The sequence below is a fragment of the Malus sylvestris genome, chromosome 2, assembly GCF_916048215.2.
Source record: "Malus sylvestris chromosome 2, drMalSylv7.2, whole genome shotgun sequence".
NCBI lineage: Eukaryota > Viridiplantae > Streptophyta > Magnoliopsida > Rosales > Rosaceae > Malus > Malus sylvestris.
Window position 1 is genome coordinate 2,563,922 of NC_062261.1, and position 133,677 is coordinate 2,697,598.

A 133,677-nucleotide genomic window follows, 5' to 3' on the forward strand; every position below is an offset into this window, starting at 1 on the left:
TTCCTTCATTCAGTTCGATTAAATCGTTTTAAAACCGCGGAACCAAACCGTCAGGTGCGGTTTGATTTGGTTCGTGTTTGAGTTTCGATTTTCGGGTTCCATGGCGACATTATACATTCTTCTAAAGCGTCGTTGTATGCTTTGAGTTGTCGACAGTTCATTAAAGGAGTAAATTTTGTGCAATGGCTAGAAAAGGCTACCATTGAGGAAGAGTGAGAAAGAGATTTGAAAGAAATAGGAGGTGGAAATAGAGAGGTTTGAGAGGGAGGGGGCTCTGGAATGTGAGCTGTTTAGAGAGAGAAGTGGTGGAGGTTTCCACTTTAAATTCGTGTGATATCACACGTGTGTGCTCTGTGATTCTCGTGTGGAGGTGGTGAATGAAGCTACTGCCAACATTCCTAATTGGGATACACAATAGATGAGATGCATTCAAGAATCTTGGTGCTTATGATGCAACTGATATTTATGGGCAATTGAGGGATGAGGTTGAAGATAAAAGTAGCACATGTGGGGCAACGAGATGAATTGAAATCTGCTTGAAAATCTTAACAGGATTTCTGATAAATACGGCTGAAGATAAGATGAGGACACGTGACACAATGATAATAATCGAAATCTACTTGAACATTTGAACAAGATTTTTTATAGACATGGACACGTGACATGATCATAGTCAAATATTCTAAATTAATCTCATAAGTTCAATAATTACTAAAAATAATTGAATTATACATTAAAATTTAATAAATCGTTGTGGATAGTAACATCCATGTCAATTACTATTCACGATGGGTGGAGGGTGAATAGCAACACTAACAACCGTGGGGGTTTACCATTTAAGTGAATAGTAATTGCCATGAGTTTATTCCGAGATTCAAATCCACCCCTTCACTCCCTCATTTCACTTTATTACCCTTTATGTCTCCTTGTTTTGGTCCTCATTTCCGTTTGACTTATTCAATATGTCTGGCTACTAACCCTATCGTCGGTGGTCGACTTTTATCGATGAAAATAAAATGTGGTAAATCGTCCCAAGAACAATTTAGGAATTGAAAATCAACGATAAACGGTTTGTATTGTCCACATCTTATGGGAAGAGAGCCCCACAACTAGTCCCCATTCGACAATGAATAGCATGTTTTGTTTGACCGTAGTTGTTTTCAACGAAAATGGATCCTCTCCGGATCCATTTCCACCTAATCTAGGATCCGGGCCATTCAAATTTGATCTGACGGCTACAAATAGGGACCCCTTTAAAAGTGATAATAACTACAGTCGTTGGATCAAATTTAAACGGCCTAGATCCCATACTTGATGGATTAGGTGGAAATGGATCTTTCCATTTTAAACATTCTTATACCAACCGCCGCAAGAGAAAAAAGAATCAAACTCTGATACATGTACTGCCAAGATGACTTTTCTTAACCAAACTAAGCTAGAAACCCTTTGTATCGGCACAAGCCATAAACGTTTTTTAAGAAGCAAAAATCAATTAAATGTTGGTAAAAAGGTAAGTATTTTAGAGATGTGATTTAATTAGTGATTTTATAGGATTCAATTAAGGTTTTGATATGATTTGATTTGGTCTAGGTTTCCTTGTCTCATGGACAAAGGATTGTATTGATTTATTTTCTAGTATTGCTTCTCTGTGATCTTATATAAATACCTCTTCGTGAAGAATAATAAAGAAATTCTTATATTTGTTTTAAACCCTTTATTTTCAACTTTATACACTAATGTTAAAAAACTAAAGAGAGTTACTCAGTACTACAGTTCTGTTGATATTACTCTTCACTTGGAAGTGAAAAATCTTATATTCGAATCTTGTGGATGGCGAGTTCAATACCAAATTAAGTTGCTCATAATGTGGCTTAGCTGAACTCTCTCTCTTTATAATAAAATTATCGATGTACTAAAAAAAAAAAACTAAAAGGAAAAATAGAGAAGCATCGAAAGACAAAGATAGAAAATCGCTCTCATCAAGCTCGTCTTCGCAAAGGCCCCTTTTATAGGCCTCGAAGAGGTTTTTAGCATCCAACACTCATTTTTCCCTCAGAATTTTATAGCTTACAAACTTAATCATATTATTACGGTGGACATCCAAAACCCATGAATTTACAACACTTTCCGCTTGTATGTACTCCGTGCATGCAGTGCCTCGTTACAACTTCCGGGTAAAATTCGGCGGGACAAAACCTGGAGGAAGGTGTTGGGAAAGTTAATTCCCCTCGTCATGGCAAGCAAATCGACGGAAGAGATAGAATGCAACCGAAATGACAAGAAGTAAAATGCATAAAAAAAAAGAAACACGGTTAAACTTACGTCCCGTGTAAATTCTTGGTGTTCTTTCTTGCGATAATTTTACTTCTTGTCATCTCAGTTGCATTTTATTTTTTTCGATTGGATTTGCTTTCCATGACGAGTGAGATTAATTTTCCAACAAGTGGTATCATAGACGTGGTTCGGTGGCCATCAAGACGGAGTTTTGCAATCAGGGCGAAACTGGCTATTTTGGAGGAAGAGAACAAACGTCTAATCAAGGCCGGAGTATGAGTCTAAGTTCCTCAACAGAGAGTTTCGCAATCAGGACGAACAACTAGGTGAATTTCAAGAGCGATGATCTGCCGCGCCCATGATTTAGCACGTTTTGCTACCAAATTTGTTGGCTTTCATTTCTCCATGGATAGAGGATGAGACATTCTTGATACCACATTGTTTTAGAGCACCATCTTTTATCAAAATATTGGAAATACGGCCTACACGTTATATAAAGCAGCAGTTTTCTACTGGGTTTACATTTAGGAGAGCCCTTTCCGTCTGCTCCTCCTTGAATGCCCTTTCCCTCTGCCTTCGAGTCCCTTCGCATCCCTCTCTCTCTCTCTCTGTCCATCAGTTGGGCGTCTGCAATCGGCGTCCCTCTATGCCAAACCAAAGTTTTGTCATCAGAAACGACAACTCCAACACTAACCAAAGCTATTAAAACATACATCACTTGATGATACTTATTTCGTGTCATTCATTTCATAAAAATTCAATGCAATTCCACGTTTGTTTGAGTCAGACTCTTAAAACAAAAAAAATTCATAACATACAAAACATTTCTTTGACTACTTGATTAGGAGTGAGGATGGTGAATTTACCTTGACCATTGGATCTTTTCCTTCTGATTCGCTACACGGATAATCACTGAGACATCAATATAAATCAAAACCGTTATAAACAAAAGTACTGCCTGGATTCATTGCAAACGAAAAATTGAACACGGACACAAACAAGGGAACTAACTTACGGAGTAAAGGTGAAACTCAAATAGTATATGAAACCTGCGCCCCAGGTATATTCCACATCATAAACATGTACCTTCAAGGTATCGATACTTCTAGATCCTGGTTTACCTGGTTTACCGACAATATTGAACATAGTGATAACCAGAGATTGACAACCACCAGCTAGAGATAGACAATCATCAGCCTTAACGCCACACTGGACAAAGCAGTATATACATTGTTGCCCAGACTAACCAGATTCCCATAAGACGGTGAATCATAGTCTGAAACTTTCAAACCGCGCAACCACACAGGTTTGCTCAGAGTATAGTTAGTGCAGTCAAAATAAAATTCAGAAACCGGACCAGACATCGATTCTACAGCATAGATGTAGTCACCTGCAACTACAGCCCTCCCGTGGAAACCAGGATATCCATCTGGATAACGTACACGATGCCATTTTTTATCACGCACATGATAAGCAAAAAAGGTGTTGCCGAACGAAACCAAAATATGACCACCACAGACTGCATAACCAGTTATGGAGTCAAACAGCCACCGAGTAAGATCGGGGTGAATCCTTGGCAGGTCTTCCCAAGTGTCCGAACCAGGATTGTAACACTGAAAGGGGCTCGGGAACTTATTTAAATGGATTGTCGTGTCTGCGTGATAATAAAGGTTGCCATATGCAGAAATGAGAGCTCCCCATGCTGTAAGCGAATCGGGGGCCTTGAATTTACCCATTAACTTGTGATGCGGGTCAAAAGTACGTCCCTTACACTTGGTGGAAGTGCCCCTACCAAGTTCCCATACAGGCATCAACATATATAACTTCCCCTTGAACCAATGACTTGTCAAGCGGTGCTGCTGGGAGGGGAGAGTCCAACTGTATGCATCACCCTTGCGGTGATTACCAAAAGAACGTACAGGACTAACAGTCAATTCCTTGTTGTTGGCTTGTGATACTTTGATATAACTCAGCTTCTCGACTTTTCCTCTTAAAACATTCCACTAATACAAACACAGATTTGGTATCCATGAACGCGAAGATGGCGGAAAGCACCCTACACCTGCAGAAGATATTGAAGCAAATAACGTCAGGATGTATGTAATTAGTAGTATTGAGATGGCGGAAAGCACCCTACACCTGCAAACCCGTTTTAACTTCACACAGAAGAAATTGAAATTAAAATTCTGCAGATAATTGAATCACCACCGAATATCAGTAGATTAAGAGTTAAAATAATAAAAAGAATTAGGAACATGATAGGTAATAAATACTTGATAGAAAAATCACAAGACAAATTCAACCAAAACCAGAGTTACACCAAACCAGCAAATTCAGTGAACAATCACAAAACAAACAAGCAATTTGTACGCAAAATTTTCAGATTTAGAATATAGGAGCCGTAAAAACTTACCAATGGAAGAATTGGATCCGCAAACGGATTCGATCTGTACCGAAAATCGCCCCGCTCGACGCTTCTCAGGACCCGCACACGGTGTTGCTCGCGATTATCCACCCAGAACGCCGCTTGCGACGAGAGAAAGAGGAGGTCTGGAGAGAGAGGAGATGAAGATTGAACGCGGCTGCTAACCTCGCGTTGCCCCGCAATGGGCTTTGTATCCGTGTGGTACTGAACTCAAACCGTAAGGTAACAAATCTGACCCTTGGATAAACCCAAGGGCAGATGGCAGCTATTTGCAAAGGGTTGTGCTAATCACACAATCCTTCTTTTTTACCTCGTTGTTAGTTTTTTGTCCATTGATTATTTTCAATTTATTTGATCAAAGGACCAAAAATTAACATAGTTGTGAGAGGTAAAAAAAATTAGGTTTGTGGATAGCACCCCATTACTAACTTTGCCCCAAAAGAAACCCTACTGCTGTCCGAACCCCCATTACTAACATTGCCCCAAAACAGTAGAGGAGCTTCATTACCGAATCCGAATAGTCCCAACTCTCTCTCATTCCACTTCATTCAGGACCATCTTGAAGAATCAAAACTTAAATGTAAGAATTTTTTACTTAGGGACTTGAGATATTTTTGTTTTTGGATTGTAAATTTGCAATTTTGAATTTCTCCAACTGATTTATTTATGATTTTGTGTTTTGTTTTGGAACATTCCCAATTGCACTGTTAGAACGTTGATCTTATTTTTATTAGGATGGAATATGATGAAATTAGCTTTGATTTGAACGAAAGTGTAACCGGACAATCGGTGCTGACATGCACCTACACAAATGTGTCTAAAGGTTATGTTTTAAACGGAATGTTGAGGTACAGTGGAGGACCAACTCAACCAGTTAAATTTTTGCGGTACAAAGACGAGGAGATGGCAAAAAAAGTGTTTTCACAAAACATAAGCCTCCGAGGCCAAGAAGAAAGGTTAATGATAGCATATTTTTGGTTAACCTGCCCACGAACTAGTCAGCACCTCGTTTGCTTTGAGCATTTTGAAGACATACCGACTGTCGAGACTGATGCCCAGCACAATATAAATGGCTGGTGGTGCGAAAATGCAAGGACTTGTTTCGTATATGTTATGGTGGGCATCAGTCTCGACAGCCGATGTCTTCAAAATCCTCAAAGCAAACGAGGTGCTGATTGGTTCGTGGGCAGGTTAACCAAAAATATGTTGTCATTAACCTTTCTTCTTGGTCTCAGAGGCTTACGTTTTGTGAAAATACTTTCTTTGCCATCTCCTCGTCTTTGTACCGCAAAAATTTAACTGGTTGAGTTGGTCTACCTCAGCCTTCAGTTTAAAACATACCCTTTCGGCACATTTGTGTAGGTGCATGTCAGCACCGATTGTCCGGTGACACCTTCGTTCAAATCAAAGCTAATTTCATCACATTCCATCCCAATAAAAACAAAAATAGGATCAACGTTCTAACAGTGCAATTGGTAATATTCCAAAACAAACACAAAATCACAAATAAATCAGTTATAGAAATTCAAAATTGCAAATTTACAATACAATTCAAATACAAAACAAAAATATCTCAAGCCCCAAAGTAAAAGTTGAATGTAAAAAAATTATCCAGGGAGAGTCTGTCTTCCACTTGTCAATCTCTTCTATGTTAGAGAGTTTAAAATGGGCATTAGCTTGCCTTGAAGTTTTCCATTAAAGATCGTTTGACAAGCTTGGATGACTCAGTTGCAAAATGGCTTAATGAGTAGAATAGATTATGTTTGACTTAATGAGTAGAATAGATTTGTTATTATGTTTGACTTAATGAGTAGAATAGATTTTGTGATTATGGTATAGATGCTTCGTGTTTTCGTCTTATCATTTATGTCTTCTGTGTTTATGAATTTTAGCTTTACGTTGGCAATGCCATACGTCTCCTTATGTTCCAAGGCGTCGTTATATGCCTTCATTTGTTGACAGTTCCATAATCCCACTGCAAATAAATAATTTTAGAAGTGATGAGTCAATAAGAGAAGTCAACATGACCCACTATTGTAATCGTTACAATGCATATTGTGTTTTCCATGCTATTTTTCTGTTTTCGATGCTATTGTGTGCCTCTAGTAATTGGATTTTTGTGTGTTGATGAAGTTCAACCTGACCCTGACCTGACCCACTATTGTATATCTAATAGTGTCGGCCACGGCGACCTCCAACAACAATGCCCAACCTCTGGCAAAATGTGTTTTTAACATTTAAAATTTGTTTTTTTTTTTCCAGAATTGAGAGTTTTCATCTAGTTTGTCATATTCGTGTGGAGGTGGGTGGTGAATGAAGGTACACTTGTAAATCATTTCAACCGTAAATCATTTCGTGTGGAGGTGGTGAATGAAGCTAAACATTTCTAATCCAACTCCGACCCATAATAGATGAGCAGCATTCAAGATTCCTAGTGCTTATGATGCAACTCTATCTCCATGTTTATACCAGGAAAAGGAAAACTCATGTATCTTCTAGAAATGCTCAAAGCACACTAGGTGCCGATTTATGTGTGGGCATGTAAGCAAACAGTAGCCTGTCATAACTTTGTCTTCCTCGCTTACGAGGCTTATATTCCGGTTAAACACCTTCTCTGTCCTTTCCCTCTTTTTGTACACTATAGAATTCACTTGTTGAGTTGCACCTACATGGTAGGTCAACCTCCCCTATTTTTATCCTTTTATGGACGATGCTTATGAAATAACCGGCTATCTTTGTAACTCAATCATTTAATTCATCTGCATCATTACTTATACTATAATGGCTAATCAAGTTTTATAAACTAAGCAGGTGCCCATATTTCCAAAACAATAGTTCTCAATCTTTTTTTCTCCTCCTCCTACCATGTATCAAACTTGTGATTCTCGCATAAAAAAAAACTAGAATGGAAATTATTTCAACTTTTCAAGCCACTCCCTTGAAATCTTCTGTGTCAACTATGAATGCATCTATCAAATGATTATATATTTTTCTTGAAAAGTTGTGTCTCGTAAGAATTATTCAATTAGAAATGGAGAATTGGAAAGCTTATCAAATCGTATAGACTATCACAAGGTTTGTTTCATTATTTTCAAAAAAATCGTAAACGTAGCACTTCTGAGGATTTTCCTTCTCAACCACATTAGCAAGTAGTTTTTCTCTAAATGTTTACATACCTTTCAATTCAACCCGCAACTGATTTTTCCGTGTTCTTGACTTATCATTCAAATCCCCATTGTTAACGAATTTGAGTTTCCCATGGCGACGCAATACATTCTCCCAAAGCGTCGTTGTATGCTTGAGTTGTCGACAGTTCATTAAAGTGGTTTGAGTAAATTTTGTGCAATGGCTAGAAGAGGCTACCATTGAGGAGGAGTGAGAGAGAGATTTGAACGAAATAGGAGGTGGAGATGGAGAGGCTTAAGAGAGAGGGGGCTCTGGAATGTGAGCTGTTTAGGGAGAGAAGTGGTGGAGCGGCTTTGGCTTTTGGAAATGAAGAAGAAATGCAGTTGAAGGCTAGCATTTATAGCCAGCTACTAGGGTTTCCACTTTCCATACGTGTGAGCTCACACGTGTGTGATCTGTGACCGAGGTGGTGAATGAAGCTACTGCCAAGATTTTTTATAGACATGGACACGTGGCATGATCATAATCACATATTCTAAATTAATCTCATATGTTCAATAATTACTAAAAATAATTGAATTATACATTAAAATTTAATAAATCTTTGTGGATAGTAACATCCAGGTGAGTTACTATTCACGATGGGTGGAGGGTGAATAGCAACACTAACAACCATGGGAGTTTACTACTTAAATGAATAGTGCCATCAGTCTATTCCGATATTCAAATCCACCCCCTTACTCCCTCATTTCACTTTATTACCCTTTATGCATTTCTCTTTGTTCCGGTTCCTCGGTTCTGTTTGACTTATTCAATATGTTTGGCTATTAACCCTATCATACCGTCAGTGGTCGACTTTTATTGATGAAAATCAAATGTGGTAAATCGTCCCAAGAACAATTTAGGAATTGAGAATAAATGATAAACAGTTCGTATTGTCCACATTTTATGGGATGAGAGCCCCACAACTAGTCCCCATTCGATGATGAATAGCATGTTTTGTTTGACCGCAGTTGTTTTAAACATTCTTATGCCAACCGCTGCAAGAGAAAAAGAATCAAACTCTGCTAAGTATTGCCAGTATGACTTTTCTTAACCAAACTAAGCTACAAATCCTTTGTATCGGCACAATCCATAAATGTTTTTTAAGAAGCAAAAATCAATTATATGTTGGTAAAAAGGAAAGTATTTTAGATAGATGATTTAATTAGTGATTTTATAGGATTCAATTAAGGTTTTTATATGATTTGATTTGGTCTAGGTTTCCTTGTCTAATAGACAAATGATTGTATTGATTTATTTCCTAGTATTGCTCCTTTGTGATCTTATAAGTACATCCTTATGAAGAAGAATAAAATTCTTATATTTGTCATAAACCCTTTATTTTCAACTTTATACACTAATGTTAAAAAACTAATGGAGGTCACTCAATACTACGATTTGGTGATATTCCTCTTCATTTGAAAGTGAGAGATCTTAGGTTCGAATATCGTGGATGGCGAGTTCGATACCAAATTAGGCTGCTCATAATGTGACTTAACTAAACTCTCCCTCTTTTTAATGTAAAATCATCGATGTACTCAAAAAAACTAGAAAGGAACAAAGAGAAGCATCGAAAGACAAAAATAGAAAATCGCTCTTATCAAGCTCGTCTTCGCAAAGGCTTCCCTTTTATAGGCCTCGAAGAGGTTTTTAGCACCCAACACTCATTTTTCCCTCAGAAGTTTATAGCTTACAAACTTAATCATGTTATCAAGGTGGACATCCAAAACCCATGAATTTACAACACTTTCCCCTTGTAGGTACTCCATGCATGCAGTGCCTCGTTAAAACCTTCCGAGTAAAGTTCGGTGGGACAAAACCTGGAGGAAGGTGTTGGGAAAGTTAATTCCCCTCGTCATGGCAAGCAAATCGACGGAAGAGATAGAATGCAACCGAAATGACAAAAAGTAAAATGCATAAAAAAAATAATAAAAAAAAACACAGCTAAACTTACATTCCATGTAAATTCTTGATGTTCTTTCTTGCGACAATTTTACGTCTTGTCATCTTAGTTGCATTTTATTTTTTCGATTGGATTTGCTTTCCATGATGAGTGAGATTAATTTTCCAATAAGTGGTATAATAGCCGTGATTCGGTGACCATCAAGACGGAGTTTTGCAATCAGGGCGAAACTGGCTATTTTGGAGGAAGAGAACAAGCATCTAATCGAGGTGGAGTATGAGTCTAAGGTCCTCAACACAGAGTTTTGCAATCAGGACGAACAACTAGGTAAATTCCAAGTGGGATGGTCGCCCCACCCATAATTTAGCACGTTTTGCTAGTGCTTGCATCTAAAATGTGTCATTTGGGTTAAATATGGCAAATATGACATTTGGAGGATGATGAGGCAAAACATTGAAGTTGGAAATATATTTGGCTACAAGTGGAATCGTTTGACATTAAAATAATACTTTTCCTTTTTGTTTGTTTGGGTGGTGGAGGTGTGCCAAGAACTTTGTTTAATCAAAGAAATGCATGTTTTTTCATTGCAAGTGGATGAGAGACACCATGCAGACATTCTGGTAAAGGATAGATGGTGAAATGGGTCAACTTGCTTATTTTAATTATTAGTTTATTGCAAGTGGTGGAGACATATGGTGAAAATATGTGGTGGAAATGCAAGTTCTCTTTTTTAATATTATTTCACATGCAAGCTAGCAGTGAAGTTTATTTCGGGCATGCTTAATGTTCTCAGCAAAGGGCTCTCTCAGATCTCTATATAAAGAAGCAGAAGCAAAAGGATTTTGGACACTCAACCAATCAAACAAACAAACATACAAACTCTGCTCTCAAGCCATATTTGCATTTAAAAACTGTAATCAAATTTGCATCCAGATTTGCATCCCCTATGGTTCCCAAATTGCATGATATGATCAATTTAAATAGTGGATCTGATTTCTCTACACTCAATTTTAAGAAATGAAAAAGATTTGAGTATTAAAAGAAAAATAACACTTGGACAGCCAATGTGCTTCACCCAACTTGCCCGAATGGTTTTCCTTGTGTTTTCCTGCTGAGCAATTTCTCCCAGTTCCTTTCTTTCTCCTTTTTTTCTTTCTGTCCTTTTTGTTTTAAATATCTGTTTCTCTTTTTACCTTGTTGACCGAATCGGCTTTATATATATATATATATATATATATATATGTTATAGTATATGAAAAGCACCAACAAAGAAAAATATAGAAAAAAAGGTCTGGTTTGCTTTTTTGAACGGATTTGGATCCTCTCCTGAGCTAATGGAGAGGATCCTCCTGATCCATGATCATGGACGGTTAGATTGTTATCCAACAATTATAATTATTATAACTTCAAAGAGATCTTCCTATTTGTAGCCGTTAGATTTATCCAACAGTTCAAGATGATGGGTCAGGAGGATGCTCCCTATTAGCTCAGGAGAGGATCCAAATCCTTTTTGGTGCCCGAGTGGGCTTGTTGTTGGTAATTTGCCCGAAAGGGCTCTTTCTCTTTCTCTTTCGTTTTGCTTTTTAGCCCGAATGGGCTTGCTTTTGCTTTCAAAAAGGACAAAACACAAAAAAACAAAAAAAGCAGAAAAGGAAAATATAAAAAAATTGAATGTAGCAGCTTTTATCACTTTGCCCGAATGGGCATTTCTGTTGCCCGACATGGGTTTCTTTTTTTTATATGTTGCCCGACTTGGGCTTTTCTCTCTCTCTTTCCTTATATTGCCCGAATGGGCTTGCTTTGTGTTGTCTTGTTTTCAGTTTGCATGGCATTTTCTTGTGTTGTCCTATATGTATATATTTATAAATAAAAAGACAAAAACAACTATTAAGTAAATAAAATAAGATCTGGGCAGTTAGCCCGAATGGACTGTGTACAAGCTTTGCCCAAAAGGGCTTTGTCCTTTATGTTTTTCTTGATTTGGTTGCCCGACAACTCTTTCCTTTTATTTTTCCTCTTTCCTTTTTCCTTTTTTTCAGCTTGCATGACAAGGGCTTAGTTTCTTTTTTCTGCTTGCCCGAAAGGGCTTTGTTTTATTTGTGTGTTTCTTTTGTTGTTACAAAGAAAAATTAAAAATGTCAAAAACCAAAATTATGTTTATTCCTTTCTTTCTTTATGTATGTTTTGCTTATTTTTCTTGCTTTCAATATTATCCAAAAACCACAACTTTCTTACTTTCTTGTTTGGCTTTCTTACTTTTGTTTTTCTTTCAAAGTCTGTTCAAAAAATCAAGAGGCAAAGTAGCTTTCTTTCTTTTTGTCTTTTTCATTATTCCTCTTTCTTTGTTTATTTTTCTATTTTCTAGTTGTCCGAACTGGGTTATGTGTTGTACAGAAACAACAAAAAATATAAAGATGTGAGCACTTTATGAGTAGCCATTTTTACCCTCCTTTCCACTTTTCTCTTGTCCAACTGCTATATCTTCCACAAGTTTCACCCAAATTCATGGAATGAGGAGCTTTATAAAAGCCAAAATCATGGCTTTCCTGTGCAAAATTCCATCAGAGAGCTTCTCAATGACTATTGCGAGAAGATCATAGGGTTATCTTGCCCGACTGGTGGTGCCCGATTGAGCCATAATCATGCCTGACGGGAATGGCGTCTTCTCTGCTGATTTTCACATGGTCGCCAACAGATCTCACACGTCTCCCCAACTTTCGCCAGCACCTACGACCAAAGATCGGGCTACTTCAGCAACTACCAGTGACGGCTACATCAAAAGCTTCTGATTTGGCTACTATTAATTATTGGTGACCAGCTTTCATGGGTAAGAAAATAGAAGAATGGAGCTTCAGAAAGCCGGAGGAAGATTGCAGAAAATTGACGTTGCAGTTAGCCTGACTGGGTTTCCTTTGCATTTGCCCGACAATCTTTCACTCAAATGTAGCTGGGAAGTCGTCAAGGATGTCTTGTGCGTTTGTACGAAGGAGCTCCAAAGGGTCCACAGTTGAGAGATACTGATCGAGGAGCAGATGTTGTGGTTGCCACTGCTGGTCACTTGGAATAATACCACTGGCTGTGAAGGATGGTTTTAGCATCATCCAAGAGACTCCAAATCGAGATTATCTTCTTCGTGTGCCATGCTTGGAAATCTATAATGAGGTTGTTAATGACTTGTTTAATCCAACATGACAGAATTTACGAATTAGAGAAGATGCCCAGGCCACTGTTGTTGAAGGAGTAATGGAAGAAGTTGTACCATCCCCAGCTCACGCCCTATCACTTATAGCGGCTGGAGAAGAGCACGGGCATGTTGGTTCGACAAATTTCAATCTACTCAGTAGCAGGAGCCACACGATATTTTTTCACTGTTACTCCTTCATCAAGCAGTTCCGAAGAGACACCTAATACATTGAAATTTGAACATCGGGCAAAACACATTGAAATTCAAGCAGCAGAAAACAAGATTATTGATGAGAAGTGATAGAGCTATTACCCTGACCGATGGAGCTTGTGCCCAATTTCAGGACTCAGTTTCTCTTCGAGTGATGCGTCTGCTACAAACTCTTGTTTGGTCATGCACAAGTGGAAGCCCCAGCAAATCCATCCCTAACTGAAACATCCCCTGAAAGGCAGAGGACCGTTAATACAGCACCAGCAGCAACAACAACTTTAGCAGCAACCGCAACAAGAGCTCCTGATTTTGCTTCCATTGATTAGCAAAGACATGTTAGCCACCAGCTTTGACGGATGAGAAGTAGTAAATGGAAGCTTTGTTCGGATTTGGGTTCTCTCTCTCCCTTCCTTTTCCTTTTCTTTCTCCCTTATCTCTTCTGTTACCTTTTTGGCCGAAAGATACTTTTCTTTCTTTCTTTCTTATTTCTTGTTTATTATTTCTTTCTCTTTCTCCATCTTTTGCTTTTCTTTATCTCTTCTGTTCCCTTCTTTCCTTTTTGGCCGAAAGGTACTTCTCTTTCTTTCTTGTTTCTAGTTTATTATTTCTTTCTGTCTCTCTCTCTTCTTACTCTTCTGTTCACTTTTGCCCGAAAGTGGGTCTCTCCCTCTTTCCTTTTCTTTTTTATTATTTCTTTTCCTTTTCTTTTCCTTTTCTTTTCCCTCCTTTCTCTTTCTGCCCGTTTTGTCTTTCACTTAGCCCGAAAGGGCTATATACTCACACACACTATATTATATTGCATAAAAGTTACAAAGAGAAGGCACTTTGCCCGAATGGGCTTTATATGTGGGACTTGGATTATCTGCCCTTTTATTTCGATGTCATTTCTGTGTCCTTTTGTTTTGTGTGTTCACTGTTAATCCACGTCAATATTTTATATTATTTTTTTTATAAAAATAATAAAACAAAAAGAAATAGTAATATAAAATGTTGACGTGACTTAACCGTAATCACACAAACAGGAGGACACGAGAAGGGCACCGAAATGAGAGGGAAGACAATCCAAGTCTCTATATATATTACACACACTATATTATATTGCATAAAAGTTACAAAGAGAAGGCACTTTGCCCGAATGGGCTTTATATGTGTGTGTATATATTACACACACTATATTATATTGCATAAAAGTTACAAAGAGCAGGCACTTTGCCCGAATGGGCTTTATATGTGTGTATATATTACACACACACACTATATATTATATTGCATAAAAGTTACAAAGAGAAGGCACTTTACCCGAATGGGCTTTATATGTGTATATATATTACACACACTATATTATATTGCATAAAAGTTACAAAGAGAAGGCACTTTGCCCGAATGGGCCTTTATATATGTATATTATATTATATGAAAAGAGGTAAAAAGAAAAAGATAAAAAAAGAATAGTTGTCCAAAATTTGTTTCTCTTATTCCTTTATTCTAGTTTGCTCGACTTTTCGGGCATTTTTTTCAGTTTATTATCTTTGCAACCAACATGTATGCTCCTATGTTTTTTGATATGGACGAGAAGGAATACAAACTAGACAACAACATCCTTTCCAATACTAGTTGCTCTACCAACTGCCTTGCCAAGGTTATCAACAACATAATGACTGAAGACGTAGATGTGCCTCTTCCTTCAACATCTTTCCTAGCAGCACTTGAGCCACTAAGGCTTTTAGAAAGTCATAGAAAACAAAGTTGCCCTTTGTGATCAGTGTTCCTCATACTCAATGTCTCTTATGTCTGCTATATCATCAATCTTCTGAAAGAGCTTATTGGAGTCGTAAGTTTCACAAACTTTGCTCAAATTTGTAATACTTGGGGGCTTCTGTTTGCACTTAAAATGTGTCATTCCGGCTAAATATGGCAAATATGGCATTTGGAGGATGATAGGGCAAAACATTGAACTTGAAAAGATATTTGGCTACAAGTGGAATAATTTGATATTAAAATAATACTTTTCCCTTTTGTTTGGGTGGTGGAGGTGTGCCAAGGGCTTTGTTTAATCAAAGAAATGCATGCTTTTTCATTGCAAGTGGATGAGAGACACCATGTAGACATTTTGGCAAAGAATACTTGATGAAACGGGCCAACTTGCTAAAAGATGAATACAAACATAGAAATTTGAATAATGTAGCAAAAGCAAGATTAAATTATTATCGATGTCGTCAAAATCACTAAAACAATAAAAAATATGAAGTCTTACCTCATTTGAAGCTTCCAAAAAATCGATTTCGTGTTTCATTCGTTAAAAATAATTTCTCAATCAACATGTTTGTAGTTTCATTGGTTAGGGTTTTGTTCAACAATGAAGGGTCCGAGAGATTTTTATAGTTGAAGAAGATACATAATATGTTAAAAATGATTTGAGGTGTATTTAGAATTTTTTTATTTTTTTTTAAATCTAATAAGGTCAAAATTGTTATTGCATAGTAAGATAAATAAATCATTTAATATTAAATTTTAATATGATGTGCATTCAACATTTTATGAAGTACTAATATAAAAATTCTACAATCATGAATTTCAAACCAAAGAAAGTGCAACAACATGAATTTTTGGGAGAGAATGAAGGGCAGCGTAGAAATTTAGAAAACATAGTTGAAACTTGAAACAAAACCCCTAAAGATTCAGAATTTTTTTTTCCAAGAAGTTGAAGTATAATATTTTCACACTGATGTAGCCAACTAATTTAAAGGTACAAGGCAATGTTATTTGTACACATTAAATTCAAACACGTATTAACATAATCTCTGATATATGCGAGTTTTAATATAATGATACAGCTTAATCTATTAGAGACCAAAATATATCAGTTTTATACGTACAAATGGCATTATTTTGGGGCACCAAACATGAAACTAAGGTCTCTCATTAATTGGATTGGAACGGGCAACCAACTAATTTAAAGGTATGTTAAAGTGAATGAAAAATTTATGGCCAATTTAAAGGTAAAAAATGAATTACTTGTTAAGGAGGATATCTCAGATTGATTAATTTGATATGTAGTTATTCATTTGCTTTTTTAGTCTTTGATTTCCCTTGTTTATCGGCATCATCAGTATAGGATAATGATTGTATAGCCTCCTAATATATTTGTAACCCTAGTTCTATTGTAATACAATAAAGTATTCAACAACTCTATCTTTTCTACGATTAGCACTTAAATTTATGGGTAATGCTAGAGTGATTAAATTTTGAAAACTAAATTATATGAAAGTTTATCTCAATCCCTTCCACTATTGGAAGTTTATTCGCTTGTTTGGTGGACTAGACAGAATTGGGCATTAGGATAAATATTGGATTTGCAGGGATTGGTTAGAATTTGCAAGACAAGACTTGTAACTCATGCATAAAGATGAGTTAGATAATTCACTCTATTGTAGATTCATAACTCATTATGTCTGGTTCTGTCAATCTCACATTTTAACATCAAAAAACAATGGACTGGATTCAAATCTATTTTAATTAGTCACAACTTATCCCAACTGACCCACCACTTCATCCTTCATATTGTTACTTAATTTTTGGTTGAATGTTCATATTTTATAAATTTAATATGATTCGAATTCAAAAATGATTTACTCACCGGTAAAGATGAACACCAAGCGACACGTTTATCAACTTTATTAGAAAAGTGAATGTATTGGATAAGATACTTTCGTCCTCTTATTCAAAGTTACAAACAAACATTTCAATTACCTCAATGCCCTCGGTGTAATGTCACTGTTATGGAACAAATGAGGTCCTTACTGTAATTTCGGTCCCAGCAGACAGAGGCTCCAGCTCCAAACATTTCCTCAGGTTAGCAGCAACTGTTTCTGGACAGAAAACAAAAATATCAAACTGCAAAAAAAAAAAAAAAAAAATGGGCAGCACTCTCTTGTCAGCTCCCACCTTCCTGCCTCTGCATAGTAAGTTTGCTTCCTTAAATTTCTTTATTCCAGTATTGTTTTCTAGGAGTGAGCACGGTTCGATTCGGTCCAGTTTATGCATGCTAATTTAAATGGCAAAAATATAACTGTCTATATTAATTTGACAAGTGAGAGATTGCATATATTGAACAGATAGAGAAGTGGGTGGATTTGTGAGGAGCTTCAGGAGCCCAAATTATGACAAACTCAAGTTTAATCAAAGATTAATCACAAAAACTAGTGGTGGCTCCCTTCTTGTTGCCTCAGTGGTTAATTACTTAACCCCTTGTTACTAATTATTCCATTAACCTCAATTGTTGTTGCCTGAATTAGATTTTGCATATTTGACAGTTTGAAAGGAAGGTGAAGAGCAGACAGACTGTGATTCCGGAGCCGGATTATCGAATTCCGATTGTTCTACTAGGTATATGCTCAAGTTTTTAGCAGCATTATTTCAAGTTTGAGCAACTTTGGGTCATTTTTTAAGGGTCGTTTAATAACCATTGTGTTTTTAGTTTTTTATTTTCGTTCTTTTGTTACCGTGACTATTTGAAAACGTTTGCATTTATTTGATAGAAGTAGAAACATTGTGTATATGATGTCAAAAAATGTTGATTGAAACAGGTCTATCTGGTGGGTTAGCTTACACGAATAATCTCCTACCAGCTGCGCCCGTCGGTCTCCTTGGATTACTGTTATTGTTTCAGGTAAGGATACTTGAAACTAATGCAGTACAAGCTCGATACCAGAAATTAGTAGACATTATATTCTCGTGTACTATATAAATTCGAAGAAGTAGCTTGAACCTTTTTCTTTTTGTGTTCTTCTTGCAGACTACAAGAGTTAGATTTGTTTTTGACGATGAGGCTCTGGTTTGTTTACTCAACATTCTTACGAAGAGTGGTTTGTTTACTCGGTTTGTAGGCTTCATGTAATGTGTTGTCTCTGAAATTTGTGTATTTAGGAAGTAAAAGTAGGAGAAGAGCTTGAGAGTTCAGGTGAAAATGTCTTTGTGGGCGGAAAAAATCGTTGGAAGTAAGTAGCTACATGAATCAGTGAGCGTTGGATTTCATTGTAAAACAGTTCACTTATTTATTGAATGGTCGTAGGTACTCATCGTTCGTGAACTGGGAGCTCTGGTGGCCAAATTTCCCTATTCTGGTGTACTTTAAAGAGAAGCAAACAAAGCCTGAAGGACAAGTGCACTTCTTTCCGGTGATATTTGTAAGTGTCCGAAAAATCAAAGCTTGTATCTCTTTGTGGAGTTCAATTCTTTCTAGAAACCGATGAAGGTTTAGTCGAGAACACAATGCAGCACACACAAACACAAGCACACACATGCACAGATCGGAGAATACAACAATTATTTGATATCTGCTGTCATGTGGCGATCGAGCAGAATGGGAAGCAACTTTACGATGTCATGTTGGAGAGAGCCGGCCCTTCCCAAACTAGTGGACCGAAAGATTCTTGAAGGCAGGAGCATATTGTGGTTACAAATACTGAATTGTGCTATCTGCAGATAGTAAATATATTTCTGTTCTGAGGTACGAAAGTAGAAAATTGGAATTTTCGTATCATATCGATAAAAATACACATGTATGATGTTAGTTTCATCTCTTTTCGTCGTTCAAGATTTTGATTCATAAGGCAAAGACGAAAACAAATAGCACTGGAAGCCCAACAAGGACAGTTGCAACCATACCTAGGAAGTCCTTTTGGTACCCGAATTAAGAACCTCATAAATTTATCCACTGTTTCACCGGAATCAAGTTTGTCCATAATTCCCCCAAACCATGAAGAAGCCAAGCCGTACAAGCTCCACGAGGTCGGGCTGATCCAGTAGAACCATCTCCACCATATTGGAATTCCCTGTCACCAACAAACACAAAGTACACGACCAAAATGAATCTCTAACACACCACAGCGGCCTTAATCAGTGCACGAACCCGCTCCTTGCTACCGGAGCAAAAAACCAATCTCGATCTGTAAGGGAGTTCAGACCGTTGGCCAAGTGTTGCCTACATGGGAGAAATGTTACATGAGAAACAAATTTTCAAGCATCGTTGCTCAAAACAGATTTGATTGACAACCACACACATCAAAATTTTCAAGTATCGTTACTCACCGTTCATTCCCATAGCAACTCTACGGATGACGGAATTAGTGTTATGTTAGATGCGGGAAAGTTAAAAGAAGAAAGCGTCATTTATGAAGAAAAGTGATTGGAGTATTGATAATATATCCACAAGTTAAAAGATTATTTGATGCTGTCATTTCCGAAAGTGAATGTTTAAGACTTTCCATGCTGTTTGGATTAATGTCATTTTCGTGTGGCGTGTCAATTTTGGACCCTTAATATATGTATTCGAGTAAAACGACGAGATTTAAAAAACTTCTTGTTTGCAACAAGCATAGTCGTAATTTGAGTGAACTATGTTGTTTAATGTGTTTAATTCGGGGTTTTCATATTGTAAGATCTTTTTATATTTTGTTATTTGTTTAATTCCTTTCGTATTTGGATTCCTACTGCTCCAAGAATTAAATTACATTATAAAAAGGTCATCTTGCCTTAGGTTGGTAATCTTATCATATTATTAGTCAAATTTTGAGAACTTTTCTCAATTCATTCCAGAAATTTATTCAACAATAACCGTTTGTGATCCATTTTATCCTATAACTTCCGTTGTGTCACAACCTAATAAAAACAGATATCAAATAAGAGAGATGCAGCACCTAGCCAACATTCAACCATTTCCGCCACAGACAAATAAACTACACATAAGAGGCTCCATTTAAATTTTGGTTTTGGTTAATATCTTTGTCCTCTTTTAATATGCATAGGCATGCGAAAAGATTGATGCATGTTGCCTCTGTTTCTTCTGTTGTAAGATACAAAAGTATTATTGACAAGTCTTATAATTAATTACAAATTTTAAAAAACGACTCTAAGTCAATAAAGCTCCCCGCTTTGTGAGGGTCGAAATAACTATAGATTTTAACATAATTTATTTAAAACATATATAATTAAATAACATGATAATACTTATATGTTCTTCTCCTCCTCCTCATCACCACGCGGCACGTAGTAGGTGCCAAATATCCTATCCCAGAACACGAAGAATGGCTGGGAGTAGTTGTGTTTGGTCCCGTGCAGGGAATGGTGGATGGTGTGGTAGTGGCTGTTGTTTCTGAACACCAAGTGGAAAGGATGCCACGGAATCCACATTCCACAGTGGTCGTCCACTGCCTTGACGGTGGCCAACGAGAAGAAAAAGATTGACATCCTCGGAGACATGCCGGACGCCAAAAAGCTGACGGCACCACTCATGGTGTCCACTATCAGCCCCTCTATGGGGTGGTTGTACAGTGCTCCATATGCATACGGTGCCACCAGCCTATGGTGGCGGGAGTGTATGTACTTGTAAAGCACCTTGTTTTCGTGCATGCATCGATGCATGAAGTACTGCCACGTGTCCAAGACAAGCATCGCAAAGAAAAATTGGACCCCTGCGCGTAACAGCATCATGAGGGTTGCAGCTGCATGGCCTTGAGTGGTCTGGCCTGTCAACCAGAACATCAGCCCCGCTATCGTAGCCTGCCCAAACTGCTGGAGCAAAACGCCGACGATCACAGTTGGTTGGGAGACGAGGTTTTTGTCTTGCGACTCTTTCACTGCTGGGATTTTGAATTTCGGAAATCTGAATTCCATGAAATGAAGAACTCCAGCGTAAATCCAGTATACGAGTATTGGGACAAATATCGCCAATAACTCATCTGAAACTTCAAATGACATTTGGAAAATGAAATAAAAAAGCTTTTTATTTTATTTTATTATTATTAAAGAGAAGAAGAGTGTTCGAAACTATGATAAGAATTAAGAAGATAAGTACGCATAAATAAAAATGTGAGATAATCATTTCTTCGAACTGAGGGTCTATATTTATACCTAGTGAGGGTTTAGACTACAAATGGTTTCCAAAGCTATCATGTGGTCCCTGTCTCATCCAAAATGTGAGAGGTCTCGGATTCGATACACTGAGCTAATGAGTTTGTTTGATTGTGGCCACAAACAGTATGAAATTCCTCATAGCCTCTAACACAACTTTATTCGAAATGAAGTTTCTTTTGGTCTCCCACCGAAAGTGCCTCCCATAATCTTTTAGATGGTTTCTTTTTCTTCTCCTCCCCCTATTAGAACCTAGTAAGCACGTTGAGAATCTTAACTCTCCCACTTCATCATTAACAATGGCTTGAAACTTGATGGATTTGTGGAAAATAAATCTAGTGGAAAAAATAAAATTCCGAGATGAAAATGATTAGTATAGTCAACAAGAGAACACACTGATAATTTACGTGGTTCGACAAAATCATATATACGTTCATGAAGAGTGTTAATTACCACCTTCATTATAATTCTAATCAGACAATATACACCCATACAAGTAAACCACTCAAGAGTCAACATCAAACCCGACCTTATCAAAATGATACATATGCACCCCTTGTACACCCTCTCAAACCCGTGAAGACATACCCTCTCTTGTTTCCCAAGAGTGAATTCCTTCTTGTAATACTTTCCTAAGAGAAATATCCTGTCTTGTAATTAAGTTGTATCCTTTATATACTTAGTCGAGAAACGAAATTTTCTACACCCATTTTGTGTGTGACCTCTATCATTGATTGACATGTTTTCATAAATTTCTCTCTCTTTAACTCTGTTATCCATAAACTTAACTCTCTTTAACTCTTTTATTCTTAAACTTAACACGCGTCAATCAATGATAGACGACACAGAGATATTTCACACAAAGTAAGTACATATTTGAACCTATAATTGATGCCCAACTAAGCTATACTCAAATAACCATATACATAACAGAATTAATGGTAATTATACCACTCTTTCTTCACCACCATGTACGGTAGAACCATATAAGACGAAATTCCACTAAAAGAAAACGTAAGAAGAATAATATCCGTGATTCATGTTGTGATGAAATGATGAAGTTGATGTTCTATACCCATTACAATCTTGAATTATTGTTGTTACGATATGGAATTTTCTAAGGCGTGATTAATAATAAATTGGTGACTAATTGGCTAAAAAGGCAAACTATAATATATGTATATGCCACGGTGTATGTACATGTTGGACGTCATTCCGTAATTTTGCATCAATAACACAATGTCGTATTTTTAAAGTTCTCACATAATATTATATAGTTGGTTTTGAACTGTCACTTTGACATTTTCGATCCCGGTAAGTCATTCTCAATACGGTGGAGATGTGATGTGAGGCGAATATAATGTCCCACTCTAATACTATTCCATTTCTAGAAGAATGGCATCATCAAGTTGTAGTCCAAGTGGCCAATAAATTTGGTTCGACAAAGACTTGTTTTAATTTGACTAAAATGATACACGTTAAGAGACTCGTTGACTCTTATGTTCTTCTTTCATTAGTCCCCACAAATCGCAATATTCTTGACGTGTGTTCTGAAAAATCCATTCAAAATAAAATATTTTTTTTGATTTAAATATATAATGGTATTGATGGATTGTGATTCTATATTTATGATCTTTGCATTTTTAATATGAAGAGATGCAACTATTACTCTTCGAGAAAAAACACAAGTACTTTTTCAAATGATCACTTCTAAATCTATCTAAAAGGTCTCATCTCATTAATTAGTCAATGTGTCAATTTAAATTTTTTTTTAGAAAAACCTCGACGGTACAAAAATAATTTTATTGAATTAATTTAATCTATTAACATAGCTTCATGCGAGCCCTTTGGTATAGAAATTAAGTGAGTCTTTAAGAGAAGCCGACTCAATCATGATTTGCTTAAGTCTTAGGATTTTAAGTGTTACTATCATAATTGGAGGTAGATTGTCTGCCCTTTTTTTTCTATATCATTCTCATTCCCTCCTATTTGTGACCGTAAAAGATGGAAAAAGTAAGAGAAAGGAAGGGGCAGACAATCTGCCTCCATCATAATTAAAGGCAATCATTGTATCTTGTGTAACGTGATCACACTACAAACTTTCCAACTTCTATTTTAAAGATAAGAGACAAAGACTTCAAGCCCATAAAAGTGTAAGAAAATTCAAAGTCTTCTCACAAAGAACAAAAGTTGTAACAACATTCAAAGTGAAGCTGAATGTGCAGTCAATCGGGAAAGAAACGTGAAGTTGAATGCGTGAACCACTTTTTTTTTTTTTTTTTTTTTTTGGTTGAAGATTAAGCAGGAAGATGAAGATGGGGGAGAAGAGAGAGAGGGGGGGTTGATGGGTTTTCAAATATATATATATATATATATATATTTTTTTTTTTGTTGAAGATTAAGCAGGAAGATGAAGATGGGGGAGAAGAGAGAGAGGGGGGGGTTGATGGGTTTTCAAATATATATATATATATATATATTTTTTTTGTTGAAGATTAAGCAGGTAGATGAAGATGTGGGAGAAGAGAGAGAGGGGAGGGGGAAGGGACTTCGGATGGGTGGGGGGGGGGTTGATGGGTTTGCAAATTATTTTTTTATTTTTTATTTTTGGTTGAAGATTAAGCAGGAAGATGAGGACGGGGGAGGAGAGAGAGAGAGGGGGGGGGGGTTGATGGGTTTTTTTTTTTTTTGGTTGAAGATTAAGCAGGAAGATGAAAATGGGGAGAAGAGAGAGAGAGTTGGGGAAGGGACGAAGTGAGGTTTTTTTATTTTTTATTTATTTATAATTGTTTTTAATATTTAAAAATTATTAAATGATTTTTTTTAGTTTTTAATAATATTTTATTAATTTTTTAATAGAAAATGGTTCTCGGATCAAGCCACGTCAGCATTTAACTGAGAAATTCACGCCAAGTTAACGGAATGTATAACATTGGCACAAATTCCTAAGATGAGATATGACATTGTCAATTTTAAAAGATTGAGTATGAAAGTGTCGTGACATCAATAGTTAAGGTTGTTTTTTTGTATTTTAGCCTATTTTAAAGATAAGAGACAAAGACTTCAAGACCATAAAGGTGTAAGAAAATTCAAAGTCTTCTCACAAAGAACAAAAACTGTAACAACATTCAAAGTGAAGCTGAATGTGCAGTCAATCGGGAAAGAAACGTGAAGTTGAATGCGTGAACCACTTTTTTGTTTTTTTTGTTTTTGGTTGAAGATTATGCAGGAAGATGAAGATGGGGGAGAAGAGAGAGAGAGGGGGGAAGGGACTTCGGGTGGGGGGGGGGGTTGACGGGTTTTCAAATATATATATATATTTTTTTGTTGAAGATTAAGCATGAAGATGAAGATGGGGGAGGAAAGAGGGGGGGGGGGGATATATATATATTTTTTTGTTGAAGATTAAGCAGGAAGATGAAGATGGGGGAGGAAATAGGGGGGGGGGGAAGGGACTTGGGGGGGGGGGGCGTTGATGGGTTTCTTTTTTAATTTTTTTAAGATTAAGCAGGAAGATGAAGATGGGGGAGGAAATAGGGGGGGGGAAGGGACTTGGGGGGGGGGGGCGTTGATGGGTTTCTTTTTTAATTTTTTTTTTGGTTGAAGATTAAGCAGGAAGATGAAGTTGGGGAGAAGAGAGAGAGAGTTGGGGAAGGGACGAAGTGAGGTTTTTTATTTTTTTATTTTTTATTTATAACTTTTTTAATATTTAAAAATTATTAAATGATTTTTTTTAGTTTTGAAGAATTTTTTATTAATTTTTAATAAAAAATAGGTTCCGGATCAAGACACGTTAGCATTTAATTGATAAATTTACGCCAAGTTAACGGAAGGTATAACATTGGTACAATTCGTAAGATGAGGTATGACATTATCAATTTTAAAAGATGAGGTATGAAAATGTCGTAACACAAATAATTGAGGTAATTTTTTTTATTTTACCCTATTTTAAAGATAAGAGACAAAGACTTCAAGACCATAAAAGTGTAAGAAAATTTAAAGTCTTCTCACAAAGAACAAAAACAGTAACAACATTCAAAGTGAAGCTGAATGTGCAGTAAATCGGGAAAGAAACGTGAGGTTGAATGCGTGAACCACTTTTTGTTTGGGATAGACTTCAACACAAACCGTAATAAAATTCAAAGACTTCCCAGACAATCTCAAATATTAATATATTATTTTTAGCTACACCACGTTAGAACTCGATTTCAGTCTTACTTTGCTCTTGTAGCTTAAAAATAGTCACTTTACTCCTTAAAACTCAACGTTAGCTTCAATTTGCCCTATGAGACTTGATTTTGATCTCATTTTGCCCCTGAAACTTGAAAGTCGTCTCTATAAAACTTAAAATTCGCTCCACATTGCCTTAGATATGTTAATTTCTTATGAGTGTTTGATTTGGATTGCCAAGCTAATCAATTTCTATTTTTTTTTCATCTCTTTAACTTCTTTTAACTTAATATTCTCTAATTGTTAAATGTTAACGTATAATAGAGCTTTATAATCAAATTTATTGCACATATGACATAGTCTTGTTGGGTGTTGGGTCCGACATATATTTTAGGAGGGCGACCTATAATTTTCATGTAGAAGAGGGAGTCCACAAGTTAAAGTGGAACAAATTTTAAGTTTTAGGAAGTAAAGTATTGACTTTTGAATTACATGAGCAAGTGAGATCAAAATGAAGATCAAGAACGCATAGCTAAAAATAAGTCTATATTAATCTTTATATATAAAGCCAACAACCATTTTTGGGGTCACAGGCTTCACCAAAAAAATTTGGACAAAAATGCCCCCAAAACAAAAATTTTGAAAAGCAACCCAAAATAATACACTAAATAATGCAGGGGTATTTTAATCTTTTAACAGTGTTTTTAATAATTAATTCTTTTTGTACAATTTTTTTTAATTAGTACCTCACAATAGGTTAGCAATAATGTAATTCAATTAGTTGTTCATTAAATATTATTTTCTTTATTTTTAAACACGTTCAAAATATCTTAAGAGGCGTGTAATGCAGGTTATAAAAATGATTTTTTGCATGAGCATAATAATATGATTAAATTAGTTGTCAAATAATTGTGTTTTTTTGTTTTAAACAAAATATATATTATCTACACTAAGGGGGAGGGGATGGGCTTAATCTCATAATGGGTAAGCAATAATATGATTCAATCAGTTGTTTATTAAATATTATTTTCTCTATTCTTAATGTAAATTCAATAAAATGTAGATGGAAATTGAAAGACCGATTTTATTATGCGAATTCAGTTGCTTTGATTGGTTTATGAGAGGTTTTTTCTAGTATGATCTAAGATTATTCATTTACTTCAAATTTTGACTTTCCTTTTGTCAATTCACGCATAAAAATATATTTAAAATGTGTAAATCACGTGTAACATGCCGTGATTCAAAAAATGTCTTATGCACGCGCTCACACGCGTGTATGAAGGCTAGTTAGAAAAAAAAGGTGAAATGAAACGCGAGTGCATGAAGACTAATTAGAAAAAAACTGTGAAAGGAAACTCGCGTGCATAAGGGCTAGTTAGAAAAGAACTGTGAAAAGAAACGTGAAATGGAAGGGAACAGGGGAATTCGCCCAGCCATGGAGCTCAGGCAAGAAAGGAAAATGACGTCATGGGCTGCTATGGAGCGACTGTCTACGCGCTCGAGAGCAAGGAGATGTATTCTACTCGCGGAAGATCAAGAACACAACAGAGAGTGATTTGAAAAAACATGGATTAGTAGAAAGGAAAAACGTTTTGGAGAGGCTAATCGAGACTAATAATCCAAACCAAGATGAAATATGAATAATCCCACGCTCTTGCTCAAGCTCAGGGACCACATGAACAGGTAATCTCAATATTCTTATGCATTTGAAGAAGAAATTAGAGCAACAGTAATAATAAAAGAAAATTGTAACAATGGTTTCTCAACTATTCAATTGGAGCGTTAGTTTTTAATTAAAAATTCATGACCAATGATCTCTTAACTCATCAAAACGTGCAGTTATAGTCATTTCGTCAACTCTGTCAAAACTTCTATCAAAATGACTAATGGTGGAAGGACTATTGCTACAATTGGGTTACAATAGAGGGACCATTTTTCCAATTGAGTTAAAGTTTTAATGAATCATTTTTCTAATTTTCTCATTTTGTTTCCATATTGTTCCCTTGAATCAACCTCATGTGTGTAGCACGTGGGTCATTTTGACAGAAATTATAATGAAGTTGACGAAAAAGATCATAGATGCACGTTTTGATGAGTTAAGGGACCAATAGTCATGAATTTTTAATTGAGGGACCATTGCTCTAATTCTATTAAAATTTGAGAGACCATTGTTATAATTTTCTCGTCAAAATAATATCACCGTCTTCTTAGCATATCAATAGGGTTTTAAATTTTTATATAATATGTATATTTCGGTTTAGGGCTTAGGTAAAATAGGATATAAAATAATTTATTTCAAATTCTAATGCGGGTTTGATTTACATTATTGTTAACCCATTGTAAGGTTAAACTCACCTCACTCACTTTCTTTTGATAAAGTCGTTTATTAAAAATAAATAAATAAATAACTTAAGGTATTTTAGTAATTATAATAATTTCTATTCCAATTCAAATGAATTAGCAAACAATTTATATAGAAGCTATATCAATTCTACTCTAATTATACAATTTTTTTATAAGCAACTTCATTAGAAATCAAATTCTAACTCTTCTTCGTTCCAACTCTTTATCAATTCAAATTCTCCCACTTTAATTATAAATGGATAAACGAGACATTAATGTTCGATTCGTCCATATTTTGGAGTTGGAATCCAAAGTGGCATGAATCCCACCAACTTTATAATTCTCCAGTATTTGTGTTCTCCTAATTAGGATTTAATTCCGTATTTTAATCCCCGCAAATCGCAATATTCTTGACCTGTGTTCGAAAATCCATTAACATGGCTTCCGTCAGGCTTTTGCTCTTTGTCTTTTGCTCGCAGTAAAAAGCAGCCAACTCCTCCTCCTCCGAATACAAAAAAGAGAAAGAACAGCCATGAAGCTCAGCCGAGAAGAGCAGCCAAACTCCTCCTCCGAGTCGTATCGGAAAATGACGTCATGGGCTGCTTTAGAGCGACTGCCCACGCGCTCGAGAGCAAGGAGAGGTATTCTACTCGCGGAAGATCAAGAACACAACAGAGAGATTGAGGTGAAGGAACTTGGATTAGTAGAAAGAAAAAACGTTTTGGAGAGGCTAATCCAGATTAATAATCCAAACCAAGATGAAACTGGTAATAATCCCACGTTCTTGCTCAAGCTCAAGGACCGCATGAACAGGTAATCTCAATATTCTTATGCATTTGAAGAAGAAATTCCACGACATATCGACGACATATCAGCATTTCGATAAGGTTTTAAATTTATAATACGTACTTTTCGGTTTACGGTTTAGTATTTAGAATAAAATATAATATATACCGATATAACTTAGAAGAGTTGTTCTTGGCACTCGAAAAATATTATTTTCACTTGTTCGCATGTGGTTTGGTTTTGGCGGGTTTTGAATTTTTTTTCTGCGCGTTTGTAAATAAATTATGCAGAGTTGGACTTGAATTTCCAACAACTGAGGTGCGGTTCGAGCATTTGAACGTTGAAGCAGAAGCTCACGTAGGAAGCAGGGCATCGCCTTCAATCCTCAACTTCTCCCTTAATATCTTAGAGGTAATATAATTAATCACTAAGAAAAGACGAGGATTATTTGGAGCTAACAGAAAACTTGACACAAAACCGAGTATACCTCACTTAGTTGGATAAAGCTTTGTTTTAGTTGTATGTATGCATGTGTGTGTAATGAAACTAACCCTTTTTCTCTCTCTGAATTTGAAGGGGTTCCTGAAATGCTTTCACATTCTTACAAGTAAGAAGAAGCCAGTGTCGATCCTCCACGATGCAAGTGGGATTATCAAGCCAAGAAGGTGATTAATTAGACACGATCAAAATCTTCAAACTGCGTCTGCATTGCGTTTTTCGTGCATATTAATCGTGTTATGGTCTGATTGCTGCAGAATGACACTTCTTTTAGGCCCCCCGGGCTCTGGAAAGACCACATTACTGTTGGCATTGGCTGGAAAACTTAGCAAACACCATCTAAAAGTAAGCATACATACATCATGCTTATTTCACTTTTCACCATTTGATTTGATGTAACGTAACTGGTGACTTAACTATTAGCTTTCGGGGAGAGTTACATACAACGGACATGGGATGGAGGAGTTTGTGCCGCAGAGGGCGGCAGCTTATGTTAGCCAACACGATCTCCACTTACCGGAATTGACAGTGAGAGAAACACTGGCTTTTTCAGCGAGATGTCATGGTGTTGGGCCGCGCTATGGTACGCTACTCTCTCTAGCTTAAAGTACCCTCAACTGATTTAGTTTTAAATAAATCTTGAATAAGTTATTAATTATTTGCATTTGGTAAACAATTCAGAATTGTTGGTAGAATTATTGAGAAGAGAGAAGGCTGCAAATGTCATGCCGGATCTTGATCTTGATCTAATCATGAAGGTATGAACATAGTTTGCATTTGTTCCTTGAAGTAGCATTCCGATTTCCAGAACTTCTTGATTAAGCTTCTTTTTTCGCAGGCAGCGGTACTAGAAGGACGGGAAGCCAATATAGTTACAGACTTAATACTCAAGGTACGTCCCTTCCATTCGTCCACGTTAATGCCTTACATAAATAAGGATACTATCTTGTTAAATAACTGTTTTTGCTAATACAACTTTTCAGGTTCTGAGACTGGAAGCTTGTGCTGACACCGTTGTAGGGGACGAAATGACCAGAGGCATATCCGGTGGACAAAAAAAGCGAGTCACGACAGGTAGAGCTAGCGTAGAAAATGTAGTGAATTAGGTTGATTCAAGTAAAAAAATTGTTATTTAAATTCTGGCCAACCATTACTTACAGGGGAGATGCTAGTCGGACCAGAAGGAGTACTTTTTATGGATGAGATATCGACTGGCCTGGACAGTTCTACAACATTTCAAATAGTGAATTCGCTGCGTCATTGTGTCTACATCCTCAATGGAACTGCATTAATCTCTCTCCTGCAGCCAGCACCGGAGACGTATGATCTTTTCGATGACATAATTCTCCTCTCGGATGGACACATTGTGTATCAAGGTCCCTGCGAGAATGTGCTCGAGTTCTTTGAGCACATGGGATTCAAATGTCCCCAGAGGAAAGGAGTCGCCGATTTCTTACAAGAAGTAAGTTAACATAACTCACTCTTATAACGATTGACATGCATATATATATATATCTCCTCCGACTAATCCAACTATTATTTTTGTTTTCCTCTTCGATGATAGGTGACATCAAGGAAAGACCAAGAGCAATACTGGATCTATAGAGATAAGCCTTATGGCTTTGTAACTCCCAAAGACTTTTCTGAAGCAATGAATTCGTTTCACATTGGTCAAAAACTCGGCGATGAGCTAGCTATTCCATTTAACAAGTCTGAAGGCCACCCTTTGGATTTAACAACTAAGAAGTATGGTGCTAGCAACAAGGAACTGTTAAAAGCTTGTATGGACAGACAAATTATTCTTATGAAGCGCAATAAATTCGTCTACATTTTCAAATTGGTGCAGGTACATAAGTCTGCAGTATATAACCCTCCCTAAGTCCTCCACCCCCACCCCATTGAAATTCATTAAATGCCTGTATTTCAGCTTATTGTAGCTGCTTTTGTAACAACGACGTTATTCCTACGCACTGAGATGCACCGGAATACAGTAGCAGATGGTGGAATTTATATGGGAGCTATGTTCTTTACACTGCTATCAATCATGTTCAATGGGTTTGCGGAGCTGCACATGACTGTTGAGAGACTTCCGGCCTTTTACAAGCAAAGGGACGATCTGTTCTATCCAGCTTGGGTGTATACTCTACCTCAATGGATGATACGGATCCCTATGACATTTGTGGAAGTTTCCATTTGGATGCTCATCACTTACTATCCCATCGGTTATGATCCAAGCCTTGCAAGGTGATCGATTGAAAAACAGAAACATATTCCAATAAGACTTTTATGCATTGGTTTATATATGAAATCTAATTGTGAAATTTTGCTAACTTGCTGTAATAGGTTCTTCAAGCAGTTCCTTGTGCTAGCGTGTATTAGCCAGATGGCAAATGGACTTTTTCGATTGATAGGGGTAGTAGGAAGGAACATAACTGCTGCAAATACTTTCGGGTTTGTTGCTTTCCTCGTCATTCTTGGTCTGAGCGGCTTTGTTTTACCACGAGGTTGATCTTTGATACTTTAGTCTCATGTATTATAACAAAGTTAATACGGTGCTAGTTTATATCTTTATGTTCTGGTGGATGGACTGATTTAGCTTTCTATGGCAGACGATATGAACAAGTGGACGTTGTGGGGATATTATCTCTCACCATTCACATACGGACTGAATGCGATGGCTGTAAATGAATTTCTGGGAAAATGTTGGAGACATGTAAGTAATGACTCTATGATTGGGCCAACGTATTGTTAAGAAAAATGTTAATTGGAAAATTAATGTGTGTAAATGTGTATTGTAGGTTCCTGCAAACTCAGCAGAAGCGTTAGGAGTTATAGTCTTGAAGTCTCAAGGAATATCTCCGGAAGCACGTTGGTATTGGATTGGAGTGGCAGCTTTGATCGGATTTACTCTTCTATTCAACTTCCTTTTCACGTTTGCACTTGAGTATCTTGATCGTAAGAACCAACTAACCTAGACATTTTTCGTTCTGTCTTCTTAAATGTTTATGTACTGAAATTTTGCTACATGTACAGCATTTGAAGAGCCCCATGCAGCATCAGAAGTGTCCGATGAAGCTTTGACTGCGGTATCAGAGGGAAGTGACATGGAAGCAAATAGTACAAAGAGGCAGCGCGGAATGGTTCTGCCTTTTCAACCTCTTTCGGTTACTTTTAATGAAATACGATATGCGATTGACATGCCTCATGAAAAGAAAGTTCAAGGCATAAGTGATGAAGGCTTCCGGAAAGAAATTCTCAAGGGTGTGAGTGGAACTTTTAGGCCAGGAGTCTTAACAGCCCTAATGGGTGTTAGTGGCGCGGGTAAAACCACTCTACTGGATGTTTTGGCCGGAAGGAAAACGAGTGGACATATCGAGGGTAGCATCACAATATCCGGATATCCAAAAAACCAAGACACATTTGCTCGCGTAACAGGATACTGCGAGCAAACAGATATCCACTCTCCTCATGTTGCAGTGTACGAGTCTTTGGTTTACTCTGCATGGCTCCGGTTCCCCCCTGAGGTTGATTCCCGCAGCAGAAGGATGTTCATCGAGGAAGTAATGGAGCTTGTGGAATTGACTCCGATACGCAACGCACTTGTTGGATTGCCTGGTGTGAATGGTCTCTCAACGGAGCAGCGCAAAAGGCTAACAATTGCGGTAGAGCTTGTTGCCAACCCATCCATCATATTTATGGATGAGCCGACCTCTGGCCTTGATGCCAGGGCAGCAGCAATTGTAATGAGAACGGTGAGAAATACAGTGGACACTGGGAGGACCGTAGTCTGCACCATCCACCAGCCAAGCATTGATATATTCGATGCTTTCGATGAGGTGATGATCACAATCCCCTTTTATGCTTTAGAGTTACATGGATATTATGCTGTTCAATGTTACAAGAACTTGAATATACTCAATTTTCCGTTGCAGATGCTGCTCTTGAAAGAGGGAGGCGAAGAAATATACGTTGGCCCTTTAGGCCACCATTCTTCCAAGTTGATCGAATACTTTGAGGTAAGGATTATACATAAATCAAACACACTGTACATGCCATATTTTCTGCTCAACTGCTGCTACTAACATAGATGGTATATTATTTAACCAATTAGGGGATCAATGGAGTTCCGAAAATAACGGATGGTTACAATCCGGCAACATGGATGTTGGAGGTTACTTCTGCAGCACAAGAAGCAGCACTCGGGGTTAATTTCGCTGAAATATACAAGAACTCTGAAATATACGAGTAAGAGATCGATAAAAGCTCAGATAATAATATTTCTTCACATCTGTTTCAGCTACTAATACTATATATGTTAATGTTTCATTAGGATAAACAAGGCCTTGATCAAGGAGCTAAGCACCCCTGCACCAAATTCGAAAGACTTGTACTTCCCGTCACAATATTCTCAATCGTTCTTTACGCAATGTCGAGCTTGCTTATGGAAGCAACACATATCATATTGGCGAAACCCGCAATATAGTGCAATGAAGCTGTTTTACACAGCTATGATGGCTTTACTCTTTGGAACAATTTTCTGGGATCTTGGCACCAAAAGGTAATAATGTAAAGTAATGTCAGACGTTAGCGTGGCCTAAACGTTGTGTGTAATCTCCTTGTCCTTAATTTGGCTGATTAAATTTTCTCATGGAATACAGGAAAAGGGAAAGAGATCTTTTGAATGCAATCGGTTCAATGTATGCTGCTGTTCTCTTCATTGGGATACAAAACTCCTTAGCAGTGCAGCCAGTCGTAGGCATCGAGAGGATGGTATCCTACAGAGAAAGGGCTGCCGGGATGTACTCAGCGTTTCCATTTGCCTTCGGACAGGTATATATGTTTACTAAGTTATATGTATGGTGAGACCGCCCGTGTGCTTCACCTTGTATATCATTTGTGGCCGGAACCTTTAACTTAATTCTGCGGCATCTCATGACCAAATTCCATCGGTGTATTGCAGGCCGTCATTGAGATTCCATACACGTTGATCCAAACTATCATCTACGGAGTTATAGTGTACACAATGGTCGGATTTGAGTGGACGGTCAGCAAATTCTTTTTGTATCTCTTCTTCATGTGCTTCACCTTCTTGTACTTCACCTTCCATGGCATGATGGCAGTGGCCATCACTCCCAATAACACCATCTCTATCGTTGTTTCTTCCGCCTTCTATCCGCTATGGAACGTTATTTCCGGATATCTCATTCCCAAAACAGTAAGCTCTCGCATGTCTACGATCACTAAATCTTTTAGTGCCAATATTCTGAGTGTACTTACTCTCTGTTTTGATTGTGACAGAGAATTCCAATATGGTGGAGATGGTTCTACTGGATAAGCCCGACATCGTGGAGCCTGTACGGCTTGTTTTCTTCGCAATTTGGAGGCATCACGGACAGACTTGATCCCGGTGAAACTGTGGACGAATTTATGAGGTCTTATTTTGGGTATAGGAACGACTTTGTAGGCATTGTTGCAACTGTGTTAGTCGGGTTTTCAGTGCTATTTGTTTTCGTCTTTGCCTTGGGAATCAAGAAATTGAACTACCAAAAGAGATGAAACGATCTTCGTACATGTATTTTTTTCGATATACGATATGAAAATCCGAATATTTCTACTTTTTCTTATTACAAGAGAAAAATCTCCTAACAAACATTGAAATCGACATCCTCAACGAATCGAATAGAAGTTTTAATGTATCAATCCATCAGTAAAGATCAGTTAACGAAAAACCATTTTACAATTAAAAGCTTTCAAGGGCGCACTGCAACGTGCCGACCAACGCATGTAGATAAATCCGGTTGAGCTCAACGAGCAGCTTCTTCTGAACCGATCTCCTTTCAATGTATTCACGGAATGTTTCCCGAAATAGCTTGCCCTCAACCATCATGGCCAACGCACGTTACAGACTGCAGGCGCCCACTGTGTTACATTGATATCTGTTAGACCATTGTCGAATTTATCTGACAGTACTATCATGTATGACTAGTCCGTCTTCAGAAAATTATATGCAAACCAACCACGATATGGTAGTTTGGTTCTGTTTCTCGCGGCAAAGCCTAAGGTATGAAGAACATGTTAACCCAATTTGGTGCAGTGTGCATCTGTACCATGCAGCGTGCAGTGATTGTAACCCACACCCTTCAGGAAATTTCGAATCTCTCCTGCACTGCTATTGCTGGCTCGCAGCAGCCGCTCATCTTCCTCATAGATGACATAGGGTGCTTCTCCTGCCTTTCTTGACAGTAACTTGGAAGCTCCTTTCAGCACATGATATTCCCAACCTTGCACATCAATTTTGAGCAGGAGAACAGGCTCTGTTTCCGGGATCACATCATCGAGAGGGATGGTTCTTACTTGAACTGCCACTTCTTCGTTATTCTTGAAAGCCAACCTTGCGCCAGTCGCTGAAATAGCACTGTTGTCCATCCGACCAACCAACTGGTAACAAAAGCAGGGTTCACATAAGAAACGCAACAGACTGAAGATTATCACAGCATCACAAATCTACATTATTTTGGAAAGCATATTATCTATAATACAAACCAAACAACAATGCCGTAAATAGGATTTTTGTTGTGTTAATTGAATACCGTTCTGCAGCCTCTCGATTCATCCCATCACATATTCAACTAAAGGCAAATACGCGATCACAAATCACTCCACATATTCAATTGAAGGCAATACGCGATCACAATTCACTCAAAAGCACATCTGAGGTTCCGTGGATTCATTAGCACCACCAATTCAACCCATCATGTAATATAGCACGTTATTATATTTTCGTAATCTAATTAGTCCGATTATGAAACAAACGTCGTGCACAGAGAATTTCTGTACCCGAAATGCCGTCCTATGTATTCCCTCAAATGGAAAATTTTCATATTTACTCATCTTCAATCATTTGAAATTCATTTCGCATACAAAAACAATATATAGCTAACAAAAGCACGAAACTTTAAATCAAAATTGCAAAAAGGGGTACCTTGTGGAAGGTAATATTGCCAGGGCGGTCGGAGGCCGCGGCCTCGAACACCGTCACCAAATCCCCCACACGATTCAAGTAAATCCCATCACAAATCCTCTGCAAATTCTCGAAAACCGGCTCAAAAGCAAGCACCTGAAAACCCATGACGGCGGCCGCGAAGCTGGCCATGCCGACATTGGCACCGACGTCCACCACCAGCCCGTTGTCCCTCCCTTCCCCTTTGAATTTCTCGAGAACGCCCTGAATCGTGGCCGAGATATCGGGCCTCCGAAACGGCTTCCCCTTGAGGAATCGGACGATGTTCTTGTGGGGCTTCTCCGGCAAGCTGCCCAAATCGGCGAGCGAGTAGATGAAGGGATAGCGGAGGCCTTCAACGACGTTGGCGATGACGGGGTACGCCTGCGGGCACTCCTCGCAATTGAACGGCGGGATTCGGTAGATTGGAAGATTGGTTCGGATGGTGGGGTCGTTGGCGGCGGGGGTGGCGGAAGGGCGGGTGGCGAAAAAGAAGAACATGAAGATGAGGACGATAGTTGCAGAGAAGAGGAACACAAGGGGTCTCATGGATTTGTCTCTTTTCCAAGCATTAGCCATTGGAAATTGGTGGGAAAAAGTGGGTCTTTAATTTCCCGAGAAAATGTGTGACTTTCTCCGGAAATGGGTATTTTCCGGGAATGTTTTCGGATTTGGATCTGTTTGCAGTGGCTTTGCTGTTGTAGAAGGTTTTCTGGGGAAAGAGTGTTCGAACTTCAACTCTCAACAGTAGACAGAGTGAAGGTTCATTGACTTTTCTCTTATCGGTTCTGATTTTGGACCGTTGGATCAGATGGGTGGCTAAGATTGAATCTTTCTGGGATTTTCTTAGTAAAGTGGCAAACTTTCTGGGATTTTCTCAGGAAAATGTTGAATTTTGGCTGATTTGGGATGAATGAGTGAGAACCCAGATCTGGATGGAAGTGAAGGGAGAGGAAACCAATCACTTTTTGTATTACTTTTTTTGATAACTGTTCTTGAAAACAGTTTTTGGAAACAGAACCAAAATGTTCTAAACTGGTAAGGAAATTAAGTTGCTCTGTTAAGTTGTTTTTCCAAAAAACCCTATTTTTGGGTAGAGAAAATGGTTTTTGACATTGCATCCAAAAAAAAAAAAGGGTTTTTGACAACTCAGCCAGAGATGTGTAGCTTGTGTGATACTCGAATCCCTGCTAAAACCTTTTTTTCTGGCCAAAAATTTAATTTTGTAAGACGGAAAACAGTTTTTGTTATGTTTTTATTTCATTTTTTACTTTGTTTTTGTTATGATTTTTTTATACTAAAATCAAACATTCGGATTTAATAATATTTTACTTTACTTGTACGTAAAAAGTCTGAATTTTGAATTATATTGATAACGAGTTTAATACTGATTATTATAACTAGCTAATTTGAGTTAGTTTAATCCAAATTGTACCACTTGAAATAATATCATTATATCAAAAGAATATCATCATGCATTAAATTAGCCCAAAAGGGCATATACGCTGAAAAGGCCTAGAAACAGGTGCCTTGAAAATAAGACTATCTACAACCGAAGGTTGGTCAGATAACTCGTTTTAACTCTTTGGTCATTCAAGAAATTAATATTTTAATAAACAGTGCATGGCCATATCATCTACAACCGAATGTCAAAAGGTCATAGGGCTCATTTTAGCCCTGTCACAAAAAATCATCTCCAACCAAGAGCCAAAGAGTTATAGGGCCAAACATATTATTTAAATTTAAAAACTACAACAACTTAAATTAAATGCACATTTACCATCTCTTACAGGAAGCTTATATTTGGGGCACCCATTATATTTGTCTCACATCGGGAAAGAATTGAGCAAGCAAAAGCTTGCATGTGTGGCACCCATTACATTTGTCCCATATCGGTTGTGGGAGAGGTTTGAGCAATCAAACATGATTATAAAAGCAACATCTCCACATAGAACCAATCACCTTTATGGGTCTTAATTAAATATTCTTTTTAAAATTTTGGCAAAAAAAAACTGTAAAAAAAATAATAATAACGGCTAGCTGATGTCAGTTAGCTCTTGAGATTCAATTTTTTTAGCCTGACTCGAGGCCGGCTGGCTGGCTCATTTGGGCTAGCCGGTTGGTCCTTTGGCCCTTTTTTGTCAAGTGGGGCCCACAAGCCCTTTGGCTTAACCCTCAGTTGGAGACGGTTTTAGGGTTATTTTCGGTCTTCTGACCCCTTCGATTGGAGATGGCCTAAGAGTTCAAGAGTAGAGATTCTCTCTTGCACCTAATAAGTAGTCCTAGCGTCACTTGATCGATGAAAAGCATTAATATTCCATGTAGCCATTCAAGTAAAAAAAAATCTTTCAGTGTGTCGAAAACACTGGTTGATAAATCATTTTCTAACTAATTGTACTATTACACTTTATATACCAAGCAATGTTTTTGCCACACTAAAAAATCTCTCGTACTCATGGAGAGATTTTCCAATGTGTCCGAAACACAGGGTGGTATACCACGTGTCATTATACAAGTGATGAGATATTTATGTTAAAAGATTAACAACTTAAAAAATAAAATTTTTCTCCATTTATATAATGATATGTATTGTACCATCTGTATTTCAGGCACAATGAAAGATCTCTAATGCTCATGAGGAATTTATTGAGGTTCCACTTTGGCTAAAGGCCACCCTTCATGATTACACCCTATTACCCTAGACATCGATTATTTTGGTTGATGTTTGTGATGAAATGGTATGGAATGGAAGCCACTATAAAAAGAAAAAACTTAGCAAAACTATTTTTTTTTCTTTAAACAATTTGTTAACAAATTTTCTAGCTAACCATGCAATCTAAACATGCAGTTTTCTGCTGTTGGATTCGAAGCATGGAAACTAGAAGTGGAGAAGCTTCTTCTGTTTTGGATAAGGAAAAAGAACGACAACAGCCATTTAATCAGAACTACAGTTAAATGGTTAAGCGGATATGTAAAAAAAAAACAAAACAAAACACGAAATGAAAAGAAAAATACGTAAGGTAGCAGTTAAATCACATGTTGTGCATGAAAAATGTGTAATTTGGTTCGCATAGACATCTTTCACAATCGTAACATAAATGCATGTTTAATAACTTATACATCATTAAACATCTTCAAAAGCTGAAAATTATAAGCTAACTTTTGCTAATTCATCTGAGCCCCGGAGAGAATCACAGTCCGTGTTAAATGCAGACGGTGAAGTTTCTGTCGTGTAATAACAGCAGCACTAGCGAGGTTCATTTCGTAAATAGCTCCCAAATCCATGTCTTAATAGAAGGGTGAGAAGGGATTCACATGGACAACGTGCTGAATTAAGCTCCGGAGAGAGGCCCGAACACTGATGGAATTCACATTTCTGCCTCTCACAACTGTGCAGTCATGGTCTCAATTTTTCCTTTTTTTTTTTACTTTCTCGGCGAAAAAAATTACTTGTTAATCGACATTGACACGAAATTAGTGATGTTACCAGGTGATGATTGTGTTTTTATTGGAGACCACATATCCAATAATCATCTCCGATGTTAAATGTGGGTTGGGTCCGGTCACAGAATCAGGTAAGAATTTCTCTAATCATGTTTTCTCGAGAGTATTGACTTTCGGACTCCTCCTTTTGCGCTCCTCCCTATTTTTCCGTCCTTTGGATTGAATCAGAGAATCAAGGGACCGAAAAAGAGGAGTGCATGAGAAAATGGTTGTGTGAAAATCGCTATCCGTCGATTACTTACATGGAAAGCTCAGTGTCTATCCACTTTTTTTAAGTACATCGATATTTTTACACTAGGAAGAGGAGGAGTTCGGGTAAGTCACACAATGGGCGATCTAATTTGATATCGAATTCACTATTCACGAGATTCGAACCTAAAACCTCTCACTTCCAAGTTAAAAAGAGCATCACCGGATCATAGTACAAAATTATGTGTTTATCCATTTATTGTGTTTGAAAGCAGCATTAGAAGATTAGGGCGGAGTGGGAACTTTGTTCAGGTCTACCTCCAAGGAACCACCAACGGAGCTCGGATCAAGACATAACAGGTACCGAACAAAACCCGAAATTTCGGATACAAGTTGGAGCGATATTCTAATTCAATTTTTCACTGTTTTGAGTAACATTTTGTTCCGACATTTCTCCTACCAAGGTTGGCTAAGGCTACGTCCGACGGGTCAGGTTGGAGCACATATTTTCCTCTCTGTTAAGAACCCCATAATTATCGATCAAAACTGCTGCTGCAACAGAGGTGCCTGCAAGGAACTGGTAAAACCAATCACACTCCCGGCCGCTTGCACCGGAATATTTTTGAAATCGATGTACCTTAGACCGGCTTACAAGGACAGAACTTGACTTCGAACTGCACCAATGCCCACGGCATTGCCTTCGGAGTAGTTCAACCAGAACCATGTCTCCAAATTCGATCTCATTGTTTACCTGATACAGCTCGTATCAGAATTCAATCACTTTAATCTAACCGATAATCTCATTGCAACTTCATCAACAGTTCATTTTTTCAGAACTCCAGCATTATACAGAATCGGAGATTTCGATGGACAAAAAGTTGTATAACTTAGCATTTTACAGAGTCTCTGATATCACACAACCTAATGTACAACAACACTATGCCATTAGAATACAAGACCGGATACATTAATGTGAGATTCATCGAGTCGGACCAGTAGCTGGTTCGAACATTCTCAAGAGCCTAACCGCTGAATCGCCATTTCCTTGAGTGAAGTCGCTAATCTCCGAAACACCTTCAGATTGTGGCCTACTTTATCCTGAGAAGAGAAGAAAGGGGCAAAAAATGAAAAATCTTACATTTAGCAACTGAGAATGATCAGGCTAGCAACTGCAGTATAAAACTAAGGCGTACCTCGCTTAGTAACTCAAGTCGTTCTAAAGTGCGAATTAGATTTCCACACACGGAAGCCATGTCTTGTGCCTGTTCAGACTTGGCACCGTACGTGATTGTCTTCAATGATCCCTTGGCATCGGATAACAATGAGCTGTTAAGAAAAGAAGGTCAATACCAACATCTTGGATAAACAAACCAAATAGCCACGATCCACTGGTAACATACAGGGTTATGTAACTGATACGATCTCTTATGAGCCTCAACAAACAAAGACAACCAACCCTTCAAAAGAAAGAAACGAACAATAAGGTCCATACCTATCCTGGAAATGGATAAGGAAAACGTTCAGCACATGTTCCACGAGCGGAAGTACAATAGTTATTAACTGATCCCTTATACCAACAACCTGGCACATTTCCACCATCGCAATATACCTCCTATAAAACAAGAGAATCCAGAAGACAATTATATGCTCCATGAACCGGGAATAATACGTGTCAACGAACTGATGCCGATGGAATCATGGAAATGCAGTCTTGAGCAAGTCAATTGAACAAAGACCACTTCACTTCTTAGTTGAGCATAATGGTGAAACTCAATTACCTTTTCTGGATATTGTCTGATGGTGAAACAAAAACTTGCCGGGCAAATATATTAATAACTTCATCCACCTCCTGTCTCGATAATTCATTTATGTCTCGAATCTGCATATTATATACAATAGGAAATATCAAATCGGTATTAAAAAATTTATGAAGCAACGCAAGGGAAAATGTTGTTTCAATCCAATTTTACCTTATTGAGTAGTAAGGACTTTTCCTCAGCGGCTCTTTCAAGAGCAGTTGTGACAGAAGTGAGAAAAGAACCCAGCAAACTCAATGTGGGAAGTTGAAGTCCCACAGCAGCATTGTAATCTAGGGGAACGTCTGAGATCTGTAGTAAAGTAGTTCGTTAGTGGAAGAATCAGCAGATATATCAACCAAACATAACTTGAGCAGGTCAAAAATAAAAAATGTACCTGCAGTCTAAGGGATTTCTTTGTGACCAGAAAATATAGATAAGAGCTTAGGCTGAAGCATAATTGAAACGAGTTAAGCTCTGTCTTCCTCTGATTCTGCTCATTCGCCATCAAACAAGGGGGAAAAGAAAACAGAAATATCAAAAACTAAGTTACAAGATTGTAACAGTCGATATGTCAATTTTAGGCTAGGCATAAAAAGAAACTGTCCAAACCTCAACACGTTGAATTGATCGAGTAGTACTGAGAGACTCCCAGTCACGAGAGAAAAGAGCATGCATCAAACCAAAAAGCCCTTGAACAAAGCCACATTCATCACGCTCTTCGTATGGCCAAACCTACAAAGGGGGAAAAGTTGAAGTGCATTGCATCTATTAAATATACATGTAGAAAATGACAGCTTGTAGAACAATATTAACGAAAAAGTAGACAGGAAATTAAAAAACAGCATTGCAGCTTATACTACGATATATGTCGAAAATGGCAAAATGAATTTTAGGGATCCAGTTGGATACCCCAAAAAAATGGATGATCCAATCCTTCTCAGTCATGTTGCAAGACTCAACTGTTCAAAGACCATTTATTGAGGCATATTATCGGAGGCTCAAAGCATGCTTAAAGTTGACCCAGATTGTTGAATGTATTTCATGCAATCGAAAATAGACTATAGAAGAATTCTTACCTTGCTAAGGATACCAACAACCAGATTTATCTGCTCCATCACCAGTTCATCAGCTTCAGAAATGTCTTCCCGAAGAACATGATCAAAAAGTGATCTATGCCCTTTGACAAAATCTAGTACTTCACGAACAATTTTATTCTTCACCTGTTATATAAATCCAAACATAAACGACATTTTCTGAAATGCATTAAAAAGGACACTGAAGAAATAACAACCTAATAGTGACAATTTCCATCACAATTACAAGGTAGTTTAGCAGGTAAAATTATCTCTAGTAGATGAAGCCTACCATGATAAAACCACGCTTTTTGGACAACAGAACCAGAAATTTTCAAAAGCTTCTTACTAAGAACAGAAAAATCAATGAATGAAAGGAAGGCTAACCTCAAAAAATTCAGAAGTATCAACCAACGACAACAGAGAAAACACTAATCTCAGAATAGGAGTTATAATCATCCTTTGCTTCTTGATATCCACTGGAACATCTCTTTGATGTTTTGTGTCAACCCATCTCAAGCTTCCCTGCATTAATATGGAATTGAGCAATGAGATGGAAGAAATTGTCTGTGTAAGCACACAAGCAGTTTGTGTTTCTTATATAAATGAAGCATATAAGCAGCACTTACGAGAAAGTTGACTGCCTTGCATGAAGCAATATGCTCCAAAGCACCCATGGAAAAGAGAACCTGAGCTCCAGATTTCCCGTACTTGTGACTTATTCTCAGTAGTAAAGCAAGTTCAGCCTCAAGAGTGTATGCTCGCTGCAATGGTTCTAGAGAACGTCCACCATCCTAGTGCAAAGTTTTAGCAAATTATGTGAGATCGTATATGCAAAGTTAAAAAGTAAAAACTGGTAACATGGAAGTGCCCAGCAAAAATACTTAAAAAGAGATACTATGAAAGACCCGAACATTGACATCATAGAAGAAAAAACAATAATTACACCAAAATTCAAATAAAAACAAACTCATATATACAATAAAGATCGGCAAGTAAAAGAATATTGGGATGGGCAAATATGTCACTTCCTAAAAGGATTTCATACTGGCAAAGTTTCTTTCCTATCACATTTTAAGTTTATTTATTTTCTCAAGTGTCAATATGTGTTGGGTAAGACTCGTAATGGTGCTCATGGTAACAGTATCTCCAAAGTGGGATTGCCCAAAAATTTATGCTTAATTAAAAAATAAGGTCAGATCAGTAGAATGGTAAAGTAAGTTCATGAAAAGCCTCTTCCCATAAAAACACTATGAACAAGGAAAAATATTCTAACAAATTTGAAAACAGGAGATCTTTCAATTAGCTGATTTAAACCTGCCAAATAAAATACAATAAAAAAAAACCATAATATTGAACTTTATGATTGACTAAACAACAACCTGATGAGATAAATTGCTGATGCTCGTTAAGCAAGATCTTAAGAAACCCCTGCTTTGAAGTTGGCTTAAGAAATATCTTTCATGATCTACACAAATCAATGCATCCAAAACATAGAGTGCCATTTGCTTTCCAAGTTCACTGCCTTGAGTAGCATCCTTTACTACCTGAACATTCATAGTTAAAAAGAAAAATATGTCAAAGATAAAAAGACAGGAAAAATGGTCTTTGCAAAATCAGCATCAATTTAAAAGTGCCTGCATGTCTGTGTGAAGCGCATGCACTCAAAACTATGGTGCAGTTAAATAATCCGTTGTTCAAATAGATGTAGCAGATATGCATGAACTATCTTCACCTATCATTTAGATACTGCAGAACCTTTCTACAAGCAAAGACATCTTTTACAGAATTCTTCATTTTTAAATTATATATTTGGTCATGCATCCTAAATTTATCAGGCTAGATATTCTATTAGATACCAAACAATCCGCCAAGAATAAACACTTACCAAATCTAAAATAGACTGAGCTTCTTTCCTTAATATAGAGAAATTGGCACGAGCAAGTTCTGCCTGTTCTCGGTTGATCTGAGAAAATAACATATGTAGTATCACCTTTGTTAAAGCTATCCTTTCCACATGAAATTTAGTGCAAAACAAAGACTTTGCCTTGCAATCATAGAAACTACACACCTTCTGGAGATCCATATCATCACCATCTTGCTCAAGCAGCAAGAATTGGAGAACAGTTGACGGGACATCTGGATCAAGCATATGTTGACAATACTGAAAATAGCTAAGAAGCAAAGCATATAGCCTGAAAACAATGATTAATGAAGGTCAGATGCTGAGTGAAAGAGTTTACAAGGATGGAGCAGAAAACCAATATCCTGACCAAGAACATACCGTCTCCTTAAGGCTTCTGATGATTCTTGTCTTAGAATTGCCAGCATAAGCTTAAACAGGATTGAGTGACAAGCTCCATTTGGTAATTGTTTTGCCATGATAATATCAAGGCATGCCAAACTATCAGAACTAAGACCACCAGGGAATAAAAATCTTTCATCTCTTAACTTTGCCATGCATGTCAGAGCAACCTAAGGAATTTTCCATTTTTTAGTCAGAGACAAAGACCGATAACTTTCAACTGCAGCGCAAAATTGTAAGACCAGAAAAATAAATCATTCATACCTGGCACAGCATAAATGCCATCTTCAATGAACAGTCTGGAGAAGCAGAAGCAGTCAGAGCAGCATCAAGAACCCTGTCAATGACGAGACAATAAGTAAAGAGAATGTAGAAAATGATGAAATAGAAGACTATAATAATGGACATACTGATATAGAACTTCAGAGCGATTTCCAAGTGATGATATTCTTCTGGATGCAGATATCTATTCAGAGAAGAAAATGACAAATGTTGGTCAATGTAATTATGACAAAATTAGTACTTTAAGGTTAAAACCTAATGGAAGGCTTCTCAATTTTGTGAACTATGAAAGAAAAGAACAGACCTCAACAACATGCGACCAGCCAGTTAACATATGAAGTTGGGCTGCTTGCTCCTCAAGGTTCTTATTGTGCTTCCAACCCCATCTCAACAACTGTTGAATTGTTTCTTTTACATCGTTCAGCTCTAGGTCACTGCCAATGGTACTCAACTGAGGATAAACAGAATTGAATTTCTGACCAAAGGAACAATATAAATCAGCAACTGGGTTAACTGTTTTTAATTCATGGAACAAAAAAATTGCACTCATTGTATAAATCCACTTTCTGGAACTTAATTAAGCAACCTGCCAAAGTTTGTCACGGAATGAAGCAAGATCTATCAATCGATCACCACGCTCAGAGTAATAATGGACACCACCCTTCCCAGAAGTTGTAGGATTACTAAGTATGTCATCCACCTAAGAAACATATTTGATCAAATGCAGCACAAGCGAACAAAATAAGATATAAGGATCAAACTATCACTAGCAAATTAACTTATAAATATGCTCAAATATACAATCAATTATGGAACAGAATATTACCAACAGTTCATATTTTGTATTAGAAACAACCGGAGAGAGCTTCATCGTGGTATCTGGGGATCTAAATTGGACTACTTCAAGCAACTCCAACACCTGAATAAGATCCCAGAAATGAATTAATTATCTGAGGAACCAGGGAAGAGAAACTAAGTTTAATCTGACAGCTATAATTGAATTGGACAAAGAAATTCCAGGAAAATTAAAAATTAAAATATTAAAAACCACAGTTATAAAGTATTAAAGACTCATCGCGAACATCCTCAATCCTTATTGTTTAAAGTATGAAGACCATTCAAAGATTAAGTCTTTGATAATGGCATCAGATTAAATCACACATGCACAACTAAGCAATTATCAATACCTTACTCTTACTAACAGTGAGGGCTACAGCATTTTCCAAGCCATCTTCAAGGGAAAATGAATGAGAATCAATTCCAGTTTCAACATTTTCCTGCCCAAAAAGATGCGCAAGGATGCTAAGGCATGTCTCCCGGTGAGTAGGGATATTGACATCACCAACATGCAATTCAATGGCTAATAGTCTCAACAGCCAAGCTCTCTGTGAACAATAAGGTAGAAGCGACAGTAGGTATTAGATATGCAAACAATAAGAATCATATATAATTTAGGGAATGGAAAGCAAGCATCACATATAGATATTAATGAACTGCAAAAATACACCACCTATGGATGTCAATATATTTTCTTATAACGATGTATGAGTCATGACTAAGCTTCAAGACTCAAGAAGGGCAGCCTTGACTCAAAGCTGTTGATGCACTAGGATGCAGAATGAATGTGATGAACAAATTAATTTGGAAGACAACTAACGTAGATAGATTATGACATCTCACTAAGGTATCATCCATCATGACAGGAAAATATCTATGTTAAAAAAAAAAGAAAAAAAGGCAATGTACTGTACAAAATTATTTCAATATTTCAGTAACTACTACGGTTTTTTCATTATTCTACAAATGAAAGGAAAACAAATAGTAGTATTCAAAGCAATTATGGCATCTTAGGATAGTCATATGTATATGCTAAGTAGTAGAACAGCCTCATCCTTTACATACCCATTCTTGCTTCTACCAATACTTTTTTTATCCACAAAAAACTAATTAGGCAATCTACAAAAAAGTGATAGACAAATCACCACATCCAAATAATTACAGAAGAAACCTGATGAAGGGAACTGATGCGAAGCGCCTGGTTGTTATTTCGTTTAGGAAGTGGAGCAACCCCAATCGTATCCAGGTGCTGTTGTGTTAAACGTAAATGAATTTTAGATGCATGTAAAAAGAAGACTGAACGAAAATTAGAATAAGACACAACTATCATCAACTTTTTAAAGTATTATTCAAGAGCTTCAAATGTTACCTTTATGAAAAACTGATACTTTTTACTACTCAACAGATCCATAGTAGGACCACCTGTTAGAGGATCTAGGCACAACTCATAAAGGAGCTGCAAAGAAAACAGTCAAGAAACTCTCATGAGAAAAATTCGAACAAGCCACTAATGCAGGATCCGAAAGAGAACAGAGAGAAGGAAAGAGATCCCTGCAGAGGTAGAGATTGTTTGATCTAACCTTGAAACCGAATTCATGAAGCAACACATTCACATCAGGCTTTGAAAGCTTCTCCAAGATTTCAAGAATAACCTTCAAGCAACTGCAAATAACATTATAGAGCACAATTCACTGGAGAGTAATTGGATTGCATATATATGAAACCATTAGGGCATCTTTAAAGCAACTAAACCTGTAATGAAATTTTGGCTGTAAAACAGTCCGTTCAATAGGCCTGTCAAGATCAAACTTGAGTAGTAAATGGGTGATATTGGGAGCCGGCCTACTGATATTGTCCACTAGAAGCTGTAAAAATGTAAATGATAATTATGGACATTGTAGAATAATAATAGTTAATGGACAGGAAGAAATAATGGAAACGGCAGTGCTAACCTGCAATATCAGTACACCCGGATCCTCACTTGTGTTCTCTATGATCTGACATGCTTCTGACCGTAATTCTAGGCAAGCTGCATAATCCTCAATCAAACTGCTTGCAGCATTGGATTTTAGCAGTAACTGTACTAGCCCAACCATGCGAGAACTGTGTCCCAAAATATTGATACAAAGATGTCATTTGTGCTTCCATCAGATGCTTATTAGATATTTTGTCACAAAAATATGATATACGTGCATGTGTGTGCAAAGTTCGAAAAAGGTTCGAAGCTTAAAGCTCTGAGCCATATCAGACCCCATCAGATCAGATCAAAGATGATGAACCAAAACACAGAATGAAAGAGAGGAGTTACCTTAATATACTCATGATTTTGATAGAGCACTGCTGAATTTGAGGTTGAAAATCGTATCTGACATATTCCAATAAGGCTAAAATTTGATTATGATCTTGAGAGAGTATAACATCCAGAGGCTGCAGGAAAAAAAAAAGACAATAATAATAATGAGAATGAAATCCTTGAAAGAATTATGCATGTATTGCACACAACCAAGAAAATTAACAAAAACCAAAGGAAGACAATGTCTGCCAAAGTCTATTTAAAAATAAGCCAATACAACGGGTACCAAAAATAAACCTGGTAAAGAGGACGCCAAAAATCAGAAAGAAGCAAATCCTTCTCCAAGACGAGGATTATAATTTCCAAAGAGAGTTGCACAGCTTTCTCTAAAAGTTGCCCATACACTTCATTTGTCCGTTCAGTTATGATGGCATTGACACCAGGCAAAAGAATGCCCATAATGTTCCGGAAGACAGTTTTGCCACTCATGAAGTCCTGTAAAAAAGATTGTCGTTAGAGTAAGAATGAACCTGATAGCATCTTTGTACATTAGATCAACATCAAGAGCAAATCCTTATGCAACCCAGATGGCAAAGTCATATACAAGAAATATCCAAAATCATACTAATTAAAGTGACAATTTCAATCACACTAATAGAAGGAACAGATGTATGTACATATGACTGATTGAATACCACACCAAGTAAAAATAAAAAAAGGAATTAATTATGAAGAATGAAACACTACCATTATTAACAGGCTTGCTTTAATATCATAAAGATACAACTAAGATATTTCACGCTGACTCAGGCAAACTAAGTAGACACAATCACAACTCCAGAAAGGTGTAGGCAGAAGCACTAAACACCTTTGAGGTTCTAGATAAAGTGATAAACGCAACACAATTATTAGCATTTAATGTCCACAGGCTGGATTTGAAATTACATGAATAAACAGAATGGAGAAGAACCAACTTTTAGCAACTCTAATATGGGTAGCTGCATCTGGAGTGGAGATGGTTGTGTTACTGTTGAAAGCTGAGAATGATCAGTGACACCATCAATGTCCTCCTCATTGATGTCATACAGACTCAATATCCTGCATGGTAAATCACATGAAGATCCAAAATTCTCAATATTCAAAATCTAAGACTAAACCACACGAAGTTAACAATTATACCAATCAGATAGATCAGGTTCAGGCAAAAAAAATCGAGAAAATACAGGAAACAGTGGAGGTGGTGGCAAGTAATCATGCAGATAAGATGAAATAAAACCCTGAAATGCTTCTAACATGGAAGGTAGGATTAACTCACATATGAAAATGCTGAAGACAAGCAACAACCAACTGCCATTTCTCACAAGGATCTGCATAGGCTCTTTGAGGGAACGGCCTAAAAACATGATCGTAGATGAACCTAAAAATGCCAATGAATCTACCAAACAAGAAAAACCTCTCGTCACTAGTGTGAGCATTCCAGAGAAAGTGTCAAAATTAAATGTCAGATAAATCACAAACCAACCTACGCCCTCTATCGCTTAGATCTCTTTCTTCAGAAATAAGAGCATTTAGCAGCTTAAGGAAAGATATTGTTGAAGGATATTGTTCTCTCCTTGCTTCTACTTCATTCAACTCAAATTGCATATCATATACCTGTAAAAGACATGATAGTTTTAACATATAAAATATATATTGGACCCAATTTTCCCCATACTAACCACTATACCCAAACAACTACTAAAAGGATGTATCCCATGGTTGCCAAACCATAAGAAAGTAACCCTTTAATGTCCCTAAAATAAAACAATCCTATTTTGCCTCAGACCATCTTAAGACCCATAACTTGTCTATAATGAGAAGAAAATATATCATAGATTGACCATACAGGGTTAAGAAAATAATTATAAAGAGTGGTGTGTATTACTTATTCAACACCTAATTATTCCCTACTAGAATAAAATACAGATACCACCCTAAACCAACCTGTGCTGCCATGGGCTGTGCACTCTTCCCAACATGAGACCCAACAACCACAGGTAGATCATACTGCTCAAGATAACTCCAAACTGTATCTTTTAGGCTCGGGGAGACATGAACAAAAGTTGTGATTGCATTACGTAAAGCACCCTGCAAAGTTAGCAGCATGCTTTATCAACAACAAGAAATTCACTTGAAGCTTCCAACCATCACTAAAGAAACCACAAAAGTTATACTAGGATTGTTCAATGAAGCAGCATTAAATATAGTGATCAACCTTCACATAAGGAGGCACATTTTCATAACCAAGTAGCTTGAATAAAGGCTCAATATCAGGAAACCAATTGTTTCTTTCAAGGGGATTTCCGTTTTCCACAACCTGCAGCACAATCCAAAGAAACACAAGGTTATTCCTACCAACACACCATAATGAGACTGTCTTTTAGCATCTGCACAATGGATTATATAATGAATCATCAACTTCACTTCTTTTTTGTTCTAATAAGCACTCTAGTTTAATAATTTGTAAACTGTTGAAAGACTAATTTAAATAGGCATAGGGAAAGGAAAGATAATATCAAATAAAAAAAATACTTTAAGTAGACCAAAGAGAAGGAGGGACGTAAAGTTGCTCATCAGCAAAGAGATGATTATATTATGAACATCAAATGGTATTATGAATGTCAAATGGTAGCGCCAATGACACAAAGAGATGACTATGCTACACCACTGGTAAATAAGAACAAACGAAATCAATTGGGTGAATATAGCGGATAAAAACCTTTTGAAGGACATTCAAATAAGCAACAAGTGCTTTTGCATCCCCCTCTGGGAATTCCGGTAGCAAGGCACCCGCAGTTTGAAGAGATTGTTTAAATTTCTCATCATAAATTGATAAGCAGTCAAACAAAGTGCTCCACCCAACGGAGCGGAACACTTTACCCTGCAGTAACTCAAAAACCTTTGAGGCACCCTCTTGACTAGAAGCCTGAAAGGAAGACAAGAACACGAGAATCAGACCATAGGAAATTGCATACTAGCAACGCATGCTTCAGATATCAAAATTCTACCAACTGGAATGTGTTCTTCATACCAAGGTACTCAGCATATTCAAGAAAGCCACAAGCGTCTGAAAATTTGTATGATCCTCTCCAGCAAAATTCACAAATGTCCACAAGACATCATTGCCAGACAACAGCTCTGGTTCCTTCTGGGGAAAAATAATCACAAAGAAAGCAAATATGAGCTCCAAGTCACATAAACAAAAGCATACAGAATACAACGGAAAGATACATGATAAACAAGACAGCAAGAAACATTACTTGAATTTATTTGAATAAAACCTGTAGCAGATGAATCTTAAGGAAATTATACTACTGTACTTCTTGTATTACATAATAAGACAAGAAAATCAAGTCAATGTCATTTGAATTTTTTTTTGTAAAAAAAAAAAAAAGAATGGTTTAAAATTGATAAGGTCCTCAAAATGGAAAAAGAATGTCACATATCAAGATGGGGTTAACATGCTTAACTAACAAGTAATTTAATGGCTTAAGCTGAGTAATAGTAATTCTTCCTTCAACAATAAAATTGCTCTTTCTTATTAAGAAGAAAAAAAATTGAAACACAGATTCATCCAAGGACGAATGAAATCTCTATCAAACTGACATGACTTTGAAAAGTGTTCTGGTTCAAATTAACCTGATAAATTTCGCTCACAAACTCCAAAAGAGAGACGAAGGATAATGGGCCAGTTTCAGAGACTTGTTGAGAAGTTAAGTTACTATCATGTGATCCAGCCATGCGGTATGGACTAAGCATGCTCATAGCCCTCTCCTTTGATTCTTTTACCTGTAAGGATACTTACCAAGTTGTAAGAAAAAACTTACAAACTTACAAACGAAGGGGTGAACCACATTACAAACATACATGGGGGTGGGGGGAGAGAGAGAGAGAGAGAGAGAGACTTGGAATATATTATGACGAGAAAGAGAAGGAGGGAATAAATTCAAACTGCCTAAGTGCAGAATGTTCTGATCAGCATTACCCACTAGCAGTGTGCTACATAAGTAGTGAACTGGAGTTCATATTTTGTAATCAAATCTTTGCTGCACCAAGTGCACGAACAAAGTGTTCATTATTCACCTCCCGTGCAGAAATACACATCTCACTCATGCCATCAAGAATCATGAATCCATATTTTCTAAGGTAGTAGCAACTAGCAAATCAGACTAGCTCATTCTCATATATCCTCCAATGCCCAATGCATATACAGATTTTAATAATCCACCTCTCATCCACAAGCTTGGTCAGTTATAAGAAATTGGATAGCACTGAAGTTGCAAACTAATTCACTTTTAAGAATAAATGAGAGACATATAGGCCAAGTTAGTCTCTCAACTGCATTATTTGATATGTTTATCACATGTTAATATTTTATACATCAAAATTGAATTTCCAAGCTATATACCAAAAAATTTCAACTGACCTTGTCTCTGGCGAGTGGGTGAGATAAGAAACAAGTGATCAGTTTGTGAAGATAAGCATTGTACATATAAATCATATCCTCATCATCATTCTGCACAAATTACAAAGCATTCCAATAACAGAAAATTTAGGAAAGTTTAGTGACCAAGACAATTGGATATTTAAGATCAAACACTTTTGACAGCGACCAATGGAAGAAATCACAAACCAACCTGATATGCTGCAGTTCGTAGAACTTGATCTATCATAAACTGGAAAACATTGTTTGAAAAAATGGCTTCTAAGCAAGACTGCAGGTAACCCATATCACTCGATGAAGCACTTGAAATAGTATCTCTTGCAGTAATAGCATCTTGTATTAACATCAAGTGTACAGCCCAAGCAAGCCTTGTGCTATTAACAAAACCCTGAACGTTTGGATCATTTCCAGCAGCGGTTACCTGAAACAGAAGGACCATCAATTTCCAAATCCTACTCGGAAAGTCATAAACACTGCGAAGAAAAACCAACCAAGCTTTGTGTCTTACTATTTCATGAAATTCATGTCGAAAAGAGGCATCACTGGACAGAACAGATGCTTTATCAGGTACTGCATTCAGAGCATCTGATACAAAAGCGATCACCAAAGAAAAAAGAAGACTAAATGTAATCTGCAAAAACATAAATGTATAAATAGTGTGATGAGGCAGCAACATCATATGTAGACACAAATGTACAAGAGGAAGTATAAAATAATAAGTAGATACATGCATAAAATTTGTGCTTGTGATAAAGACAACTAGCATCAACTGTCCAGTAAATTTCAAGCCCAACCTTACAAACAGACAAGAACTAAAACTAAATCACTCAGCATGAAGAGAAGGACATGCCTGACGTTTCATGGTGTTGTTAGTGTCACTAAGTTCAGCAGCACTGTCTTTTAAAACAAAAAGCATATCCTTTATATCCTTTGAACCTGCAATCAACATATCCAATAAACATGTTACTATGAATCATGTTAAGAGATTCCAGCACTTTTAATTCACCAAAAAGATCCAGATTGACCATTTCCTCAGTAAGTGTTTAATTACGGAGGCAACACTAATAAAAAATGACTACAGTTTCAAAATAAGGTAAGACTCAGACCAAAATAAGGTCAAACTCACAAGAAACAACAGTAAGTGCTTTGCATGCATCCAACAGTACACTGTAAGTATTCAGTATGCGCAAAAACAGCACTGTGGTAAAAAAAAAAACCATAAGATGTGTTGCTTACTCATCCGCACAACCATAACAGAAAGGACAAGGCAATGTCCAAGTATGAGCCTCTCCCTAGATACCACAGCATGCCGTCCCACAAGAGCACCTCTAGAATCTAGAACATAGTGCTCAGAGTGAGGCCCACCCAGGCCAGCTGGTTCTTCTCGATTAAGTTCCTATAATCAAACCCACAAAAACTATGCTCAAAACTATATCGAACAATGCCAATCATTGTGAAATTTATACCAAAAGAACACACAACCACTGTGACACGTAAGAAAAAAGTTGAGAGATGCTTCCAAACCTTTATAAGAGATATCAATCTTTGTCTTAGCCCATTATTGATAAGATTTTCCAAGTATTCCTGAATGTCAGACACGAGATCAGCTTCAAGCCCCTGATCAAGCACAACAGCCTGCAAAAGCAGTAGTATGAAATCACATTTAAGTAATGACCCAAACAATAAATAAAAGGTGTTAGGATGATAAGTAGGGATAGAAGAGTGAATACCCTAAATAGCGTATAGAGGGCAGTTAATAGATCTCTTCTTTCAGTGTACCAGAGCCCCGCTGCAAGGCGCAAAATTTCCAGTGGTTCTCTTTCCATTATGCCCCACTAGCAATAAAAAATACAATTAAACAACCAGAAAATCACGTAATACTTCCAACATGTAAACTGTAGGACAATGGACTATCATTATGAACAAAAGACAGCATAAATCTACCTCTTGATTCGCAGATATAAGCAAACGGACGCAGTCTATCTCATTGAGATGAAGGTCGTCACTCAACTTCAAAGCCTACATCCAATTCCAACATAACATCAAAACTCATATCAAATTGAGATAAAATGCAAAATGTAGCTCAAACTCCATCCATTCAATAAGGAAGAAGCAGTATACATACAATCTGAACATCTTGGTCATCAAGCGAAATTGGCGGTCCATCAGGAAGCCTAACTTCTTTTGACTGAACTTGTGCCCGGTCCGAGGGTTTCGGAGGCTACAAAATGTAGTCAATACAATTCAGCAAATACAGTAAAATCCAGGAAACCATTAAGACAACAGTACTTGAAAACGAAATAAACCCTAAGCAACAATTCCAAATTCGAAACTCTCTACGCACAACTTCAATTCAAAAATCTCCCATTACAGAATTTCAAAAAGCTCTCTAGTTCAGTTAACTTTTCTTTTCCTACGTTGTGCTAAGAGAAATCAAATGGAACAGAGATGGCGGAAGCGTACCGGATAGGAGAGGAGGGACTGGAAGGAGGATAGAGAGCTGCGAATGGCGTGCATGAGCTCCACTCTCTGAGACGGGCTCGGCGGCGACGGGCCCAGCAGGGCTGATTCGATGGTGGCGAGCAGCTGCTTCGGTAGCACCATGGTTGGTTTGTCGATTGGTAATTTGGTACTCCGAGCGACTGGTGCAGAATGTCGAAACCCTAGGAGAGAATGTTCAAAAGGCGGGACATGGGCCTGCGAGGTTTTGCAGTTTGGCAATGGAGGGGGGAAGAGAGGGAGAGAGGGAGAGAGAGGGAAAACGAAGGTTTGGGTATTTTTTTTGTAAACCTTGTATAAGCCCTAGCGGAGGTGACAGTGCGTGACTGACACCGTGAGTATTTTCATTAATTTGTGCATTTTTTTCTTAAATATTTTTTGTTCCATTTTTGCTCATTTATCCACGCTATTCTAATTCTTGGATTAAAACTTTAATTTAAGTTTTAATTCAGAAATAATTTTCTTTCTTCAAATAGGTTAAAATTTTAGTTCAGAATTATTAAAATTTTGATTTAGACTAATTTTTTTAAAGTAACTTTTTTGAAAATAAAAAATTATGTACACTATCCAAACTTAATTTTATAAACGTTTTAATCTAAAAATATATAGATTTCGATAAATATTGAAAAACTACTAAACCTAACACTCGTTAACTACATAAAATTAATTAGTAAATCATAATTACTAATTGCTAAACCATAACTTTTAGCTTTATAAAATATTTTATGCGGGAATTAACGAAAATGTTCATTTGAAGTGATTTTATCCTTTATTAAGCCTCAAAACTATTTCTTGTTAATTTTTTTAAGTTGAAAAATTGAAAGAAAAAAAATGAAAACTAATAGTGGGGTCTCTCAAAGAGATTTGTAGGTGTCCAAAATCTTGGAAATGTGCTAAATTAATTTTAGGAAACATGTTGTGCGAGTAAAATGACTCTAACTTTGGCTTATAACGAATATTGTAAAAGTTCTCAACATCGATTAGAGAACTATAGGTTATAAATCACAGTTTCTGTGAAATTTTGAAATTTTTAGCTTTAGGAAATATTTGCGTCGGAGTTAAGGAAAATATTGGAAGACCTTTGGACGTGATATCGTTTATTAGGTCCTAAAACTATTTTTTATTGATTTTTAAAGTTGAAAATATGAGAGTATCTTTAAATTTAGGTTTTAAATCGTTAATTTCAATTGTTTAAATATTAATTATAATAGATTTAGCATGGGCAAATATATTTTGAAAAACATGAATACGATAGTTTGTACAGTGGCGGAGGCAATTAAGGACTACAGTAGTCCCAGGCCTACTCTCACTTAAAAAATAAGATTGGTACACCTATTTCTATTGCTTTGCAGCCCTTCTCAACAACAATTCAATCATTATCTATTTTTCATCTCATAGATACCATCCCGAAAATAAGTATATATTTTAAATGGTCGTTATTACAAAGAGTAGTGTTATCTGCATACATTTTTTTACCTTTAACACACTCTTGTTAATTTATGTCATTCGATATTCAATTCATTCAATCAGACGATCGCAAATTGAGAGGGTGTATGGAAAGCAAAAAGAGGTGTGTGGATAACACAACCCTCTCACAAATCAATAACATTAAATTAAAACCCATCATTCACTTTTAATTAAAATAAAATCGTCTTTCACTTATGCACGGGGAGAGTTTTTACCTTTTCTTATTGAATTTCATATATTTAGCCATTCTAAATCCCAAATTTATTGAATAAAGAACAAAAAGGTTTGTAATACTCTATTATTCACTATAAAACATTTGTTTCTATTATATCTCACCTCTTACTTGAGTTTTAGGGTTTGCAAAGATTTTCGTACTTCTCTCTATTCAGTTTAATAATTATTTAAATACTATAGATGACATTATGCAACTGTTTCATTGCAATTCGTCAAGAATAATTTTGATTACTATGGATATATAAAATTATCTATGCATATGTTAATTTTGACTACTTAATTATTTGGATAAATATTATGATGTTTTACATTAGTAATTTTATAACCACTATTCGTTTTTTCTTCTTCTATACTTGTTTGAGGCCTCTCCTCACAATAAATCTTGGCTCCGCCACTGAGTTTGTAGTTATGGTAAGAGAAAAAAATAAAAAATTTGAAAAGAGGGGGATCGGTATAAAGCTAGCGACTATAAATGATTATAATTGCTAGCGCGCTAGCGGAGCTAGCGATTCTAAGAGGATTCAATCGCTAGAGTGCTAGCAATACAATCGCTAGATTACTAGCAACTCCCTTCGACAAGGATCGGAGGGAAAGTACCGATCGTAACATTTTTTTCCCCCTCCTTTTTCTTTTTCTTTTTCCATTGAATTTCTTTTTCTTCCTGCGCTACTTTATTTAGATTCAAATACCTTTTATATTTATATCCTTATTTTCGAATTTTTTGACATGGATTATTAGAAAATTTTCACCAAAAATACATTTTGTAGAACATGAAGATGATAGTTTCGTGTTGTGGTATGGGCAAGACGAAAATTTAACAAAAATAAAACAATAAAACTTAAAATAAATCAAATTAATGGTTTAGATGTAGGGAGACGCAGTCCAAACTCACGCCTAAGCCCAAACTTATGCCCACTAGAAAGTTCAAGCAGCAATAGAAGCAATGGAAGCCCTTGAGGTTTAGTGTTTAGGGGCACGTGAATAGTAACACCATGAGTTCAAGTGTTTAGGGGCGTGTTAATAATAACACCTTGAGTTCAGCGCATTTCATTGCCCAACGCACTCGAATTTTTTTCCCTTGCCATACTACAACGGATAAATGTTTTTTTTTTCCCTTAAACAAGGGTTACTCTTTTATAACTTATGACTTTAGTGCGAATCATATCATGGTTGATAGTGACTTATAATATGCCTACCCCAGGCAACAATGCTTTGTCTGGCCAATTATGGTTAACCATTGAGATTAAAACGAAACCATACCCCCTATTGATAACGACCTATAAATGCCCTATTTCGACACCGATGCTTCATGCAGGCAACAACGGTCGACCCCTGGAATTAAAACTAAACACACCCCCTATAAATGCCTTACCCCTGACACCTATGTTTCGTACGATGAACCATGGCTGACACGTGAGATTAAAACTAAACTCTACCCCCTATAAACGCCTCACCTTGACACAATTCGTTTGTATAGGCAAACAATAGTTGACCCATGAGATTAAAACTAAACCTTATCCCATATGGATAGTGGCTTATATATGCTCCACCTCGACACCATGCTTTGTGCAGGCAACAATGCGACTGGGGCCGCATCGTTTTACGTGTGTCAGTTCGCCTCGTTTTGCATGCACCGGCCTGTCTCATTTTTCGTGCGCCTTGCCCTGCTCGTTTTGCATGCCAATTTTTTTCGTGTGTTGAGATTGCCTTGTTTTGCATGCTGCAATTTTCGTGCACTAAGCCTACTTTGTTTTATGTGTTTTCTTACTGTTGTATGAAATTGAAATGAAATAATAATTAAATGTACGAAATTGAAATATTTTAAAGATGTTGTATGAGATTGAAATTGAACCCAAACTTGAAGGGCTAAAATGTAATTTGATTTTTAAAAACTTCTATGTTTTAACAATTTAAAAATAATTTTGAAATATACTTTGACAAATTTTTTTTTTGAACAAATGAAATTTCTACATTAAGGGGAGGGGGTGAGCGTAGCCTCACAATGAACTAATAATAATGTGGTTCAAATTCTCCTTTGACGAAAATCAAACCGAAGACCTTTTACTTACAAGTGAATACCGTGATTATTATTATTATTATTTTGAACAAACAATATAACCTACATTAAGGGGGTAGAGGAGTGGGTTAAGTCTCATAATGAGTTAGCAAGCAATGTGGTTCAAATTCACTTTTGACGATAATCGAAGTTAAGATCTCCTACTTATAGGTGAAAAATATATATATATTTTTTTAACAAACGATATTATTTACATTAAGGGGATGAGAGTGGGCTAGCAATAATATGGTTCAAATTTACCTTTGATGAGAATCAAACATAAAAAATTTCATTTATAAGTGAAAATGAATATCACTTGAACCATAGTACTAATAAGTAGAAGACCATAATTATTTGAGTCAAGTTGTAATTGTAAACCCCCATACGTCCAGACTCCACTTGGGACCGCCCAAAGGGAAACCCGCCAATTCAGATGATTCAGAAAACCGTTAGAAGCAAAGGCCTTGTTTCCCTCCCACAAAAATGCAAAACCCTAAACCAGCTCAAGCAAATCCACGCCCACATCCTTACATGCCGTCTACCCGAAAACCTGTACGCCATTGCTCCGCTCCTCTCCGCGGCAGCAACCTCCAAAGATGCTTCCTTTTTATCCTACGCGTGCTCAATTTTCAAGCACCACCATAACCACCGCAACATCTTCATGTACAACACCATGATCCGAGGATGTGTTCAGTCGCACTCGCCGGTTCCCGCCATTTCGTACTATTTAGACATGTTGAATTATGGGTTTGTTCCGAATAACTACACTTTTCCGCCGTTGATTAAAGCGTGCACGATTCTCGCACTGAATTTGAAGCTCAGTGGTCGATTAGTTCATGGCCATGCGATTCAGTTCGGGTATGGTGACGATCCTTTTGTTATTAGCTCGCTGATTGAGTTTTATGCCGTAATCTATGATATGGAAACTGCAAAGATGGTGTTTGATAAAAGTCCTAACAGGGATGTGGTAGTGTGGACGGCAATGATTGACGGGTATGGGAAGACAGGGAATGTTGAGAATGCCCGAGCTTTGTTTGACAAAATGCCGGAGAGAAACACCATATCTTGGAGTGCGATGATGGCTGCGTATTCTCGGGTGAACGACTTCAGGGAGGTGCTTTCTTTATTTAGGCAAATGCAAGAAGCAGGCACAAAGCCTAATGAGTCGGTTCTTGTTAGTGTTCTGACTGCCTCTGCTCATCTCGGTGCGGTCACACAAGGACTGTGGGTGCACTCCTATGCTAAAAGGTGCAATCTTGTATTGAACACGAGATTAGCCACTGCTCTGGTTGATATGTACTCGAAATGCGGATATGTGGAACCAGCATTACGGGTTTTTGAGGGCATTCTTAACAAGGATGCTAAAGCATGGAACGCTATGATCGCTGGAGTTGCAATTAATGGGGATGCATTGAAATCGCTTGAACTCTTCAATAATATGGTTTTAGATAGGATACAACCCACAGAGACCACATTTGTTGCCGTTCTCTCGGCTTGCACACATGCAAAAACGGTTGACAAGGGCCTTGAATTGTTTGATCAAATGGAGACCCTTTACGGGGTTAAACCTGGGCTTGAACATTACGCTTGCATTGTTGACCTATTGGCCAGAGCAGGCATGGTGGAGGAAGCTGAGAAATTTATAGAGGACAAGATGGGAGGGCTAGGAAGAGGGGATGCCAACGTGTGGGGAGCATTACTGGCTGCATGTAGAGTTCATGGGAATGTTGAAGTTGGTGACAGAACTTGGAAGAAGCTTGCAGATATGGGAGTAGCCGACTGTGGCATTCATGTTCTTTCGTATAATATGTACAAGGAAGCTGGCTGGGAATTGGAGGCGAAGAGAGTCAGAAATATGATCTATGAAGCGGGAATGAATAAGAAACCTGGTTCCAGTGTGATAGAGGTAAATGGCGCGGCCGAAGAATTCTTTGTTGGTGATCTTTGTCATCCACAAGCAGAAGAAATTGTTAATATGCTCAACTCCTTTCGTAAAATGGTGAATTTTGAGGATATTTGAGGAGGTATCCATTTTATTTTTCATAATTTTATGTAACTCCCTTATTTTATTTTCATAATTTAATGCAACGTAGAGATGAACGAATATATTTTACCGGTTAATTTACAGGAAGTATGAAACATATTAACCTGCAGTTGTTCGATTCTCGAACCTGCTTCGACAAAACTAAACAAGCATGACTCAAAAACACTCATCATTATGTAAACTGAATAATACATTACAGTACACCTTCAGTTTTGCAACTAGAAGAATATTGTATTGAACATTACCATATATGATAAGCTGGTAATGCAAATATGTATATATATATATATATATAAAATTATATATATGATTGTAGGTATGAACTTCTCTTCCCCACTAAGTACATATAGCCTGCTAATATGCCCTTGTCAGCCATTATTACTATGAACTAAGATCAATCATCGACATCGCTTACTAGGTACAACTTATTAGACTAACATAGTAGTTTACCCGCTGTTTCGGGTGTCAGGTGCATTGCTTCGCATGAAAATCCTCAGCAGATATCAAACTGGTGACGAGGTGCTTTAGCCTTTGAGCACCAACACCCGGCCTAAGAGTGGTGATGTTTTTTAAACTGTAATCTGGAACTGTCGCACTTCCATTTGCTTGAGTATTGAACCATCCACCTGGCACATATCCATCGGCATTGCAGCCTAAAAGCTCAGAGTCGATCTTGTCAAGAACTGACTCATTCCTCCCAAATTTCCTGGCAAATGGCGCATTACTGTCTACCATGCGCTGGAAGTCATCCATGACGAGGAAATGTGGATGTTGTTTTGGGGGATTGTCCCATGATATGAAGTGGAGATCATGGTTCACAGTAGTGTTCTGAAACTCCTCAGCGTTGCAGATGACAGTGTGGAAATACCCTTCTGGTGAAGAGAGAAAGTTGGCATAATACATAAGGACTGTCCTTGGCAGATTGTCCCAGCCCCATAAAATATATTCGATAAAAGGACGGGAGAGCATCATCCAAGCAGACCCTGAGGAAATTATTGAGCAGAAACCAGAATCAGCAATAAGTTATATGTATAGAGTGTGCGTTCAGATATAGTGACTAAGATTCGTAAACTTTTAGAAGGCAGCTGCCATGAAACATGTTAAAGAACAGCATAAGCAGCGCAGTTTCTACTTTGAAAGCGTAAGATACAACACGTTACAGATCTTGAACCAGATACATGCTCAAATGAGAAGCAGTGGAAGCAGAGATTTTCACCTGTAAACAGCTTATATGCAGTCGGCACGCTCCTCTTCTGTGAGATCCAGAATACATCTGATTTTTGCCGGCTATACAGCCCCGGATCAATTATAACGGGCTTTGCCCTCTGATCCCTGTGGGATTCATGCAATTTAAACCTTTTAGGAGCAGTTATATACAACTTTGCATACTTAGTGTGTCCAACTAATTACTAAAAAAGGAGGAGAGATGAGCCACATACTCCTTCCAGCCAATGTCGCTGGTATGCTCAATGAAATTAAGATTTCTTGGAATGGATGACAAGACATGAAGCAGATCTGTTAGACAAATGCGTAAATCAAGGCGTTAGGATATGACGATGCAGCTTAATCATTTAACCGCTACTCTAAGTTCACCAATAAGAAATCAGCACGGAAGCTAACAGATTGCATGAATGCCGGAGATCACAAACGAAACTACAAAGACTAAACGCGCCCTCGCCCCTCCCTCACTCGTCTTCTTTGTATCACAGAACAATAGCAGTATCCGAATGCTTTTTGGTACAGTTAGCAATGAGCAGAAGCAGTAACAAACTTTTTTCGACAGGGCGATATAATTTTCTAGTACCCTAATTTACGGGGAAGGGAAAGAGCATAAACATTATTCTCGCCAACTGACCTAACCCACGTCTGCCAAAACCAAAAGCGGAAATAATAAGTTATTCAAACTGCTTTGCACCTGCCAAAATAAGCCTGAGAAACCAAGAAATCCAATGCAAGAATACAGAAAATATAGCAAAATCCAATGCATAACCAAAATTAGCAACAAATTAACAAAAAATATAAATTACCAAAAAGCAGAAAAAATAGCAGTAAAAGAATCAGAAAGGCCAAAAATTTACCATCTTGCGTCACCAAAGGATAATCAGAAGCACTCAAATTGATAAACCAATCCCACTCGCCGCCCTCCTTCAACAAAATCGCCGCCGCGTGCAGCGTATTGGTGACCATCGTCGGCCCTCTGTACGTCACCAAATTGGCCCTCACCACCGCCCTGACATTCCCCAGCTTGGCAAACAGTGGCTCCTCCTTCACAAATCTCGCCAAGTCCAGCCGCTCCTCCGCCGACGCCTCCAGGTCCAAATGCACTGCGTACTGATTCCTCGGATGGTACAGCGCTTTCAGCGTCCGCTTCAAGCTGCCGCCGTCGCCGACGGAGCCGGAGATCAAGTAGGCCAATCTGGGAACTGGGTTTTTGGAAGTTTCCGAAATCTTTAGCTTCGATTCCACGAAATGTGGGAGGTGTTTTTTCACACGGGGTCGGTAAAATATTGCGGAAGACGAGCTGGAAGAGGTAAAAACAGTAATGAAGATTAGCAGGGTGGAGAGAAGAAGTGAAACCACCAAGGGTAAAAACCATTTCTTCTTCTTCTGTGGCTTGTTGGTATCCATTGTCGCCGGCGACCAAGCTCACACACAGCAAGTAACAAGAAAAAGAGCCCAAGATTTATTCAGCTGAGAAGGTGAGGAAAAATGGAAGCTTTCTTCATTTGGGGGGTTTGGGTTTCGGCGGCTGAGGGTATGGGGTTGTGCGCCTTGAGAGGGATCTGTGCTGGTGAGAGAGAGAGAGAGAGAGAGAGAGAGAAGAGAGGACAGCGAGAGGTGGTTGGTTGGTGGGGTTTACGGAATGAATGAACATAATTTGGTAAGTGATTAATTTTTCTGTTTATTTGTGTATAAACAATGAGATTCTGAGGGAATGTGGTTGCAGTGGGAATGCAGTAATAGAATACAGTTTTCTTGAGTGACCTTCGGCAGTGAGGTCTTTGGTGAGTCACGTTTAACCCGACTTTTTACGTACAAAATATCATTGTGACGGTATTTAATTCAAATTTACACTTTATACAATAGTATATGTCATCACAAAGATATTTTAACCCAATCATCTGAGGATTGCCCATTGGTTGGAACGAATTTTGAGCTTGTAATCCACACGACATATCCTAAGTTTGATTCCTAACGCGATATTGAATTGTCTCTGTGAGTTTTTTCGACTCTTAAAATGGTGGACTATTGTAGTAAAACTACCAATTGTTCCCTTTTTGAAAAGAAAAAATGATATATTAACCTAGTTAAGCACTATTAGGTAAAATAATTTAATACAAATGAAATGTGTGATTGACGAAATACCGACACAAAAACATTTTCGTTATCAGCAAATTAATCTGGCATGACTTTTTAGGACCGTGTTACTTTAAAAGAAGAATCAACACGCGGTAGTGAATGAACGGCCAGATTGGAGAAGAGAGCTAAATTAGCTGGAAAAGTAATCTTTGTCCCCTGTTAGGTGGGGGCATACATCATAAGCTGTATTTATTCATGCATTGCACTTCTGTTTCAATCATGATTGATTGTACATGGCCTTTTGGAATTTCGCCTGTGCAAATAGAAACCATCGCCTGAAAATGCCTCACGGCCGCCCGGCCGGCCAGTGTAACAACAATGAAATTTTAAACTTTTAACCATACCAGGCAAACGGGTCTTATTTGTGTCGTTATTGTGTCATACATGTTATTTTAACAGATCGTGTCGTATTAAACCTGTTATTTTAACGGATTTTTAACAGGTAACCCGATAACGACTTTACTCATTGTCAGGTCGTGTCGTTTCGTGTTAAGTTAATAGATCATGTAAGAAATTGTCATTGTCTAATGTCTAAACCTTGCAAATAGGTCATGTTCATATCATTTACATGTCACACCTGTTATTTTAATGGGAGACCTGATAAAGACTCAATGACGACCTAATTCGTTAACGTGTTCTTAACGTGTCACCCAATAATGATCCGTTTCATTAACGGGTTGACACGAAATCTATTATTTTCACATTATATCATGTCGGTTAACAAATCGTGCAATAAATTGTCAAACTTAATCTTAACCATTATAATTGTCATCGTGTAACTTTATAAAAAATGGAACATTTTTCTTTTTTTCTGTTTGTTTTTTCTTTTGTAATCATATCCCATTAGAGGTTTTTTTCAGCCCAAAACAAGTGGAATATTGAGTATCTTGGGTTTCTTTCATACTTTGGGCCATTGTCACTTCTCTGGGCAACACACAATTTACAATCTCAAGGCCCATTTGATGTCAACTTCAACAGTAACATAACATGAAATCCATTCATGTCCATATTAAATGGTAGCGTATATTAAACTTATCATACACTGTTATGCGAAAAGGCTTTGTTGTTATTGTTGTTGTATTTCCCATAGCGTTGGTAGAGATAATCACCGTTTAAAGAGAACAACTATGAAAGAGAGAATTATAACTATTTCCGTGATGCGAAGTGAATAAATAACTTGATGTATCAATACTTTACCGTAACGTCTCAGTTGCAGGAAAGTTTTGAACCGTCAAAGACGGTCTAGGAAACAAATGTTATTTTGAAGGAGTCAAATATGGTTGAATGCACCATTGAGTAGTCGGCATGACAACACCTTTTCAACCCACGCAAGGGGAAGAAAACGGGCGTCACCACCTTCCTCTTCCTGACCTGGATCTTCGCCCGTGATTGCGAGCGACCTAATTCTGTCTTTTTCTTTGCCCAACTTCTAAGTCGTCTTAGTCGACACACCTCTTAATCCTTTTCAAAGGTCCTTCATCTGAAACATATAATGGTAATGTAACTGCATTGTCTTGCAACAAATTGAGGATGGAATTTAGAACTAAGAAATTGATTTTGGTCGTTGGATCATTGGTTAAAATTTTAACGGGACAGAAATTTCGACATATATGATACACTAGCGCAATCATAAACAATCTTTTAATTTGGTCTCCTATAAGCACTTGCGTAAAATTTGTGTTTTAATTTTCAATTAAGATATTGGGTGGAATAGTGGAGAAATTTTTCAGTATGTGAAAAAACAAATAACACAATGCTTACTTGCCAACAAATAACATATTACTATGTGAAAAAACTAAATAACATTGTGTTTTTTTTAATTGCGCAATAAAGAAGAATAGGTGGAGATACATTTCTATCATTAAAGTAAAACGTTATTTATTTAATAATATTTTAGAAAAAGATATTGGGTTCGTTTGAAAGAATTTTTAGGATGACTGAAAACATTTTTAGTGAATTTTTTTTAAACCAATATTTAGTAAAAATATAAGTGGATCATAGAAAACACTTTAAAGTGATCCTTGCTAAAAGCATAAATCTGATGTTTCTTCTAAAAAGCATTTAAAGTACTTTTGAAACTTAAAATCAATTTCACCAAAAACGCTTTTATTTAATTTAAAAACGTTTACAAATGAACTCATTGTAGCGGCGTACTTAATGTGAAAAATTCATCATGATGCAGAGTACAATATTTTTCTTTGGAAAGTTGTTAATTACCGGCCTTCACGTCGCCTAATTTTGGCAGGCGTTGAAATAAATTACCATTTTTTGTTATAGTATTTAATTTAATTGGTCCAAAATACCAAATTTCCATTTGTGAAAAACCGATTAAAAATTTAAAATTAAATTAAATTACACAGTATTTTAGTCAACGAATACCTAACACAAACTAAATTACAAAAATACCCATATCTCACAGAGATTACAAAAGCCCAAATTCTGATCCAACTGTAACTCCGCCTCCACCACTCTCCCTACCGCACTGACACATTTTAGAGAGAGAAAGACACATTTTTTAGAGAGAGAGAGAGAGAGTCTCCTCCTTATTTAAATCCCGGTCGTCTGAGAACCCAAATCTAGGGTTTGAGTTTTCAGACTTGAGATCCATTCTAATCAGACCCCGAAATTAGGGTTAGGGTTTTCAGATTCCCAAAAAAATGGCGCTTTCAGAGGGGGTGGTGAAGAAGGTCCTCCTCTCCTACGCCTACGTCGGAATCTGGATCTTCCTCTCCTTCACCGTCATCGTCTACAACAAGTACATCCTCGACCGGAAAATGTACAACTGGCCGTTTCCGATCTCCCTCACCATGATCCACATGGCCTTCTGCTCCTCCATCGCCTTCCTCCTCGTCCGCGTCTTCCGCCTCGTCGACGCCGTCTCCATCTCCCGCGACCTCTACCTCAAGTCGGTCGTCCCCATCGGCGCCCTCTACGCCCTCTCCCTCTGGTTCTCCAACTCTGCCTACATCTTCCTCTCCGTCTCCTTCATCCAGATGCTCAAGGCCCTCATGCCCGTCGCCGTCTACTCCATCGGCGTCGCCTTCAAGAAGGACGCTTTCAAGAGCGACACCATGCTCAACATGGTCTCCATCTCCGTCGGCGTCGCCATCGCGGCGTACGGGGAGGCCAAATTCAACTCTTGGGGAGTTACATTGCAGCTGTTGGCCGTGGCGTTCGAGGCCACAAGGTTGGTTCTGATCCAGATTCTACTTAATGCAAAGGGTATTAGTTTGAATCCGATTACTTCGCTGTATTATGTTGCGCCGTGTTGTTTTGTGTTCTTGTGCGTGCCGTGGGTCATTGTTGAGCTGCCGGTGTTAAGGGAGAGCTCGAGTTTTCACTTTGATTTCGTAATTTTCGGGACGAATTCGCTGTGCGCTTTTGCTTTGAATCTGGCTGTGTTTCTGTTGGTGGGGAAGACCTCAGCTTTGACTATGAATGTTGCTGGGGTTGTCAAAGATTGGCTTTTGATTGCGTTTTCATGGTCGGTGATCAAGGATACGGTGACACCCATCAATTTGATCGGGTACCTGATTGCATTTGGCGGGGTTGCGTATTACAATCATGCCAAATTGCAGGGGCTTAAGGCAGCCGAGGCGCAAAGGAAGTCACAGCAGGACAATGTGGAGGCCGGTAGGTTGTTGGAGGAGAGAGAAGGGGAAGGGAACGGAAAGAAGAGTGAGACTCAGGATTGATTTTCTAACAGATAACGTAAACATTGTATGTGAGAAAGATGAAGATAGCGAATTAGATCAAAGATAATCGAGGACGGAAATGGAAAGCTTGTTACTTGGTCACAGTTAGCAGCTATTGTTTGGGGGTATGTGGTGTTAGACAGTTGTGGTTTACTTACTCTTTATTTTTATATCCAATAGTTCAATTTAGCCGCGTCAATTTCAATTACCAGGGGGTTTGTGTTTGATCATCGCCGTGCGAAATTATAAATGTTTTCAGACTCGTAATTAGTTTACGAGGAGAGCTTAAACTCATTGAGTATATCAATATTAATGTGCCTTATTCTTAGTGTGTTATTTATCCCGGTTTGTTCTTGTATTTTGCCTCTACTCGGTTGAATGCTTGTCAAATTTTGGTTTGGTTGAACACCAATTTTATAGCTGTAGTTCTAGAATTTCTTGCATCTTCCATTTCTTTGATAGCTGTATAGACTTCCAGCGATAAATTGGTCGAAAAAGGCGGTTCGCAGAAATGGATGGATTTGAGATTTCTTCTCAAATTGTTACTGGGTTTTGCTTTCAGGACATTCAGTGCTACGTACTGCTTGTTCTCATAGACGGAAAACAGGTGTTCATTATTACTCCCTGAACTTCAATTCCGGGGAGAATGCAGAAAGAAAAATGAGTGTAAAAACCTAAATTTCGAACTCTCAGACAACGAGAATGGTCAAAAGTCCGTAGAAACAATCGAGCCTGCCCTGATTTATGGTTTTTGCAAGCCATCCGCCATTTTTACATCCTGTCACCTTATTCACAATCCAAACCAGGAGGCTACTGAAGAATAAACCGAAGGATAAGGTACTGAGGAAAAGGCCTGTGCTCGTAGTTTTCACCCCCGTGGGCAATTCCGTTATGATGAAATCAAGCTGCCCGGTGGACATGAAAGCGTTACCAGAACCCACGAGCAAGAACTGTGGGAGCAAGAAGAAAACCCAAATAGGCAGAGGATTCAATCCAACCTCTTCCTCTCACATGGTGCTGCTCTCATCCCAAAAGTTGCTAACACAAGCCCTATTGCCATTTTATTCAGATGGGTGAAATCTGTATTATTGCATTGCAAGCAGAAAAAGAAGAAGTCATCATTTAGAAATAACGTTTTGTATGTGCGGTCCAAATTCACAGCCTAATTTCATAACATTAATTTTGTACATGGCCGGCCTTTGCGTTACTTCATACGAGGCATGATGACGCGGTCGTTGAAAGCGAGAGTGATCATGACGGCTATAAAGAAGACTGTGAGAGATCCGGCCGGGATTTGGAAGTTTCCGATCAACCTATCCATGGTCGATGGTAATTGTTAGGTAACCAAGGCCGTGTTTGGTGCTTAGGAATTCTGATAATTGTTGCCCATATCGAAAGCAGTCTTATCACCATTTTTGACATATGACGTTGTTAGGTAACCAAGGCCGTGTTTGGTGCTTGCTTAGGATTGGATTGCATAAAATAAAATTAAAAAAAAAAACGTGGTCGGCAGGATTCGAACCTGCGCGGGCAGAGCCCACATGATTTCTAGTCATGCCCGATAACCACTCCGGCACGACCACTTGATGTTGGTGGAGTTACAATTTAATCAAATAAATTAAATACACGCTCTTAAATAATTCCCCCCCCCCCCCCCCCCAAAACAAAACAAAATTGAGAAAAGAGTTCCGATGATGATCAATTTTATAGCAGTTAATATTTGGACAACAGCACAATAAAAAATACGTTTCTACTTGTTTGTTTGTATGAATTTGAAGGTTTTTTGTGACTTCATGTACGAATTCTCAAATGATGACTTTTGTTACATCTTTGCGTTTGAATTGATTAATATTTCTTTTGTCGAACTAAGTTGATGAATGTTAGTTCTGTCTCTTCATCGCTGAAACAATTTTGAAAAAAGATTTTGGATGACGAGAGAGAAGGGATGGAGTTAGACCATGTTTTATTTACTAGTGCAGTTTCAACTTATGGTTATGAACAAAATTTAGGACTCGGGAAACAGATATATGGCGTGACTATAAAATCAGGATACGGAAGGCATGTTTCGATTTGTAATGTATTGATCTCGACATATTCAAAGTGTGAGGACAATGAAGATGCAAAATTGGTGTTTCAGTACATGAACGATCTGTAGTTTCTTGGGTGGAAGAAGGCCGAACGATTCATGAAGTTGATCAGTCAAGTCCCAGGACAGCTAGGGTTTTCGTTGCTGCAAAGCCTGCTCGGGGCATGCAAGATACACGAGAACGTAGAGATGGGTGAGAGAGTGTCCGGCGCGCTGATGGGATTGGAACCAACGGAGTCTGATGCTTACGTGCAGATGTCGAACTAGTATGCTGAGAAAGGGGAGGGGACTGGGAAATGGTGGCGAAAAGGGATGAGAGATAGGGAAGTGAGGAAGTTAGGTTTAGCTGGGGGGACACTGGTTGGTGGTGGTTGCATCCGTTTTCGTCGGCCGATACGTCTCACCCGCTTTCCGAAGAGATTTGGAGAATGGCGAAATGCTTAGTATTGGAGATGAAAGCTTTTAGAGTGACAATGGATGCTTTCTCAAGGCCCTCACTGCGGAGAAAATTTTCAGAATTCCCAAAACTTGTGAGAATCGAACACATAAATTTATTTAATTAAAAAGAAAAAATAAATTTAGTGTCAAATTTTATTGGTGGGAAGCACTACGTGGCACAAGTGCTGGAAACTTGAAAATTTTCTCCTCACTGTGAGGGCTTTGAAAATGTACATGTAAAAATTGAGTCAAAAGTAACTACATGATAGTGTACTCTAATTATCCCTCTGTGGCAAAAGTTCAAAGAAAAAAGAAAGGGAAATTCATCTTTTAAGACAACATACATCAATTGTCAACAATTTGAAGTATTTAGCAGTGACAATAAGTCGCGTTTAATTTTATCTATATCGTGTTTGTATTAACTTATAAATTAACCAATACGAAAAAACTTTATAATAAAATATACAATAACTCGTACTATTCATCCGACTAAGAAAAAGTGTAATTTTTTTTTGTCAAAGATAATGCAATCCACTCTACCGAGTATATCACCAAAAAAACAAAAAAGAAGATAAAACTATAAAATCGTGGTCGGCAGGATTCGAACCTGCGCGGGCGAAGCCCACATGATTTCTAGTCATGCCCGATAACCACTCCGGCACGACCACTTGACGTTGACCTTGTGTCAAAAATTTCTTTAATAAGTGCAATATGTACACGTGACACTAACTTCTGTTACAAAATTCGTACAAGTCTCTACGCACCAAGTATTATTTACCCTGCCTCTTTCCTCAGGACGTGAAAATTGGATCATCTCCAGACCTTAGCTTAAGGACCAGAAAATCTGAGCTCTTAGTTTGTGTGAAAGAGAAATCGGATACAATAGTTTGTGTGAGGTGGTGGGAGCCAACATAATGAGTTAATGAGGATTGTCTATTCAATTTAAGTGGTTCGGATTGCCTGGTCCTTGGGCTCCGAACAGTGAAATTCGAAGTGGATCTCTGTCCAAGGACGTAAATTACACCTTTCCACAGACAAGCATTTTCTCTCGAATTGCAGCAAGAATTTTTGAAAGTTTCGACTTTGATTACTTGAAATTACTGGTTTAACCCCTTTATTTCCGACGATAACCATGATTGTGTACAAGATTGCGAAAAACTGCATTAAGGCTCTAAATAAGACAGTAAAAGGGACCAACATGAGGACGGATGACACCACCATACAGAAAACACCATACTTTCAGGAGAAGTGGCATAACTAGACCTTAGCCTAAGGATCTATTTGAACACGAAAACGTTCCAAAACAAAGATCTTTAACCAAAATGTAGCGTCGAAAAAGGGTGCTCATTCAGCTGGAGGAGCTCTATATGCAACCACCAAAACGACATTAGCTACGAGTAAGAACACTGCCTAGAGTGCAAGATACACCGACACACCAAGTAATTTTGATAAAGCCTTACCAATGACCTCACTGAAACAGCAACCGAAGAATAATGCAATCAATCCATGCAAGTTTTTACACAAGATTGTACTTAAACAGCAACACTCAACTCGAATTCATCCAAATATATTTCAGAATCAAGCTCCCAAGCAGTTCGTTAAAAACAAAAATTTCAATACAAAGTGAACATGAAAGGATTTCCTAGTACACAACAACTCCATCAGTCAAAGCCTCTGAAGGCTCTCGCTACAGTCCGAGAGGCCCATCACACCGAGTATGCATTCTGAAATAGTTTAGATAAGGAGCTTCTCAATAGCATCCTGCAGTTCGTCATTTATGATGTTTAGAATACAGAACCAAATCCAGAAATTGTAGTTTAAAACTAGAGCTAAGAGTACCTTGAGTTGTTGTATTTGTGACTTCAATTGACTTCCCTCGTTTGTTGTCACAGAGGCGGCAATGACGGGTCTTGTGACACCACATGCTCGTCCGAGTGCTTGCTTCGAAGGGACAAACACATAGGGCACATTCTGCACAAATTCAAGTCAAATGTTTGTAACATGTTGTATACTAAGTTTTAAAGTTCCAGCATAAAATGTCACGAAAGTTAAAGAGTGCACTACCACGTGATGCTTATTGAAAGGATTGTCGCATATGGGACGTGTACAATCTAAAATGAAATGGGCATAAGCTTTGGTGCATCAATTTAAAGCCGTAGAACACAGCCACAAGCACCAACCAAACATAAGTAATAAATGTGTCTGGTTTGGGTACAATATCAGCAATGCCTACTACAAAAATGGAACATCAAACAATTTGGAAACTACATGAACTACCTCAACTTGCAAATAAAAAGCCAACTATCAAGTCTAAAAAGGTTGTCGTACATGGGACATGTACAGTCTAAAACAAAACGGACATAATCTTTGATGCATCAATGTAAAGCCGTATAACACATCCCAACCAACCAGAAGTAAATACAATCGGTAACGCCTACTACAAATCTGGAACATCAAACACTTCAGAAACTACACGAACTAACTCGACCGACAAATAATACGCCAACTATCAGGCCATAAAGGATACATTTTATCAACCAACCAACCAAAACTTACAATTCACTGAACTACCCCTATATGAGAACCAACACTATCACAATCAACCAACCAACCAAAACTTACAATTCACAATCAAAACGCATTCAAAACACGATAATCTCATCACCGGAAAAAAGAGTACCTTATCCTCAGCCAGCAGGGGAAGGTGAAGAAGAATCTCCAGAGGCTCGGTATCCGCTGCCATCACTATAAACTCCGAAATACCCCTGTTCAAGGTCTTAGTTGCTGAAGAAAGTTGACAACCCAAATGTCAAATTCCTCAAAATTCCAAGTCCCAAGATTCACACAAAAATGATAAAGAAAAATGGACTAAAAAGCAGAAGCATTCGGGTGAGTACCTTCATTCGCGCCCTTTTTGAGCTGCTTGTAGTTAGCAGCTTGCTGAACCAGGTCGAGTATGGTGATCGTCAGCTGCGCATCGGCCAACGGGTACGCCTTCGGGTTCACTGCCTCTCCGGTCTGCAATTACAGTCAAACACAATAAAAATAATCAATTCAGAAACCCTAATCGATCGATTGAAAGCCATAAGAGAAGATCAGAGTTGAAGAACGAGATGGTACCATTGTGTGCCGTCGTCGATATCGAGGGAGCAGAGAGGCTAGGGTTTTTGACGCGCACCGAATTAGGGTTTAAGGAGGAGAGCGTTCGCCATTTACGGCCGGGAAATTTATAGAGGAGGTTTATGGGCCGCCGTCGTTTATACCGAGCGTAATGCACTAGAGTTTGTGGGCCCATTACGGAGCATCGGGCTAATCTTGTGTTGATTTTGGACCGGTCCATTTTGATTATATTTTATAATAAATTTAGAAAAAAGTCACTTCGAGAACTAATGAATGATAACAAACACTTAGCTTTATCTTGTTAAGTGAGATCGGCTAAAATTTTAATGTTTTATTTGAAAACATTAAACTACGCCAGTAATACAATACATGCAAACTTGATAATTAGATTGATTACATGATCAATTTAATCCATACTAACATTTGCCTACACATTTTGTGTGTATAAACATATTTTTTTAGAAAATGAGAAGGGGAGAGAGAGAGAACATGGGGGTGGGAGATTTTTTGTTTTTGATTTTATTTATTTATTTTTTAATATTAGAGGTATTTTAATATTACATGTATGTGAGGTTTTAATAAAAAGCACTAAAATTTAGACCTGTAAAATTATATTATTGCCTATCATTTTTTTTGTGTGATAGAAGATTAATTTGTCTTTTCACCTTCTTTTGGTTGACAAATAGGGTTTCATTAATTAGTAAAGATAAGAAGAGAAAGTTAGCAGTTTGTCATGATTTTGTTAAAGGTGTCGTACGAGGGGAATAGGGTGAGTTATTGAATTTTTTTCATTTTCATTTCCTATTTCCTAAAAATAAAAAGGGTGATGCCAGTGACTTAAATCATAATTCGTAGATCACTTGATGTGGTAATTGATGATTGAACTTTTAATTTAAATTATTTAATAACGTATCTAAACCCTCACATCACGTATTCGACTAGTCTAAAAATCATCGCGTGACGTGGCTGTCTATGTCCAGGTGGCGAAACATGATTTGGCTGGTGACAAACACCGCAGCCATTGCTTTCAGGCAGACGCTTTCTCGCTTCTCCTACTGTAAGATCCCTCTAGGTCGACGGAATCAAAATTATCAAAACCAAATACCAAATTTGCACCCCGTAATCTCTCTACTTTTCGCAGCTGCTCAGATTCAGAAGCAATGGGGTGGTTCGGGGAGACCCTGGACTCCATCAAGTCCATTCAGATCAGACAAGCTCTTTCCCAAGCCGTCACTCTCGGTCCGTATATATCTACACACACACATATATATATATATATATATTATGTATTTGTATATGTATTTACATGTATATATGTTTCAGTAGCTTTTTGGTTTGGGGTCAATGAAGATTGCAGCTAAGGTGTTTGATATAATGCTTCAGGGTTGATTGTGACGTCGGCATTGATTATATGGAAAGGGTTGATATGTATGACTGGGAGTGAATCGCCTGTGGTGGTTGTACTATCTGAAAGCATGGAGCCTGGATTTGCAAGGGTGAGTTGAGCTCAGTTGTTTTGTTAAAGTTCTGTTTTTCTTTGTACCCAAGATTTGTTTATGTGTTTTAAGCCTTTTATTTTAGTCCAGAAGTGTCAATTAAGCATGTTTCAAGCAAAAAGTTAAGGGATTGAGGTTAAATTTGGCATGTAGATTATAAGAACTACTAGTCCATGGAGGGCTAAGGTGATGCATCTTGAAATCCTAATTGCCGTGGTTCTGCTACATCGCAAGGAACAATTGTGAGGAATAGCCATTCTAGAACAATGATTCGGGGTAAGAATAAGAAAAAAGTAAAAGTGACGAGATGCGAGGGAAAAACTTTTGTTTAACATTTCTGGAAAAACCACCTATTTGTTCATTTACCAGGTTCAGCATGAAATTATAAATAAGCTCTACCAAGGATACGATAAACGGAATAAAACCATGCCTTTTACCTGGTTTGAACAATTACTCACTATGTTTTATAGTTGTAAAAGAAATTGGGGGTCGGGGTATTAAGTGGTTAATTTCAATTTGCTGAAAAGAATTGTACACGAGATTCTTCCAAACGGTATATATATACGAATGTATTAGTATAGTGGTATTTCCTTTGAGATTGAGGTGCTAAGAGGCCTAGTGAATATGCTGACTATTTTCATTCAATGGGCGTGATGGTTTCTTGATTTCGGGTCATTTCAAGTTTCAACATTGAAATTTTTAATGAACAACCAGTACTATGGTTGCAATGCATTTGGTCCTGGTTGCCCCAATTGATGCAACTCTTCCTTGGAGAACCATTTTACCGTGGTATCACTTGCAGACTTTCAGTTATACAATTTATGCGCCCTTTGGTTTTAGTACGTAGCGTGCTTAACTGTTGCATTGCCTCATCTTTGCTTTTCTTTTAAGTTTTGGTATCTCATATTACCATTGAACATGCACAAAAATGTGGGCTTTCATTTTCTTTTTTCAATTGTTTGCTGACATCATGATATCTTTCAGGGTGACATTTTGTTCTTGCATATGGGCGCGGATCCTATTCGTGCAGGAGAAATCGTGGTGTTTAATGTGGATGTATGTCCTTTTTATGCTATTCCTCCTCCAGTTCATTCATTTCAAACTTTCTTACATGTCCAATCCATTGATATGAGCGTCATTTAGTATCATACTTTGTTATTATTTTTAACCTTTCTGAAATTTATGGACCAAGCATTGAATGATTAGTTTTCAATGCTGGAGGTGGTGCAACTCTCTTGGTCTGTCGGTGACTCGGTATAGAGTAAATGTTTTAACAGAGAAGATATGGCACTGGGCAATATCTTAGCTATGAAATTCAGTTCTTAATTATTGAGCTGCTTTCATTCCATTGATAATTCCAAAAGTACCTTTTGGGTCAGGCTGCTGGCCTATGTATGTCTTTTGTTGTGTTTGTACTTCTTCTTACGGTTTTTTGCTTGTTCTCCAGGGACGTGATATTCCAATTGTTCATCGAGTAATTAAGGTAAGAAATTAGAATCATGGGTTAATATCTAGATGAAGCTAACCATCTGAGCAAAAGGTTGGCTGTGATAGCATCTTCTTTCATGCTCGTTGAGTCTGTTTAATGATAATAATGGCCATTTTCTGTTAGGTTCATGAGGACAAAGATACTGGAGAAGTCTATGTCCTCACAAAAGGTACTGTTTTCTTTTATAAACAAAATGATTAGACCATTTTAATCTGTGTTCCTGTCACTTGTTCACGATAAATCATCTGCAGTTGTATTGTCCATGTAATTTATGAAGATAGGAAATGAAACAAAGTCTTGAAGTGCTTAGATGAAGGTGTAGTTGCACTTGCACGTGATAAAGTTCAAGGATTTGAATATGTTTTGATACTTATGATTCTGTTTATCATTTTATATTCTATGGTTTAGTCATTGTCGTTTTGATTTACTATTTTGCAGGAGACAATAACTTTGATGATGACAGGAGCCTGTATGCTCGAGGCCAGCGGTGGTTGAACCGACGCCATATCATGGGGAGAGCTGTTGGGTATTCTTCTTTCGTATTTTGAAATTCATTTTTTAATCTGTTTGGTAAAACTTTTATAGCTGTTAGGTAAGTTAATAACTGTGACATAAGTTAGAACAATGTAAAGACGATTAGAATACATTATTTTTGCTGGAAATCGGAATACATGTTCCAGTTATGTATGTATTGAACGTCGATGCATCTAACATCAGCTGTACACTAACATAAGGGTTGATTTACCTCTACAATGGTCGGTTTTGCATGCATTTCAGCACAGTACTTATATCTGCCTAAACCCTGAAGTTATCTTGTCAAAAGGGTTAATATATGTTAAAATTTATTTGGTTCTCTGAAGGTTGAGTTGAACATGGGAGATTTTTTATCGTGCTTATATCTGCATCTTTACCTTCTTTATCCTCGAAAAGAAAGGTTTCACTAAAAGAAGAATGCAGTCATTTTCTGCCACAGATACATATATAATATACGAAGTGTATTCATATACATTTTTGGTTCCTCTGCAGGTTTTTGCCTTACGTTGGCTGGGTGACAATTATCATGACAGAAAGGCCTATAATCAAGGTTTGCTTTTACACATCCTTACATTCTTCAGATTTTCTTCTAATCATGCATTATTACTCACTCAGAAACGTATTTTTATATAACACGTTGGCGGAATCTTGTTGTTCGATTAGAAGGTTAAGGGCTGGTTTGGTATTGCTGTGTTTTGAAAAAAAACTGCTGTGAGAATAAGCGGCTGTGCTGTGAGAATAAGCGGCTGTGAAATAAAGCCAGTAGAGTGTTTGGTAAACTTTTTTGTGAAAGTGCTTTTGGAAAAAAAAGCAGGATGATAGTGTGTCTTTTCATTAAAGGAGCACTGTAGCTCCGTGTGCTTTGAAAAAACTGGCTTTTTTTCAAAGCAGCAAATAGCAGCTTCAGCTTTTCCTTTGATTTTCAGCTTATTCTCACAGCAGCTTCCAAAATAAGCCATTTTTTTTCAGTTTACCAAACACAAAAATGACCCTCAGCTTTTTTTCACAGTGACTTTTTTTAAAATCACCTCAATCCCAAACGGGGCCTAAGTGTTGTCTCGCGTGTTTCTTTCTCGCAGTACGTTCTCATAGGGGCGCTGGGATTGCTGGTCATAACCTCCAAGGATTAGAGATGCAACTGCAGAGAGCCAGATACAAGTTTATTTTCTGAAGCAGGAGAGAGAGAGAGAGGCCAGTTGAATTAAAACTGTAATTCACATTCGATCTTTACCCCTTACAATGTTGCAATTTGCTCAATGATCATTTTCATTTCTTTATTTCCTTTTTCAAATCAAAGAAAGGGGAATGCGGAGTCAAATTCTTGTCACGAGCGATGAACATTTGAGACTGCTTTAGTAAGAAACACTTTTGCTCATAAACGCTTTTAGCGTCGCCATAAGTAAATCCCAAACCGGCCCAATATCTACAGCTGGGAAACTAGAAGTCCCCATTGCTCAATTTATTGCTTAAACTAGTGTATTGAACATGATACGTAACATTAACAACAGCAAAGCTCTCATATGAGCTCATCGCGACCGTGGTTACGCATACATAGCAAGCACTAGTTAAATCACAGACAATTTAACACAAAGTCGTTGTGCATCATATATAGGACTAGAGAATACAAAACGTGCGCAGGCGCTGCAGCTGCTGTCAATTTTCATCATGTAGGACTCCAAAATTTGCAGCTGTTATCCTTCGCATTTTGCTCCGTGCGCATGGTCCGCAACAAGAATACTGAAAGACTGGCACCAAACAAGCAGTCTGCACCAGAGAACAAGAATGCAAAGCACTTTGTTACAATTTTGATAACAAGAGACATATTACATTTTATTCATGTAAAAGCCGAAAAACAGTTGAATATCAGAGTGCGCAACGAACAAGACTAACAAGAATAATAAGAATATTATTAATAAACGAGAATGCCGAAACGGCTACAAAACCCTAAAAGACTACATTGTGACTAACTTATTTCTCAAACTAAATTACAAGGTCTATTTATAGAGAACTAAACCTAATAAACCCTAACTCGGATGGGCTAGGCCAAAATCCTAAACTAACAAGCAAAACTCAAATACTAAAAATAAACCTAAATACTAATATTTTCCAACACCCCCGTCAAACTCATGGCGGTACATGACATGAGTTTGCCAAAGTAGATATGAATGCAAAACTCCAAATTCCAGTGCCGATGTCGATGCCGATGCCGATGCCGATGTCGATGTCGATGCCAATGGCAATACCAATATCAATGTAGATGCCAACTTCCGAACAAACAAACAAAAAATCCAACCAATTTTTTTTTCCCTTTGCCCGCATGGGCCTCAAACAAGCAACCAATTTTTTCTTGTTTCTTCCTTTTTTTTTTTTTTACTCCCCTTTTATTCCTTCTTTTTTCATTCCATTCTACTTTTTCCTCTTTTTTCCTTTGCAACAATACAGACTTGCGGATACTCCTGCAGGCTGCGGCGTTCAAAAGTGCAGAAGTAGAGTCACAGGACAAAAAACGAACGAACAATTTTTTTCTTCTTGCAAACAATCAATACCAACTAACAATTTGAACACGAACAAGAACGGAAACAAGCAAACATATACCAACCCGAAGCAGATTAAATCCCGAAGGATTAAACCTGCTCTGATACCAAGTTGAATATCAGAGTGCGCAACGAATAAGACTAACAAGAATAATAAGAATATTATTAATAAACGAGAATGCCGAAACGGCTACAAAACCCTAAGAGACTACATTGTGACTAACTTATTTCTCAAGCTAAATTACAAGGTCTATTTATAGAGAACTAAACCTAAGAAACCCTAACTCGGATGGGCTAGGCCAAAATCCTAAACTAACAAGCAAAACTCAAATACTAAAAATAAACCTAAATACTAATATTTTCCAACAAAAACAACCATCATACGATGAGGATAAAATAGCAACGAGTCAACACAAACACTGAAGCCAGAGCATTAAAAAAAGACTTTAACGAAAAGCTTCAAGTACTGTTCACTTTAACGAAAAACCACATTTTTACACTAAAAAGTCAATCTTGATACTATTCACTTTACCCTTTAGTTTGTCCTTATCGTTAAAACTCAAAATTTTCAAGCTCTTTTCATTAGCTTTCCTTAAAAAACACGGCATGCTAACTTCTCGCTTCAAACACAACACAAACCTAACTCAACTTCAGATTGGCTCCAAATAGTTGAAAAATAAATACAAGCAAATCTTTCATTCAATTATGCATATATTTCATGCTATCAATCCACACAAGTACACAAAAAGAAGAAAAAAACACTGAAAGAACCATCATTTTGTTTGAAACCGTAGATTAGTAAACGAGTGGAAGTGTCATCAAACTAGCATACAAAACTTAGCAGTCAAGTGAAGTAGCATATCACTGAGAGAAGAATGGGTAAAAGGGTGCTGAGATGAGGCATAACACGAAAATTCATGAAAACACCACACATATGAGATGGCTTTACAAAATGATTCATCCTTTCAGAAACTTAATTGTCATCTCTGTCTAAAACTCAGACTTGGGAGTTTTTTTCAGCAAGAGATAGTATAGATGATAACACATTGCTAGAGCTAAGAGATTAACAGATATAGATTCCATAACCCGATCACACATAGAACGTTAGCTTGCGCCATTATCAACATAAACGTAAAAATGTAATATCTGGTGAAGTATTACAGTGAGGAGCAAGATGAAATATCTGGTGTTTTAATGCTTATAGTTTGTATCATGAGAGAACAAAAAACAAGATCACTTATTGCACATTTCCACGCTAGTTTTCCCAATAAAAGACAGAACTTTACATCATCTAAAAGAAAAATATGGCAGGATAAAATGGACCTTTGGTTCAAGAGTTTAAGCTGCAGTCTCAAACTTCTGCAGCATGTCACAATGTGGTGTTTCGCGAATAAATCCCCACTGGCGGCGCTGCATCTCAAGCCGACAGTTCTGGGAAAGAATGTTGAAGAATTCTCTCTCAACCCGGTGTTCTAGATTGACACGCTCCGAGGTACCTGGCGGGAACTCTTGCTCAAACTTGGTTGACTTAACATAAAAATTCACACCCTTCTCCGTAGTAACGCGGTATTCGTAGGGATAGGACCTCGAAAGAGCATAGATAGGCTCAGAAGACGGCATGAAGCTGACAAGCAGAATAAGCAACACTGGCAGCAACTGAATTAGAATCCGGATATTGGACCCACCAGAGCCATGGTCACCACCCCTCTGCCCCATTCCGTTGTGCCCAAAACTGAATCCCCGGAACTGGGTTGCCGGAGCCATTCCTCCTCCTCCAAAGAAAAAGTTCCTAAAGATCTCCTCGGCATCGACATCCGCATCATAGAAGCCATTAAATCCATTAAATCCATGTGCTCCATGTTTGGTAGCACGTCTCTCGTACACCGGCTCATCTGAGCCCATAACATCATACTTTTTCCTGCCCTCTTGATTGCTAAGACACTGAAACGCCTTCGAAACGGACTTAAACGCTTCCTCAGCTCCCGGTGCCTTGTTCTTATCGGGATGAACCTTCAAAGACAGTTTTCGATAAGCCTTTCGAACATCTTCAACGGTGCAACTCCTTTCCACCCCCAAAATCTCGTAGTAATCCTTCTTTTTCTTCAGTTGTCTCACCATCGCAATCTGCTCCTCTGTGTACGACGCAGCTGCCGACGGTTTAGGTGACGAAGACCCAGTCGCCGTAGCCCTCTGGCGAACCGATGGTTGATCGAACGGCTTAGCTGAACCCAACCCAGATGGCCCATTGGCAGACCCACCAGCATCCGAACCCGAATGAGGATTGCAATTTCCGTCAATCGACGACAAGAGATCGTCGACGGGCAACGCCGGATCGAGACGGCGAGCTTTAGTCAGGAATTTTACGGCACGGCTTCGATCCCCAGCTTCCAAAGCATCCTTCCCAATTCTGAAGCATTTCAAGGCATCGTCTTTGTTTCCATCCATCTCGAAATTTTCCCAGAAGACAAAAACAAAGAATTCCCAGCAAATATTTTCCCGGAAAACTAGTACCCCATAGAAATTGAATTCAATTAGATTACAAAACTGAAGAAAAATTGGGAAATTTTGACTTACGAGGGAGATGAATCCGAAGGAGATATGTGCCCGGGATGAATCAATTACTGGGTATTGGAGAATTTGATCGATTTAGGGTTTCATGATGAGGGAGGTTTGGGGAGGAGTCCGACTTGGTTGGGGATTTTGGGGGAAAATTGATTTATTAGTGGGAAGTGGTGGTTCTTGACTCTTCTTTTATAGTTTGGTACCTTCATGTGGTTTTGAGGACGGTTGAAAGTCGTTACAGTTTCCCAATTTATATAAGCCCAAACATTCAGCAACAAAAGGCCCATTTGTCCCACTTGTCCGTAGGAATATTGATATGAAACGGAGAAGTCAAGGTGACGGTGATTTAAATCAATCATGCTTTTGTTTGTGAGAAATTCAAACCAACCCTGTAACGCTATTAGAAAATCTTATAACATACGACATCATTTTATTGATGGTGATTTAAATCAATCATGCTTCTGTTTGTGAGAAATTCAAACCAATCCTGTAATGCTATTAGAAAATCTTATAACATATGGCATCATTTTGTTGATGATGATTTAAATCAATCATGCTTCTGTTTGTGAGAAATTCAAACCAACCGTGTAACGCTATTAGAAAATCTTATATGGCATCATTTTATTGATTGAAAACGTCACATTAGCTTTTCGGGAAGAATAATTTACTTGGCATGGAAAGCGACGATAAATGTATAATTGTGACATGAAAGTCGTTTTCCTTAGGGGTAATAAGAGGCTATTTGATAATTACTTTGTTTTCAGTTTTTAGATAATCATTTTATTTTGCTATTTATTTCCAATTTAAAAAAAAAAAAACTGAACGAAATGTTGAAAATTCAAGGTCAACATTTGAAACTCAAGGAAGTAATTTTCAGTTTTTGATTTTTTTTAAATAGTTACCAAATAAGATTTCAGTTTTCAGTTTCAAAAAACGTGAAAACAAATCGAAAACAAAATCGTCCATAAGTTTTTCTCAAAGTTGTAAGATTAGATGGCCCAATTGGCCCAGTCCTAGATCCAGATGGCCCAATCCAAGTGTTTTTTTCGCTAAAAAAATTTCGTCTTTATTCATAAACCCTAAACCCCTAAACCTGAAGTTATTACCTTTCTTCTTTCTTCAGCTCTCAAGTCGCGAGCTGCAGAACCAAAAGAGGTCGCAGCAATGGAGATCCCGCAGCAGCAGCAGCAGCAGCAGATTCAAGTCGATCTGGGTAATCTCATGGCCTTCGACCCTCATCACAGCTTCCCCTCTAACCCCTCCTCCAGGTAATTATTTTATATTTCTCTTGTTTTTGGTTTTTTTTTTTTTGGGTATAATTCTGGGTTTGTAACTGTTTGTGCTCTGAGAAATTAATTGAAAATATAATTTTGGAAATTGGGTTTATTATTTGGATTAGTCCCTAGTAAAGTTGCAGTCTTTAAGTGAAATAGTGAATTTTTTACACTATACTGATAGGTTTTCTTTCAGTGGGTGAAATTCTGATTTGGTTTTTTGTTTTTGGTTTTTATTAATTTAGGGAGGAATTAGTGAAGGAATGTATAGCGAAAGGGACTGAGTTGGTTCAAGCTATTGCAAATAGTCTTTTCAACTTACCTTCAACTGAAGATATAGACGGTCCAATTGTGCAATTGCCTCGTCCCGAAACGAAACTGCCAAGACAGAAGCATGTAAGTCGTTCCTCTTAGTTTATGATTCTCCAACGATGTTTTTTGTTTTATAGGTTTGATCATGCATATTAACATTGGATAGTGAATACATGATTCACAATCTGTTGTTCGAAAAGAAGTAGAATGGTAGTTTTAGGTAACTGTCGAAATTTTTGTTGATCCCCCTTTTGTGCTGCCAATTTACGGTTCCTCTCATGGAAATTGGTCGACTAGAATGCTAGCATATGCAGAAGGGCTGTTGATGCTGCTGGTTTTTCTGTAACCAAATTAAGAGTTGCTATTGTATTCTTAGCATAAATAAATGTCTGACTACCAATGGCATATTCTTTTGTTCTCTGCAGCTGCCAGTGCCTAAACCTCCAACGAAATGGGAAACTTTTGCCAAAACAAAAGGTTAGTCATTACTGTATGAGTCGAATAGTACCTGTGTTCTGTTTCTTTTTTCTTTCGTCTTTCCCCTTCTCTGTTTAGAGTTTCTCATGTGGGCATTTGGGCCTTGAGAAATATAGTTTGATTAAAGATTTTGAGAAATTGGATTATCCTTAAGCTGAACTTATGTGTTGGTTACATTATTTTGATATGTATTGCAGGTATCAAGAATCGTAAAAGAGACAAGATTGCATATGATGAGCCGACTGAAACTTGGAAACGTCGCTTTGGATATGATCGTGCAAATGATGAGAATAGTGTACCTATCATTGAGGCGAAGGAGACTGATGGTAATTGTTTCACAATTTTTAAAGCTTTCAGAAAGTCATTATTTTCTTTTGTAAGCACTGAAATGCATGATTTACCTTGTCAATATGATGCGAAAGTTATCTTTCTGCTCTCGTTACTTTTTTTCAGTGCCAGGGGAAGATCCTTTTGCTAAAAGGCAAGAGGATAAAAAGAAAAGAGTTGAAAAACAAGACAAGAATAGGTTGCAGAACTTGAAGCAAGCTGCAAAAGTTGGTGCTTTACCAAGGTTTGCCCTTCTACTTCTCCATGTTATTCAAAACATAGATGGCTCGTCACTAGTTAAAGTAGAAAACCAGTTAGCTGCTTAGACATCCAATTTGGCAATCGATAACTACAAAACGATATAAGCTAGCGTTTATATTGGAAATTCACACTTTGGGAAAGTTTCAGTGACCTTAGATGTTTCTTTTCCATTGCAACAGCATAATCTAACTAAACTCTTTCACAGCCATGTTCAACTGGCTGCCACACGATTGCCCATAACGGGAACCCAGTCTACAACGAAGAAGTTTTCTAAAGATGAACTGGGTAATGTAGCTGGAATAGCAGCAACTGCAACAGCCAGTGGTGGTAAGTTTGACAAGAAATTGCCAGGTGAAAAACCTCCTAAACATAAAGGAAAGTTCCGCAAGGTATGTATTTCTCATCCTAGCCACGTTCAACTGTTTGTCGCCCATCACAATAAACTGATAAATGTACTTGCCCCTTATTCTTTCGGCATTTGCATTCAGTTTTTACCAGTTGTAGAAGGAAAAGGGAAACACTCGCAAGAGCAGGAACAAACAGATAAAGTACTGAACAAGCTAATCTCTAAGAATTCCCATGGGATATTTAACGTTGACAAGGTTCATCTCTTTCGATGTCAAATGGTTTTCTGCTGCAGTATTCATCCGGTTTGAGTCCCTCTTATTAATTGAATTTTTGTGACACAGGCTGTTAACATGTACAACGTCAAGAAGGACAAGAAGCGAAAGAACAAGCCAGGGATGTCCTCGAGCACGTTAAAACCGAAGAAGAACATCCAAAAGAAGCCATTAAAGAAGGGATCTTCATCGAAAGGAAAGGGAAAGTGAATGTATTATTAATGTCACCGATAAGCTATTGGAGTTTTGATGTAGGTTTTACAAGTTTAATCATTTGGAATCGAAGATTATTATGCAAGACTTCTTTATTTTTCAGGAGCAATGTTTTCAGTCTCTCTCTCTCTCTCTCTCTCTCTCCTCTCTCTATGGTGTGTTCATGTCTTTGGGATGAAATATGTCGACGTGTAGTTTTTGGTATTAAACATAGCCACGTAGTCCATTAGGGTCTTCCAATCAAAATTTTACTTTATTCTGCTTATTGGAAATTTGAAACATCAACAATCAAATTCTATCTGAATCTCGTGGACTCAAAGTGCCAAGAAACTTTCTCACGAAACAAATGTAACGTGTAGTAGACATTAGACAGAAGTGGATAATTCGTCTGAAATGCATAAATTTAACGCATCCAATATCTAAATTAATGCCGTTTGTTTTACTTGGAATGAGGTAAGTCGTGACATGAAAAGTAATTTAAAATGACAAAAATTATGAATGGAAATAATACTTAGCTGTTTAGATATTAGACAAATGCTTGTATTTTATGCATGGTTGTTCAATTATGATATGTGAACGATACCCATGTCTGCATACCTTAATCGGAATGAAATACTCGTTTTTGATGTATTGATTATAAATTGTAATATGTGACATAATTTTCGATTTCATGTGTTAGTAAATACAAAAAAGTCACAAATATAAATAATTTTTTCTCTTAAAAAGGGAATCAGCTGGTGGCGAAACTACGACAGTTCATCATTTTGAATGTCAGAAAGACTCACAGAGACATTTCAGTCTCATTTTAACTACCATTGTAAGATTCACCAACGTCAAAATGTGAACTTAGGACGAGCTGTATGAAATGTGAGCCTGAAGTTTACCCCAACGTTTGTTTTTTAGTGAACACAAGTGTTGTAAACCAAAAGACCTAGAGGGATCATGAACCACAGAAAAATATATAAACCCCACTGGCCCTTTAATCCCCCAATTTCCCCAAGAGTCAAATATAATTAGTTGTCCTAGTTTCGAAGTATTGGCAAACAAAACCTATTCATTTTAAGCCGACCCAACTCTTTTTTCTCCTCAAAGATTGATATTTTATATAGTTCCAAGCTTTTGGATTAATGGATAGGAGAAGATTGCAGGCCACTGAAAATACAAACGACGATGTAGTATTCTCTTGTTCTTCCGGGATTAGAATCCGACGCAGTCCTCTAAATAGTACTTCGCAATCCGGTGGACTGTTTGCCAGCGTTGGACAAGTTGCAGGAGGATTTGGTATCACACCAAGTCCACAGAACTCCATAAACCAAACCACAAAGCTTCTGAGCTCCACGTACATGACATACATGCCCACGCCGGACTTCGGGCTGCGAATTAGTAGGGTTGACGAGTTGGTGGAGGCAGAGGCACTGTTCGAGGTTAGAGAAGCAGAAGAGCTGCTGAAAGTCAACAAAATCAAAGGTAATGGTGGTGGTTTGAGGTTGAAAATAAAGGTTGGGAATGCATCACTGAGGAGGCTGGTGAGTGGAGCGGTGGCGGGAGTGGTGTCGCGGATGGCGGTTGCGCCGCTGGAGACGATACGGACGCATTTGATGGTGGGGGGCAGTGGCCACTCCAGTGCTTCTCATGTTTTTCAGTCTATCATGGAAACTGATGGATGGCAGGGCTTGTTCAGGGGTACTTTGGTCAATGTCATCAGGGTTGCTCCAAACAAGGCTATTGAGGTATGATATTCCATACGAGCAAGATATTTAGTACACAAATTCTATGTGCATAACGTCAGTAAAAAATGATTGTGTATTGATAACATCTCGTTAAGTTTTGTTAGCAACAATGATATTGACACATTATCAGTAACATATTAACGATAAAAAAAAGAACGTTTCGTTCTATAACTAGACTTGTATAACTTCATATTTCGACCTCTTTCTTTTGTGCAGTTATTTGCTTATGACACGGTGAAGAAGCACTTAACTCGACCCGAAGAAGACCTGAAAATCCCTATCCCGGCTTCATCAATCGCAGGCGCTGTTGCCGGATTTAGCTCAACCTTGTGTACATACCCTCTCGAGTTGTTAAAAACACGATTAACAGTCCAGGTAAATTGGTTCCCGAAATTTGAAAGGACTATTGAATTCATTTGGTTTGTTTTCTTTACATTAGTACTCACAGTAACATATTTTACATGATTGCAGAAAGGAGCGTACAACAATTTTTTCGACGCAGTTTCGAAAATTGTCCAACAGGAGGGAGCTGCAGGGCTATACAGAGGCCTCACCCCGAGTTTAATCGGCGTAATTCCATACGCTGCCTCCAACTATTTTGCTTACGATGCGCTCTCAAGAGCTTACAAGAAAGCTTTCAAAAAGGAGGAAATCGGAAACATAGCAACTCTTTTGATCGGATCAGCAGCCGCTGCAATTTCGAGCAGTGCAACTTTCCCGCTTGAGGTGGCTCGGAAGAGAATGCAGGTTGGGGCTCTCGGTGGGAGGCAATACAAGCACATACTTGATGCTCTTTCGAGCATACTTGCCAGTGAAGGAATCAGTGGCCTGTACAGAGGGTTGGGGCCGAGCTACATGAAATTGGTCCCAGCTGCTGGGATTTCCTTCATGTGCTACGAGGCTTGCAAGCGGATACTGAATGAGAACGATGAAGAACTCTAATACAACTATACGCGCCCCAGAAGGACTCCAAATTTCCAATTTTGGATCGTTGATCGAAAAGTAGCAGATGTTCATAACAGCGTGTTTCGATTTGATCACATACTTCATGTTTTGGACAACATCATGAGCATAGTAAGGTTATCGGAGACCTCATATTCCATAATACAGGCACACCCACCATGATTGGGTTTAACCTATGACATTTTATCAAGCTGAAATAGGGGACGAGAGAGGAGTGGAAAGAGAGAGGATTGAGAAATAGAAATGAGGGAGAACAGAGAGATGATTCTCATTCAAAAACTGTAAATTTTCCCTTATTTTTGTTTTCATGAGGTAAGTCTTCTTCTTGAGTTAGTTTTGAGTTGGTTTTGAATTGTGTTAATAACAAAATTTTACCAAACAAGAATTATTGACATGACACTCAGAAACTGTTTTTTATTTTAAAAGGTTAGATTTAAGTTGAATATCAAACGAGCTATTAATTTCCTCCAACATTTAACTTGCAAATGGAGTGCGTTTGTATAATTATGTAATACAGAAATGCAAACACATATCGAAAAATGTGAACTGTTCACAAAGAGAGGAAAAATATAATGAACAAAGAAGCAATTAGACACAACACATCCACAAATTATGGGAAATAATTGTGATTGGTAGATTGTTTATTTCGTGACCTAACAATAGCTACCGAAGGCCCTTGGGCAGTTGGGCCTCGTATTTGGATTTCAAATATATATAAACATAATAGAGAAAAAGACCAACAGGGGATGTAGCTCAGATGGTAGAGCGCTCGCTTAGCATGCGAGAGGTATGGGGATCGATACCCCACTTCTCCAACCCAACCATTTTTAATGTTTTAATTAACAGTTATTTTTGTCATTATCCTCCCAAAAAATCGAAGCAAAAATGAAGCCCAAAGCTTGAGATTTGAAGAGGGAAAAATAATAATAATCCATTAAACTGTGATTCAGGATCACATCAACTTTTACAAAATGTGGTTGCTCTCCAAATCTGGGAGCCAATATTTCCAACTCAAAAAACAGATACCAAAAGCAAGAGGCATGTTAGCAGCATCTCCAAAAGCACCCATTTGGTTAACCACTTAAATCTCCAACTTGTAACTTAAGTCTTCAGCAACTAATTCTGCACCTTTATATATTAATTTTACCACCATATAGATATAGATATAGATATAAATATATCTATAGATATAGCCTCTGTAAATATTATCCAAGGTGTTCTGCAGATCTCTAATCCCACCCACCAGCAACAATAGTTTCATAGTTTCCGTAGCCGTTTGGAACAGCAGCAGCATCGTTATAGGGAGCAGCAGACATGCCCCCAGAATAATCTCCATAGCCATAGCTGCTTGGACCGTAATAACCGTCATGCGCATATTGAGAGTCCCTACGATAGTCATATCCACCAAACTTACTGCCACCAGACCTCCTGTTCCGGCCACCACCACCACCACCACTGCTGTATGTCTGTGATTCGCCCTCAGCATATTCGTTCAGCCAGCTTGGAACCTCCTGGTTTGACTCCTGCATCAGTTCGATCAGTCCCTTGGCGAGTGGCTGGTTTTTGGCATTGAAGAAAGCAGTTGCAAGACCTGAATTTCCAGCACGCCCTGTTCGTCCAATCCGGTGAACGTAGTCATCTATGCTTTTTGGCAGATCAAAGTTGATGACATGGGAAACATGAGGGATGTCTAGCCCTCGTGAAGCAACATCTGTCGCCACCAATATTGGGGTCTTGCCACACTTGAACAATCTCAAAGCTTGCTCCCTCTCCTTCAAAATTGGCCAAGTCAAATAATAATTTAGATAGCATAAAGGGCAGACAACAAATTTTTTATTAACAGTCCAGAATAACATGTTTAACCTTAATTACAGCAAGTTTCGAAGACAATGAGACAAACCCCAAGACAAAAATTCTTTTTCCTCCGACCAAAAATGTCGATTAAGCCAATTGCAAGAAAGAAAAAGAATTCATACAGCTACTAAACCTCATTGCACTCGTAACAAATGCAGAAAACATCCGGTAAATACGCGCACACAACCAAAAGATTTCATATAAACAATAAGATATCTGGAAATAAAGAAGCAAAAATGATAAACGAACCATTTGCACTTTATCACCATGTATAGCTATAGCTGGAAAACGATTCATGCGTAACCAGTTTTCTAAAGAATCTGCACTTCTCTTGGTCTCCACAAACACCAAGGTTAAAGCAACCTGAAGTAAGAACAATATTAATCTAAGCATCAGATCTTGAAAAGTATCAATCAAAAACACCATATCATTGCCAAATCGATGCTACAATTAACATTCTCCACGGCTCGTGAATTCTCAAATTGCTATCATACCTTTCCATGAGCTCCATTTGCCTGCTGGCTAAGCAGCTTCATCAAATGGTTTCTTTTGTCCATATCCTCAACGAGTTCAACTCTTTGTGTAATGAGTCCTGTGCTTGATCCAACTCTTCCAACAGATAGAAAAATGTAGTTTGACAGAAAATCTGCAGCGAGCCTCTGCGAGAAACAAAAATTACAAATACAAACATATAAGAGAACAATCATACGATAAGCAGATACAATAAATCAACAAACCAAGCATAACATCAAATCACGCTAGAGAGCATTATCGTTTAATAAACCCACCTGTATTTCATCAGGGAACGTAGCACTGAAAAGCAACGTTTGTCTTGCACCAGAGCGAGGCATGTCCATTTGTTCGACAATCCTCCTTATCTGAGGCTCAAAACCCATGTCCAACATCCTATCAGCCTCATCTAATGCCAAATACTTGATATTACTCAGCGAAACTCGTGACCTCTCAATCATGTCCACCAAGCGACCGGGAGTTGCAACAAGGATATCACAACCTCTATCCAGAATACGTAACTGCAGAATCAAGGATTAAACCATATGTCATTCCAAATTAACACATCTAATATATTAAAGCATCAAGAACAAACCGCGAATCGAGAACCGAGTGAGTAAACATAAATGGATTTAGAACATTTAACAAATCTTCTACACAAAATGTTTATATGGATCATGATAATATTTCATCACCCGAATCGGGTGAGTAAACACGGCAACCAATTCATCTGAAAAATCAGCAAAAATTAACAACAAAATACAAAAATATAGAGCTGAGAATCACAAAGAAAACGACAAAAACCTGCTGAGAAATTGGAGCTCCACCATAAGCAACAACAATCTTCACCCCACTCTGATAACCAAATTTCTTAGCTTCCTCATGAATCTGCCCAAAAATTCAATAAAAAAGCAAACGCCAAACAAAATTAGGCCAAAATCATAAACCCATTAGCACATGAACTTCGAAGCGACCACAATGGAGCAAATATTTACATACCTGACCAGCCAGCTCTCTCGTCGGAGACAAAATGAGGGCGGAGGGGCACACGCCGCGATCCACGCCGCGAGCCGGCGACAACCCCACACCGTTGTTCAAGACCCCACTGATAATGGGGAAGCAAAACGCAGCCGTTTTGCCGGACCCAGTCTGAGCACAGGCCATCAAGTCGCGGCCAGCCATGGCTATCGGAATAGCGTGGCGCTGAATCGGCGTGGGCTTCACGTACTTGCACCGCTTGATGTTTTCGTTCAAGCATTCGGCCAAATCGATCTCGACAAACGTGTCCACCGGCGGCGGAATGTCCTCGCCGCTCGCCTCCACCGGGATGTCTTCGTAGGCGTCGAAATTGATACCGCCATTTCCATCGCCTTCGTCCTCAGTGACTTTGAGCTGATCAAATTCCTCAGAGACATTATCAAACGGGTTTGGGTCTGGGGTCGGGTTTGGGGGCGTTTGAGCCCAAAAGCGAGCGCCACCACGTCCGCGACCTCGTCCTCCGCCACCGCGACCCGGACCGTTCCGGCCGGCTTGCCTTCCTGGACCACCAGCGTAGCTTTGCCGAAAGCCGTACTGGGCCGACTCGGTTGGGGGCGCGTAGCCGTAACCGTACGACCCGCCGCCGCCTTCACTGTTTCGGAGATGCCGAGGTATATATTTGGGCAGAGTTCGGCGAGTCGGGTTCCGAGTTGACTCGGTGAAGGAATCGGACCAAGGCATTGTCATCTCCGATGGCTTTTTTTCTGTAAAACAAATTCTCAGATGAAAAATGGGGAGAAAATGAAAGGGTTTTATAAAAATGTAGAGAGAGATTAAAGGTTCTGGGGATCCGTACGGACGGAGGTTTGCTTCGAATATCGAAAATGGAGTCCGTATTTTAGAGAGAGAGAGAGAGAGAGAGAGCGCGATGGAGAGGATGTGGGAAAAAGCTGCAGTGACAGTGTGTAGTAAAATCACTCACTCTCTTTCCCTCTCTTGTTTCTCTCTCCTCTTTTCGTTTTCCTTTCCCATGAAGAAAAGCCTGCAAAACCCTAAAAACCCCTTCGTGTCTAGAGAGAGAAAGAGGAGAGAGAGGGAGAGAGGGACGTTTTCTCGCTCCTCTCAGGAGATGTATGTGGGGGAGAGAGAGGGTTTTTCGCACGTTCATTTAATTGCGCGCGTGCTCTGAGCCCTCGAATTTTGGTTCGACGAATTTTATTCTTATTTTGTGACGTGGAGGCTGTCTATTGGGTAGTAAGAGAGGTATACAGTGGAGCTGTAAGGCAGCCGATTGGTTCTCACAAAAGGACTTGGATCCTCTCCTGAGCCAGTCCCAACGAAGCCTAAGGATCAATTGATCATAGCCCTTTAATTTGATCCTGCGGTTAAAAACGGTTCTCCACAGTTGTCCCTCTCCCCCTCATTCTCTCTTGGACAAGGATTGTTTGCCCTCCACTTCCGGTGCTCTTCCCTTGCCCCTGTTTTGTGTGATCAAGATTAAGCCACGTTAACATTTTATATTGTTTTTTTATAGATATAATAAGACAAAAATAAATAGTAATATAAAATGTTGATGTAGGTGAACCGTGACCACACAAACAAACAGAAGGGCACGAGAAGGTCACCGGAAGTGGAGGGCAGACAATACTTGTCCCTCTCTCTCTCTCAACGCATCCATGTCGATCGTCACCAAAACCCAGAACAAACCCAGCAACAACAGAGAGCACCGAGACCCAACAACCCTTACACCCCCACAAATGCCTCCACACACAACCCATATGGGACTGAAGACGATGATGCGGGGTGAAGAAGATTACACCGAGGACGGTGGCGATGACGGTGAGGCCAACGAGGAGAAGGAGAATGGCACCAGAGACGAAGAGGGAGGGGAAGCCAACGAGCTGGACAGAGTTGGGTGCACTGCCTTGGCCGTTCTTGGCCACATGATCAAATTGAAGGGTTGTGATCAATTGATCCCCAGGCTAGCTTAGGAGAGTATCCAAGTCTCTCACAAAATATCTTTCAAGTGGTGACGTGGCAGGTTGCTGATGCTGGGAAATTGTGGACTTTTTGGTGCTGTAACACGCGCCAAGAATGCGAGTGGACTTCTGAATCGAGAAAACCAACGGCCGTGAGGGTAGAATCGGATTTTGGCATCTTTACCCGCAAGTTGCGGGCTTGCGGCTATTGGCTATGTAGCTGGCGTAAAGCCTCTGGTGGGACCCAATATTATATGGGGGGGTCATGCACGTACTAAAGCATGAGATTTTATAGTACTCACGAGAATCATATTCTCTGGATTCTGAGTATCATGTTCTTTGAGTATTTTAACCGTTACGTTTATGATGAAAAATATAAAATCAAGATCTCGCGATTAAAAAGTTATATGTACATATAGGTTTAATAATTTTTTGCATGATCTGTTAATTTGATATGAAAATAACAAATTTTGAGTTAATTTGTTAATGAATCATGTAGTTATCGGGTCATCCGTTAAAACTCTGTTAACAAATTTGATCGTTATTGAGTCACTTTTTAAAAACCTATAATATATCGTTTGCTAGATATAGACATTAGACGTGGCAATATAAGGTCATCTCCAACCGAGAGCTGGTTATAGGGCTCGTTTTAGTCATGTCACAAAAAACCGTCTCCAACCGAGGGCCATAGGGCCAAACATAATTTATTATTTAAAAACTAAATTCAAATCCAACGCCTAAGTGACGTTAGCATGAAGTAGGCGTTTAAGTTTTATGTTGTTAAATGTTTTTAAAAATGTTGTTTAAGTTTCATGTAGTTAAATGTTTTTTTATGTTGTATAATTTTTATGTTGGTTAATGTTGTTTCATGTTACTTAATTTAATTTAATGTTGTATAATAGCTTAAAAAGTTATAGGAAAAAATGGAATTTATAAAAAAATATGAAACAAGTTTTGTGAAATAGAAGTTATAGGAAAAATGGAATTTAAAAAAAATATGATACAAATTTTGTAAAATAGAAGTTATAGCAAAAAAATGGAATTTAAAAAAAATATATGAAACAAATTCTGTAAAATATAAGTTATAGGAAAAAAAAAGAATTTGTAGAAAAAAAATAGAATTAAAAAATAGAAGTTATAGGAAAAAAAGTTTGTAAATAAATAAAAAAAAAATTGTAAAAAAATTCAAAAATAACTGCTAGCTGACGTCAGTGAGCCGTTATATTCAAAAATTTCCATGCTATTTGTGTCGGTTATAACCGACACTATTTCTTTTATTTCTGTCGGTTATAACTGACAGCAAAATCGACAATTTAAAAAAAAAAATCGAGCTGGCTGGCTAGTTGCATGTGGCCAACCCTTTGGCCCTTTGGCCCTTTCAGATTCTGTGGAGCCCACAAGACCTCTGGCCTAGCCCTCGATTGGAGATGATTTTCGGGCTATTTTCGGCCCTCTGGACCTTTCGGTTGGAGATGGCCTAAGAACCCTATAATGTAGGGGTTGCTTGGATAATAGTTTGAACTTAATATCACTTTCTAATAGAAAATATTACATTTTACCCTAAACCCTACATGGTTTAGAGCATGTAAACGGTTCAGTTCTATAATATTTGTTCTAACATTTCGTCAAGGTAATAGTTATGAATAATTATCGACTCTTGGGAAACTGGTAGAAAAATGGGACATACTACGGGGCATACATTACAGATATCCTAGGAGAATCTTAATGCAGGGTAGAGATTGTGCAGTTTACCTATCTTAATATAAATGGCTGATGAAAATATATTTTCATAGTATGGTTTTTATATTGTCGCACTTCAGTTATACCATTTATGTTCCAACTAAGCATATAAATTTATCTTCGAGCAAGAACCACCATCCATCATTATCTCTTATTTTTTTTATTTATTCATTTTAATATTTTGTGCTTTGGATTTTATCTCTATATTTTATACAGCATGCCCTATACGTATCTCCTCTCTCCCCTTCTCCATCTATTCTCTCTCAGAAAAAAGCATGATCCGCCGCGTATACAAATACGTAGCCGTAATTGGCCGCGCACACGAATCCGTTTCCGTGATTCGCCGCGCACTCAACTCTGAAGCCAAACAACCAGTCAAGTACGACATGGGGTCAAGATCATCCGGCGAGGGGCTTGAATCAAACAGCGGCCGCGATTGATGATGGTATTGTGCCTTTAATCGATATTTGTTTTAGGGTTTGTGATCGAGGAGTTTGCTAGCTTTTGGTATTTTGCTTCTCATAGATGAGCCAAGTGCCATATACTTGTGACGGCTCGTAGATGATCCTAGTAACGAAAAATCATATTTTTACACTAAAAAGTCAAACATGATACTATTCATTTTATCTTCTATTTTGTCCTTATCGTTAAAACTCAAAGTTTTTAAGTTTTCAACCCTTTTCACAAGTTTTCCTTATTATTAAAAGCTAAAATTACCTTCTAATGCAATGCATGGACTTCCTCGTGCATGATTTTCATCACAATAATTCATATATGTAACTGCTACTTTGTCTGCATCAGAATGGTTGCCTTAGAATTTGTGTAATTGCCTCAATACTTTATAGACTGGCAAAAATCTTCAGCTCTTCGTCCTCCCACCCTCCTCCCCTCGGGGACACGAGTTTTCTTATTCCCAGTTCTCTTATGTTTCCTAATTTTAGTTGCTTATACATGTTTCCCGTATATACCGAGCTTTTTGGCTTTGTCGTTGTCGTCTTCTCGCATTGTTTTTATTTGTATTCGACATTTAAATGGAACTGCAATGTGAAAACAGATAGCAAGGCAGAAGAATTCAATGAAGGAATGGCTGCTGGCTCTGGGACTAAACTCACACCTGAAGAAGAAGAAGCAAAAGTCAGATATGGTCCTTGTGAACGTTGTGGAAAGGAGAAAGACCACGCGACTAAAAACTGCCCTCTGAAGACTATTTGGATTTAACAGATAGAATGTAGTGGAGACGAATGCATTTGTAATTTCTAAGTTATGTCAGTCTTTTAGAACAAGAAGCCTTATTATTAAATAAGTGTCGTTGCACTACTACGAAACCATTTATTAGTGTCGTTATGATAACCGACAAGAAACGTATATTACTGTCAGATATTAAGCAAAATCCGACAGAAAATGGATGCAGTGGCAACCGGTTTGGTGTTTTTTAATGAAAAGTTTGCGTGAATTAGCATTTGATTTATGCTTTAATTTGGAAACAATACTGGTTGGTGAATGTTGTTGGCGTAGTAATCATCTACAATTTTTCAGTAATCTGAGTTTTGAACTTTTGAGTACGATCCCCTTGTCCTCATTGAGGAGGCATTTTGTGCGCATTGAGGGGCAGGGGCCGTTGAATGAGATGAAGACGGATATGTTTTCAGACTGGTATGACCATTGGACGTGTTTTTGTATGATGTAAAATATGAAGCTTAACATAGCGAAAATTTTAGCGTACGGATATCCGTATGTGACATCTCTACATATGGATCCCACAGGGCGTCTTATGCAAGAATTTCACCTAATTTAGACCTATGGTAAGGCCTCCGGCGGGTGGAGGACTTACCCCTGTTCAGCCATTTCAGATCCGGTCAAAAGATGTTTCTCTTCCTCCTCAAGTCTTTCCAACCATTTAAGTCCAAGATCACATCCTGCTTTCGCAGCAATCTGGAATCGTTCTCTTGCCATCTCTATGGGATCTGTTACGCTTTCCTTTCTGGCCAAAGGACCCCTCTTTGAAGAGAACTTCGTCACAGATTCGGGGATTTCAGCACCTAAGACATGCAAATTTATCATTAAGAGTAGAAAATTCGTTACAAAATTGGCAAAGGAAATGTATGCAGACAAATAAAATATAGCCTTGCCATATATTTTTTTTTACAATTGGTGATACCATAGGTGTTTAGAACCCTTTTTGTATCAATAGAATGATCGCCAAAAACTACCAGTGAAACTCCAAATCATCCTTCATGGTTACAGGGTCTATGACTATGATTGGACATCAAATTATACGTAAAACAGAAGAAGCGTGGTTAGAAAAACAGACCTCTAAGAAGAAGAGATCCAAATGCTATAGCTGCACCGGGATGTCCCTGCACATATTAAAAGGAATAACAGTTTAAAATGGTGCACTAGTTAAACAATGTTGAGGTTCCATGTACATGATAAAAGTTTTTCCATCTCCTATCTTTGCAAAACAGTTGCACCAGCATGTTGTATACCTAGTTAACGGATTGTCAATTTGAGGAGCGGACATTAAGATTCATAAAAACTGATTCTGTACACAAATCAGTGAAATTATGAGAGAGAGAGAGAGAGAGAGAGAGAGAGAGAGAGTTGCTACAACTAATAAATCGTCTGGAGAAACAAGCGTTCAGTATACACAAAGCAAAAATGCGACCATGTTTTGGATCACGAAACTTAAAACTCATTTTGCAAATGGAAGAAAGTGGGCTATTCAAGTCAAGAAATACGAAAATTTTAATTTACTCATCTTTGAAAATGTCATAATAGCTTATCAAGTATATCTAACCCCGTTTCAAAGATCACCATTTTTTTACCAACAAAAATCTACGACCACTAAAGCACTTCAAGTTTAAACAATGTCCATTTTTCTACCACCAGTACTTAGTTTCCACCCGCATGCATATCCCTCATCGATGATCCATTGCTGAAACTGACTAGGGGGTACCAGGAGCTCTTTTACCTTATCTGATGCCCTATAGAAACACCACATTGCAGAGGCAATATCTTTTTTCACGCAGTCTCCCGTCAGATACACAGAACCAAGAAGGTAAAGAGCACCTGGATGCAACTAGAACATAGAGAGCTCAAGTAAGGCTTTGAAAACATTTCGGAATCATTACAATTTGCATCTACATGTCAAAACATACCTGGTCGACAGCCTTCTCTATATAATGGAAAGCTTGCTGATCCGAATGGACGTATTCATTCTAACGAAAAACAAAACAGTTGAAAACTCAGTAATATAAACCAAAAGCAAAGTGAACTAATAGGGGAGAACTTAAGTGCCGGAGTCACTAAACTTCATAGGTTAGGGGAACATAAAACTATCCTTAAGAAAGCTAAACCGATAAACAACAACAACAACAACAACAACAAAGCCTTTTCCCACTAAGTGGGGTCGGCTATATGAATCCTAGAACGCCATTGCGCTCGGTTTTGTGTCATGTCCTCCGTTAGAACCAAGTACTCTAAGTCTTTTCTTAGAGTCTCTTCCAAAGTTTTCCTAGGTCTTCCTCTACCCCTTTGGCCCTGAACCTCTGTCCCGTAGTCACATCTTCGAACCGGAGCGTCAGTAGGCCTTCTTTGCACATGTCCAAATCACCGGAACCGATTTTCTCTCATCTTTCCTTCAATTTCGGCCACTCCTACTTTACCTCGAATATCCTCATTTCCAATCTTATCATTTCTTGTGTGCCCACACATCCCACGAAGCATCCTCGTCTCCGCCACACCCATTTTGTGTACGTGTTGATGCTTCACCGCCCAACATTCTGTGCCATACAACATCGCTGGCCTTATTGCCGTCCTATAAAATTTTCCCTTGAGCTTCAGTGGCCTACGACGGTTACACAACCCGCCGGATGCACTCTTACACTTCATCTATCCAACTTCTATTCTATGGTTGAGATCTCTCTAATTCTCCGTTCTCTTGCACGATATATCCTAGGTAGCGAAAACGGTCGCTTTTTGTGATCTTCGCTAGATTGCTCCGATCATTAGTGTGGATAAGTATATAAATGGATATAGATAGGAAAGCAAACACAAGATGTACGTGGTTCACCCAGATTGGCTACGTCCACGGAATAGAGGAGTTCTCATTAATTGTGAAGGGTTTACACAAGTACATAGGTTCAAGCTTTCCTTTAGTGAGTACAGGTGAATGATTTAGTACAAATGACATTAGGAAATATTGTGGGAGAATGATCTCGTAATCACGAAACTTCTAAGTATCGGAATGTGGTATCGTCTTGACTTGCCTTATCTGTCTCACAGGTAGATGTGGCATCTTCTCTGGAAGTACTCTTCCTCCATCCAGGGGTGGTATCTGTAACTGGTGGAGATGCACAAGGTAATGTATCAATTTCACTTGAAGCTTACTTGTAGTTTCAGGCTTGGTCAAGCGCGATACAAACCATGTAGTAGGAGTCCCTCAAGTTGCCGAGCTAGGGGATTTGCTGAAAGAGGTGACAGACAAGGTAAGCAATCAGAGCTCCGGCTGATTGTTCACATTCTCCCTATCTTGCAGGCAGCATGAAGGATAAAGAGAAGAAAAATGAGAAGAGATGATATGGGATACTTTTGCTTTTGAAGAAGTAACTTTCCACAGGCTTATTCTTGAACTGAGCTGGAGGGTTTTCTGGTTTCCTCCAGAGTATAAGGCCGACTGAAGAATTTGAGGGTCAAAACAAGTCCATCAAATCTAGAGTACGTTCGACCCTACTGATATGGGATACTTTTGCTTTGACAGAGTAATGGATGTATCGGCACGTGTGCTGTTACGCTTGTCTCCACATGCTTCCTTGTATCCTTCTCACTTGCCCTATCTGTTCCTCAGGCAGATGCGGTATCTTCCCTGGAAGCATAAGATGTTGAAGATAAGTACTCGAGAGCAATGCCAGGTAAGTAAGTTCCAGGCAGTCAGTTCCTGGCTGGAAGCTTGATTCCAAGTGCTGACTGATTGCTCTCTTTCTCCTTGTCTTGCAGGTAAGAACAAGGCCAAAGGAAAAGACAGGGAAAAAGCATGATATGGGATACTCTTGCTTTTAACCCTGATGATATGAGATATTCTTGCTCTAGTATAACTTGTTTGCAGAGGTATTATCGGGGGGAAAGAAAGCTGAATATTTCGAAAGGCTTCGTTGAGAGTGCCCTCTCATATATGAGGAAGGGTTGAGCATTTTTGCAGGTCTGTCTGTCCGTTGGGGATGGAGGTTGACATATATAGGAGTCTCCTTAACAACAAGTAGTAATGCTATTCCTTTACCCTGTCAGAGCACTTTGAAAAAGTGGTCTGTGGTATGTGGAAAGCTGATGTTGCGTGTGAAGATTACAGACAGCTTTATCCAAGGAGATCCGGCTCTTGTAGTTGGGAAAGTGTTGCCTCTTCGGTTTTCGAACAAGCAATCCTATCAGGGATCTGGCTCTCGAGATTCGGAGAACGATGTCTCTTCGATTTTTGAGAAAGCAATCCTGCTGGGGGTCTGGCTCTCGAGATTCGGAGAGCGGTGTCTCTTCGATTTTTGAGAAGGTAATCATGTTGGGAGTCTGGCTCTCGAGATTCGGGGGGCGGTGCCTCTTCGATTTTGGAGCAAGCAATCTTGTTGGGAGTGTTTTCTCGAATGTGAGTAAAGGTTGGGCCTGTTTGCTAGTCTACCTTGCCACGAAGCACAGAGGTTGACACACAGGGACTTTCCAATTATCCAGCAATGGTACTGTTCCTTTACCCTCTCTTCGATTTTTGAGAAAGTAGTCATGTTGGGAGTCTGGCTCTCGAGATTCGGAGGACGGTGCCTCTTCGATTTTGGAGCAAGCAATCTTGTTGGGAGTGTTTTCTCGAATGTGAGTAAAGGTTGGGCATGTTTGCTAGTCTACCTTGCCACGAAGCACAGAGGTTGACACACAGGGACTTTCCAATTATCCAGCAGTGATACTGTTCCTTTACCCTTGTGGGTAATAATATGGGGTAGCTAGACCTTCAAAATTTATGTGTCTAAACTTTGTTAGTGCTGTTTCTTTGCTATTCTTTTACCCGTCTTGGTCAGAGCGATGTAGTGGAAGCTGCAAGCTTCACGTGCTCAACTTTGGCAGAGAACTTTGGCAAAGTTATCTGTGATACACATGAGCTACTATTGCGTGTGGGAAGTGGGTGATTGAACAGTAAGACTCATGTGCTTTCTACTTCACCAGAAGTCTTCGACAGAATGCCCATAATTTCCGCAAAGCTGAGTGTGCGTGTGACAGGTGCTGCCAAGGCTGGAAAAGTAGGTGCCTCTTCGATTTCTGAGATCGGCCCTCGTGGTCTCTGAGCAGCCCAACTTTTGAGAAAGCAAGCGCCTCTTCGATTTCTGAGATCGGCCTTCGTGGTCTTTGAGCAGCCCAACTTTTGAGAAAGCAGACGCCTCTTCGATTTCTGAGATCGACCCTCGTGGTCTCTGAGCAGCCCAGCTTTTGAGAAAGCAAACGCCTCTTCGATTTCTGAGCAGGCGCCTCTTCGATTTCTGAAGCTCCGTCGAGTGCAGATTTTTATAGGGCTGGCATTAAGTTCCAAAGCACACTTGAATCTCCACCAGTAGAAGCTCCATTCTTACACTTCTAAGATCTTGATTTGTTCGACCTCTTCTCTCTTCAACACCTTTGAAAATGTCTGGCCCCTCCGACCGTCGTTTTGACTTGAACCTTGTTGAAGAGGCAGCCCCGCCTTCTCCAGACAACATATGGCGCCCATCCTTCGTCTCCCCTACTGGTCCTCTTACCGTTGGGGATTCCGTTATGAAGAATGATATGACCGCTGCGGTGGTGGCCAGGAACCTTCTCACTCCCAAAGATAACAGACTACTTTCCAAACGATCTGATGAGTTAGCTGTTAAGGATTCTCTGGCTCTCAGTGTTCAGTGTGCAGGTTCTGTGTCTAATATGGCCCAACGCCTATTTGCTCGAACCCGCCAAGTTGAATCATTGGCGGCTGAAGTGATGAGTCTCAAACAGGAGATTAGAGGGCTCAAGCATGAGAATAAACAGTTGCACCGTCTCGCACATGACTATGCTACAAACATGAAGAGGAAGCTGGACCAGATGAAGGAATCTGATGGTCAGGTTTTACTTGATCATCAGAGATTTGTGGGTTTGTTCCAAAGGCATTTATTGCCTTCGTCTTCTGGGGCTGTACCGCGTAATGAAGCTCCAAATGATCAACCTCTGATGCCTCCTCCTTCTAGGGTTCTGTCCAGTACTGAGGCTCCGAATGATCCCCCTCCGGTGCCTTCTCTTTCTGAGGCTCTACCGACTGCTGCGACTTCTCCTAAGCAACCTTTGTGAAGGCTCTCTCTTGTTTGTTTATTTTGACTCATGTATATGTACATATTTGTAGCTTATCGGGGATATCAATAAATAAGCTTTCCTTCATTTCAACGTATTGTGTTAAATACACCAAAGCCTTCTTCTCTAAGTTCTTTGAATTTTCTTTTGTTGGAGCTTTGTGAGTGGAGCATGTAGGTTGAGGTAGTGTTCCCTTAATTTCCTGAGTGAGGAAAACTTCTCGGTTGGAGACTTGGAAAATCCAAGTCACTGAGTGGGATCGGCTACATGAATCTTAGAACGCCATTGTGCTCGGTCCTGTGTCATGTCCTTCGTTAGATCCAAGTACTCTAAGTCTTTTCTTAGAGTCTCTTCCAAAGTTTTCTTAGGTCTTCCTCTACCCCTTCGGCCCTGAACCTCTGTCCCATAGTCGCATCTTCTAATCGGAGCGTCAGTAGGCCTTCTTTGCACATGTCCAAACCACCGTAACCGATTTTCTCTCATCTTTCCTTCAATTTCGGCTACTCCTACTTTACCCCGGATATCCTCATTCCTAATCTTATCCTTTCTCGTGTGCCCACACATCCAACGAAGCATCCTCATCTCCGCTACACCCATTTTGTGTACGTGTTGATGCTTCACCGCCCAACATTCTGTGCCATACAGCATCGCCGGCCTTATTGCCGTCCTATAAAATTTTCCCTTGAGCTTCAGTGGCATACGGCGGTCACACAACACGCCGGATGCACTCTTCCACTTCATCCATCCAGCTTGTATTCTATGGTTGAGATCTCCATCTAATTCTCCGTTCTTTTGCAAGATAGATCCTAGGTAACGAAAACGATCGCTCTTTGGTATTTCTTGATCACCGATCCTCACCCCTAACTCGTTTTGGCCTCCATTTGCACTGAACTTGCACTCCATATATTCTGTCTTTGATCGGCTTAGGCGAAGACCTTTAGATTCCAACACTTCTTTCCAAAGGTTAAGCTTTGCATTTACCCCTTCCTGAGTTTCATCTATCAACACTATATCGTCTGCGAAAAGCATACACCAAGGAATATCATCTTGAATATGTCCTGTTAACTCATCCATTACCAACGCAAAAAGGTAAGGACTTAAGGATGAGCCTTGATGTAATCCTACAGTTATGGGAAAGCTTTCAGTTTGTCCTTCATGAGTTCTTACGGCAGTCTTTGCTCCTTCATACATATCCTTTATAGCTTGGATATATGCTACTCGTACTCCTTTCTTCTCTAAAATCCTCCAAAGAATGTCTCTTGGGACCCTATCGTACGCTTTCTCCAAATCTATAAAGACCATGTGTAAATCCTTTTTCCCATCTCTATATCTTTCCATCAATCTTCGTAAGAGATAGATTGCCTCCATGGTTGAGCGCCCTGGCATGAACCCGAATTGGTTGTCCGAAACCCGTGTCTCTTGCCTCAATCTATGCTCAATGACTCTCTCCCAAAGCTTCATTGTATGACTCATTAGCTTAATACCCCTATAGTTCATGCAATTTTGTACGTCGCCCTTATTCTTGTAGATAGGCACTAAAGTGCTTGTTCGCCACTCATTTGGCATCTTCTTCGTTTTCAAAATCCTATTGAAAAGGTCAGTGAGCCATGTTATACCTGTCTCTCCCAAAACTTTCCACACTTCGATTGGTATCTCGTCTGGGCCTATTGCTTTTCTTTGCTTCATCTTCTTCAAAGCTACAACCACTTCTTCCTTCCGGATTCGACGATAAAAAGAGTAGTTTCTACACTCTTCTGAGTTACTCAACTCCCCTAAAGAAGCACTCCTTTCATGTCCTTCATTGAAAAGATTATGAAAATAACCTCTCCATCTGTCTTTAACCGCATTCTCTGTAGCAAGAACTTTTCCATCCTCATCCTTGATGCACCTCACTTGGTTTAGGTCTTTTGTCTTCTTTTCCCTTGCTCTAGCTAGTTTATAGATATCCAACTCTCCTTCTTTGGTATCTAGTCGTTTATACATATCGTCGTAAGCCGCTAACTTAGCTTCTCTCACAGCTTTCTTCGCCTCTTGCTTCGCTTTTCTATACCTTTCACCATTTTCATCAGTCCTATCCTTGTATAAGGCTTTACAACATTCCTTCTTAGCCTTCACCTTTGTTTGTACCTCCTCATTCCACCACCAAGATTCCTTTTGGTGTGGGGCAAAGCCCTTGGACTCTCCTAATACCTCTTTTGCTACTTTTCGGATACAACTAGCCATGGAATCCCACATTTGGCTAGCTTCCCCCTCTCTATCCCACACACACTGGGTGATTACTTTCTCTTTGAAAATGGCTTGTTTTTCTTCTTTTAGATTCCACCATTTAGTCCTTGGGCACTTCCAAGTCTTGTTCTTTTGTCTCACTCTTTTGATATGTACATCCATCACCAACAAGCGATGTTGATTAGCCACGCTCTCTCCTGGTATAACTTTGCAATCCTTACAAGTTATACGATCCCCTTTCCTCATTAGAAGAAAATCTATTTGTGTTTTTGACGATCCACTCTTGTAGGTGATCACATGTTCTTCTCTCTTCTTAAAGAAGGTGTTGGCTAAGAAGAGATCAAATGCCATTGCAAAATCCAAGATAGCTTCCCCATCCTCGTTTCTCTCCCCAAAACCATGGCCACCATGAAAACCTCCATAGTTGCCTGTCTCCCTGCCCACGTGTCCATTTAAATCTCCTCCTATAAATAACTTCTCCGTCTGAGCAATTCCTTGCACCAAGTCTCCAAGATCTTCCCAAAATTTCTCCTTCGACCTCGTATCCAACCCTACTTGAGGTGCGTACGCACTAATCACATTGATAAGTTCTTGTCCTATTACAATCTTGATTGCCATGATTCTATCTCCTACCCTCTTGACATCTACAACATCTTGTACCAAGGTCTTGTCCACGATGATGCCAACACCGTTTCTCGTTCTATGTGTGCCCGAATACCAAAGTTTAGAATTCATACATCAACTCGAAGACGACAACCCAGTTCGTACTGTGCATCCGGATCACCCATATCTGCCGCTTCAACTAACAAAGCAGCTCCTCTGTTATAACGAAAAATGGCGTAACATATCAATCAAATGACCTCCATCATGATGCATTACAAAGCAGTAATGTAGGGAATGCAGAGCACCATCAGAAAAGCAACACGAGAAAACACCGAAACGAGATGATTAAAACAACGAAAAACCGAACTTACATAGCTTTGCAGGCTCCCGGGACATGGTATTTCAAATGCAATTTGGACAACCAATACCTGGCATGGGTATTCGAATTGTCAGCCTCCAGTGCCAACTCAAAATTCTCCTTCGCTCCCTGATACAATTCAAACAACAGAAACCCAAAAATATAAACATATAAATCACATAAAAAAAAAAATAGTTATCACAAATTCATGAACAAAAAGCACAAATTTCACAACTGGGGTTTGAGAAAACTACATAATTTACATAAAAAAATGAAAATTTATTCCAAATTCATAAACAAAAATGCAAATTCACAAATAGGGTTTGAGTTACATAATTAACATCTGAAATTAAATTAATTAATTACCCGTAAAAGAGGGATGAGGCGGCGATCGTTGAGCTCGCAGTAATCGATGACTCGGTCGACTTCCTTGAGGGCGCTCCAGCCTTTTGCTATCAACTCCATCGCCTTCTTGTTCCTGCTGTGCATCTCTCTCTGCAAAAAACCCAACCAGGAAATGGAAATATAAGCAAACGGAATTATGAGTGAGAGATTCAGCGGGAACGTAAGCTTGGGAGAGAGGAAAATGTGTACGGACCCGCTGATTGAATTGGGTGAGTCCATTGGGAGGTCGGAGACTGAGCTTCTTCAGCAGCTGCCTCTGCATCGTCTGTGTACACTGTGTGTGCTAGACACAGAGAGAGATGGAGAGAGAAAAGAGACAATAAGGGTGAGAGAGCGGTGGTGGAGGCGTTGGGCGGAGAAGAGGCGGAGGTTATGGCGAAGGAGAGAGCGATGCCGGAGAGAGGAGAACAATAATGAGGGTCAAAGCAGTAATTTTCCTACCGAATAGGAAATCCGGGTTTTTTGACCCGCTTGTTATTAAACTGACGGTTTATCTATCTCGACCGTCAGCCTAAAATAATTGGGCTTCGACCCATTTGAAACCCAAACAGCTTATAAGGAGGCCCGTGGCCTACAAAATCCCATAACACAAACACTATGATTATGGGCCTATTTTGAACTGTTCATGTAAGGGTTGAAAATGATTTTGGCTCGTTTGGATGTGCTTTTAAAATAGTTGAAAATACTTTTAGTGAAAACAATTTTGGGTTTCAAAAGCACTTTAAGTGCTTTCTACAAGAAGCACCAGCTATGTGCTTCTTCCAGGAAGCACTTTAAGTGCTTTTTCCAGGATTTACTTGCATTTTTATTAAGGATTGATTCAAAAAACATTTTCACCAAAAGCGTTTTCAGTTATTTTAAAAACACATCCAAACGAGCTAACGATCAAAATTTTTTTTGGGTTATGTTTGACAAAAAGCATAAAAGCGCTTTTGAGCTGTAAAAGTACTTTTCCGATAAGCACACAGCAGAAAAGCCACTCTATATTGTTTTTTCATAAAGTACTAAGTTTTAAATAAAACTCTGACCTGTGAGATAAAATCACTTTAGTTGATAACTTATGAGTACAAGGACTTGTTTGGAAGTGCCTTTAAAATAAGCGCTCTTGATGAAAATATTTTTTAACCCGATCCTTAGTAAAAATGTAAGTAAATCCTGAAAAAACACTTAAAGTGCTTCCACAAAAATCACATATTTGGTGCTTCTTCTAAAAAGCATTTAAAGTGTTTTTTAAACTCAAAATCAATTTGACCAAAAGCTCATTTTAAAAAACTTCCAAATGAGCACTAAGTGTTTCATCATTAAGACATATAATAAATCTTGAAAAGAGCTTTAAAGGAATTTTCGCGTACTTTAGTTTAACCAAATTAACTAGAACAATATACTTCCACTTGTATGCTTAAGTTCGAATCTCGGTCTAATGTTATAATTATTTAAGCATTTTCACATTACAAATGCGATGAAACTCCTAAAATCAAGCTCTTTTCACATTACAAATGTGATGAAATTTCTAGAATGAAACTCCTCTCACATAACCAATTATTGCTACTTTCAGCTCATCCATCACACCACATGCTTTCAAATTTTCAATCAAACCCCATCCTTGACGCGTGTCATATTGGTCAAGTACTATGCCAAATACTTTTAAAAAGTGATTAGCTTGTCGTGGCAGTCGATTTTTTCGAAAGCTAAAAATACTTACAAAGATATTTTAGCTTTTTTATGATCAAAATCATGTAATTCGTTATTTCTGGAATTTAACAACTTTATATATAATTAATTATTTATATATGTGTTATTTATGTTGCTTTCCTCTTTGCTAAGAACCTCATATAAAGTCAACGATGTGTAACATGTGTTGATGAATTCCAAGTAGTTGAATCACGAGGGATGACAAAGAATTATTAAGTCAATAAAATACTAAAAAATTAACCAAATGTTCCCAATTTATACAAGTAATTTGAATATTATGTTATTTTCCTTTTAGAAGCAAAATTACACTAGTCATTGACCACTCAACATAATGTTTAGAAATTATTTTAAAATGAGTGAAAGTGTTTTTAGAGAAAACTTTCACGTACTTTTGCAGGATTTATATGCATTTTTTACTAAGTATTGATTTTAAAACCACTACAAAAAACGCTTTCAATTACTTTAAAATCACTTCCATTCAAGTACTTTAAAATCACTTCTAAACCAATCGTAAAATGTTGACTTTTAGATTCAACCGCATTAAGATCTAGGATTTTTCTTGATAGGACCACGTAGAGGTCCTCTGACATAACAGGAGACACGTGGCAAAAGATAAATAGTCCGAAGCCCAAATCGGTCATTCCACATCACCCGCCCAATGCGGTCAAGTCGGAGCTTTGGAATTTCGGTTGTGGATTTTCATAACACGTTGCGTTTGAAAATTAGAGCAAAAACTTCAGCAAAAAAAAAAAAAAAAAAAAAAACACAGAGAAATGGGAGCCGGGAAGAACATCTGGAACGCTATGGAAGTAGCTGAGCAAGCTTCACATTGCTCCACCTCTCAGATCCCTTCTTCTTCCCTCTCCATCGACCCCTCCCTCCCTCTCTCTGACATCTCGCCTCTCATCATGTCAGTCTCTCTCTCCGTTCGTTTTCTGCAACTTGCTTTTAGCTCAGATGAATTATCCGATTTTTGGATTTGAAATCTATAACCTTTTAAAAAAATTCAGTTTGGTCGATGATAAATTGCAGGAAACGAGACAAATGTGAAAAAAAAAAGATTCGATTTTGTTATTTTTGCGTTTGCTTATATTTTACATTTTAAGATTTTAACAAAAAGCACACGGTACTATCCACTTTAACGAAAAATTATATTATTATACTAAAAAGTTATTATTCATTTTATCTTTTATTTTGTCCTTATTTTTAAACTTTTTAAATCCTTTTCATTTTTCCTTATGTGCTTTGATTTGATTTGCAGAGAGCTGTGCAAGGATCTGTTTAGTAAATGGTCAAATTTGGAGAACTCTCGCTTCTCCGTGGAGACGATTTCGGGCGGCATCACAAATCTACGTGAGTGTTGTTCTTCTTCTTGTTTGTTGTGTTTGGATTCTATGAGCTAAGACAAGTCATCGTTTGCAATTGAAAGATCGTTTTGGTGAAAATGTTATCAAAAAACCAAACTTTGATTTCGTTATTGTTCATTCGATTTTTCTGAGCGTTTGTCAGTGCAGAGCTGAACTGAGTTAGTGATCATTGATACATGCAGTGCTGAAGGTGACTGTCAAGGAAGAGAATGGAAACACCGTGTCTGTGACAGTTAGGTTGTACGGGCCTAACACGGATTATGTTATCAATAGGGAACGCGAACTGCAGGTAGTTTTGTGAACTTTTTAATGATGAGTGTAGAAGATGAAATTCTTTTAGTATTAGTACTATTTACAAGATTAACGGCTCATTTGGAAGTGCCTTAAAATGACTGAAAGCGTTTTTGGCGAAAGTGTTTTTGGGTTTCAAAAACACTTCAAGCAATTGAAGTGCTGTTTCAGGATTCACTTGCATTTTTACTAATGATTGATTTCAAAAGCACTCACATCTAAAGCACTTTCAATCATTTTAAAATCACTTCCAAACGAGCCCTAATTATATTCTTTGAAGGATATGAACATACGGGCATACAAACACTTATCGTTTAAGATAATACTCAACTTTCTCATTTTCTTTTCCCTTATATCTGATCTGTATGCTTCTCTGTCTATTTGGATTATTCACCTATACTTAGTTTGCTCTTCAATTTACAATATTGATGATGCTTTACTTGCATGCTTCACTTGTGTTTGCTTACTGAATATTATCTTCAGGCAATCAAATACCTCTCAGTTGCAGGATTTGGTGCAAATTTACTGGGAGTTTTTGCGAATGGGATGGTGCAATCTTTTATCAATGCACGTACGTTAGTCCCATCAGGTAACTAATGGTTATATAATTTTTTGATAAGCGAAATCATTCTTCATAGAGGCCTCCAAGGGGGCACTTACATGCGCACCAAAAGTATACATAGTTAGAAAATCAAAAGCAAATCAAATAAACAATAACAAGAGTTCTCTGGTTTTATATGACCATAAAAAAACAGATGGATTAATTCACCATTTCTACCCTTCAAAATCTTTTCTTGTCCGGTCATTGAATGGTCGAAACTGGTATACAATCAGAGACAGTAGGTCGCTTTCATTGAAATAAATCATATGCATTTTCAGGGTTCTTGCTGAACTGAATCTGTCCATTGACATGATTTTAACTCATTCCAATCTTGGCAGACATGAGAAATCCAAAGCTGGCTGCCAATATTGCCAAGGAACTGCGCAGATTCCATGAAGTGGAAATTCCAGGTTCCAAGGAACCTCAATTGTGGATTGACATGTTCAAGTTCTTTGAGAAAGGTTTTCTCCTAGTCTTACCCACCTCCTCTAGACATTATGTTCTACATGTCTTGTTAGCTAGATTGATATTAGGCGATTGGAACTGGCCTGTTTTGTATGGGCGGGTTTACAATTCATATTATTTTTTAACATCAGTTCATACACGTAAGTTTTTCTCATGATTGCGTCACCGCCTGATTGCAGCATCTGCTCTGGAATTTGACGACAATGAGAAGCAGAAAGTTTATAACACCATTTCATTTAGTGTAGTTCACAATGAAATGATTGAGCTCAAGGTATCTCCACCATCCTTGTTTACCTATTGCTGGCAATCCTTCTAATCAACTTATGAAGTATGTAGAAATTGGCATAACAATGACGACTGGAAGGCAATGCAAAAGTGTTGTTGACAGTGATACATTGATGTAACGATAAAGGAATATATTTGTTTGTATCAAAATGTTTGTTTGTTTTCAATTGTCATTCGGTGTTTCTGTGTTGGTTGGCTATAATGTACTTGTGCATATTTACCTAGACATTTCTCCTGAAAATGGAACAGGAATTGACGAGCCTTTTGAACGCTCCAGTCGTTTTTGCTCACAATGACTTGCTTTCTGGAAATATAATGGTTAATGACGAAGAAGGTATTCCATGCTTCTTTTCACCATCTCTTATTGTTGACTCCTCAAAAGACATTTTGTAAAGGGTTGTGACGTCTTCCTTTGCACGCCATTGTTACTGGATGTCCAAGATGGTCAGAAACAGAATGGGATTTCCATGATGGTAGTTTTGGTTCCTGGTGCTTGAAATGGTATTTGGACATGCATAGGGGGGAAAGCAAACATAGATTAAATTTTTTCGGTTCATAACTTGTAAAATGAAAGTAACATTGTTTTTCGATTCCACTTACATTTCTTTTTTCTGATGAGTTTCCAGATAAACTCTACTTCATCGATTTTGAGTACGGATCATACAATTATAGAGGCTTTGACATCGGGAATCACTTCAATGAATATGCAGGCTATGAATGCGACTACAGTTTGTATGTTTTCTATTTTCTTGATCCATCTCCTCTTCTTTAGCTTCATACCATGGCGATCCCATGGGATTACGTTTGATTGTTGAAAACATGGTGTCAATGCAGATTGCCGAATAAGGATGAACAATACCACTTCTTGAGGCATTATATACAACCTACCAATCCACATGAGGTAAACTGGTTCAAATTTAGAAGTTTAGCCCTAAATGAAGAAGTTAATGTTATCGGATGATATTCTTCCCTGTAAATTTTCACTCATATTTCCGATTCCAACAGGTATCAGACAAGGATCTTGAAGCTCTGTATGTTGAGGCAAATACATATATGTTAGCTTCTCACTTGTATTGGGCTCTATGGGGAATAATCCAGGTGACCTCTTACTCCAGTTGTGCTTCTCCTCTCAAACCATAAAATTTATCGTCGTAATATAATTCTGGTCAACCGTATGCAGGCAAAGTTTTCTCCGATCAATTTCGACTACCTCGGTTATTTCTTCCTGCGATACAATGAATGCAAAACGCAGAAGGAAAGATGCTTCTCCATGGCAAGATCACACCTCTCGCAATCTGAGACCGGCTTGAACATGAATGCGCAATAAGTAGGTATCGGTGTGTGATGAATTTGTAGGGAAAGCAATTCTTTTTACCAGTTTTGGAAATGTTGTGAAATATTCTTTTGTAGCCAAGATGAACAAATAATTGGCATTTAGGAGGTCCCAGAAGTGTTGTATAATGCAGAAACTTTTGTGTAGCTGATCTCTGTAATGTTTTTCGAGTATTCATGAATAAATTTGTTAGAAAGAATGATCATTTTTCGTTTAAGCGCAGCGATATGAAAGAGTATGAAAAATTTGCACAGGCAACTAACATATGTGTATCATATATGTGATAAAGTAAGTTCACCAAAACAAACATCCTCGATCACCTAGCACATTTCATGGTACACGAGAACCTATATACCGATGCATTTAGAATCCTGGCGTGTCCGACGAAGCCTCTAGGGTTCTACATTACGTGTAGTCCAATGAATCGTGAAATTTTCAGAAACATACGAACCAAAAGAGTGAACCTTTGAATTTGATACGATTTACAGTTTCTAAACTTGAAGAACCTGGCAGTGAACTATGTGACTTTTAAGGCGGCCCCTGCCGGCAAGGCTTGACCACAGATTCGTAACCAAGGTCTTGAACTGCCCTTTACCTGCTATAGTTTCCCACAGATGCTCAGCACTTTCCCCGTGAACATCACTGGAGTTCGAAACATCAACCAGCGAGATGCTCATGTTATTCCGAACGATGCAAAGTTTACCGTTGAGGGGAACGAGGGAAGCTGCCTCCAAAGCCCTAGAATTACCCAAATGCATCTTACTGTCAATGTGCTTGCTCCAAGAATCCGTCGCTTCGTCATAGACTCTAAGTTTGCAGCCATCTTTGCATTCCAAAGCATAGAGATGGCCATTTAGAGAAGCACTAGGATTTCTCCAGCCTGCAACCATTCCGTCATACACAGAGTTCCAGGTGTCGTTTTCTGGTTGGTAGACCTCGCTCAAAACTTGTCGATGAGACCCTAAACCCTTCAAGAACCATTTGCCTTCGTAAACAACCCCAATGAAGGGAACCATTGCTGTGCTCATCTCCGAAATGAAGGACCATCTGTTCTTGTTCGGATCATAGACTTCAGCTGATTTCAGAGACCGATTTACTCCCTCATTCTCCCCTCCGGCAACATACAGGCAATTATTTATAACACACGAGCCAAAGAAATGCCGCCTCCGAAGCATATCTGGGGCACGGTGCCATTTATTGGTCCTGGCATTATAAAAAATGACTCGCCTCATTGATCCCTTCAGCGGGTCTTTTCCTCCAAATAAATACAGGTGACAGCCACCGAGTACAGCACAACCAAACCCTAGGGCTGCAGAATATTCCTTAGGGACAGGAGGGAGGGGTTGCCAGAGCTGGCATACGGGATCAAAAGCATGCCAAGTGATTTTCCCTTCTCGATCTCTCTTAATTAGATATATCCATTCTTCTGCAATGCCAAGGTTCCTACGGAGCGAGTAAAAGAAGTTAGCAGCCAAAAGACGGAACCACCTTTTGCAAACCAAGCGGAGCTTGCGATGCTCGACTCTTGGGACCCGAACTAGGCAAGCAACAGCAAGATCATCTGGGAGTCCAGGAAGCAGAGGGGATTGAACGCGGCTACTCTCACCACGTGAAGGCTTACTCCTAGTTGGATGAATGGATGATTTAGTATCGGGTTGAAGACAGAGCTTTGCCCCAGGGACATACTTTTTAGCTCCAGCAACACTTTTAAGGCCAGCATCTACTCTACATAAGCATGCTGTTGTATCAACCTGCAAAGAGAAATGTACATTACTTAAACGCACTCAACCAAGTTATTTTCCTTTCAAAATACGGCAACTCCACAAAATGCATTATCTAAACACAGTTTCCCTGATCTCATGGTAAGTCATTACCACGAGGGAGCAGGTTTGCAGCCAATTAAACGCATATGAAACCCACGCAAATGTACTTCATATTTAATCTACAACAGACTTAAATCAGCGCTTGGCAACACCGACAATCCTGGAAACAGAAACCAAACGGATAAAAACAAAGCGGACAAGAGTATAGGTTTTGAATTAGCAAGAAGCCAAAATTTTCTTGTACAGGTACCAACAAGTAGGAAGATTGTCTATGTTACAACCTTGGAGTTCAAATGTTTGTTCTCCTCTAGCGTTTTCGTTGCCTTTTACACCTTAGGATGGGCACGCAGGATGTTTCCATTACTAGAGAAATTCCAAAATTGTTTGGAAATGGAACCGATCCAGCTGATATACGATTTCAGTTGAACTCATTGGACAAAAATGCACTTTATGATAAACGATTCCAACACTTACAAAACACAAAATTTTCATCGACGATTAACCATACGACCAATATTCTCCCTGGATTCAATGAAAGCGGACACAGTTGAACTTTATCCACCATCAATTCATTTTCTTAAATTTGTTCTTCTCCAAAGTTATAACACTTACAAAAAAACACACAAATCATAAGAAAAATATGAGAATCGGGCAATTCGAAATGTAAAAGCCAGAAAATGAAATCTCAGCAGCGCACACTGTAGGAAACAAAACATGAAAATATCGGAAGATTTGACAAAAAGAAACTTACCAGCGGAGGCTGTATTCTTGTGTCCATCTTTTCCTCCTTTCAGGAACTTGCCAACACCAGATTTTGCAACAAAAACTCCACCTCAGAAATCAAATTACCAATCTTTCAATCGTAATGTCCTAACTTTTGAACCTAACCAAAACTTCAACTTCAAAAACTCCACCTCAAAATTCAAATCTTCAAGTTCCAGAAGAAGAATCACAATCGGAAAACATCACACGAAGAGGAACCCCAATTGGAAAACACCACAAACCCAACATTGCTCACTTCATTTCTCATCAAAACCAATAAAAATAAAAACCCCAATTGGAAAAAGCGTCCAAATTTTCAAAAATCACAACCCAAAACCTCCAAAGATCTTCTATTTTCAACAAAAAGATGAAAAGGAAGAGAACCCAAAACCTCCAAATGCGAGACAGCACAAAGACTAGGAGGCAAGGAGAGCAGTGGAGGAATATGTGGAGACCCCTCTCGCCATTAAAATTGTTTCAGTGGAGTTTAGGGCCCATTTTTTCACCTCAGCGGCACAATCCACCAAAGCACAAGTGTGTTGAACAAGAGAGGGGGGGAAAGGAAGGGCAAACCTAAACCATTAAGAGGACCATGGAAAGGGAGAGAGAGAGGGTTTTGATTGAGAGAGTGATGACGATTTGGTGGTTGTTTCGCGAAAGAAATTGAGTAACAATTCTCAAACCGAAGATTGGAATTGGAAGTTAGCATTTGTCTTCTGAGACTTTGGGGAAAAGAGAGTGGGAAATTTGAGGGTCAAAACTCGAAAAGCTCATATTTTTTATATTTAAAAATGGTTTTTTGTGTTTTAATCAAATCAATAAAATTGATTAAAAAGAAAATTAACACACAATTGTATATGAATTTGTTTGTTGTTTTGTTTTTTTTTTATTTGCTTTAATATCAAATTTTAAAACATAAAATTAATAAAAAACTAAAGCGGAAAAAAATCATACAAATAATCAAGGACTTGCATCAACTAGTGTTTTCCATAAGATCTTCACTTGCAAACAATTGAGATTGTTTCTCCTTTTGTTTATAATTTTTTTTGTTAAAGGTACTTTAAACACGCATAACCAAACATTCAACATGCATTATGTATATATTTAAAATAAAATTCATATGATACAATGAAGTGTCAGACATGTCTTATATATATCTCAAAATTAAGCGCTTTTAGTTGTAAAAAAACCCGTAACACAAATTAATTTTTATTTTTATTTTTTGATCCAAGCTAGTGTTATTTATCAGATGAAGAATAATGGGGACATTTTTACCAAAAAAAAAGAATAATGGGGACATAGACAAAGATTCAAAAATAGAATAAGAGGTGCCCCGCGGGCCCACCACATCACAAATCACAAATACGGGCCCCACCAAAGTGCCAAATTGTATTAATGACACAAGATTTTCTTGTATGTGTGCGTTGACCCACGGCACCATCCGATCATGAGGCTCCCACTCCACCAAGGGTATTTTGGTCAAAATAAATACGAGCGCTATCCTAAGCCCATAATATTAGTCATTGCTTGGTGATGATCAAATTAAATTCGTCCATGGACTGAAGTGCGATTGGATTATCATAATCGAATTAATTAAGGGCTCGTCTGATAAGTGCATTTTGATGATTAAAAGCGTTATTAAAGAATATATTTTTAAGTTCCAAAAGTATTTTCTGAAGCACAAATTATGTACTTCAAGTGCTAATCTATGATTAATTTACATATTTACTAAGGATTGGTATAAAAAACATTTTTACGAACTCTAATTTGTGATGCCATATTTTATTGTCATATATATTTATATGTTCGATAATTTTTCATAATAGATTTAGTATGCACCTCCAAAAAAAAAAAATGAAAAAAATTCACCAGCGGGGGTAAAAGAATTTTTTTTAAGTGTGGCAATCATACTGTCTCGTGCTGTTAATTGTTTGTGCTTTATTATATAACAACAATGATATAGGGGTAAAATAAAAATTTTAAGCATGTCGATCACATCATCAATCACGTGACATTAGTCATTTATGTATTATAATAAAGATGGTAAAAGAGTAAAAGAAGAGATTTTTAGTATGACAAACATACTATCGGATGATATTAGTCATTAAAAAATCTTTCGAACAAGAGGTTTTCATGTGGAGGGGATGAATGGTAGGAAATTAAGTGATAGGATCATTGCCCCTGTGAGTTTAATTGGATATTTGAAGTAAAATATATTTAAGGGATGTCTAGTTGACCTACAAATGTGACTACATTTCTTAAACTTCCCCATGTTCTTTGTAGCCGTGAAAATGGTGGTTTATAATTCTAAGGTGTGGTATACACGAGACTCGTTAACATTAACTCGTCTTTGTCAAGCTCGAAACCCTCTTAAAGAATCCAAAATTTACTCTTTAATACATATAAACATGTTTCGTGTAGGAGAATAGAGGAATATGAGAAATTAAAAGCGACTTTTAAAGTGCCAAAATATTTGTCGGAGAAAGCATAGAAAGTAATTTTGGACTGTTAAAATTAGCAGCCCAAAAAAAAAAGGTGCAAAACATGACATGGTGGAGCATTCAACATTGAGCATTAAGATACCAAAATAGTTGGTAAATTTTCTAGTTCACACGACTTTTCAATCTTCAAACAGTTCAAGAAGGAATATGTGCCTAACACCGCACTTTGAAAAAAAAACAAAAACCCGTTTTTACATCCATCATATGTCTTTCATGATCCACTACAGGTAATTTAGTAGTTGTCGACAAATTTCAAACTCGTATTTTACATGATACGTTCTTGGTTCTATTCTTGACACGTGTGAATCACACGATAGTAGTAAGAAAGAAACTTAAATACTTTTGTGAGTCTTATCGACTCCTAAAATAGAAAACTATCATGATGAATCCACTTGCTGATCTCTCTTTAGAAAAAGAGAATGTGATGTCTATCATGCAATTATCCAATTTCAATTGCGTCATTTGACAAATCAATATTTATCATACTCAATAAAAATTTGCTACATGATAAAATAATTACAAAAAAACATCTTAGCTAGACCTAAATTCCTAACCATTTGTCTCCTAAAGTTCTTTTGACTGATTCTTAACTTGATATTATAATAAAAATAAAGCAAGATCATTAGCTCCAACTTCTTTTTGTTTTTTGCTTTATTAAACCCATGATTGGGAATAATCCAAATCATCCAAAAAGGAAATCAATTAAAATAACGTCCACTAACCAATATTTCTTTCACAAGTTTACTCTAGTTTTAGGAAGATGGCAAAAGTGTATTATTAGTTAATCTAACTTTTTTTTGTTAATCTCTCAAAATCTTGTGATGGGGAAGAAACTTAGAATAAGACTTTACAACAATATTTGTACATGAACTGATATAGGTTTGGCATCGCGATTGATAAGTCTCTCTATTTTTTTTTAATTTCTTTATTTTAAAAGTGTGATATCATATTTATATTAATGAGGCCGGCTCTAAACGTTTAGAGGTCCTGTACAAAACTTAGACGGTGACCCCTCATCTTTATTTAAAAAGTGTGACACCACAACAACAGCGGCCAAACCCAATACATGCACAATTAGGTAGAAAGCTTGAACCGCTAGTGCTTTGGTGATGTCTTGCACATTTATGTACATGTGTATCAGTGTACATGTAAGGAAAATTTTGGGGTCTTTGCAAACTTGGGACCCTATGCTGTGACACATTTTGCACACTCTTATGACCGGCTGTTGTGCGGAAGCGGCATTCGACTGTACGTGAAAAATTAAAACAGAACAAAATAAAACCACTATCAACAAGAACACCAAGATTTATACTGGTTCGGCAATGCCTACATCCAGTTTGGAGACGACGGAGTATTCCACTATAATCAATGAGAACATACAATAGTGTTTATCACTCAATTTCCCAAAGACCCAAATAACCCAAGCTCTCACACTTACAATAGGAAGAGAAAACCAAAAAAAATACAAAGCAAGACAATTTGAGAAAATTCTTCTCTATGCCGAATGGCTTCTTGCTATTTTTCTCTCTTCCTTGTTGTTCACCTCTCAATGCTTATGGGCTGCACCTTGCTCCCCTTTTATAGCCAAAGAAAAGCTTCTCAAAGACATCAATGGCCAAAGGCCTACCATCAAGTCAAAAGAGTTAGGCACAAAGAGTTAGGCACAATTATAGTTTGTCTCCCATTACCACAAAGTAGCCCAAAGAATTGAACTTTGACTACATGTTTGAGTCAATAATCAACACCGGCCATGTACTAATGAATGAAAGTTTTAAGTTAAATTGTAATATAACTGTCGTAATAATTTAATACTGAACTCGTCATTTAAAAGAATTGAACTTAAAATATTTTAATTATAAATGTGGATGAATATTACAAAACCGTAATCCATACTGTGAAATTGAAATAAATCAAATACTGCTCACGTAAGACCATGTAAGATTTCCATGAGAACGGCTGCATACGACTAATTCAATCTTCTTGTTTTCCAGAAAAGTCACCCATCTTTTTTTCTCTTTCAATTCAGTCTCGTCTTAGAAAAACAAACACGTTTGCCCACTCACATTAGCAGCTAATCATCCTATTAGACCTACGACGGTTCGTGAGCAAGATAAGAAGTAGATTAGACTAAACTCGAAAATTATCCAACTGTGTTATTCATCGTATGCACTTTCGAAGGATGACTTATCCTTAGAAAAAGTTGGAATTTTACTACAAACACAATTGAGGATGACTTATGTAAAAAGCACTTATAATCATAAGTGTTTTTACTTCTAAGGGCTTATATTAGAAATTTAGAAGCACCTCGAAATTTTTGTTAAAAACCAAGTCCTCCTTGAAAAAAGCATTGAAAGTACTGTTTCATAATGAGTACCTAACATACCCTTAATCCAACTACTCGATCGCATGAACTCAAACCCGACATCCAACCTTGTGCCTCAGACCAATGACCCCCACACGCACCTGAGACAATCGGAACCCGGGCATGGGAACAGTAGTGCATTTTTCAGTTAATCCCACACGACACCTCATTCTTGTGTAGCACCAAATATCACATGAGACTAAAGTTATCCTTTCCAATCCAACGTAACCTAATGCACTATTCCAATCCTAGTCAATGAACATGGTCACAAGGCGGGAGTAGGATTCTCTCTTTTCCAAATCCCTCTCCCTTTCCCTTTACTCTGATTTAAACAGTTATGATTAAGTCACATCAATATCATGTGTTGACTTCCTATAGACAAAGAAAGATAAAAAAAAAGTGTGAAAGGAGGGTAGGAAATTTAGAGAGGAGAGAATCCTACTTCTATAAGGCGATATCTGTAGCAAAATTTCACTATCTTGCACAGTAGAATCGTACAGGCTTTGTGTTGGAATTTGAGTGTGGTATTCATTCATCATGTCATGCAAATTCAAACCAGTTATTCTTTAGCACTAAGTAGAGAATGATAAGAGTCAGAGTGAGAGACTACTTTTCCTTTTTGAGGGGGATGTATGTTGAAACATGTCTTTCCCAACTTGGGGGACAAGGAATGGTGAGACTTGACTTGTTTCATTCTTTGCGAGGTTCATTGGATTTGAAGTTATTTGCCCATACGAAGGAAACTGAATTCTGCATATTTTTATTTATTTTTCTTCATTCCGAAGACAATAGTTTGCAATTTGCAATGAAAAAATGACACATATGAAAATCACTTCTTAAAAAAGGTATCTAAACTACATATTAATAGAACTTTCTTTGTCAACCAAAAGAGATAGAATACTTTTTAGTCTTTTATTACAACAAAAAAAGTTAATGACAGTGACGTAATTTCACAAAACAAAATTTTGTTATTTTTTGCATCTACATGTAATTTTAACACCTCTATTTTTCTTTGTCCCGAGGAGAATGGTGTGGCTCCAGTGGCGACTATATCAACGCGTTATTTGCTGCAACTTGCAATGAAAAAAAAAGAAGATATGAAAATCACTTCTCAACAAAAAAAAAGTATATATCTTAATTTATGAATTGCAAAATATTACACTGGTAAAAAAAAAAAAAATATATATATATATATAGAGTACTGAAACAAAAGGAACAACCAATTCTCTAGCTAAGCTATCATAAACTTGGAAAGAACCAACTCAGTCCCCATGTAGGCTTTAGGTGAAGCATGATAGTAGCATTTTCTTGATTTTCCAAATTTCCAACCATCTAAGTAGAAAGGATGAGAAAAATCACACATATTGCTGCCACTGCGTCCAGCAAAAGAGGAGCCAAAACATGAACCAACTCCTAACTCTACAAAATATATGCAGTTCGCTTCCAACCCTTTGAAACTACTCGGTGGAAACGAAAAGGAACAACCTCGGCTTGTTACAAATAATATTTGGTTCCCCAAACTCTGTATCTCTGTAAAGCTTCCGCAATCCTTCGGATCAATCTTGTAAACTAAAAAATCACGAGTCACTAAATCGGTGTTCCAATCACTCTTTATCCGATCACAAAAACTAAATCCCAACCAATCCACTTCAGTTAATCCAGAATTACTCTATGGATGTACCATCAGGTGTATCGACCGAATAAGGTTCACGTATAAATAGAAGCTGACTGATTGGAAGACAATGACCGAACGACCAATCTCGCAAACTATGGCAATGAGAGCATCTGATAAAACTTCAATCTCGGAAAACAGGCCCTTAATCCATCTACTCCTATCCGCATGATGGTGAAGAAACTAGAATGAATAAGTCTTTTCAGTTGATTTTTTGTTGGTGCCTACCTGACTTTACAACAATATTTTTACGTGAATTGATAGATGTAATTGGCATGGTGATTGATAAGTCTCTAATTTTTTAAATTTATTTATTTAAAAAACACGATATCATATTTATACTAATGAATGAACGTTTTAGGTTAAATCACACAATGACCAGTTACATACCCATTGAAATCAAACAAATACTTCCATGAAAACAGCTGCATATGCCTAATTCCAAATTATCGTTATACAGAAAAATCACCCATCTTTTTTTTGCTTTCAACTAAATCTCCTCTTAGAAAGACAAACACATTTGTCCATTCACATAAGCGGCTAATTAAGTCAGTTATCCTGTATATTCCATGCACGTCTTTAGGTAAGCAAGATAAGAAGTAGGATTAGAGTACTAAACTCGAAAATGATCCAACCGTAATTCATCATGTGTACTTTCGAAGGATGACCTATATATCCTAAGAAAACGTTAAAATTTTATTAGAAATGCGTTTAAGACTGTTAATATGGTCCGGTCTCACTCTTGCCATGTCACCATTTTGAAGAAGACTCTTTCGCCGGAATGCAAGTATGCTGAAACATGTTTCACAAAAAAAAAGTACAAGAGATGCAAGTATATAACTTAATTTAAGAACTGCAAAATATAACACTGGTAAAATAAAACAAATAGGGCAAACAAAAATAGTACTGAACCAAAGGAACAAAAATTCTCTAGCTAAGCTATCATAATAAACTTGGAAGGAACCAACTCAATCCCCACCAGTAGCGCTTTGGTGGAGCATGAGAGTAATCGTCTCTGGATTTTCCAAATTTCCGACCATTTAAGTAGAAAGGATGAGAAAATTCACTCATGCAGGAACCAACTCCCATCTCCAGAAAATAAATGCAGTTGGCTTCCAATCCTTTGGAATTACTCACAGGCAACGAAAAAGAACAACCTCGGCTTGTTAGAAACAATATTTGGTTCCCCAAACTCTGCATCTCGATAAAGCTTTCGCCATCCTCCTCGTTCAACTTGTAAACTACAAAATCACGAGTCATTGTCTCACGACCAAGATCGTTCTTTTTTCTGAAATCCGTAAACTGATGGATCAACAAAAGTTCATTGTTGGTTGTTGATTCTATCAAATATGACTTGTGCTTGATATAGACATACCTAAAACCATTATGAATGTTAAGGCCAGTGGAATAATATTCCCTTTGTTTTCCTTTTATATCATAAACCAACTTCAGTTCAAGATCATTACCATCTCCAAAACGTAACGTGCGAGTTATAACTCTTCCACTCTTGGCATTGTTGTCGATCAAGGCATACAGTATGCCACATGAAGAAAACAACAGGCATAAAAGAGAATCGTTGCTATCATCCGACATCGGAGAGAAGCTCCAACTATTTTTTCCCGGCCTGCACACACCAATTTCCTTGGAAGAAAAAAATGCTGCCACTGTACATTCTGACATGTTTGAACTCGATAGTGCAATTTTACGAAGAAAACGGACCATTTTGTGCTCTAAAATTTCCGAAAGATGGGATTTGTGTTAAGGAAGGAAGTTCGTGCTTGGCTCCAGAAATAGTGTTTAGTAGAAATACTTCAGAGTTTTCTACATTGTCCATGATCAACCAGTCTTTGCAGGAACTATGAAACAACCCTTGATTTTGTTTCGACAACCCTAACGTGATAACGTTACCATCGGGTGGGATGGACAACTCTAAGTACTTGGGCCTTGGGTTAGTGGCGCCAAGCAACCAGGGTGCTTTAATGACCAGTAACCAGGGGAATTGATGATCATTGGGGATGTCCCTTTGCAATGCAATCGAACTCCAATGCTTGCAGAGGAGGCTTAAGCCGTGAATCCGATCAAGTAAGTCGAGCCGCTGTACGATGTTCTCTATGATTTCCAAAGGTGGTTTCTGCCAACACCCTTCCACAACTAACCATAGCCATTCCAATCAATCCCAATTAAAAAACAAGTACAAAACCAACTTTCCCAAAAAATGAATATTTCAAAATTTCAGAAGAAAGGAAGAAATCAAAGAGAGAATTAATTACCCTCGTCCACGTTCTTGGGGGTGTTCTTGACCTTGAAGTGCTTCTTCTTCTTCAGGCCCTGCCCGCCGATCTTCTTCTCCTCGTCGAGAAGACTGAAGTCCTCGGTCATCTCCTCCGGCATCAGCATGTCCAAGTCCGTGTCCATTTTGGATTGGTTCATGTCGACGCTTCGCTTTCTCCTTCTCTTCCCGTCAAAAATCTTTAGTGTTGTTGGAAGAAAAACGTCTTTAGTGCTTGTATGTAATTGTAGTGCCAGAACCCTAGACGCACGCTAGACCTTTTTGCCTGGTTCGAATTGTACGTACTTATAATGGCAGAAGAACCCTAGAAGCTAGACCTTAACTTGGCCTCCAAGCAATTCATGAGTTTGACGTACGTAAGAATTCTTCTTCATTGATATTTAGTTTTCAATGATGATTTCATGGAAAATCTTGATTCGACTCAATCCCCAAAGAAAAACAAGGATCCAAAATTAGTGTGGGTAAATTGGGCCGAGGAGACGGGTTTTCCCAACTCATGATTAGGAGAGATTCGACCATTTAGTCAATTATTTATCTGCTCTTACCTACCTCTTTATTGGTCACGGGATACATAACCCATGACATGAAGCCAATAACAATCTCCATGAAGCACTTCTATAACTCAAAAGCATCTCTTTTTGTTAGACGTAGTCGCAAGCGCTTTTAGTTGGTAAAGAATGCTCTTACCTCTTTCCCGTTTCCCCTATGCAAACCCGGGACAATTGGAACCTAGACTTTGGAACACCAGTGCATTTTTCAGATAATCCAACTCCTCATTATTGTGTAGCACCAAACATCAGATTAGACTAATGTTATCATCTCCAATCCTACTAACTAAACATGGCCATAAGATTGGGGGGCGGGGAAGGCTTTGGTGACTTATGGTTATGGCGAAAGAAACTTCGGTAGGACTTTTTAACCAAAGCAGCTCTTACACGGAGTAGAACTAGATCTTGGGTCGGGTGGACCAAAATATGAGATTTTATGTTTATGTGAGAGATGTCTTACAAATGATTTGATTGGACACTCTCAAGTCACAGAGGGGTATACAACATTGAACAGTGAAGTCTCTCTCAAAGATGCAGAATTTATGGTGCAATATTGCTCATTTACAATTAAAAAAGAAAAAGAAAAGAAAGATCTAAACTCAATATGCTTAAATGGCTAATTGCTAACCGGTATCAGATCACAAAAACTACATCCCAACCATTCCCACTTCACGTTAATACAAAACTCCATGGATGTACCATCAGGTGTATCAACTGAATAAGGTTCATGTAAAAACAGAAGCCCGATTGATTGGAAGCAACGCAGAACGACCAATCTCGCAACATATGGCAAGGAGAGCATCTGATAAAACTTCAATCTTCTGAGTGACTAGCCATCCCTGGCTTGGGTTAGAAGCTCTTGTTCTGGATCAGTAATGTTTCTCACCTAACTCCGAGGCATAATCTGCACGCAGAACATCATGCTGTTGCCTAAATATCCCAATTATAATGTATGGACATATAACCATGCCTGCCATAAACAGCGTGAACTGCAGTAATGCAAACAGTACTTAGACAGTTTCACAACAAAAATAATACGTAAATCTACAAGGTACGACAACATAAAAAGAAACTAGGATTTACCAAAAGAGGAAGCGTCAAGAAACTCCATATTGGCCACAAAGCAAAGCAGAAGCTGCCAAAAAATGGAAAGCAGCAAGTCAGAAGCAGTTATCGTAAACATACCACCTGATGAGTGTAAAATGGAATTGCAGTATGGTTTCTCTTACAAGCAAAATGAGATGCCGCCAAGTAGCGTCACAAACGGCAGAGCAGTTATACTTTCTAATTCCCATTTCTCGTCAAATCTCCTTACGCTCCATGCCGACATACTCGTATAAAAGAAGATGATAATGTTTAAAACTACGCCCACCATCCCAAGGTATAAAGGCAATCTGCAAGATTTAAAAAAAATATAAGAACAAAAGCTTTAAACCGTGTATGAATCCCGATCAGTTAAAAGTTAACACACCATATAATTCATGAGCAAATACTGAATATATACAGGCAAACCCTGCTCCTCCCGTCGCTAAAATCCCAAGAATTTTCTAAACAGCGTAGTTATGTTTGTCATACACTGATACGCATAATCCAAATCTTAAGCAAATATACCAACAAATGACTTGACCATAAATCAAGGCCACATAAATCCAAATTTTCATTTAGTATTGTGTGAACAGAAATCAAGAGGCATAGGCTATGAGATTTTCTACGTATGCCCTAAACCATTTACATTTCAAGAGTAGCAAACGATACATCAAAGATTAGTTTAAGCTCTGTCAAAGCTTGCAAATGCAATCACGAAATTCAAAGGGAAAATGTACCACCAAATACCCAAGACTAAAGAACCAAGTCATACAGTATATAACATTCAGTACATATTACTTATCACAAGCCTGAGGCACAACCCTTCCAACAAATGAACAAACAAAATAACCAGAGGTGCAAAATTGAGAACAATTCAAGCAAAACCGATACCTTCTAATTCGCTCATCATGGCATAAGATATATATCATATTGGATTTCCTGTCACCATAGTACACAATGAATGCTGCTGAGGCTAGCCAAAGGGCATTCTCCAAAATCTCAATCCGCGACCAAACTTTCGGACTTTGTGGGGACGGAGAGCGCATAACTGAGCATGCATCATCCTCAAGATCATCGCCGCTCGATGCATATCCCTGGCTATGCCTCTGCCTCATATATCCGGCCCCAGTTGGCGTACCACCCGACATCAAGACAAACAAAATGAAGTACACAAACTAAAAGAATCTCAAGCCGCAGAATCTGACCAAACCACTCCAATCAATCACTAACTAAACCCCCACCGGGCAAAACTCAATTCTACAAAGAATGTAGTAAAACTGTTCTACTCTTTCTGCTGCTCCTAAACCTCTAATCAAATATCAAGCAGCAATGTGTTTCTGTATGTATCAGAACCTATGAAAATTGAATGCGATAATCTAGTAATTCAATCACCAAATATCACCTAAAATTACAAAAGTCCACCACTTGATCATCAAAGAACCAATAATTTTTTATAATCCAAAGAACCCTTATCAGAAATCCAAATTCCCGCAAAACCATCTCGAATTCGAAGACAAAAAACAAAAATTTCAGAAGAACAAACCCATCTGGCCCCCAACTCAAAAATCCTCCCCCAACAGAGAACGAAGGCTTCAAATTCTTCAAACCCAGTTCCCCAATTCAACCTCCCCTCGAAACCCAGACGGCAATTTCATCGGTTTCTCCGATTCGCAGACATCAATCCCAATCCCGAGCAGCAGTCCTGGAATAGGGGAGCACAGAGGGAGAGCTGCAAAGGCTGTGTGACCAACGGAACTCCAGGGGTATTTTGGGTCTTTCCGAGCAGGTGCATGTGGCGTCCCTGCGCAGGTGTTTGGAGAGCGAAGAAGGAACTGGATCTGGCTCTGTATAACGGAAGAACTTGTTTGGATTGGATTGGAAGTTTGGAATTCGGGGAGAAGAAATTAAGGATGTGATTCTCTTCGTGCACGTTTGAAAGATGGAAAAAAGAACCTTCAATTTTGATGATGATAATTTTGATTTTAAATTTTGTAAATTTCCCTCTTTTCGGTTTTGGCATGTGTATTATGATTTTTAGTCATCGTGGATGCAAAGAATAAGAACGCTGACATGTCAAATCAGGGTAGTTATCACGAAGGTTTCTTTAATCACGGAGGAACTAACAGAACAATCCTGTCACGAATTAGATTAATTATCGCGAATTTATTAACCTTTTTGTATTATACGGAAATAAGAATTTAGACTTTGCTGCAACAAGAAGATAATTGTATCGTGACTAATTGGTTTGATTATTACAAATCTACGACTTTTTCTGTGTTATACAAAGAGAAAGCAAAATTCAACTTAACTGCAACAGAAAGCGAATATTGTCGTGATTAATTGGTCTAATCCGCATCTGCCTTTCTTTAATTTTTATTAAAGATGTGAGATGGAATGGTGTTAAAGTCACGCACGTTAAAAGTTGGCAAGGGGTGATTGGCCCAAACACGAAACCTCAAGGTTCTGTTTTCCCAGTTGACTCTTATCTTGCTGATTGCCTGCTTGGAAGGCAAGCAAGCCAATTCCTGGCTTTGACCATGCTTGTAGATATTTCGGTTGTCGGGTCGGTCAGGTCGGGCCGTGCCGACCTCTAGCCGGCCAATCCGGGATGCTACAGCTATTGATAGTATCCCTCCCAACTACTTGCATTTGATTACAATAGTAAATGGGGGCACAAATACACCATTTGAAGGTGCAAAGGACATGTCATAATTGGTTATGGGATTGTATATTGATTACACGACGACATTTGTACATAGAAAAAAGAAAAAACAACCTGAAACTACTAGCTAGAACGTTATCACGCACAGTGGTGGATGCATTGAGGGGTGGGGGGGAGGTCAGTTGACCCCCCCGAACTTCGGTGAACGTCGTGTTGACCCTCAGAACTTCGGTGAATGTCCATGGATATCTTGGGTGCTGCCATTTTGAAGATTAGAGTTGGCTTCATACATGCCCTCCAACTGACTTCAGACCTACCAAGATTCGGTGAATGTCCATGGATACCTTGGATGCTGCCCCTTGCATACATTAACAGTGTGCAATGTCTTTCCAAATGACTGCAGGCCTACCAAGACTCGATGAAATGACGATATGCATGCTATTTCTAGTAAAAAAAATTACGTGTTGTGGACGCTATTCTTACTGACCCCCCTAATATTATTTCTTGGATCCGCCACTGATGATGACGCATGCTTCATCATCAATTACCGCCTCCGTTGCACAGGCTGACCAAGTACATCAGTGTTGAATACAACACTTCCAGGGATAGATGACCTAAAAACTTCCTAGTTTCTGACGCAGCATCGGAAGTGTCTATACTGAGTTTTCGTTCCTCTATAAACCCACCGTCTATGACCAGCCACCATGAGATGCATCCTTCACTGTATTCTGGGTCCACATGTGCCACCACGCTGAGTGCTTCGCCCTGATCCAGCTCAAGTGACAAACAAAGAAAGTCTCGGTTTGCCTTTTTCCTACCGCAAGAGCTTCTTCGTGAAGCCAGCGAATAACTTGACCTGCAACCTGTTGCCAAATTCCACAATCATGTTAAGTATACATCACAACCATAGGCAAAGAGAGACATCAAAAGACACCAACGGTGTGTTTGCCAATAATCTGTCAAGTTTCTTTATAAATTAAAACCACTTATAAACCACCTTTACAAATATAAGAGATACCTGCTGCAAAATTATCACAGGAAGATCTGCCAAGTTACAGTTGTATCTGTTCATTGAACAAATTTCCTCAGAATTCCCATTGAACAGGCCAACCATATTCAGAGCACCTTCCCCTTCTACATGGATGCAATCATTTGTTACAACCACCTTAGTATGAAACTGAGACTTGGCAACGTTCCACACGTGATGCATGTCAGATGCTCGGGTTTGACATGCATGTAGAATGGATTGAGAAATCTTCACAGAGAGCATCCATGATGATGTCCGCAAATGCCAAGTGGGTTGAGATCACAGCTGCAGATATGGTACCCCTTACCCCTTTAACCTACAGAATCATGGACGCAGGTGAGAAAAAGTTCAATCAAATAAATTCAAATTCAAGCATTGATACGTCTTTACAAGAATTTGGACTTTACCACATTTTCCAGCTCTGTAAGAACATTGTTTGAAAAGATTCGATGAGCCAAAGACATGCAGAAATGGCCAAGAAGTCCGGACCCTTCTTTGGCTGGTTGACCAGATACTCGAGCACCTGTTGATGTTGGTACATCCTTTGCTTTGACAAATACATGCTGGTGAAAAATCTGTTGCAGATATATTTCACAACTAATTTGATCAGGAATTACTGACATTTTATTTGGGGATCTGGTTTATCATCCTCTGGGAACTGCAAGCCATCCAATGTGTCCAAAGGTAAAATTGCATTCTCTATGTTCTGGGTGCTTGGACCGTCAGCCGTTTGTTCATCTTCAGACGGTATAAGTGCTATGAACAGAGGTTCCTTCACCTATATTCAGTTGTAAATAGTTTTCTTGTATTCCAGTTACGTTGACTCCTAAAGTTTGGTTGAAAGCTTCACGATTTACCAAATTAAACACCTGGACCATAAGAACAGGAGTTAAAAAACCATTAAAATGAAAGAGGGATAAATAAGAAAAAATTAATGTGTAAAATATACCTGCTCATCGAATATTGCTTGATGAACTTCGCGAAGAAGTGAACGCGTGTCTTTAACACTCTCATCATCACTTACAGATTCTTTCTCAGCCTCCCTGGATGAATTGATTTTGGTTTTACTCGATTCATTTGGATTATCTACTGGATCAGCACTGAGAAAACCAAATTGAAGCGATCAAAATGAATTTGGAGGTACATTTATTGCCAGCATGCCAGCCGAGTCATGTTCCACACGCACTGTAGACAGAGCAGACGGCCGAAATATAGCGGCTGGATCATATACTGAGTTGTCAAACAGATCAATGGTAAAGCCTTCATTCCCAGAAGCTGAAGCTGCCATACGCTGCCGCTTAACTTTCCAATTCTGCTGTAATCTATCCGCTTGTCAATATACAAGATTGAGATTATTGTTCAAGAGTATAATGAATACTATTGTACCGAGTTCCTTTCACGCATGCACAAACAGAGTATCTCAAATTTCAAGTTACCCAAATTCCTTTATGCAAGAAGAAACCAAAGGGCTTATTGAAGTCGTTTATAGGTGATATGAACAACTCACGCAGAAATATACGCAATTAAAGCAAATAGCTTTTCTTGGTGATAAGAAAGAAATCAATGGCCAAAAAACTATCATCAATGCCAGCAATGTGGAGCATCATCAAACATTGCAGACTCACCTGATTGGAGCACCGTAAAATCTAGCTGACTGTTTAAAGTACTTTCCAAGATGCTGAAATAGTAATCAATAACACATAAACAGATATCCATGAACAATCAAAACAAAAAGTTACCAAATTTACAAAATTTACGAAATCTGGAGCCCGGCGAGAACAGCATTACCCTGAAGCATTGAAGCTTGGTTGCTGCAGACACAGCAAGATCAGACAGAGCTTCATTAGGAAGCGGCTTCGGACGCGTCATGCTAGCCACCGTTACAGCATCTTTGGTTTCCACCTGCACACATTCACATTCCATTAGAATCACTCAATCACAGCAAGCATTGCTCCTTGAAATGAAATCTCTCAGAAATCACCCGAGAATTGAAAGACTTACGGTGTTGATGAGATCGATAATGACGGAGAGCTCCTGGTGCGCCAGCTGCAAGTTCTCCACCAATGCTCTGCCATTGCCACTGCGTTGCGGCGCTCTCTTTCGAGCTCTTCTTCTGCTTCTTGTTCTCGTCCTTCTCCATGGCCCACGCGAAATCGATTCTCCGAATCAAACTCTGCCGCTTCTCGTCGTAGCCTACATCACTTTAACCAAAGAAACAGATAGTTGGGGTTTCCGAGAAAATCCGAAGTTGCCGTTTGGTTGCCGAGAAAATAAAATCAGCCAAAAAAAGGGTAAAGAATAACGACGTACGGAGGAAACCGTTCGAGGCCGTTTTCTTCAATGACTTCCAAGCGCTTGATGGGAAGCTTGTCGAGCGAGATTTCCATTTTTCCGTCCATTTCGTCTCCATTTTTCCGGGAAAGTAAAAATTTGCAGAGAAAATTCGGACAGAACCGTTGGAGGAGGGAGTTGGAAGCTGGGCACTGAAAGGGCAAATTCGCGGATTCAGTCGAATTGTGTAAAAAGACACATTTGACCTTTCATCTCGATTTTTGTTTTTTTTTTTAACTCGAATTATTCTCCTTAACTTCTTGAAACTATCTGTATCGTTCCAATTTTATCGGATCTCCCGAAGGACCTTAACTTCTTGAAACTCAATGAATGTAATGTATCATATTTGTCCGAATTTTGTTAACTCCGTCAAATCATATTAACTTTGCTATAATGACAATAATGGCAAGTCCATTTTAATTGCATCAAACAACGGTTAGAACTCATGTGTTTTAATTGTCCCGTCATGTCCATCTGCACATGATTTTAGGTTTATAGTTGCCAAATTCATACATATTGTATACTGGATTAAAATTATAAATCAAAATATGAAACTTGAACATATTCTTTGGTCTCAACCTTTTGTATATAACCATTTGTCTCGTATTAACCCAAATGAATTTGGCACCAATGAACAAACGAAACCTAGCCGTTGGTTTCTTCCTTCACTGAAGAGCGGGCTCTTGATTTTTTCCAACCAAGCTAACAGGGCCGTCGGTTTTTCCCCTCTCATTTTTTCCTACCCGAATCCTTGACACGGTCGCAGTGCCGCACTTTCCATTTCCTACCCAAAAAAGAGGTCTGCAGCAGCACAGTGACCCTTACAGTGTACAGATCCACCAAGTATCCAAATACCGGAGCCCTAGTCCACAAGAATACAGGAGGAAGGGATGAATTATCTCAGGTAAATTCTAACTGGGTAGGTTTAGAGTTTTCAAGGGAGATTTTGTTGTTTTATTCGGCTCTAGTGTCCCTCGAAAACTCTAAACTCATTTATTGTTTCAGCAGTAAGCAGATAAAAGTTATAAAAATAAAAAAATAAAAAATAAAAAACTTACCTACAGCATATGAGCAATATTTTATGCAGAGTTAAATATTTTATAACTGTTTTGGCTGTAAGTCCCTTATCAAGGAAAGAAAATAGAAGAATTGGGAGCTCCCTTCAGTCCAAAACATAGAGCTACTATTTTATTCATAGCCGCTGGTTTGGGCTGCATGGAACTCCCATTTCTGCAATTTTCGCACGAATATAGCCGAGAAAAGAGAAGAGGGAAGCTGAGAGAGATGAGAAGCGATGAAAATGGTGTGTGGATTTATAGTTAGTCATGGCTTGAAGATGAATGCCAAAGCATTGATTGTAAGAACTGTGACATCTAACTGACCAAGAGAATAATCTTTATTTTGATAACATACAAATGCATGGGTGAAATCAAGTTTTTCAATTGCTTCCCAAAAACAGAAAAATATTTCCAATTGTTCTTTGCATCCAACCTTTATTCATTTTTTCCCCTTAACTGTTTCATTGACTTTCATCCCCCATTCTTGACTCTAACTACAATTTAGCTACTGGATTTAGCTAGACTTAGTATCCTATTAAATCTATTGGCCTACCCTCACAAATATTGGAAGCTTTCTTCTATTCCAAACCTAACCAATTTGTTGTCTACTTAAATGCTCATTTTGCCTGCAAGGATAAGGTAACTCAAGTAGTTAAGAACAATTACTCCGGCATTTGAGGTTCTACGTTTGATTTCCGGTTACAGAATATTGCTTGTAAAAAGAAAACTAGGTCATTTTGCCTTACCTTACACTTACATGTTCATGTAGCAATTGTGAATGACATCATGATTTACTTGAAAGAGGCATGTAACTCAAGTAATCGCTCATTTACGAAAGATCTTGCATTCGACTCTCCGATCGCTTTCAAAGACAACTATATCACTTGCCTTACACTGTTTATATGAATGCATGAAGATTGTGACTAAGGACTCCTCTTCCCTTAGTTATCAACATGGACCCTCCTCAATGAAGGGTCTGTTGCTGAGCTTTTAACCCACAAACATTCTGTAGCAATTGGGTGGGGTGTCACTCAGGAGCTTCCAAGTCCAAAGTCCCCACATGCAGATTTATAATATATATATATATAGGGAGACTTTGGATGCGGTCCCTAGT

The 133,677-nt window shown here is 38.3% G+C and overlaps 18 protein-coding genes, 1 long non-coding RNA gene, 3 other non-coding genes and 3 pseudogenes across 22 annotated transcripts; 10 read left to right on the forward strand and 15 right to left on the reverse strand.

Annotated features, from left to right (window-relative positions):
• Nucleotides 1-2,645: 2,645 nt before the first annotated feature.
• LOC126587906 (uncharacterized) lies at nt 2,646-4,344 on the reverse strand (annotated as a pseudogene).
• Nucleotides 4,345-16,983: 12,639 nt separating this feature from the next.
• On the forward strand, nt 16,984-18,760 carry LOC126593046 (uncharacterized). Its single transcript, XM_050258911.1, has 8 exons — nt 16,984-17,126; nt 17,280-17,395; nt 17,478-17,550; nt 17,751-17,833; nt 17,960-17,998; nt 18,091-18,161; nt 18,236-18,350; nt 18,526-18,760. Exons 1-8 carry the CDS (start codon nt 17,081-17,083, stop codon nt 18,598-18,600), a joined length of 618 nt encoding a protein of 205 aa, XP_050114868.1. The 5' UTR covers nt 16,984-17,080; the 3' UTR covers nt 18,601-18,760.
• A 1,213-nt stretch (nt 18,761-19,973) lies between these two features.
• Nucleotides 19,974-21,026, reverse strand: LOC126593032 (sphinganine C4-monooxygenase 1-like). Its single transcript, XM_050258887.1, has one exon. The coding sequence runs from the start codon at nt 20,920-20,922 to the stop codon at nt 20,173-20,175; it is 750 nt and encodes a 249-aa protein (XP_050114844.1). The 5' UTR covers nt 20,923-21,026; the 3' UTR covers nt 19,974-20,172.
• A 6,733-nt stretch (nt 21,027-27,759) lies between these two features.
• LOC126593092 (pleiotropic drug resistance protein 1-like) lies at nt 27,760-34,486 on the forward strand. Its single transcript, XM_050258973.1, has 21 exons — nt 27,760-28,401; nt 28,665-28,785; nt 28,951-29,039; nt 29,130-29,217; nt 29,296-29,455; nt 29,554-29,630; nt 29,711-29,764; nt 29,856-29,946; nt 30,033-30,334; nt 30,437-30,718; nt 30,800-31,116; nt 31,216-31,376; nt 31,482-31,585; nt 31,671-31,827; nt 31,906-32,708; nt 32,805-32,888; nt 32,984-33,117; nt 33,203-33,430; nt 33,531-33,702; nt 33,833-34,087; nt 34,171-34,486. Exons 1-21 carry the CDS (start codon nt 28,121-28,123, stop codon nt 34,426-34,428), a joined length of 4,218 nt encoding a protein of 1,405 aa, XP_050114930.1. The 5' UTR covers nt 27,760-28,120; the 3' UTR covers nt 34,429-34,486.
• On the reverse strand, nt 34,467-36,903 carry LOC126593099 (uncharacterized). Its single transcript, XM_050258986.1, has 2 exons — nt 35,855-36,903; nt 34,467-35,310 (listed from the first exon to the last, which is right to left on the reverse strand). The coding sequence occupies exons 1-2, from the start codon at nt 36,449-36,451 to the stop codon at nt 34,948-34,950; spliced, it is 960 nt and encodes a 319-aa protein (XP_050114943.1). The 5' UTR covers nt 36,452-36,903; the 3' UTR covers nt 34,467-34,947.
• Nucleotides 36,904-40,346: 3,443 nt separating this feature from the next.
• LOC126593109 (nuclear pore complex protein NUP205) lies at nt 40,347-55,435 on the reverse strand. The gene is made up of 45 exons (XM_050258997.1): nt 55,101-55,435; nt 54,763-54,858; nt 54,582-54,656; nt 54,368-54,472; nt 54,162-54,272; nt 53,874-54,033; nt 53,488-53,573; nt 53,146-53,268; nt 52,831-53,058; nt 52,620-52,709; nt 51,833-51,982; nt 51,225-51,341; nt 50,913-51,119; nt 50,409-50,510; nt 50,138-50,281; nt 49,677-49,807; nt 49,470-49,589; nt 49,129-49,252; nt 48,452-48,649; nt 48,170-48,288; nt 47,814-47,964; nt 47,614-47,726; nt 47,442-47,523; nt 47,231-47,317; nt 47,033-47,110; nt 46,212-46,409; nt 45,851-45,943; nt 45,611-45,724; nt 45,329-45,499; nt 45,153-45,208; nt 45,007-45,079; nt 44,722-44,912; nt 44,509-44,632; nt 44,326-44,403; nt 43,820-43,984; nt 43,067-43,231; nt 42,825-42,962; nt 42,441-42,584; nt 41,974-42,096; nt 41,759-41,854; nt 41,536-41,673; nt 41,344-41,444; nt 41,058-41,177; nt 40,759-40,891; nt 40,347-40,663 (listed from the first exon to the last, which is right to left on the reverse strand). Exons 1-45 carry the CDS (start codon nt 55,239-55,241, stop codon nt 40,580-40,582), a joined length of 5,643 nt encoding a protein of 1,880 aa, XP_050114954.1. The 5' UTR covers nt 55,242-55,435; the 3' UTR covers nt 40,347-40,579.
• A 3,811-nt stretch (nt 55,436-59,246) lies between these two features.
• LOC126593133 (pentatricopeptide repeat-containing protein At5g06540-like) lies at nt 59,247-61,014 on the forward strand. The gene is made up of 2 exons (XM_050259030.1): nt 59,247-59,751; nt 59,854-61,014. The coding sequence occupies exons 1-2, from the start codon at nt 59,327-59,329 to the stop codon at nt 60,911-60,913; spliced, it is 1,485 nt and encodes a 494-aa protein (XP_050114987.1). The 5' UTR covers nt 59,247-59,326; the 3' UTR covers nt 60,914-61,014.
• A 75-nt stretch (nt 61,015-61,089) lies between these two features.
• LOC126593151 (beta-glucuronosyltransferase GlcAT14B-like) lies at nt 61,090-63,795 on the reverse strand. The gene is made up of 4 exons (XM_050259063.1): nt 63,016-63,795; nt 62,377-62,452; nt 62,154-62,269; nt 61,090-61,920 (listed from the first exon to the last, which is right to left on the reverse strand). The coding sequence occupies exons 1-4, from the start codon at nt 63,563-63,565 to the stop codon at nt 61,403-61,405; spliced, it is 1,260 nt and encodes a 419-aa protein (XP_050115020.1). The 5' UTR covers nt 63,566-63,795; the 3' UTR covers nt 61,090-61,402.
• A 2,936-nt stretch (nt 63,796-66,731) lies between these two features.
• Nucleotides 66,732-68,328, forward strand: LOC126593183 (probable sugar phosphate/phosphate translocator At4g32390). The gene has a single exon (XM_050259110.1). It carries the CDS (start codon nt 66,955-66,957, stop codon nt 67,990-67,992), a length of 1,038 nt encoding a protein of 345 aa, XP_050115067.1. The 5' UTR covers nt 66,732-66,954; the 3' UTR covers nt 67,993-68,328.
• Nucleotides 68,329-69,493: 1,165 nt separating this feature from the next.
• Nucleotides 69,494-69,575, reverse strand: TRNAS-AGA (transfer RNA serine (anticodon AGA)). The gene has a single exon. It is a non-coding gene; the product is annotated as a tRNA-Ser (tRNA).
• A 1,527-nt stretch (nt 69,576-71,102) lies between these two features.
• On the reverse strand, nt 71,103-71,184 carry TRNAS-AGA (transfer RNA serine (anticodon AGA)). The gene has a single exon. It is a non-coding gene; the product is annotated as a tRNA-Ser (tRNA).
• An 878-nt stretch (nt 71,185-72,062) lies between these two features.
• Nucleotides 72,063-73,798, reverse strand: LOC126593209 (uncharacterized). The gene is made up of 5 exons (XM_050259181.1): nt 73,637-73,798; nt 73,414-73,534; nt 73,197-73,300; nt 72,356-72,487; nt 72,063-72,277 (listed from the first exon to the last, which is right to left on the reverse strand). Exons 1-5 carry the CDS (start codon nt 73,637-73,639, stop codon nt 72,251-72,253), a joined length of 387 nt encoding a protein of 128 aa, XP_050115138.1. The 5' UTR covers nt 73,640-73,798; the 3' UTR covers nt 72,063-72,250.
• An 860-nt stretch (nt 73,799-74,658) lies between these two features.
• LOC126593208 (uncharacterized) lies at nt 74,659-78,432 on the forward strand. Its single transcript, XM_050259165.1, has 8 exons — nt 74,659-74,875; nt 75,020-75,132; nt 76,117-76,188; nt 76,580-76,615; nt 76,745-76,790; nt 77,060-77,147; nt 77,648-77,705; nt 78,235-78,432. Exons 1-8 carry the CDS (start codon nt 74,797-74,799, stop codon nt 78,283-78,285), a joined length of 543 nt encoding a protein of 180 aa, XP_050115122.1. The 5' UTR covers nt 74,659-74,796; the 3' UTR covers nt 78,286-78,432.
• Nucleotides 78,433-78,579: 147 nt separating this feature from the next.
• LOC126593177 (chaperone protein dnaJ 49-like) lies at nt 78,580-82,436 on the reverse strand. The gene is made up of 2 exons (XM_050259098.1): nt 81,013-82,436; nt 78,580-78,919 (listed from the first exon to the last, which is right to left on the reverse strand). Exon 1 carries the CDS (start codon nt 82,132-82,134, stop codon nt 81,028-81,030), a length of 1,107 nt encoding a protein of 368 aa, XP_050115055.1. The 5' UTR covers nt 82,135-82,436; the 3' UTR covers nt 78,580-78,919; nt 81,013-81,027.
• Nucleotides 82,437-83,332: 896 nt separating this feature from the next.
• On the forward strand, nt 83,333-85,837 carry LOC126593191 (ribosome biogenesis regulatory protein homolog). The gene is made up of 8 exons (XM_050259122.1): nt 83,333-83,519; nt 83,771-83,921; nt 84,263-84,314; nt 84,512-84,640; nt 84,768-84,885; nt 85,108-85,291; nt 85,391-85,504; nt 85,592-85,837. Exons 1-8 carry the CDS (start codon nt 83,416-83,418, stop codon nt 85,730-85,732), a joined length of 993 nt encoding a protein of 330 aa, XP_050115079.1. The 5' UTR covers nt 83,333-83,415; the 3' UTR covers nt 85,733-85,837.
• Nucleotides 85,838-86,721: 884 nt separating this feature from the next.
• On the forward strand, nt 86,722-88,761 carry LOC126593161 (adenine nucleotide transporter BT1, chloroplastic/mitochondrial-like). The gene is made up of 3 exons (XM_050259075.1): nt 86,722-87,465; nt 87,682-87,840; nt 87,937-88,761. Exons 1-3 carry the CDS (start codon nt 86,863-86,865, stop codon nt 88,405-88,407), a joined length of 1,233 nt encoding a protein of 410 aa, XP_050115032.1. The 5' UTR covers nt 86,722-86,862; the 3' UTR covers nt 88,408-88,761.
• A 409-nt stretch (nt 88,762-89,170) lies between these two features.
• TRNAA-AGC (transfer RNA alanine (anticodon AGC)) lies at nt 89,171-89,243 on the forward strand. The gene has a single exon. It is a non-coding gene; the product is annotated as a tRNA-Ala (tRNA).
• A 90-nt stretch (nt 89,244-89,333) lies between these two features.
• LOC126593126 (DEAD-box ATP-dependent RNA helicase 52C-like) lies at nt 89,334-92,862 on the reverse strand. The gene is made up of 6 exons (XM_050259021.1): nt 91,792-92,862; nt 91,597-91,680; nt 91,071-91,313; nt 90,777-90,941; nt 90,532-90,645; nt 89,334-90,200 (listed from the first exon to the last, which is right to left on the reverse strand). Exons 1-6 carry the CDS (start codon nt 92,515-92,517, stop codon nt 89,658-89,660), a joined length of 1,875 nt encoding a protein of 624 aa, XP_050114978.1. The 5' UTR covers nt 92,518-92,862; the 3' UTR covers nt 89,334-89,657.
• Nucleotides 92,863-95,648: 2,786 nt separating this feature from the next.
• LOC126593223 (uncharacterized) lies at nt 95,649-96,965 on the forward strand. The gene is made up of 2 exons (XR_007612896.1): nt 95,649-95,934; nt 96,544-96,965. It is a non-coding gene; the product is annotated as an uncharacterized LOC126593223 (long non-coding RNA).
• A 180-nt stretch (nt 96,966-97,145) lies between these two features.
• On the reverse strand, nt 97,146-106,875 carry LOC126593200 (uncharacterized). The gene is made up of 8 exons (XM_050259135.1): nt 106,601-106,875; nt 106,369-106,497; nt 106,016-106,131; nt 105,779-105,860; nt 98,648-98,707; nt 98,461-98,568; nt 97,801-97,846; nt 97,146-97,528 (listed from the first exon to the last, which is right to left on the reverse strand). The coding sequence occupies exons 1-8, from the start codon at nt 106,667-106,669 to the stop codon at nt 97,317-97,319; spliced, it is 822 nt and encodes a 273-aa protein (XP_050115092.1). The 5' UTR covers nt 106,670-106,875; the 3' UTR covers nt 97,146-97,316.
• Nucleotides 106,876-108,810: 1,935 nt separating this feature from the next.
• LOC126593168 (probable ethanolamine kinase) lies at nt 108,811-112,640 on the forward strand. The gene is made up of 11 exons (XM_050259086.1): nt 108,811-109,009; nt 109,361-109,452; nt 109,649-109,755; nt 110,241-110,346; nt 110,697-110,819; nt 111,003-111,094; nt 111,358-111,442; nt 111,735-111,840; nt 111,943-112,009; nt 112,114-112,206; nt 112,289-112,640. The coding sequence occupies exons 1-11, from the start codon at nt 108,873-108,875 to the stop codon at nt 112,433-112,435; spliced, it is 1,155 nt and encodes a 384-aa protein (XP_050115043.1). The 5' UTR covers nt 108,811-108,872; the 3' UTR covers nt 112,436-112,640.
• Nucleotides 112,641-112,686: 46 nt separating this feature from the next.
• LOC126593143 (F-box/kelch-repeat protein At1g55270-like) lies at nt 112,687-115,772 on the reverse strand. The gene is made up of 2 exons (XM_050259053.1): nt 115,016-115,772; nt 112,687-114,192 (listed from the first exon to the last, which is right to left on the reverse strand). Exons 1-2 carry the CDS (start codon nt 115,040-115,042, stop codon nt 112,933-112,935), a joined length of 1,287 nt encoding a protein of 428 aa, XP_050115010.1. The 5' UTR covers nt 115,043-115,772; the 3' UTR covers nt 112,687-112,932.
• A 6,572-nt stretch (nt 115,773-122,344) lies between these two features.
• LOC126593138 (uncharacterized) lies at nt 122,345-124,763 on the reverse strand (annotated as a pseudogene).
• A 142-nt stretch (nt 124,764-124,905) lies between these two features.
• Nucleotides 124,906-127,514, reverse strand: LOC126593204 (uncharacterized). Its single transcript, XM_050259149.1, has 4 exons — nt 126,377-127,514; nt 125,629-125,793; nt 125,483-125,534; nt 124,906-125,388 (listed from the first exon to the last, which is right to left on the reverse strand). Exons 1-4 carry the CDS (start codon nt 126,631-126,633, stop codon nt 125,269-125,271), a joined length of 594 nt encoding a protein of 197 aa, XP_050115106.1. The 5' UTR covers nt 126,634-127,514; the 3' UTR covers nt 124,906-125,268.
• Nucleotides 127,515-128,151: 637 nt separating this feature from the next.
• On the reverse strand, nt 128,152-133,321 carry LOC126593210 (mediator of RNA polymerase II transcription subunit 17-like; annotated as a pseudogene).
• Nucleotides 133,322-133,677: the final 356 nt, after the last annotated feature.

Coding starts and splice junctions, on each gene's coding strand:
- LOC126593126 (XM_050259021.1), bottom strand. CDS start 92,517: ATGACAATGCCTTGGTCCGATTCCTTCACCGAGTCAACTCGGAACCCG. Junction 90,646..90,776: donor CAAATGGAGCTCATGGAAAG/GTATGATAGCAA, acceptor TTCTTACTTCAG/GTTGCTTTAACCTTGGTGTT. Junction 90,201..90,531: donor ATGGTGATAAAGTGCAAATG/GTTCGTTTATCA, acceptor CCAATTTTGAAG/GAGAGGGAGCAAGCTTTGAG.
- LOC126593099 (XM_050258986.1), bottom strand. CDS start 36,451: ATGGCTAATGCTTGGAAAAGAGACAAATCCATGAGACCCCTTGTGTTC. Junction 35,311..35,854: donor GCAATATTACCTTCCACAAG/GTACCCCTTTTT, acceptor TTTTGTTACCAG/TTGGTTGGTCGGATGGACAA.
- LOC126593133 (XM_050259030.1), top strand. CDS start 59,327: ATGATTCAGAAAACCGTTAGAAGCAAAGGCCTTGTTTCCCTCCCACAA. Junction 59,752..59,853: donor GGCCATGCGATTCAGTTCGG/GTATGGTGACGA, acceptor AAGTCCTAACAG/GGATGTGGTAGTGTGGACGG.
- LOC126593046 (XM_050258911.1), top strand. CDS start 17,081: ATGGGCAGCACTCTCTTGTCAGCTCCCACCTTCCTGCCTCTGCATA. Junction 17,396..17,477: donor CCCTTCTTGTTGCCTCAGTG/GTTAATTACTTA, acceptor CATATTTGACAG/TTTGAAAGGAAGGTGAAGAG. Junction 17,551..17,750: donor AATTCCGATTGTTCTACTAG/GTATATGCTCAA, acceptor TGATTGAAACAG/GTCTATCTGGTGGGTTAGCT.
- LOC126593208 (XM_050259165.1), top strand. CDS start 74,797: ATGGGGTGGTTCGGGGAGACCCTGGACTCCATCAAGTCCATTCAGATC. Junction 75,133..76,116: donor TGGAGCCTGGATTTGCAAGG/GTGAGTTGAGCT, acceptor GATATCTTTCAG/GGTGACATTTTGTTCTTGCA. Junction 77,148..77,647: donor ATCATGGGGAGAGCTGTTGG/GTATTCTTCTTT, acceptor GTTCCTCTGCAG/GTTTTTGCCTTACGTTGGCT.
- LOC126593109 (XM_050258997.1), bottom strand. CDS start 55,241: ATGGTGCTACCGAAGCAGCTGCTCGCCACCATCGAATCAGCCCTGCTG. Junction 47,727..47,813: donor CGGGTGTACTGATATTGCAG/GTTAGCACTGCC, acceptor ACATTTTTACAG/CTTCTAGTGGACAATATCAG. Junction 45,944..46,211: donor TCACTGTTAGTAAGAGTAAG/GTATTGATAATT, acceptor GATCTTATTCAG/GTGTTGGAGTTGCTTGAAGT.
- LOC126593143 (XM_050259053.1), bottom strand. CDS start 115,042: ATGGACACAAGAATACAGCCTCCGCTG. Junction 114,193..115,015: donor CAAGAATACAGCCTCCGCTG/GTAAGTTTCTTT, acceptor TTCTCTTTGCAG/GTTGATACAACAGCATGCTT.
- LOC126593191 (XM_050259122.1), top strand. CDS start 83,416: ATGGAGATCCCGCAGCAGCAGCAGCAGCAGCAGATTCAAGTCGATCTG. Junction 83,520..83,770: donor CCCTCTAACCCCTCCTCCAG/GTAATTATTTTA, acceptor TTATTAATTTAG/GGAGGAATTAGTGAAGGAAT. Junction 84,641..84,767: donor TGAGGCGAAGGAGACTGATG/GTAATTGTTTCA, acceptor ACTTTTTTTCAG/TGCCAGGGGAAGATCCTTTT.
- LOC126593092 (XM_050258973.1), top strand. CDS start 28,121: ATGAAGCTCAGCCGAGAAGAGCAGCCAAACTCCTCCTCCGAGTCGTAT. Junction 31,586..31,670: donor TGGGAAAATGTTGGAGACAT/GTAAGTAATGAC, acceptor TGTGTATTGTAG/GTTCCTGCAAACTCAGCAGA. Junction 33,703..33,832: donor TTCCATTTGCCTTCGGACAG/GTATATATGTTT, acceptor GGTGTATTGCAG/GCCGTCATTGAGATTCCATA.
- LOC126593151 (XM_050259063.1), bottom strand. CDS start 63,565: ATGGATACCAACAAGCCACAGAAGAAGAAGAAATGGTTTTTACCCTTG. Junction 62,453..63,015: donor TCCTTTGGTGACGCAAGATG/GTAAATTTTTGG, acceptor TTTGTCTAACAG/ATCTGCTTCATGTCTTGTCA. Junction 62,270..62,376: donor AGCGACATTGGCTGGAAGGA/GTATGTGGCTCA, acceptor TGAATCCCACAG/GGATCAGAGGGCAAAGCCCG.
- LOC126593183 (XM_050259110.1), top strand. CDS start 66,955: ATGGCGCTTTCAGAGGGGGTGGTGAAGAAGGTCCTCCTCTCCTACGCC.
- LOC126593204 (XM_050259149.1), bottom strand. CDS start 126,633: ATGTCGGGTGGTACGCCAACTGGGGCCGGATATATGAGGCAGAGGCAT. Junction 125,794..126,376: donor CATGATGAGCGAATTAGAAG/GTATCGGTTTTG, acceptor TAAATCTTGCAG/ATTGCCTTTATACCTTGGGA. Junction 125,535..125,628: donor GGCGGCATCTCATTTTGCTT/GTAAGAGAAACC, acceptor ATTTTTTGGCAG/CTTCTGCTTTGCTTTGTGGC.
- LOC126593209 (XM_050259181.1), bottom strand. Junction 73,301..73,413: donor CAAAAAGGGCGCGAATGAAG/GTACTCACCCGA, acceptor AACTTTCTTCAG/CAACTAAGACCTTGAACAGG. Junction 72,278..72,355: donor CACAAATACAACAACTCAAG/GTACTCTTAGCT, acceptor GACGAACTGCAG/GATGCTATTGAGAAGCTCCT.
- LOC126593200 (XM_050259135.1), bottom strand. CDS start 106,669: ATGCAGAGGCAGCTGCTGAAGAAGCTCAGTCTCCGACCTCCCAATGGA. Junction 106,498..106,600: donor TCACCCAATTCAATCAGCGG/GTCCGTACACAT, acceptor GGTTTTTTGCAG/AGAGAGATGCACAGCAGGAA. Junction 97,529..97,800: donor TGGATCTCTTCTTCTTAGAG/GTCTGTTTTTCT, acceptor TGCATGTCTTAG/GTGCTGAAATCCCCGAATCT.
- LOC126593168 (XM_050259086.1), top strand. CDS start 108,873: ATGGGAGCCGGGAAGAACATCTGGAACGCTATGGAAGTAGCTGAGCAA. Junction 109,010..109,360: donor GACATCTCGCCTCTCATCAT/GTCAGTCTCTCT, acceptor TTTGATTTGCAG/AGAGCTGTGCAAGGATCTGT. Junction 110,347..110,696: donor ACGTACGTTAGTCCCATCAG/GTAACTAATGGT, acceptor CAATCTTGGCAG/ACATGAGAAATCCAAAGCTG.
- LOC126593177 (XM_050259098.1), bottom strand. CDS start 82,134: ATGGATGGAAACAAAGACGATGCCTTGAAATGCTTCAGAATTGGGAAG.
- LOC126593161 (XM_050259075.1), top strand. CDS start 86,863: ATGGATAGGAGAAGATTGCAGGCCACTGAAAATACAAACGACGATGTA. Junction 87,466..87,681: donor CTCCAAACAAGGCTATTGAG/GTATGATATTCC, acceptor TCTTTTGTGCAG/TTATTTGCTTATGACACGGT. Junction 87,841..87,936: donor AAACACGATTAACAGTCCAG/GTAAATTGGTTC, acceptor ACATGATTGCAG/AAAGGAGCGTACAACAATTT.
- LOC126593032 (XM_050258887.1), bottom strand. CDS start 20,922: ATGTCATTTGAAGTTTCAGATGAGTTATTGGCGATATTTGTCCCAATA.